Source organism: Mesocricetus auratus, unplaced genomic scaffold (assembly GCF_017639785.1).
Source record: "Mesocricetus auratus isolate SY011 unplaced genomic scaffold, BCM_Maur_2.0 Super-Scaffold_100676, whole genome shotgun sequence".
Classification (NCBI taxonomy): Eukaryota; Metazoa; Chordata; class Mammalia; order Rodentia; family Cricetidae; genus Mesocricetus; species Mesocricetus auratus.
In genome coordinates, this window is record NW_024429266.1 from 25,642,975 (window position 1) to 25,787,153 (window position 144,179).

At 42.1% G+C, this 144,179-nt stretch overlaps 3 protein-coding genes, 1 non-coding gene and 1 pseudogene across 9 annotated transcripts; 4 read left to right on the forward strand and 1 right to left on the reverse strand.

The window, feature by feature from the left end:
• The first annotated feature begins 1,079 nt into the window (after positions 1-1,079).
• Positions 1,080-12,650, forward strand: LOC101836443 (flavin-containing monooxygenase 5-like). The gene is made up of 9 exons (XM_005071406.1): positions 1,080-1,214; positions 2,202-2,390; positions 2,800-2,962; positions 5,432-5,574; positions 6,855-7,054; positions 7,951-8,300; positions 10,198-10,270; positions 10,670-10,684; positions 12,299-12,650. The coding sequence occupies exons 1-9, from the start codon at positions 1,080-1,082 to the stop codon at positions 12,648-12,650; spliced, it is 1,620 nt and encodes a 539-aa protein (XP_005071463.1).
• Positions 12,651-19,520: 6,870 nt separating this feature from the next.
• On the forward strand, positions 19,521-83,380 carry LOC101835845 (annotated as a pseudogene).
• Positions 83,306-96,917, forward strand: Pogk (pogo transposable element derived with KRAB domain). Of its 6 annotated transcripts, XR_005873644.1 has the most exons (8): positions 83,306-83,435; positions 83,788-84,129; positions 84,531-84,661; positions 89,108-89,234; positions 89,892-89,990; positions 91,596-93,071; positions 93,746-93,797; positions 94,971-96,917. XR_005873644.1 is itself a non-coding variant. In XM_040737234.1 (7 exons), the coding sequence occupies exons 3-6, from the start codon at positions 84,533-84,535 to the stop codon at positions 93,056-93,058; spliced, it is 1,818 nt and encodes a 605-aa protein (XP_040593168.1). In that variant the 5' UTR covers positions 83,306-83,435; positions 83,788-84,129; positions 84,531-84,532; the 3' UTR covers positions 93,059-93,071; positions 93,746-96,917. The 6 variants fall into 6 exon arrangements, 4 of the variants coding, with proteins under 4 accessions (XP_040593168.1, XP_040593169.1, XP_040593167.1 ...); XR_005873643.1 differs by having other exon boundaries at positions 91,596-93,797; XM_040737234.1 differs by having other exon boundaries at positions 93,746-96,917.
• A 96-nt stretch (positions 96,918-97,013) lies between these two features.
• Positions 97,014-97,120, forward strand: LOC121137305. The gene has a single exon (XR_005874566.1). It is a non-coding gene; the product is annotated as a U6 spliceosomal RNA (small nuclear RNA).
• Positions 97,121-98,435: 1,315 nt separating this feature from the next.
• On the reverse strand, positions 98,436-111,221 carry Tada1 (transcriptional adaptor 1). The gene is made up of 8 exons (XM_005071404.4): positions 111,033-111,221; positions 109,067-109,158; positions 108,787-108,852; positions 104,840-104,937; positions 103,090-103,299; positions 101,830-101,981; positions 100,069-100,231; positions 98,436-99,490 (listed from the first exon to the last, which is right to left on the reverse strand). Exons 1-8 carry the CDS (start codon positions 111,104-111,106, stop codon positions 99,338-99,340), a joined length of 1,008 nt encoding a protein of 335 aa, XP_005071461.1. The 5' UTR covers positions 111,107-111,221; the 3' UTR covers positions 98,436-99,337.
• Positions 111,222-144,179: the final 32,958 nt, after the last annotated feature.

Sequence of the window (144,179 nt, forward strand, 5' to 3'; positions counted from 1 at the left end):
CCACCGTATCTGAACCCATTAGAGAATCTTTAATGTGTCCTGTTGATTGTATTTTGAGAAGCACTGGTCCCAGGAAATGTTTTACGGACAGATGAAGCTAGGAACTTACTAGTACATTGGCTACAGAAAACTTGAGAACATCTGATTGACCAGAGCAAGATTTAAAATCTACATTTGTGCCTAAAACAGCTAGCATAATATCAAAGGAACATGGGAAAGTTGTACCTATAATTAAACCTAGAAAATTATTTTCCATTTCTGTGCAGGTGTTAAAATATGGTACATCTGACCTAACTGGGAAGAAAACTCAAGTACAGAAAAGAACTAAAAAAGAGTAAAAGCAATCTAACACTAAGACTCGGGACAACATGCCTATAAAATTTTATGGCAACCTTGTACACCTTGTTAGCTATTAGTAAGCATTTGTTTCACAGCATGACTATTTTAAAGTCAAGCTTTAATAGTAGAGTAAACTCTTGGATGTCTCTACAATAAAGGGTTGTTAATCATCTTGACATTCACTGAAAATCTTGTTTTGACCAAATGTTCTATTTAAAATGATCACACAGTCATGCCTTGCACATGCAGGTGATTGGCTCTAGGATTCCCTTCAGACATCAGAATCTTCAGGGGCTCACTTCCAATGTGCATAGCATCACATGTGCTTACAGTCAATCCACAGACTCCCAAAAACTTTAAATTTTGTCTGCATTACTGCTAATACCCACCAACTTCTCTAAATGGATTTTAGACTATTGTGTTTAGGGAGTAATGACAAGAAAAAAATCTCTCTACGTTCAGTAGAAATGTATATTTTAAGAAGATTTTCTATCTTCTTAAAGTATTGTTTGACTATGTGGGTACATGGTGTTCTGAAATGGAGAAAATTAGTTACATAATATATAATTAAAATAGAATATATATGCTAAGATAACATAAGGTATAATGCAGGCAGTTAAAGTTATGGCCCAAAAATACATCAATGCTAAAATGAAGGGGGTGGGACACTGACATAACAGTGAGCCCTGGCTTTGTTGCTCAAAAGCACACTGAAATAATTCTTCTTAATTCAAGAGATCATGGCTGTAAAAAAAATTGCAGTGATTGGCGCTGGAGTCAGCGGACTAGGTGCCATTAAGTGCTGTTTGGAGGAGGGACTAGAACCTACATGTTTTGAAAAGAACAGTGACATTGGAGGACTGTGGAGATATGAGGTAATTTTATAAATATTTTCAGAGTATGGCATTGTCTATATGTATGAGAGTTGTTTTTGTTCAACTAAGAAATAAAACTGATAGCATACATTATTTCTTAAGTGTAGTTTCCAAATGAGTGATAAATATTTAAATAAATTTGAGATTCCTTGTGGAATAAGCATGATCCTATTCAGTTTCATAACACTTAGACTATTGATATGCAAATTTTGCGTAAGAGTGTTGAAACTCAAAGATCATGCAAAAACATTTTTCCTCTAGCAAACTTGCTACTAGTTGTGGCATTTTCTTCCATATCATCAATCACCCTGTATGAAGTTTTGTGTTGTTAATTGATTATGGGAAAAACATGTCTCTACCAAAAAAGGTATGCTTCCTTGCAGAGTTCTGTATAATAACTTAAAGGAGTCTATCTCATAGTGTCTCCAGAAGTTACAAGTGTGGAAGGGAAATCTCAACTTTAATGTGTCTTAGTGAAGCACAACACATGGCCACTAAAAGCTTTTCTTATGAATTCACCACATCTATCTAATTATTGCCATTATTATTTCTTTATATTTTAATATACCACATAGTTGCATAACTTATTTCATCCCAAATCATATAAGCATTTTATCTCTATTACATTCTCTTAAACAAAATCCCTTCCATTGTGAGACAGATTTTACCCATTGGGAGTCTCCCTTTCAAACCTACTTTGAGTTATTTTTCTAATCTTGTCTCGGTTTGTATGCATTCTTGGAGCCTGTCATCTATTTCCTGTTGTAAAATAATTATTGCTACCACAGAGTTAGTCACTATAAATAGAATTATAGCAAGAGAACACGCATCAGTAAATGAGCCTAACACCCTCATCCTGCTGAACTACTATCACAAAACCTGAAAACCAAATCATTACTTTTCAAAGAAAAGTATACCAAACACCACAGTTTTGGTCATCCCTAACACATTCTGGAAGCCAAGGGTTGTTTTATTTTTTTCCTTTAGGAGACACCAGAAATCGGAAGGGCTGGGATATACAAGTCTTTGACCTGCAATACATCCAAGGAGATGACAGCCTTCAGCGACTATCCCTTCCCTGACCATTTCCCCAACTACATGCACAACTTGAAAATGATGGAGTACCTCAGGATGTACGCCAAGCACTTCGGGCTCATGAAACACATCCAGCTCCAGGTAAGAAGTGAAACCCCACACACTGCCTGCTCATTGGTCAAGGTAAATCTGTACAGCCAGAGCCAGCTGGGATGGAGTTTCAGTCTGCATTTCCCATCCATGTCTCCACCATTTTCATGATTAGTGAAGATATATTTGTCTTAGCACTGTCCCAGCTGGAACCTGAATTCCAACTTTTAGCTAATTTTATAAAGTAAAAATATATGTCATAGGAAATAAAAAATCAATGCATCTGTGCTGTAAGAAGCCATAACATCTGGGAAATGGTCATTTTAGGAACTTTACATGCACAGAACTCCTAACCACCCAGGAACTGTGCACAGAGCTATTTTACCTACTTAAACATAAAATTCTACAGTAAAAATTCATAAGAATGTCTTAGAACTAGGCTTTGTTCCTTGTTTCCTAGACAAAGGTGTGCAGTATAAGGAAGCGCCCTGATTTCTCATCCTCTGGCCAGTGGGACGTTGTGGTGGAAGCTGATGAGGTGCAGAAAACTTACGTCTTTGATGGCATAATGGTCTGCAGTGGTCGCTACTCGGAGAAGCATTTTCCTTTACAAGATTTTGCAGGTATTTCTCTGGTGTGTGTGAGAGTAGACTCTTAGGATTCTATTGCTTTTTAATCAATTAATTAATTCGTTAATTACTCTTTACATCCTGACCACAGTTAACTTTATTCCTCTTCTCCCAGTCCCTTCCCCCACCTCTCCTCTACCACCCCCCCACACACACACACATACTATTCACTCCTCCATTTCTATTCAAAAAAGGGCAGGCCTCCCGTGGATATCAACAAAACATAGCATATCAAGTTGCAGTAAAACTAGGCACCTCCCCACATATTAAGGCTGGACAAGGCAACCCAGTATGAGGAATAGGGTTCCAAACTTGGGCAAGAGTCAGAGACAGCTCCTGCTCCCATTGCTAGGAGTCCCACAAGAAGACCAGGATACACAATTGTAACATATGCATAGGGCCTAGGTCAGTCCCATGCAGGCTCCCTGGTTGTCAGTTCAGTCTCTGTGAGCCCTATGACCCGGGTTAGTTGCTTCTGTGGGGTTTCTGGTGATGTCCTTCCTCCTTCTCTTGCATAGGATTCCCTGAGGTTCTCCTAATGTCTGTCTGTGGGTCTCTGCATCTGTTCCCATCAGTTGCTGGCCTTTCTGATGACACTTGGGTTAGGCACCAATCTATGAGTATAGCAGAATATTGTTAGGTATCATCACGTTGACATTTTCTTCCAGCCACATTTAGTTTTATCCTAGGTCTCTGGGTTATCCAGCCTCTATTCTGGCACTCCAGACACTGTCAGGGGTGGGTTCACTCTGGTGGCATAGGTGTCACTCTGGACCAGTCCTTGGTTGTTCATCCCCACAATCTCTGTGTCATCCTTACCCCTGCACATTCAGTAGGAAGGAGAGACTGTAGGTAGAAAGTTATGTGGTTGGACAGGGGATGTCCAGTTCAGGATATAGATAGATAGATAGATAGATAGATAGATAGATAGATAGATAGATATAGATATAGATATAGATATCCCTTATTGTTAGGAGTCTTATCTGGGGTCATACATGTATATCCTGGGAGTTTCCCTTGCATTAGGTTTCTACCTCACCCCCAAAATGTCCCCCTTTGCCAGTAGTCTCTTTCAGTATTCTTAATGCCTATCCTATCATAGGCATTGGATGAAGGTGTTTATGCAGAGGGGATACAACAGAGCATGTCATAAGTTCATAGAACAGTCAGGGAAGATCTAGCAATATAAATAAAGATTGAACTGAAAGTCAGAGTTCTTTGACAAACAAGATCTGAAAGAAACTTTCATGGAAGAGGAAGCAATGTGTAAAAAGCAGTAGATGTGGTATTATGGGGGACAGATCAGGAATTAGCACATACTTGCAGTGCATAGGTTAGGAGAAGCATGTAAGAGTCAATGGAAAAGCATTTCTCTCTCTCTTTCTGTGTGTGTGTGTGTGTGTGTGTGTGTGTGTGTGTGATTATGCATGTATGTATGCACATGCATATAGGAGAAACAAGTATGTATTCAAGTTTGCACTTTATAAAGGTCAGTCTTGCAGTTGTGTGGAACATTGATTGATAGAGGAAAATGGTTGAGTCAGGAACATCAATAAGAAAGACTTTACACAGTCCATTAAGAGATAATGATGGTAAAGACTTAATAAAACAATAGAAGTATGATTTAGGGGGGAGAATAAAAATTTGGATATATTTTACAAGTCTTTGGCATACTCAATGAATGGCAGATTATACATCATGAAACTTTGTAATTTATGGCAATTATATTTTTGAAATACAATTTTTCCAGAATGACTTAAAACTTCTAATATGCCAAGCTTATGCTGTTAAAAAGAGTGGCCACTAGCCAGATGTCACTGATGACCATTTGATAAGTGAAGGATATAAAATTAAGATGTTTCTTTTGTAAAATATTCACCACGCTTAGAAAACACAGTAGAAGCATACAAAGGATCTCATTAATAAACTTACATTAAATATATACTAGCATCTCAGAGTATCTTGGGTTAAATAACATATGGAACTAAAATTACTATCATTCTCAGCACTTCTGGGCTTCTGGGAAGTTTAAAACTGCATATGTGGTTGGCATACGGTTGCTTTTGAACAACATTGATGTACATTAATAAGCATCTTTACAAATTTTTGAATTTTCAAAGAGTTATTAAAAGTGAAGAAACAGTCTCATATCTCTGAACAGAAAATTAGAAAAACACAATAAAATTATAAAGTGACAAGGGGTTAACACATCGCGTAAATCTTAAATGACTATATTTTTACTGTTTCCTTTAAAAAAATACTCTCTGATTTTGGTTTTAGCCATATAACCACTGCTGTTAAATATTCTGTTCCTTGGATGAGAATATTCTATAATAGTGTCATAAAGTCCAAGTACAAGGAAGAGAATTAAGTAACATGAACTTCAAGTTTAGGAATGAAATTTACCAACCAGTGTTTTCCACTTCTGCTTGTGACTTGTGGGATTTGACTCTTCCTTCACAGGAATCACCAACTTCCAAGGCAGATATCTCCACAGCTGGGAGTACAAGCACCCAGGCAGCTTTGAGGGGAAGAGAGTGGTTGTGGTTGGCATTGGGAACTCTGGAGCAGATGTGGCAAGCGAGATCAGTCGTGTCGCTGAACAGGTTTGGTGCAATACCCTGATTCTGCTCCTGGGTGTAAACTTGATATCTGCAGATTTGGTTTCACACCCTGATTCTGCTCTTGGGTGTAATCTTGATATCTGCAGAGAACATGAGTCTAGACTTTCTCTGACTTTAGCAGTGATGTTCACATTTAGACTGCAAGGGCATGTTTTTCTTCTGATCAAATACGAATGAGAGAATAAAGAATTCCAAAGTGACAATACTCCAAGCACATAATGCACTGGAGTTGTGGATGCAACACTTTAAACCAGAATCCAGTAACTCAGAAATAGTTTCAGGTAGCTAAATGGGACATTTCAAAAAGAAGGCATTGTTTTCACTTGGAAATGAAGTTTAAAAAGCAACCAATATACACAAATCTGAGTATTTAAATTATATAGTTGATCTGTGTGTGAAGGTGTTAAAAAAAGGGAAAAATCCCATGGACCCCATTGACAAAAGCAAATAAAAAGTAGGGAAAGGAAGATGAGCAGTCCTTCCTCTGTGTGAGAGCTGCTGAGCATGGAGTATAATTCATGCAATTCAAAATTAACTTTTTATTTTGATTCATACTTTATAGAAAAGCACAAGATTTCCAATACTGAATACTTTTTTGCAAAATAAGTTAATCATGTCATGATTCTGAGATACAAGAGACACAGATCTGTGTGACAATGGCATTACTCAAGTGATTGCAACATCGATAAAAAACTTTCTTTGAAGGTCTTGTTAAATAACACAAAATAGAACAAAATATTTATCAAAATGTATGCTCCCTTCTTTTGCACAAGAAACATTTTGTTTGTAATTTTTCAGTTGTAAAAGTGAGAAAATCCCAGTGTGATTTTCTGTATCTGACTTGTTTTGATCCAAAGCATTTTAGTCACATGTTTCTCCATCACTTTGAAATATCATCTGAAAGAGCTTACATGGGATCTGAATATAAACTAACACTCGACATGAAAACCTATTGTGTTGTTGTTGAGTTTTCCCCATATTTTGGGATCTCAGATACTCCAGACATCAAACATAGCTGGAGCAAACATCACAAGGAGAGGAGGCCCATGACAAACATTAAATTAACTGAAATGACTTCCAGTAATTGGATCTCTTTATAAAGTAGGGACAGGAAAAAGAAGCTGCCTAAGTGGACAATACAATACAAGAAGTTAATTCCATTCCCTTGACAATTAAAAAAAAAAAAAAACAATACTCCAAAGATCTAAGGCCAGAGTGATTTGCAGCTAAATACTAACCAGGAAACCACTTCTCTCTTGAAGGTTTTCCTCAGCACAAGACGAGGGGCGTGGATATGGAACCGGGTTTGGGAACATGGGAACCCTATGGATGCCTCACTCTTCACTCGTTATAATAAAACTGTTCAAAAGTTCTACCCCGAGTGCCTGATCAACAGACGTATAGAGAAAAAGTTAAACTTGAGGTTTAACCATGCCAATTATGGACTGCTGCCTCAACACGGGTAAAGTTTGGAATTTTAAACAGACAATATCTTTAAGCTATTGGACTAGTCCACTAAATCTATAAGGACATGAATGGGATAAATGATTCTTTTAATTCGTCATGGCATTTCTTTTTATGGGGAATGCCGGGGTCCAGCTCCAGTGAGATTCTTCTGCCGCAGGACAGATGTGTGAAGACAGCAAAACAAAGAGTCTGACCACCGTCGTCTTTCAAACTGATGACCCCGAGTAGCTCAGGCCATCTTTATTTAGACAAGGTCTAATGCATTCAAGCGCGAGCAGTTTCAATCATTTCTCTTTAGTCATTTTCCAAGAATCACTAACTCTTTAGTTTCTCTTCTGCTTTCCCACTCCCTTGACGTCATTGACCTTTACCCCACATCATTATACAGCAAGCCAAATGCTTATATCTAGCTAGTTACATCTTATTCATACTTTGTCTTTCCCAGCAGTGAACACGCAGTTACAAAGTAAAAGATTTAAGCCCTGTGATTAATTCTTAGCAATATGAGATCAGCTAAGTATATTGTGATGCCTAGGATATCATTTTCAGGTGTATACCAGTTTCTGAGTAATCTGTATGTCACCTTTAATATATGGATTGCAGTTACAATCTTATTCTTTATAAGTTACAAAAATAGTAATGACTACTACCTAACTGTTTAATTATTGAGACTAAACTTCTATTCTTTTTGGGGGGAAGGGGAAAGTTCGAGGGTTTCTCTGTGGCTTTGAAAGCTGTCCTGGAACTAACTCTTGTAGACAAGGCTGGTCTCGAACTCACAGAGATCCTCTGTCTCTGCCTCCCAAGTGCTAGGATTAAAGACATGCACCACCACCATCCAGCTTGTACTGAATATTTTAAGAAGCTGTATATTCATCTCTTGATATACAGAATTTTTGGCCACCGAACAGTTTTAAGTGATGACCTGCCAAATCGTATCATTATTGGAAAAGTGCAGATAAAACCAAACGTGAAGGAGTTCACCTCGACATCAGTCATCTTTGAGGATGGAACTGAAGAGAGCACAGATGTTGTCATCTTTGCCACAGGCTACACATTGTCCTTCCCTTTCTTGAACGATGACTCCACAATTCTGGACAGCCAACACTCCATGTTTAAATATGTCTTCCCTCCTGCATTAGAGAAGCCAACTTTAGCTTTCATTGGCATCATACAGCCAGTTGGAGCCATCATCCCTACATCAGAGCTCCAAAGCCGATGGGTTGTGCGTGTGTTCGCCGGTATGTATTGATCTTCCCATGAGTGCAATATGTTCCAAATGCTCTTCGATTTAAGAGTCACTCAGAGGCCTTCTATTCTGCTGATCTCTCCCATTATCTGAAATTTCACCATTAAAAATAAACTGCTACAGTCAGGAGGTGGTGATACATGCCTTTAATCCCAGCACTCAGGAGGCAGAAGCTGGTGGTGGATCTCTGTGAATTTTAGACCAGCCTGATCTACAGATTGAGTTCCAGGACAGCCAGAGATACACAGAGAAACCCTGTCTTGAAAAACCAATAATAATAATAATAATAATAATAATAATAATAATGTAATGAAAGAAGGAAACTACTTTGGGTTCTTCTTAAGGGTGATGTCTCACTTTAAAAGAATTCTACTAAAAATTAAAACACCCAAATAATAAAAAACACAAAACCAAAAAATTGTAATGAGGTTATATTTTAATGCAACTGCCTATTCATTTGCTGCTTTTCAGCGGAAAATTAACTTAGGGTAAAGTTTTATGGAAACATAAATTGACTAAGGTTGGAAAACAAACAAGGGACAGACCACATAGGACACATATCAGAAATGCAGTGAAGTCATTTTATATTCTCCCTTTATACAAATGGAAATATAGCTTATGCGAATATTGGGGATGTAAAGTTCAAGCAGATAAAGCAGATAGTGGAGTGATATGGGGAAGGGAAAAAGTGGGAGGGGGAATGATTGACCAAAATGAAGAGTGCATGAATAAGCTAAATGGGAACCTATGATCTTGCAACACAAGTAAAAATACAGTAAGGGGGTAGTAGAACATAGCAATACGAAAGAACTGGAGGAGGAGTGCTGAGAGACTATGCACTATCTGGTGTCTGGCTTCTTTCTCTTACAATACTGTGAACTGAATCCTCATTACAGTCATTCTCTTCACTTAACATACAGCACCCCATATTCCTTCCCATTCGATATATGAATGTATGTACACATATATCTACAACTTTTTGTATTACTGTTCACTTAGAATTATTATAAACAGTAATGTCTAGATAAGCCTGCATGTGCACATTCCCATTTGGTATATGTGTAGAAGAATAATTGATGCTTCCCAAGGTGTACACGTGTGTACAATAGTAATTGAAAGCCCTACATGACCTTTCTCCAATTCTGCTCCTTTCCTACTTTGCACGCTCATGTTTGAAATGTATTTTGAAATAATGGAGGGTACTTGTGTGTAGGCCATATTTTTGCAGATACTAACAGATATGTGACAACAGGTGAAGCAGCCAGGCAGATGATTTACAAGCAGTGTGCCTATCACCCTTTGTCCTGCCACTCTAGTGTTAGTTAGCATTCTGCTTGTTGTGTCTTCCTTGTCCCTGACATATTTACACATACAGAATTTCCATTTGTAATAGCTTACTCTCCTTTCAAAATGCAGTTATTGCAGTTTGGGAGCATTTTCCATCAGTGTATACTTTCAGGATGCAGAATGAAAACTAAGAGATATTATTAACTCAAAAGACAGAAAAAAATGTGCTTGGGATGTAAGCTCAATGCTAAGCAAAGTTTGGATAAGAGAAACTTTGAGTTACATCCCAATATAGTTTGGGGATCTTTGGAAGACTACAAGACATGTTAAGGGTATTCACGGTATTCAGGGATGCTAAATGTACATTTAAACTAGAAGAAGTTTAAACATCTATTTATCTTAAAGGAAAAGCTGAATTCCCTGACTGGCACACTGGGCATGTTGATGGAAATTCTCTTCCTTTGGATTTCTTTAAACACAAGGCTTTGATTAGGAATTGTATGGAGACATGATGATTCTATTCTATTTCAAACCATCCTTTTGTTTTCTTATGTCCTCGGTCCTCATGTCAATCCTCCAATGTCTATGTCTTGTTTTCTCAGGACTGAAAGAGTTGCCCTCAAAGAGAGACATGATGGCTGACATCAACAGAAAGAAACAAAAAGTGCCCAAAGAGTAAGAAATTTAATTTTTGTTAAAATAAACAAAACCTGTTCACAGAGGGATATTTGATGTTTTTATAGTTTACACCTACATGAGCCCTAGTAAGATCATCTTAGTTCGGTAATATCATGTTAAGTTTTTCTTTAAACATGGGTCTGACTGTGGAGCATAAATCTGACATGACATATTAAAAAACCACAGAACACCAAGTCTACAAAAAGAATAGAATACAATTCTTATTTCCCACTATAGAAATAAGAATAGATGTTCAAAAACACCCTAACATAGACCTACCAGATATACTACTTCTCAGTATTTACCCAAAGTCTTCAGGCCAACATATAATTTCAGTATTTATTACATTCCCTATTCACAGTAACCAGGTTAGAGAAACAATGCAGGTGTCCAGAGGGATAGGAAAAAAATGTGCATTATACCCACAATGAAGATTTTAGCCATAAACAAGAATAAGTTATATCATTTGCAGGAATATGAAGATAAATGAAAAAGTCATTGTATTGCACTTGTCTGTCATTTATGAGTCCTAGACATTACAGATACACAAACTCACCCGTGCTGATAATGTGAAAACAGTGACAAAACAATCTGGGTGGCTAAGGAGACTAACACTGCTATGAGGAAATAAAGTAAAGGGTAGTGAGGCCAGAAGGCCAAAGAGCATTATATACTTGCATGAAAAGGCACTTACGTAACCTGTATAATTTTAAAGAAATTAAAATGACAGAACATAGAAGGATTTGTGATATCCAGAAGACAGCATTTTGTAGCCCTTTTCTTCATCTTCTGGTTTTACATTCTTTCCATCCCCTCTTCCTTAATATTCTCCTAACCTTAGAGGAGATGATACAAATGCCCTGTTTGGGGCTGAGCACTCGGCCATCATTCATTCTCAACATCACGAGTCCCTGAATTCATCACCACCTGTTACAAAGAGAAACTATCCAATTAAAGCTGAGGGTAGCAGTATTTGTTTATGAATGCAAACATAAATATTTAGAAGGCAGTATGGAGTCACACAAATCTAACTATAGAATAGTACATTCTATCCTAATGCCTCAAAACTCTTCGGTCATGGAGTTTTTGCTGGGATTATAGTATGATGCATGAATTTCTTCCTGTGGAGCAGAACTAATCAGAGGGTGATTGGGTAACCCCACAACAGTCTTGCTGCTATTGCACCAGTGGACATATCTTTCTAACTTATTTGGCCACTTTAAATTCACTTTGTTAGTATAATTATCCTAAATGATGAAAAATTACCTCCTCCTGATATTTTGAAAAGTTTTGATACTTTTCAAATTGTGACACTTTCTTTTTTGTGTCTCTTTTACCCAAGAATGATTCAACAAAGTGGTTTCTTATTTAGTTTGGATATAGAAACTCATTTTATAGCCTAATATAGCCTTGAACTTACTATGTAGCCCAGGCTGACCTTGAACTCATAGTGATTCTCCTTCCTCAGCCTCCCTAGTCCTGGAACTACAAGTATGTGCCGCTGTGCCTGCTTTCAGAGAAGCTTTTAATTTTCAAGTACTTGGTCCTCTAAAAATGGTAACTTGTGATTATCTAGGAATATTCAAAGGAAGAATTTGTGCACAGAATTAGTATATGGAAAAGATAGCTTTTGTAGCTTGGGCACTTTAAGTGAGCAAAAGAGATTCATACATTGTGACTTATATATTCCTTGCTAATTTAATTCATATCATGGAACTGGATTCTGTATCTAGAAGAGGAATACAGATAAAAGACTTCATCCAGTCTTTCAACGTTTTCTTTGTATACATGTCAGTCACTTTACTGAGCACTCAGGACCTTTAAAGCCCTCAAGGATTTACATCATGTATTAAGAGACTATAGCATGCTAAGGGAGTTGAGGCAAATATATGAAATTAAGATTTAATGAGTGTAAAACAGTGGAACCAACAAGCCAATAGAAGCCAGCTCTACTGGAAACTTGGGGAACAACAGAGACTGAAATCTGATTCTTACGTTTCCATTCTCCCCCAGATATATGAAAAGCCTCAGAGACGCTGGTCGAGTACAGTTCATCGACTACATGGATGAAATTGCTTCAGAGTTGGGTGTCAAACCCAACCTGCTCTCTCTCTTCCTCTGGGATGCAAAGCTAGCCAAAGAAATTTTCTGGGGACCTTGCACCCCATACCAGTACCGTCTCCAGGGGCCAGGGAAATGGGCTGGGGCTCGAGCAGCCATCCTCACTCAGAGAGAAAGAATGCTCAAACCCCTGCGAACCCGTGTGCTCAAGCCCTCCCAGACCTCCCTCTCTTTTCTTCTCTGGGTCAAAAGTACCTGCGTTGTTACTTTTTTCTTCATTTCCATGTTAGCTATCATGCATATCACAAGTCATTAACCTCATATTGACATAGATATTTATGAAGCTAGAGAGTAAACTATTATTTAAATTGTATATCTTAGAATCTATTAAATATATGGGGAAACATGCTTATTAGAATAGTTCACAAACAGATTTTCAAAATTAGAACGAATAATTTCAATAATGACTTTATGAGGAGAGGTTTGAAAAAGAACAGTTTGTTTCCATTTTATTCCAAAAGTAATTTGAGAAGTTTATATATAACATGACCTTGAATAATAATTAAAAGTGGGATGAATTTGACTTAATAAAAAACAAGAGAGACTATTTAACCAAGAATAAGCCTTATTTAACAAAAAGGTAATAAACCTTATTTAATTAAGGGACAGAGAGACTATGTAATCAGGAATAAACATTAAAAGTAGCATCTATGGCCTCAAATCATCTTCCCCATTCTGATCCCCCAGAAAATTAAAGCTGTTTCCATCTGTTGGTTGGTTAATTGGTTGATTGTTAGTTTTAAGACCGGATCACAATGTGTATTGTAGTCTGAAACAGCATCATGTTCATTCTTTTTACTATCACACTCTGGGCTTGTAAGCCAGTGCTAGACACTGGGCCCTTTTGAGAAAGATTCTTCAATAGAAAAATATGGAATTCATCAGCTTATCACATAATCAAACAGCTCTATTTGTAAGAATGCTACAGGTCAACATGATATGTTGCAGCTCCTGATTCAATGCCCTATAATTGTTGATATCACTGTCGAGTATTGTTGCCAGAATGTTCAGCTTGAATGAAATTGAAGAACAACCTGAGGAGATGAAGAAAGGTCAACATTCCCAATAAGTCTTGGCTCCATTCCAAACGATCAAATGAAAGTATGTGAACACTGAATGAGAATTCTAATACAAATGAGGGAATTTTAAGATATACTAATATTGAATTAGTGATAACATTGTTTGGTATAATAATGTTATGTTTACACAGTAGAATATGCTTATGATGCATATATTTTATTTGCAATAGATATGTAAGTTTATCTGCACATGAGAGACTGACAATGGCTGGTTGAAAGTTGTGCGGCTATACATAGCACTAATCTTTTCAGTTCTTTTGTAAACCTGAGAGTTTCAAAATAAAATAATAACTTTAAAAACTCAGTTTCTGCAATGATTTATGTACTAAAATGAGGGAGAAGTTTCTATGGGAGATTCTTCTAATCAATGACCGCATGCTGTAATGAAAACATCTTCTGTGACAGCCTTGGTCTTGATGCTCTGGAACATTGAGATTGCAGGAGACCATTCACTATGAAACAGGTCCCCATCATTCATTAGCCCTTCCTAAAACATTCCTTCCTGGAGGGAGCGGAGGGGCTGCTGCGAGAAGCTCCTAACACTGAAGATATTGAAACTTGTAAGGCTTAGGAAGCTCCTGAAAAGAATGGCACTCACTAGGCCCCACCCCGTGGCTAGCTATAAAGACCATAAACAATATTTGGAGAAAAGAGACTCTAGTGGAATTACTTGCAAGCTGGGAAGAAAGCTCCAGGGATACAGGTTGTGTGAGTCACCAGCAGCACTAGGATAGACTTTTGTCTGGTGAAGCCTCAGTCACATCATAAATTCAGGGCTGGTAGAAGTTCCAGGCACCTGGCTTATGGCAGTAGGAGAAAGGACTGCATACCGGATTGTCAAATTCTGTTTACATACACGTCTGTCATTGAATTCACACTGGGAATCAGAGAAGTGTGAGCTCAGACTTTCTTCTTGCCTGTGTTGCATTATGAATGTCTGTAGTTAAGGATTTCAAGGCAATAATCTTGAAGCCACATATACCTTTTGTGACGAATCATTTTACTGAGCTACAGTAATCTAATCTACTAATCTACCCAGCCTAGGCAAACTGCCACAGTCTACAATGTACTGAGGGGGAAAAATGAACTGAGAGTTCTCTGTCCAAACTCTTATCATTCCTTAGAGTCACAATAAACAGCTTCTGCATTGGACCTCTGACATAGGGCCTGTATCAACATCAACCCTTGTATTAAGTATAGTGAAGCATAAGGTGTTACTCTTAGATTTAGAACAAAATTTTAATGCAAGTCAAAACTTTCTTCTTCCCCTCCATGAATGGTCTTACTCATTAGCCCCTCTTTGAAAATCAGAAGCCAAGCCACACCCAATATCAAATCACAGATAATCTTCTATTTTAAGCTGTACTAATTAGAACTTTACAAAAAGCTCTTTCTTTTTTAAATAAATTTTTATTTAAATTAAAAACTATCTTATTTTACATATCAATCCCAGTTCCCTCTCCCTCCCATCTTCCCATGTCCCCCACCGGCCCCCCATCCACCCTCTATCTATTCCCCAGGGAGAGTGAAGCCTCCCATGAGGCATCATCAAGGTCTGACACATCATTTGGAGCGGGACCTAGGCCCTTCCTTATGTATCTAGGCCTGCAGAGTATCCTTCCATAGGGAATGGGCTCCCAAAGCCCATTCATGCACTAGGGATAAATACAAGAGGTTCCATAGACTTCCCAGGCCTCCCAACTGACACCCACCTTCAGAAAGAAAGAATACTCAAACCCCTGATAACCCATGTGCTCAAACCCTCCCAGTATAATCTGTCACTTACACTGTTCTGGAGTGGAAAGGAATCAGAACAGTCAGTTGACTACGAGTGTCATAAGATCCATGACAGTAGTCAGTTGTTCTTAAGATTGGACCGCACGTTAAGTGCATATACTGTGGATGTCACTGCGGCAAGCAAAATGTGATCTACTGATCTCATCAGTCCTATCAAGAAATCCATTGAAATCACCACTGTCAAAAGTCTTGAGGTAAGTGTGATGCAGGTGTATCTATCCATGACATATTGACGGTGACAAGGACCCACCACCCAGGAATGAGTCTAAACACTTGATAAACCATGGCAGAATCATGTGGCTGACACAATCATCACATATGAGTGGCTGAGCACACTTGTCACTGATACCATGCACATCCAAACTGTGGATAGTCCAGACCCTGTATAGCCACAGTTAGAGCAAGGACAGTGCTGGCGTTTTTCCCTTTGTAAGCAGTCAAAAGATGAGACAGTTAGATCGGTACACAAGTGGTATGCCTACCCCAGATTGTTCTGTGAGTTCTCGTCCCAGTGTGAGGAGTCTGTGACCCTTCTCACTTAGTTTCCATCTGTCCTCTTGGAGTCTAGCTGTGTAGCCATAGTTTATGTCCTGAGTAGGGTGAAGAAAATATCTGGTAGGTCCACAGTTGATCTAAATATTATTTTAATGATCACTTGGGGGGAGTCACCCAGGGACCCTACCTTGTTGGCAGATGGTTGGTTGCTCCATCTGATGGCTATGGCTGTATTTTTAATCACAGACCATGAATTCACATCTCAGTACATGCACAGCCAAAAGAGGTACATCCAAGAAATAAAAGAATGGAAAGGGATCTATCCACTGCAGCAGGGAAGGAGAGCCAAGCGATCTCTCTGGGGTAACAACCTCCTCAGACAAAAGAAGTGTTGGAGTTTATTTGGAGGACTAATATGTATTCTTACAGGAAAGCCTGTTAGGAATGAGCACATTTGTGGGCGTGCTCAGTTTCAGGTCATAGTTCAAGAAGGAAGATGGTAGGCACCTTTTGGGATGCTCAGAATGATGGAGTTCAAGAGGTTAAAATGATAGGAACACCTTAGAAAATATTCATCTTGTTTTATAGAGAAGATGCGCAGAAATACCTCTGAGTGAACTCAGTCCCCCCCAAAAAAAACAAGAGGAAAGGACATTTGGAGGTGCAGTAAAATAGAGATTTTCCTCTCAATGAACTAGCTTCACTTAATGCAAGCATATTGACAATGCTGCCAATAGCATCTTGTGGGATGGTGTAGATCTACCTTTACAAATCCCTACTAAACATCTAGTTTCACATACATATATAGATTCTCATACTGCTTTCTCTAGAACCTATTAAACTCAAATTAATTCCTTGTCTGATCTTGTTACTTCTAAGGGAAAAATATTGACCATTGATTTGGTTACCATACTCGTGAGAAAATAAAGTTCAATATTTTCCCTTGCATTAGTGTCGTTTGTCTGTTTTGGTGTATGAGCCTCTACTGTTGATGTGGACTCTGCTGACAAATGGTCTCACAGAACACTGCTACACAAAGGTAAAACCCCTTCCAAGTCCAGGGTGGATTGTGTTGACACTGTAAGATTTTAGGAATTAGTTACAAGCATCGACTCAGCTTAGCAGCCATCTTGACTATAACCACTGTGATCGTCCCATCACCCTTGAGTAACCTAGTCAGTTGTCCCTACATGGTTACCCAGCAGACAGACTGTAAGCTGTGGTATGCAGAGTTTTATTAATTGATTGTGGTGCTGGGAATGTACCTGACACTTTGACATTGGCATGATATAAAATGGATACATTCAAGCTTGTTTGCTTTTGTTCTGAACACCTTATAAATGCCATCCTCTAGCCAAAATCATAGGGACATTCTTGGATTTACTCATGCCAGAGACCATGCTTCTGTCAGTATCTCTAACAACTGAACTCTGTCAGTCTGCCACTTCTCTTTGAATTAACAGTTCTTCCAAAGCAGGAACAGTTTATTCAATAAAACAATCAAGTCTTTGTTTTTTTTGAATGATGGACACACTTAGCCCTTTGATACAACCCTTCCTTTTTTGATGAGAGTGGAACTTGCAGAAATACAAGAGAGTTATGAATGTCTGAACACATCCAAACCAGCTTCGAATAGGATTGAAGGGCTAGGTCTTGAGTGTGAAACTGATTTTTAAATGCTTAGGATGTTTTCTCTGGCAAAGAAAAGACCTTGATAACAAAAAGTAGTTTTAACGACCAGATTTACCCAGGCATGATGGCACATGCCTGTCAACCCAGCGCTGAGGAGACAAATGCAAAAAGATTGGTGTGAAGTCAAGTCCAGCCTGTCTAAATCCATCAGTCCATACCAGTTCTAACCGTGTGACTAGTTACATAAATTAATATCCGAATTGTCATAAATACTCCCTACTTATTTCATTGAAAATGCATACATACCAAGTGTATCAAGTACAGAGAAAAAAGAATATTTGTATCTGACCAAAGGAGCATGTACAGTTACATTATAATTGGGTTTTGTTTCTTTTATTAGTGTTGAGCAGGACTAATTAACATATCAAGCGACTAGTCCAAGATCATTTAGCTGTGAGCCACTAAAGGAGCTAAAGCTTAAGGCAGGGGTAGCATGCCAGTCCTGGGCCTGGCACTATGCAGTCAAATGCTCTACCACTGAGCTATACCCCCTTCACAGCACTATGGACAAACAGCTTGACAGAATTCATGCTGGGATGTTTTATTTTAAATACTTTGTCGTGAATTGAAACATAAATAGAAAAATGCAAATTTTTTAATTTAATTTAAATTAGAAACAAGTTTGCTTCCCATGTCAATTCTAGCTCCCTCCCCTCCTCTCCCTCTCCCCTTCAACCTTCCCCCAAACTCTTCCCCAGTCCCCACTCAACTCTCCAAGGAGGGTGAGGGATGAGGAAGCTGGGAGAAAGAGAGGGGGTCAAGAGGAGGAGAAAGGAGGACATGGGGGAGCAGGAAAGTTGAGTCGTAGGAATAACAGAGGAGAGAAGGATAAGAAATACCATAATAGAGGGAGCCATTATAGGTCTGAAGAGAGATCTGGTACTAGTGAGATGTCCAGAGGCCTACAAGGATGACACCAACTGACAATCTAACCAATAGTGGAGAGGCTACCTTAAATGCCCTTCCCTATAACCTGAAAAATGCAAATTTTATATTCAGAAAAAACTAATTATATTCATAACACTCATGTGGTGTCGTGAGTCATATCTTCACTATACTGGTTTTGTCCTCTCAGTGTACACAAAATTCCTGGGAAGATTTAAATCTTATTTCTCATAATACACTGTGCCTCTGGAACCAAAATTCCACAGGGATGTGACATTAAAATATAGGGAAAGTCAGAAACTAGAGAAAATGAAATAACACTGCATAAAACTAGGTAGGAACCACTAATAATTGAACAATAATTTAATAGATATGCCCTCTCCCTCCAACTATCACATTTTCATTGTATTTTTTATACAGTAGAAATTTCCAAGTACTCATTAAAATGCTGATTCCCCTGTACCGAACAAGTACTACCTTCTAGGCACTATCCAATAGAGGCAATTATGTCCCATAACCTGGATATTAAGCAGCTCGATTTTCATAGAAAGAAAGTAAAGTAAAAGAACTTTTGTAACCAGAAAAGAACTTTTGAAAAGTAAGATAACCTTTGTTTCTTTGCAATAGTGGCAAGCAAAAATATTCTAAACCAGAAAAGAATATTACATGATTGAAAATCCTATAGCTATTAAAATTCACCAATTAATTTACCAAATATTTCCTGAAAGCCTCCATATAAATAGAAATATATTTACAATATTTTCACTGAAAATTAGGTAGCACAATACATTGACATATTAAAGCTTTGTGGGTATCTATGCATGGATACACACATAAGCATATTCAAAAACCAACAGTTTAAATCCATGTGTAGTATACTAGATAACTTCTTGGTAGGACTTGTAATTTTGCTCCTTTTTTTAGTTATCTATTTCATGATTTTTGTAAAATTAGCAGTCAAAAGTGAATTGTAAATAGAAAAAGGGAATAAACAAATTTCCTGAATTTGTTAGTAGTTCATAACTATTAACAGTCTAGATGGTAAATGGATATGAAAGTTTGAATAGTATAAGTGTACTTATTATGAGATTAAGTGAATTATAAACACCATTTTGAAATAAACATAGAATCTAAATTTTGAGAAATGAAAGAATGGATTGTATGCAATTATTTTGAACATGGAGGTACTTAAAATCTAAACGTATGTTTCCCTGATTCTTTTTTCTTTTCATCATTTTTTATTTATTTTACTTTACAACCACAGTTTCCTCTCCCTCCTCTCCTCCTGCTTCTTCTCCCCCTTTTCCCTCTGCCCATCCACTCCTCCTCTGTCTCCACTTAGATGGGGTAAGACCTCCCATGGGAATCAACAAAGCATGGCACATCAAGCTGAGGCAGGACCAAGCTCCCCTGCGTCAAGGCTTGGTAAGTCATCCCACCATAGGGAATAGGTTCCAAAAGTCATGCATTAGGAACAGGTCCTGGTCCCACTGCTAGGGACCCCACAAAAGACCACGCTACACAATTGTCACACTCAGAGTCATTTTGATTTGCATTTCCCTGATGGCTAAGGATGTTGAGCAATTCCTTAAATGTCTTTTGACCATTTGAGTTTCTTCTATTGAGAATTCCCTGTTTAAATCTGTATCCAATTTTTTCATGGGCTTATTCGGTATTTTGATTTCTAGTCTCTTGAGTTCTTTGTATATTTTGGACATCAGTCCTTTTTCAGATGTGGGGTTGGTGAAGATCAATTAGAAAATCACTTACTTATTCTTACATGTGAGGAAAAACCATCAGAGGAAACCAGGAACTAAAACATTGTAGGCATGTTGCCCAAAGTACAAGGCTTCCCATTCAAGCTGTGTTAGAGAATATAACTTACTCGTCAACCTAAATAGAATTCCTATTTCTTCTTCCACAAGTCTAGACTGGAAGTTGACTAGGAGAATGAATTTCTCAGAGACCATATCATATTGGAGACATGGGTGACCAGCATTCCAGGACAGAATAAAGAGTTTAGGAAGGAGGGTACAATCCCAGGATTGCTATAACTCCTGTCATAGTTACCAGAGTCTGCATGTTGTCCTCCAGAGGGGCCATTTACTCTTCCACATGAATTATGAACATAGTGTAGAAGACAGAAAAGCAAGAAGCAAAGGCCCTCATATTTATCTCAGGTGGGAGTAAATCTGGAACCCCACCCCCATCAAACCAAGATAGAGATATGGAGGACTTAGTCCTGGAAGAACTGAGCACATTCCTGTCATTGAGTCCCATCCTGTCCCTTAGCACTATGATGCAGACTCACAGAGAATGTGATGTCCCCCTCGTGCTTCACAATCTAACTGCAGAAGATGTGATGTGTCCAATATAATGTACTACAAAAGAAAATGAGATAGCTAGAGTGAATTTCTAGATGTGACAACTGGGGGAAAATGAGAAAAGCACAAAGACATTTAAAATGACCAGATTCTTTCACAGTGGCCAAGTTATGAAGTCAGCCTTGTTGTTGGTCAATAGGTGGGTTGATAAATAAAGGTGTTATGCAGCTTTATTCAGTCACAAAGAAGAATATAAATGGGTGTTTTATGAAAACAATTAATAAATAAAAAGATTCTAATATTCAAACCTTACAGGATTTAATAGAATAGCTCCTGGGCATGTATTATTATTATTGAGCACCAGAGATACAACTCTCACAAGGCCTGGAGAGATGACTTGGCAGTGAGAACATTGGTTGCTCTTCCAGAAAACTTGGGTCCAGTTCTTGCCACCAACAGAGCAGCGGCTCACAGCTGCATGTGAATCTAGTACACTGGGGTGTAACACTCTTTTCTGGCCTCCACAGCAATGCACACATGTGGTGCACACATTGCCTTGCACATACATGAAAGGCAAAATACCTGTACACATAAAATAAAAATAAATGAGCCATTTTCTAATTTATTTCATTTTATTAAAAACAGAAGATTTTTCTCATGTAATATATCTTGATTATGGTTTCCCCGCTCCCTCTACTCTTCACTGTTCCTTCCCAATGCCCCTCCAATCCAGATCCACTCCTTTTCTGTTAGCAAACAAACAGGCATCTAAGGAATAATTTAAAATAAAATAAAAGTATAAGATAAAACAAAAGCTAACACATCAGAATTCAATAAAACAAATGGAAGAAAACGAGCCCGAGAGGAAAGCACAGGAAATAGAGACCCACTATTTAGCACACTCAGGAATCCCATAAAAACACTAAGCTGGAAACAATAATATACATGCAAAGGACATTTCTTAAGTTTTAAAAGAAATACATCTGACAAACTGAGACATACATTCAATGTAAAATAAGCACATGGTTTCACAGACTGTACAATAAAATGTATAAAATAGCTCATCAATGCTTTTGTATGTTGATTATGTATTAATATTTTAGATTATGTTTGAATAAGAAATGTTGTTGAGACTGGGGATGGAGAGATGACTTGGCATTAAGATTACTTTCTGCTCTTCTAGAGGACTCAAGTTTGGTTCCCAGCACCCATGTCAGGTAGCTTGCAACTGCTGTAACTCCAGTTCTTAAGGAATCCAACTCAATTTTCTGAACTTCCCAGGCAGCTGCACTCATGTGCACATATTCACAATCACAAGTGTGCACTCATGCATGCATGCACACACACACCACACACACACATACACACACACACAAATAACAATAGAAAGTATCATTTTACCTATCTTATGTGACTATTACAAAGTTGTATAAGTGGTTTGCATTCAGTTTCTTTTGAACAACAGCTCTTGTTGTATATGGAAAGGGTCTCACTTATTTGTTAAGTGCATAGTCAGAGTCACGGAGAATGATGAATAGCTGCACATACAGAAACACAGAGAAATGAAAAGCCATGGCCTCCTCTTGCTATGTGAGGATCACATTGGGAAAATTTAAAATTGGTCATTTTAAAAGAAGCATTCATCTGCCTTGATTCTGAACTTAGCCAGAGTTGCTGCTAATGAATATTTCCTTCCTTGGATAATCTTATTTTGTGATGTTAGCAATAAATGGCCAAGGACAAAGAAGGGGATCTACATATTATGAATTTAAACTTTAGGAATGCAATTGTCCCCATACTTTTTACAAGCACCAAGACAATTTTGTGGAGAAGAGAGTGGTCATGATTGGCTTTGGAAATTCTGGAACAGATGTGGTAAGCAAGATCAGTTGTGTCTCTGAACAGATTTGGTGCCATATCCTGATTCTGCTCCTTGTGTAAACTTGATATCTGCAGAGAACATGTGAGTCTAGACTTTCTCTCTGGTGTTCTTGTTTTGTCTGAAAGCTGAGGAAGGCAATTATGCATTATTTTCTTCTTGGTTATATGAAGGAAATAATAGTAAAATACCTAAAGAGTGATATTCTTCTACATAATGAATGAACTGTGAAAGATAACAGACTAGAGTCAATTACCAGAGTTATCTACATGTGGCTACACTAAGGAGATAAGCACTTAAAAACTGAAATTAAAGCTACAGGAAATTCCCAAGTGTTCATAGTGGATGTGATTTTACAGAGAACAATATGCATGGCTATGAATAAAGGTACTCTGCTGACTTACAAAGGAATAGCTAAGCAGCTTCATAGGATCTCACTAATTAAGAATGTAAAGAGGAAGAAAAAACAAGCAGCCCTCTCGGCTACAAATGCTGCTGACTTCTAAAGAGCATGGGAGGTCACTTTCTGTCATTCAAAATTAGTATTTCATATTAATTCAAGATAGTCACCAAGAACAAGTGAGTTTTCAAAACTCCAGATGCTTTCTGCCCACATGGTATGTAATCATCCATTCTGTGGTCTACTGACTCACACCAGACTTTGTGTATTTAATATAAGACATGCATCATAAATCTCTGTGATTATGACCTTGCAAGACAGTGGTTGTGTGTTCATCAAAAAGCTGCAGCCTTCTTCAAGATTTCAGTTAAATGACTCGAAGTAGGGAGCAGAGCTAGTTCTCATAGGTACATTTTGGGTTGTGTGACCTTGTACTACTTATATGGAATTGTCCATCTGTAAATAAGTGAAAAAAATCGTTTCACTTTTGTTGTTACTACGAACCTTGTATTCAACTATTTCTCCATCACTGTGGATTATAGATAGAATGACACAACTTTCATGGAACATGGAGGTGAACTTATAACTCCCAATGAATATGTTTTTGGGAATAAGGCCTTCACATGCTGGAACCTAACACGTTTCCCCCGGTAGGGGAAGAAAGACCTGTGCCAAACAGTAAGTGAACTGAAAAGGTGCTAAGTTACTGGTGTAAGAGAGTGTGAGTGTTACAACACTGGAGCTGCAAAGATATCCTGACTTATCGGGAAGCCAGGCTACCTAGAGCCCCAGTAGGACAGCTCTGGAGGTTTGAGCCACAATAGGACTGCTCAGACCTGGAGGGAGAGGTGTCCTGACTTATCGGGAAGCCAGGCTACCTGAACCTGGGGTGAGGTTGAGGATGGTCTCGCTGCAGGATATAGCAATCCTGCTCCTCTCCTGGAGAGAGCCTTTACAGCTGACCTCTGTTCCGCTCCCTAGGGAATGTCCTAGCACAACTATCCACTTCTTCCTCCACCGGAGATGTTACTTGTTTGACTACAGTCTGCCAAAGGGGAAGTCTTTGCAGAAATGTAGCAATCTAATCGAGATCCATTGAAAAATTGTTACTTTTTCTGCTCAGACTTGCGGAACTCCACCCCCACCCCAAGGGACGTCTCAGCAAGGTTCTTCTATTCTGCCTCAGCCAACGAAGATCTTCACCCCAGACTCTTTTGAAAAAGAGATTTATGTGGGAAGGAGGAGTCCAGGAAAGTGACTGCCTCTGCCAGGATGGGAAAGGACACCCAGCAAATGAAAAAGCAGAGAGACTTATATAGGGCTTCTTAGGGGCAGGGTTTTTCCAGGGAGAAGTTTTTCTGCTCAGGGATTGGTTAGTTTTCCTGCTCAGGGATTGGTTAGTTTAGTTGGTCAGAGGCAGAGATGGCCCTGATTTCAGGGCCAAACTGTGTTTCTTTCACAGGCCCTTTTTAACCTTTTGACTCCAATTTTAGGGCCAAGACCTATGTCTTTTACTGGCTCTGATTCTAGGGACAAAGTGTGTTTCGTTGGCGCTGGTTCCAGACTCAGGGTGTTTGTCTTTGGCCCTGGGTCCAGGGATAAAGAGTTTCTTTCACTGGCTCTGGGTTCAGAGTCAGGGTGCTCAGAGATTGGCTGGTTTCGTGTGTCAGTTGCTCAGGGGCAGAGCTGGTTCTGGTTTCAAGACCAAACTGTGTTTCTTTCACTGGCCCCAAAGCTTTCTGGCTGGCTCTAGTTTTGGGGTCAGGACATATTTCTTTCACTGGCTATGGTTCCAGAGCCAAAGTGTGTTTCTTTGGCTCTGGTTTCAGTCAGGGTATGTTTCTTAGGGTCTGGGTTCAGCGCTAAAAATGTGTCTTTCACTGACTCAGGTTCCAGATCCAGGGTGTGTTTCTTTTACTGACTCTGGATTCAGAGGCAGAGTGGGTTTCTTTGGCTGGTTCTTTTACCCTACCACTGGGCCTGTTTACAGCGTAAGAGGGAGAAGCAGGAGGGTGGGTGAGGGGATGGAAGCAGTTACTCCTACCTCCTTGGCGATTAAAAAGCAAAAATATCAGAATTTTACATCAATATGATTAGAAATAGAAGGTTCACTGGGTGACTACTCCTCTACAGGCTTTCCTCAGCACGAGACGAAGTGTGTGGATATGGAACCGAGTTTGGGATAATGGGAATCCCTCAGACACCACGCTCTTCATTCGTTATAACAGAATTATCCAAATGTTCTATCCCAAGTTTTGATCAACAGATGGGCAGAGAATAAGTTAAATGCAAGGCTTGGCCATGCCAATTATGGACTGCAGGCTAAACACAGGTAAGATCTAGACAATATTTTAAGCTACTATGCTAGGGCTGAAGAGATGGCTCCACAGTTAGTAGCACTTACTGCTCTTGCAGAGGACCAGAATTCAGTTCCAAGTACCCACATCTAGACACCTACAGCTGCCTGTAATTCCAGGTCCTGGGGATCTGATGCCCTCTTGTGGCCTTCAAGGACACTGCATCCCCCCACCTCCATACCCTCACACAAACACACACAATTTTTAAAAAATGATTTAAAAAACACTATGCCAATCAGTGATTGCTTAAGGTAGGTGTGTGGAAAAATAACTAAAGGATGACACTCTAAGTTTAATAGAATTTATTTTAAATGGAAATACTGAAGTCATTTCCTGCCAACGAGGCATTCTGGCCATTCTGCTGAGGTATAAAAGAAGGCATGCAGATGACACGTTGGTGAAGCAGTCTTACGCTCCAGCACTAGTCTTATCCGCCCTGTCTCACCATGCCACCTATACACCATCACTTACCTCTTCCACTGCCACCTGTCAACTGCTTTCTATTCCTCTTCTAGATTTAAATTCATGGTTCCATAGTAACCTTCAAGCCTGCTGTCGGCTAGGACAATTTCATCATTCATGCCTCTGACCACACCATACTCACGCAGTGCTGGCATGCCTGGATTCGGCTGTTCTGTTCCTATCTTCCATCATCCCATCATTTCTTACGCCATCTACTCTCACCACCGCATGAAGCCGCACTTCCCAGAGCTATCGTGGTTTCAGATGACATCTGTGGACCCATTCCCTCTCTTCCGCCTCACATCTCAACCCAGTTTTCTCTTGTTATCCAGTTTTCACACCCTCTCACTCTTCTCTGCCTCTTTCCACACATACTCTCCTTCTGCCCAATTTCTCAATGCCTTACCCCAGCCAGGCACTTAGAACTTCTCACACAACACTGATTTCTGTATTTTAAAAAAGCTAAGTAAGTCAGGCATAGTGGATCATGCCTATTATCTCAACACTCCAGAGGCTGAGGCAAAAGGATTGTCTTAAGTTACAAATGCAGCCCAGACTACACAGTGCATTCCAGGCCAGCCTGAGCTGCAGAGTAAGAACCTGCCTAGTCTTATAATATTGTGTAATCCTGGTAAAAGAAGGTAGAAGATAAATGTATCAACTAGCACACTGATAATAGGGCTTTCTTCAAGGAATTTGTAACTCCTTATAATTACCAAATATTAATATGCAATTAAGAACAAATATCCCCAGTGAAGCTTAAATTAAAATTTAGTTTTAAAGTCACACAGTTGTACCTTGCAGACCCTTGAAAGAGACTGATAACCAATTTTTGTCAATCTTTACGTGATCCAAAGCACAAATGCCTAAGTCAGCATTGAAGAACTTTTCTTCTGGTAAAAATCTTATTATCTAAATATCATGATTTTATTAGTGATGTCATTTTGATTGTTGTGTCAGTATTACCATTTTACAAATTTATAAACTGAGAACAAACTATTTCATCATCTATTCAGATAGTCACAGTGAAAAAAAGTAGAGGTATAAAACCCATTCTGACTCCAAAATCTAGTTTTTCACCAATAAACACTATCAGGTGTCCAAGGGAGGGTAATATATAATATTAAAAGTTTGAAATGCTGCTGTGTTTTTCTAATAGCTAACAACCTCAGCTTCTTTATGAAAATAGTCATTCTCATTTTATGTTATTATACTCCTTAGTATGCAGATTTCTCAGCCACCAGTCTGTCTTTGGTGATGACCTGCCAAATCGCATCATGACTGGAAAAGTGATGGTGAAAGCAAATGTGAAAGAGTTCACTTCAACATCAGCCATCTCTGGGGATGGTACTCAGGAGACTGTAGACACTGTTGTCTTTGCACAGGCTTCACCTCCTCTTTCCCTTTCTTGGATGACAACTCTGAAATCCTGGAGAGAACACACAATGTTTAAATTTGTCCTCCCTCCTCAGTTAGAGAAGCCAACACTAGCTTTCATGGGCATGGTCCAGCCAGTGGGAGCCACCGTTCCCACAGCAGAGCTCCAGAGCCGATGGGCTGCACATGTATTCACAGATATGATGGTCTTCACAGGAGCAACTGTGCTTCTCATCATACACTCAGACAATAAGGGCATCTAGCTTTCTCTTCTATCTATTCCCTATTCTGCCAAGGCCAGAGGTGTAGCTCAGTGGTAGAGCACTTGCCCGGGTTCCCCATGATTCTAGTTCTGGTTGATCCTTAACATTGAAAAATGTAATCCCTAAGCTATTTGGGGTTCCATTGTTAGAGTGGCTAATAACCCTGATTTATTAGACAAGGGTACTGGGGGTTTACAATCTTTCTTTTATGGGAGTGTCCCTTTAACATAAGAAACACCCTAGTTGTCCATTCTATAAGCAATGTATCTCTCGCAGGAGAAACTTATTCATAGTAACAAACGACTTTGTGGTTTATTTTATTTTATTTTTATTTTGCTTTCTTTTATTATATGTATGTGCCTGTGTGTGCTTGCTTTTATTATATGTGTGCCAGGTACATCTGGGTGCTCACAGAACCCAGAGGGGTGCTTTTAGAAACCCTGACACTGGAATTATAGATGGTTACAAGTGGCCCAATGTAGATGCTAGGTACTGAATGTGGATCTTCTGGAAGAGAAGCAAGTGTTCTGCTGAGCCATCTCTCCATCTCCTCTTAGGGGTTTTAGTTGCATGTTATCAGTTTATGCCTGCCCCATCATCAATATGACACCATGAGCCCAACTTTATTTTCTCTCTGCTGTTCTGCCATAAGGAAACATGCTACTTAGTAAGTTAATTAAAAAAACTTTTTAAAGGAATGAAAAGCTTTAAGGTTATGGGTATGCTAATTATTCCAAGCTCATTATTACCCCATATATACATGAATCAAAGCCTCATACAGTATTTCATAAATATATGCAAATATCATGTATTGGTCAAAAAGCCATATTAACATGAGTGTTTAACAGTCGTAAGTCTTAAGCACAGATTTAAACTGAAAAAGCAACTCAAAAACATATTTTCCCTGAGAGAAAACTGACTCTCCTCGCTGACAGCCTAAAGCTGATTTGTAACAGAATGGCCTTCTGGGAAGTACTCTAAATATGGCTTTGACTGTTTGTTCCATGGAGATCTGACAGCTATAACCATTCTTTTTCACAGACATCATTTTGTTTGCTTCCCTTACCCAGCCCTCCTGACAGTCCTTCAAAGACTGTTTTGCTTTTTTCAGGACTGAAAAAGTTACCCTCACGGAGTGGCATGATAGCGACTCTCAACAGAAAGAAACAGAAAATGGAAAAGGAGTAAGGAACCTGGTTGGGGAATTTTGTTGTTGTGAAAGTCAATGAAACTGTGACAGAGGGAACTACTTGATTTTCTCATCACATGCCTTATGCCTAACTATGATCTGATATGATTGCTTTTGTTCAATCACACAAAGGGTGTTATGTGTAAAAACCCCCAGCAAATGGATCCTGAGTTCCTACACTAACTGAACCTCCCTAGAATGCCCTAGTCTGTACAACCATCAAGCTCCAAACAGACCAAATACAGGAAGCAGGCATTCACTGCTTGTAGGAACTGTGGTCAGAAAGAATCTAAATTCAGAATCTAGAGGAATGCAAACACTTTAACGCAGTAGCTGGTAGCTAGGTGACAGTTACTCAAATTTGCTTATCAGCTGCTCTGGGCACTTCCATCAAGAGCACCCTTAGGGAAATCAGAAGATAAGATAAAATATTCATATCACAACTTCATAACTTTAAGAAATGTACTTATTTTACTATTTGGTTTTATTTTTCAAGAAACTACCTTTATCATATATCAATTCTCCTTCTTCTGACTTTATTAATTTAATTTTTGCCTTAAATAATAAATTATTGCTGCTCTCTTGTGCCTTGGTTTGTGGTCCCCAACGAACTTTTTCATTTAGTTAGATGTTCAAATTTTATGATATTTTTTAAAATACTCATTAGCATCTTCTAAACATTTTGAAAAGTCTCGATAGTTCATAAATTATCTATAATATTGGTTTTGTTTCTCTTTTACTCAAGAGAAATTTAGCCAAGGACTTCCAAATTTCCAAGCTTGTGGAACAAGTTGCTATTGCCTAAGAATATTTGAGGGCATAATTTGTATCCAGTAATTAATATGTAACAAGATATTTTGTGTGGCTAGGAAACAGAAATAGACAGTGAAGTTTATCACACTGTGCTGCCCAACTCATGGTTCTTGTTTACCATTTTTATATAGTAGAATTGAATTCTCTGCCTGGAAAAATGCTACATATCTCTCCAAAAATTAATTTAATTGTTCAACAGTTTCTATACTTATGCCACTCTACTGGGCCCTTTGGGGGAGTTTAAAAATGTCTATAAAGTATGAGTTATCCTTAAAACCTGCAGTAAAGCATGTATATGTACAAAATGAAGATGATTTGTGAATAAAAGAAAATAAACATGCTACCAAGCAGGAAAAAACCAACAGGAAACTCACAAGTGAAATCTAACACAGGCATTTGAGTATTTTCTTCTTGTTCCAGGTTTGTGAAAAGCCCCGGAGGCATATATCGAGAGCATTAACTACATGGATGAAATTGCTTTAGAGTTAGGTGTCAAACCCAACCTGTCCTTTCTCTTCCTCTGGGATACAAAGCTGGCCAAGGAGATTTTCTGGGAACCCTGTACCCCATACCAGTACCACCTACAGGGGTCAGGGAAAGGGACTGGGGCTCAGGCAGCCAACCTCACTCAGAGAGACCAGATCCTCAAACCCCTGAGAACCGGGTGCTCAAACACTCTGAGACATCGCCCTTTAGTCTATTTTGGATCAGATGTATCTGTGTTGTCATTTCACTCTTTGTTCCTGTGTTAGTTATCATGCAAGTGATATATTCCTGGGCTCATACTGGCAAAGAAAAGCAAGCACTAGAGAGAACCAGTCATTGTTATTTGACATGCGCGCCTCAGTGCCACGTGAGAATATGGGAAAAGATGTTCATTAAACTGGCTAGCTAGGGAACAAATGAAGATATAAATGAAAACAAAGTTACTGTTATGAATCTCCCAAGAGCTTTATATGTAAGGGATTTGAAAACAGCTTATTTTCTGTATTATTTATATATACATATATGTGTATATATATTCTTTATTATATACCATAGCTTATTTCCACTTTATTCCAGAGGTGAAAGGACATACCTTAGAAGTTCACCCAAAGCACAATGGTATGAGGAGCAATAAGTGGGGTTCAATAAGTAACCAAGGTAAAGGAAAGGTTAAGTCAGGCATAATGCTCAGAAGCACATTGTATGCGTCCTTTCAGTAGAAAATCCAACAGGTACCTGCTCAAACAATGATGAAAACCCAGTCTATCACTTTTTGCACCAGCATTATGCAATAAGAAGTTCAATACTGTGTGGTCTTACAAAAAGTGTTTACTTTGAATGTGATCATGAAAAATAATCAGAGAAATGAAGAGATCAAAACCTCAAGATATTTCACTCATACTCTAAAGGAAAGGCAATGTCATCCAATAAAAATACCAGTAAATCTTTCTGTAATAGTGGAAACTGAGGGGCAAAGGCCACCTGCAAGTGGGGGGAGGTTTTTAAGCAAATCTTACTGGATTACTGATTATATTAATGTGTGCTAAGATTAAAGCTAAATATTCTCATATATAAAAGACACCATGTGCTGAATGAGTTGTCCATAATGGCTGATTAATTTGGAAAAAGTCTTGTAGGGGGGTGTGGAAGGGAAGTAAAAAATGAAATATATGGTGACTCATGATTATTAAAATGTTCACTGAATTATTCCTGAAGCTCTTTTGTAAATTTGAGAATTTCAAAATAAAAGCATGTGATGATTTATATGTTTGTCACAGGTAAACCAAAAATTGTTTTTATTAGACAAGCCATAAAGAGAAAACCTAGCCCATATCCGGACTGCCTACCTGGACATGGGCTCTGCCACTGAGACTTCCATCCCGGCGGAGGCAGCAGGAGCCATAGTTTCCTGCTCCACCCATGGAACTAGGACTAGACCAGCTGCCTATGTTTGGAGTCTACCGCTGCATCTTCCATCCCAGGGGCAGGAACCAGTGCACCCCAGCACCCTAGTCTCCTGATCCACCCATGTAATTAAGACTACCAGGGCCTTTCTTCAGGCCACACTCCTGTGCCTGGGGTATACCACTGAGGCCCCCACCTATCCCAGTGGAATCCAAAGCACCCCAGGATCCTAGTCCATTTCTCCACCCATGAGACCAGGAAGAGGAAAGCTACCACAATAGTGAACTTGCCTACACCCACCAGAAGGGAACCCTGGTCCTACACCCACCAGGAGAGAAAGAGGCACCCTCAGGAACCCACTGCAAGAACGGATGGGAAGGAGACAATATAAAAACACAAGGAGCAATAGAAAAAACCAATATGACACTGATAGAGTCCAGAGACCCTACACCAACAAGATTGGAACACCCCAACACAAATGAACCAGAAGAGAATGACATTAAAAAAAACTTCATGGAAATGATAGAGGCCCTCAAAGAGGATATGAGAAAATCCCTTAAAGAGATGGAAGAAAAAAATCAAGAAATGGAGCAAAAGACAAAGCAAAAATTGCAAGAAACTATTCAAACAGTGCAAGGATTGAAATCTGGAATAGAAACAATAAAAAAATACAGTCTGAAGGAATGCTGGAATTCGAAAAAATGGGAAAATGGTCTGGAACTACAGATGCAAGCATAACCAACAGACTACAAGAGATAGAAGAGAGGATCTTAGGTGTTGAAGATATACTAGGAGAATTAGATTCATTGACCAAAAAAATTTTAAGCCCAACAAATCCCTAACACAAAATATCCAGGAAATATGGGACAGCGTGAGAAGACCAAACCTAAGAGTAATAGGTATAGAAGAAGGTGAAGAAACCCACTTTAAAGGGCCAGAAAGCATATTCAACAAAATAATAGAAAAAAAACTTTCCCAACCTAAAGAAAGACATGCCAATGTAGGTGCAAGAAGCTTACAGAACACCAAATAGAGTGGACCCAAAAAAAAAAAAACTCCCCTCGACACATAGTAATCAAGACACCAAACATGCAGAATAAAGAAAGAATATTAAGAACAGCTAGGGAAAAAGGCCAAGTTGCATAAAAAGGGAAACCTATCAGAATTACACCTGACTTCTCCATGGAAACTGTGAAAGCCAGAAGGTCCTGGACAGATATTCTACTAACATTAAGAGACCATGGATGCCAGCCAAGACTGCTATACCCAGAAAAGCTTTAAATCAACAAGATGTTTCATGACAAAACCAGATTTAAACAATACATATCCACTAACCCAGCCCTACAGAAAATTCTGGAAGGAAAACTCCAACCCAAGGGAGCTAACTACAACCAGAAAAACATAGGCAATAGATAATCCCACTTTACCAACAGGCAAAAGAAAAAGTGATGGAAATCCACATACAATTCCACCAACAACAACCATTCCAAAACAAACAAGAATGAACAAAAAATGGTCATTAATTTCCCTCAATAATAATAGTCGTAACTCGCCCATGAAAAGGCACAGGCTGACAGAATGGATTCGAAGACTGAACCCATCCTTCTGCTGCATACAAGAAACACACCTCAGCCTCAAAGACAGACATTACCTCAGAGTTAAGGGTTGGGAAAAGATTTTCCAATCAAATGGACCCAAGCAACAAGTGAGGGTAGCAATCCTAATATCTAAAAATTAGACTTTAAACTAAAATCAATCAAATGAGATGAAGGAGGTCATCTCAAACTCATCACAGGAGAAATCAACCAAGATGAAGTCTCAGTTCTGAACATCTATGCCCCAAATACAAGGCTATCCACATCCGTAAAAGAAACATTACTAAAACTCGAAGCATATATAAAACCTCACACAGTTGTAGTGGGAGACTTCAACACCCCACTGTCACCACTAGACAGGACCACAAGACAGAAACTTAAAGAGGATATGAAGGATCAAATAGATGTTATGAACCAATTGGGTTTAACAGACATCTATAGAGCATTCCATCCAAACACAAAAGAATATACTTCTTCTCACATCCACATGGAACCTTATTAAATATCGACCAAATACTTGGCAACATAGCAAACCTCAACAGGTACAAAAAAAATTGGAATAACTCCATGTATCTTATCAGACCATCATGCCTTAAAGTTGGAATTCAACAATAACACAAATCGCAGAAACCGTGCAAACTCATGGAAATTGAATAATACACAATTGCACCACTCCTGGGTCAAAGAAGAAATAAAAAAAGAAATTAAAGACTTCCTACAATTCAAGGAGAACGAAGACACAACATATCCAAACTTATGGGACACTTTTGAAAGTAGTGCTAAGAGGAAAGTTCATAGCACTAAGTGCCCACATGAAGAAACTGGAGAATAGTCACACTAGAGAATTAACAGCACAACTGAAAGCTCTAGAACAAAAGGAAGCAAACTCACCCCAGAGGAGCAGATACCAAGAAATAGTTAAATTGGGGGCTGAAATCAATAAAGTAGAAACTAGGAAAACCATACAAAAAGTCAATTTAACAAAGAGTTGGTTCTTTGAGAAAATCAACAAGATAGACAAACTTTTATCAAATTCACCAAACGGCAGAAGGTGAACATGAAAATCCAAAATCAGAAATGAAAAAGGGGTCATAACAATGGACAGTAAGGAACTCAAAAGTATCATCAGATCATAATTTGAAAAGCCGTACTCCACAAAATTTGAAAATTTACAGGAAATGGACAATTTTCTGGATAAATATCATTTATCAAAATCAAATCATGAACAGATAAGCAATCTAAATACCCTATAAGACCTAAGGAAATAGAAACAGTCATCAAAAGTCTCCCAAGCAAAAAAAAGCCCAGGCCCAGATGGCTTCAGTGAAGAATTCTACCAGAAATTCAGAACAGCTTATACCAATTCTCCTCAAAGTATTCCATGCAATAGAAACAGAAGGGTCTTTGCCAAACTATTTTTACCAGGCTTCAATAACATTGATACCCAACATTGACACACAAAGACACAACTGAGAAAGAAAACCTCAGACCAATTTCCCTCATGAACACTGATGCAAAAATACTCAATAAAATACTGGAAAATTGAATCCAAGAACACATCAGAAAACGCATCCACCATGATCAAGTAGGCTTCATTCCAGTGATGCAGGAATGTTTCAATATATGAAAATCTATCAATGTAATCCACAATATAAACAAGCTGAGGAACAAAAATCACATGATCATCTCACTATGTTTAAAAAGCCTTTGATAAAATACAACACTCCTTCATGATAAAGGTTGTGGAGAGATCCAGGATAACAGGAACATACCTAAACATCATAAAAGTTATATACAGCAAACCAACAGCCAACATCAAACTACATGGAGAGAAACTCAAGACAATTCCTCTAAGATCAGGAACATGGCAAGGATGCCTCTCTCCCCACACCTCTTCAATATTGTACTGAAAGTTCTAGCTAGGGAAATAAGACAACAAAAGGAGATCAAGGGGAAACAATGGAAAGGAAGAAGTAAAACTTTCACTATTTGCAGATGATATGATTGTTTACATAAGTGACCCAAAGAACTCTACCAGGTAACCCCTACAGCTGATTAACACCTTCAGCAAAGTAGCAAGATACAAGATCAACTCAAGAAAATCAGTAGCCTTACTATATACAGACGATAAAAGGGCTGAGAAAGAAATCAGAGAAACATCACCCTTTACAATTGCCACAAAAAAAACATAAAATACCTGGAGGTAACACTAACCAAACAAGTGAAAGACCTGTATCAAAAGAACTTTGAGTCTTTAAAGAAAGAAATTAAAGAAGACACCAGAAAATGGAAAGATCGCCCATGCTCTTGGATAGGTAGGAGCAATGTAGTAAAAATGACAATCCTACCAAAAGCAATCTACAGAGTCAATGCAATCCCCATCAAAATCCCACCACAATTCTTCACAGACCTTGAAAGAACAATTCTCAACTTTATATGGAAAAACAAAAACCCAGAATAGCCAAGACAACCCTGCTCAACAAAGCAACGTCAGGAGGCATCACCATCCCTAACTTCAAGCTCTATTATAGAGCTATAGTCCTGAAAACAGCTTGGTATTGGCACAAAAATAGACAGGTAGACCAATGGAATCTAATTGAAAGCCCTGAGATTAATCCACAAATCTATGAACACCTGGCTTTCGACAAAGAAGCTAAAATTATACAATGGAAAAAAGATAGCATCTTCAACAAATGGTGCTGGCATAACTGGATATTGGCATGTAGAAGACTGCAGATAGATCCATGTCTATTGCCACGCACAAAACTTAAGTTCAAATGGATCAAAGACCTCAACATAAACCCAGCCACACTGAACTGTTAGAAGAGAAAGTGGGAGGTACCCTTGAAGGAATTGGTACAGGAGACTGCTTTCTGAACATAACACCAGTAGCACAAACACTGAGATCAACAATTAATAAATGGGACCTGCTGAAACTGAGAAGCTTCTGTAAGGCAAAGGACACAGTCGGCAAGACAAAAAGGCAACCCACAGTTTGGGAAAAGATATTCACTAACCCCACATCTGACAGAGGGCTGATCTCCAAAATTTACAAAGAACTCAAGAAGCTATTATCCAAAACACCAAAGGATTCAATTAAAAAGTGGGGGACTGAACTAAATAAATAATTCTCAATAGAGAAGTATAAAATGGTAGAGAGACACTTGAGAAAGTGCTCAACATCCCTAGCCATTAGGGAAATGCAAATCAAAACAACTCTGAGATACCATCTTACTCATGTCAAAATGGCTAAAATCAAAAACACAGTTTATCCTGGAGAGGATGTGGAGAAAGGGAAACACTCCTTAACTGCTGGTGGGAGTGCCAACTCGTACAGCCACTATGGAAATCAGTATGGAGATTCCTCAGGAGAATGGGAATCAGTCTACCACAAGACCCACCAATTCCACTCTTAGGCATATACCCAAAAGATGCCCATTCACACAACAAGGTTGTCTGTTCCATTATGTCCATAGCAGCATTATATATAATAGCTAGATCCTGGAAGCAACCTAGATGCCCCACAACTGAAGAGTGGATAGAGAAAATATGGTACATTTACACAATGGAGTACTACTCTGGAAAAAAAAAACAGTGGAATCCTGAAATTTGCAGGCAAATGGATGGCACTAGAGTAAACCATCCTGAGTGAGGTAACCCAGACACAAAAAGACAAACATGGTATGTACTCACTCATATATTGATTTTAGATATGGATCAGGGGAGTCTCAGCCTACAATCCCAGTGCCAGTGAATCTGGGAAACAAGGAGGTTCCCAAGAGAGATGTACGATACCCCAGAGAAATGGAATGAGGCAAGATCTCCTGTTCAGACTGGGAACATCGGGGGAGGGGAGAAGGAACCAGGAAAAGGAGAGGGGAATAAGCAGAGGGGAGAAGAAGGTATGGGGGAGCAGGAAGGTTGAGTCGAGGTAAGAATAGAGGATGAGAGACACCATAATAGATTAAGTCATTATAGGCTTGAGGAGAGAGCTGACACTAATGAGATCTCTAGATATCTACAAGGATAACACCAACTGGCAAACTAAGCAATAGTGGAGACACTACATTAAATGCCCTTCCTTGATGGTAAGGTTGATAACTACCTTATATGCCATCCTAGAACCTTCATCCATTGACTGATGGAAGCAGAGACAGATACCCACAGCTTAACACTGAACTGCACTCCTGGAACCTAGTGACAGAGATGGAGGAGTGATGAGCAAAGGGGTCAAGACCATGATGGTGAAACCCACCAAGACAGCTGACTGGATAAGGAGGAGTTCTTGAATCCCAGACTGATGGCTGAGAGGCCAACAGGGGACTGATCCAGACTCCATGAATGTAGTCTCAGTGAGGAGGCCACAGAAATCACTGGGGCCTTGGGTAGTAGATCAGTGTTTACCATGGCCTATGAATGATCTTTGGGAGCCCATCCAAATAGAGGTATGCTCTCTCAGCCTGGTAATATGGGAAACGGCCTAGGTCCTGCCCTGGAGGAAATGACAGACTTTAGAGATCCCCCCAAGGAGGGCCTCACCCTCCCTGGTGAATGATGTGGGGATTGGGTAGTGGGCTGGGGGGCTGGTGGAGGGACAAGGAAGGAGGGGTGGGAGAGGGAGCTGGGATTGACATGTGAAGCATTCATGTTTCTAATTTAAATAAAACATCTCAAAAAATAACTGTACAAGCAAAACAAGAAAACCTAGACAAATAAGTAACGAGGTTCATGAGACATTATGTTTAACAAAAATGTCTTGAAGACATGTGTAGCCTAATGGCAACATACATTTATTTGTGACCTGATTTTACATCTCACCATGAACTTAATTATGATCAACGTTTTTAGGATAGTGGGACAATATGAGGAAACCTTTCAAAATATGTTTTCAACCAACATAAATTTTAGTGAACATAGGGCATAGCCTCAGAAAATCTCTGGAATAAAGGTACTTAAAACCCTATGGTTGCTGTTTTAATTGTAGGTCTCTCTATCTCAGTATATAACAGAGTAGGGCTGAAGCCCTTTAGAGAAATTGTGAATGAGAATGAGCAGCCTCTATGAGGGAGGTCATCTTATTCCAATGATCTATGCCCCAAGAAGACTCACTCTGGGAATCAGGACAGTTTTTAGTAAACCATGTTAAGTCTGCTTCACACAGACAAAAGTTTGACTAGAGCCCCGGAGCTCTACTCGATTTAACAAAGCCAGAAGAGTTTAGTATGAAAAAAATTGGGGCAATGTTCCCATATCCTCATTCATCTCTGAGCTTCCTGTTGAGTGTTTAACTGTGATCCATACCCCCAACATGATGTGATTTATTGTGGAAGTTGCAATTTATAAAAGTGAAAAGTTAAGAAACTTCCGTCAAATTTTTCAAGATTATATGTGGTTTAGAACAGAAATACTTCCCCATTTTTTTCCTGGCAACAACCAGCTAACAGAATCATTTGTCTAGTTAGTCCCCTCAGATCTCAAAACTACTGCCTTAAAAATAAAAGATATGGGGTGTAGGAGAGGACAAAAGTATCCATTCTTCTAGGTTACAATCCTAGTTTTACATCACAGAAAGACCACACAATGGCTCACCACTTTTCTATCATTCAGAACTTTGGCTAAGACAGCTGAAGGACCAATGGTTTGAAACTAAACAAGGCTTTTATTTTCCTTAGAAGGTAAAAATCTACTACCAAAATAGCAGCACAAAGTAATTAAAACTATTTCAGAATTAACTGAGAAAATGCATAATGTAAGACAGTCTTTTTCAGCAGCCTCCTGTCTATGTGGAGGCCCACACTAACCCCAAAGTCATCCCCACTGTCTCAACCCAATGACTGTAAAGTCCAAGAGAGTCATTATTCTTTCATCAGGTTAAAGTCTCATTGTCTATATGAGGTCTCTCACTTTCTGTCTATGAGATCTCACAGGTTCTGAAGCAGCCATTGTGGGCAAATTTCAAACCTAAACTCTCTTGAGGGTCATCCTAAGATCAACTCAGGTGCACTGAGGAAACCAAACTCATCTGCACATGGAAGCATTACCTCAGAATAACCAGCAATAAAAGTCATTATTTTCATTTCCATGCGCTTATTTCCTGCATCTTCCTTTGTTTCTGGATTCAGGAGAGATAGAATGACTCCTGTAACTGTGGCCCAAACTCGGACAAAAAGGAAGGAAAGGACTCAGGAGATGGAAGAGTGACAGAAGGTACATAATGAGAGGTGACAAACATGAACTCTGACAGCTATTTCAGTACCAAACAAGGGAGGCTAAAGACGTATGTGTAGATCAGAGGGCTCTCGGTGAGGAGACGCAGAATCACCCAGTGAGATCCTGCAACTTTACCTTTGCACATCAGCCTCTCATCAAGGAGGAGAGATGGACACTGTTGGCTGACACGTGGAAAGCCTCAAGGCAAAGAGGAAATCAAGAGTTTCATGGACTGCTGACCTTAATATCTGAAGTATTTAGGAAGAATGAATTAATCTCACTTACTAGTCGCTGGGGTGCGGAGTATTACACACTAATAGTATTACTAGACAGCACTCTACTGTCTGATAAACTTGACCTGCTGCACCTGAGAATGGGATGCTGTGGAGTTCCTAAAGAAATTAGTCTTATATGTCTGCCTTAGATCTGCTAACTTTCCATGTTTAGTCCAGCAGAGAGAGTGAGAGAGAGACAGTGAGAGAGAGAGAGAGAGAGAGAGAGAGAGAGAGAGAGAGGATTGTAAAGGGGATCCTTTCTCTAATTTCTTTTTATCTTTTTTATTTATTTAAAAACATTTCATTTTACATACTAACCCCAGTTCCTTCTCCCTCCCCTTTTCCTGCACCCCATCTCTCCCCTTCCCACCTACCCACCCCATCCACTGCTCAGATGGAGTAAGGCTTTCCTTGGGGAGTCAATAAAGTCTGACTGCCAAGTTGAGGCTGAACCAAGCCCCTCCACCCTGTATCAAGGCTGAGCAAGGTATCTCACCATAGGGAATAGGGAATAGGTTCCAAAAAGCCAGTTCATGCACCCAGGATAGGTTCTGGTTCCACTGCCAGGGTCTCTCTCAACAGATCAAGACACATAACTGTCACCCACATTCAGAGGGTCTAGGTCAGTCCCACGCAGGTGCCCCAGCTATCAGTCCATACTTGGTGAGTTCCCACTAGCTCAGGTCAGCAATCTCTGTGGTTTTCCCCATCGTGATCTTGACCCCCGTTGTTCATGTGATTCCTCCTCCCTCTCTTCAAATGAACTACAGGAGCTCGACCCAGTGCTTGGCTGTGGGTCACTGCATCTGCTTCCATCAGTTACCAGATGTAGGTTCTATGATGGCAATTAGGATAATCACTAATCTGATTAAAGGGGAAGGCTCATTCAGGTACCCTCTTCACTATTGCTAGGAGTCTTAGCTAGGGTCATCCTTGTAGATTCCTGGGAATTTCTCTAGTACCAAGTTTCTCCTAACCCCATAAGGACTCCATCTATCAAGGTGTATGTTTCATTGCTCTCCCCTCTGACCCTTCCTGATTTCTTTTTCAGTTTGTTTGCCATTTCCGTAAGGCTGTGGTTCTGGCTAGCTCCTTCCTTGCTCTGTTCCCTGAGTGCTTTTGTTTGCATGCCCCTGTCCTAGCTAAATCCTCTTTCGCTTTTTATTTCATGTTTCCAGGAAAAGTTCCTGCCCCTTTTCATTCACCCTCATTAATTTTAATTTACAGGAACATCTAGTTGGTTTTCAAATGACTATTCTAGCCAACCACCACAGGTATGAGATTTAATAAATTATTGTTTATGAAATTGGCCTGAAATTGCTGCAGAATAGCAAAATGTAATTGTTGATGGCTGTGGTGTAGTTAACCTCATGAAAGACATTTCAGAAAATTTACAAGCTATACCTAAGACTATTTCCACATTAAGTGCATGCCCCTATGTATTATATTAATGTAAGCTTATCAAGTACAATTAAGTTTATTAATATTTATGAGAAATAATACATCTACATATTTTTCAGAAATTCATATAATGCTAAATGCCTTTTATCCATTCCATTCAGAAAATATTGGAAATATTCTAAAACTCCAAAATTACAACAGCTGGCCCAGCCAGGATTTATTCTTTTCTATAATTTTAGTGAGTGCCATGGTTTTGGAAGGATTTCCTTATCAAAATGTTTACTCTTAAGCCTCAGACTATCTGCATATGGCATTGCTGTAACTCTGTTAGAAGGGAAGAAATGAATATCATGTCATGGTATGCTGTGGTACATATCAGTATAAGGCAGTGTGGGCAGCCACAAAATTTGGGATCCTCAGCTGATGGATCTTCTCCTGAGTCAATGAATACATCTATTCAAGAGGAACCTCAGTTTGTCACTGTATTCATTAAAGTCCTAGGAGACTTGTGACTTTTTTACTATAGAGCTTGATGTTGTCTTGGACATCTGAGTGCAGAGTATGCTGATGATCCAAGTGACATGTGATGCTCTTTGGATAAGAGGAGCACAGATCAGTGTGTAAACGCTCTGGCTTTGGAGTCAGAAGGCTCCGAGTTTCACAACTCCATAAGTTTAGACAAGCAGACTTCTGTTCTCACTTATGTTCATCTCTTCATCTGTAAAATGGGAATCATGATTCAGGACTTTAAATAATTCTGGGAGCTGGGGGGGGTTGTTTTAGCATTTGCGAAATCATTCACACTCAAAACTGGCCTTGTCGCCAGAAGTTATCTTCATTTCCCACACTCGCCTATACGTAGCTCTTTCACAATCCGGATGTGAGATTCTCTGGGGTAAAAGTTTCATGTGAAAGCTAAGGGAAGCTACATTTAAAATACTTGGCAAGCTCATTTCCATTCCCTGAGTAGAAACATTCGGGCACCCTGGGTGGAAACATTCAGGCACACATTCTGTTTGTACCATTTCTTCTTCAAACACGATGTTCTCTACCTGCTGATGTGACATGCCTGTGTATTTCATTAAGAAAACCACCAATACAGAAACTTTCTGTTCTCTGGAGAGTGCCCTCTTATTGATTCTATTTCTCCTATGCCTCTCTCCACTGGTAGTCTCTTGTGGACAGGAGATGAAGAGGAGGATAGTTTACACTGTTTCCTCTGATGGCCCAGTTTCTGGCTATCCTCCTATACTTCAGGTTGCTTTCACACATTTCTTCTACCTCTTGTAAGCATTACAGTATCCTGGCAGCCAGGAGTCAAGGAATACCGCAGTCACAGCATACAACAAACGTCTCACAAGAGATTTATTGGGGCAGCCAGGTCGACTCCCCCCAGAAGGACGACCAGGCGACCAGGAACCTCCAGAGAGAGCTAGGCCACTTCTGCCCACACTCAGGCCAGAGGTCAGAGGTGAGCACCGGGTCCCCATCTTAGACCCGATTTCCTCCCGCTGGCCCTCTCTCGGGCACCCTGGCTTGGGGAAGGCAGGAGGTCGACTTCCCCCGGAAGGACTACCAAGTGACCAGGAGCCTGCAAAGAGAGCTGCTCCACTTCCACCCAAACCCAGGGCAGAGGACAGAGGTGAGAAAGCTTGCCCTCTCTCAGATCCCCTGGCTTGGGGACTGCAGCCAGGTTGAGTCCTTCCGGAAGGACAACCAAGCCAGCAGTAGCCTGCGGAGAGAGCTGGGCCACTTCCACCCAAACCCAGGGCAGAGGGCAGAGAGCAGAGGCCAGAGAGTATTGAATTTGCTTGCACCCACAGAAAGGGAACCATGGTTGCCTACCCACCAGGAGAGGAAGAGACCCTTTCTACACCCACTGGAAGAAGTGATGGGGAAAAGGCAATATAAGAACACACCCAGCAACATCAAAACAAATATGACACCACCAGAGTGTAGAGATTCTACACCAGTAAGACCTGAACACCCCAATGCGGATGAAGCAGAAGGGAATGACCTTAAAAACACTTTGTGAAAATGATAGAGGCCCTCAAAGAGGATGTGAAAAAATCCCTTAAAGAAATGGAAGAAAAAACAAACCAAAAATTCCAAACAATCGAAGAAAGGGAGGAAAGCACGAAGCAAAAATTACAAAGAACAATTCACACAATGCAAGGATTGAATGCTGACATGGAGACAATTAAAAAAAACACAGTCTGAAGGAATGCTGGAAATCAAAAAACTGGGGAAACGGACAGGTACTACAGATGCAAGCATAACCAACAAAATATAAGAGATGGAAGAGAGAATCTGAGGTGTTGAAGACACATTAGGAGAAATAGATTCATCAATCAAAGACAATCTGAAGTCCAACAAATCCCTAACACAAAATATACAGGAAATATGGGACAGCGTGAAAAGACCAAACCTAAGAATAATAGGTATAGAAGAAGGTGAAGAAACCCAACTCAAAGGGACAGAAAACAGATTCAACAAAATCATAGAAGAAAACTTTCCCAACCTAAAGAAAGACATGCCGATGAAGGTACAAGAAACTTACAGAACACCAAATAGAGTAGATCACAAAAAGTCCCCTCGCCACATAATAATCAAGACCCCAAGCATACAAAATAAAGAATACTTACAGCAGCTAAGGAAAAAGGTCAAATAACATATAAAGGAAAACCTATAAGAATAACACTTGACTTCTCCATGGAAACTCTGAAAGCCAGAAGGTCCTGGATAGATATTCTATCAACACTAAGAGACCATAGATGTCAGCCCAGAATACTATACCCAGCAAAGCTTTCAATCACTATAGATGGAGAAAACAAGAAATTCCATGGAAAAAAACAGATTTAAACAATACGTATCCACTAACCCAGCCCTACAGAAAGTTCTGGAAGGAAAACTTCAGTCCAAAGATGTTAACTACAACCAGAAAAACATAGGAAATAGATAATCCTACTTTACCAATACACAAAAGAGAAAATGGGTGGAAATCCACATACAATTCCATCAAGAACAACCATTCCAAAACAAATGAGAACCAGCAATCAAAAGTCATTAATATCCCTCAATGTTAATGGTCTTAATTCGCCCATAAAAGGGCACAGGCTGACAGAATGGATTCGAAGACTGAACCCATCCTTCTGCTGCATACAAGAAACACACCTCAGCCTCAAAGACAGACATTACCTCATAGTTAAGGGCTTGGACCCAAGAAACAAGCAGGGGTAGCAATCCTAATATCTAACAAACTAGACTTTAAACTGAAATCAATCAAAAGAGATGAAGGAGGTCATTTCATATTCATCACAGGAAAAATCCACCAAGATGAAGTCTCCATTCTAAACATCTATGCCCCAAACACAAAGGCATCCACATTCGTAAAAGAAACATTACTAAAACTCAAACCACACATAAAACCTCACACACTAATAGTGGGAGACTTCAACACCCCACTGTCACCACTAGACAGGACCACAAGACAGAAACTTAACAATGAAACAAAGGAACTAATAGAGGTTATGACCCAATTGAGTTTGACAGACATCTATAGAACATTCCATCCAAACACAAAAGAATATACCTTTGTCTCAGCACCACATGGAACCTTCTCAAAAATTGACCACATAATTGGCAACATAGCAAACCTCAATAGGTACAAAAAAGTTGGAATAACTCCATGTATCTTATCAGACCACCGTGCTTTAAAGTTAGAGTACAAGTACAACAAGTACAAACTGCAGGAACCCTACAAACTCGTGGAAATTGAATAATGCGCTATTGCACCATCCCTGGGTCAAAGAAGAAATAAAAAAAGAAATTAAAGACTTCCTAGAATTCAAGGAGAATGAAGACACACGGGACACTTTGAAAGCAGTGCTAAGAGGAAAGTTCGTAGCACTAAGTGCCCACATGAAGAAACTGGAGAATAGTCACACTAGAGAACTACCAGCACAGGTGAAAGCTCTGTCACCCAGGAGGAATAGACACCATGAAATGATCAAATTGAGGGCTGAAATCAATAAAGTAGAAACTAGGAAAACAATACAAAGAATCAATGTAACAAAGAGTTGGTACTTTGAGAAAATCAACAAGATAGACAAACCTTTATCCAAATTCTCCAAAGGGCAGAAGGTGAACATGCAAATTAACAAAATCAGAAATGAAAAGGGGGACATAACAACAGACACTGAGGAAATCCAGAGAATCATCAGGTCACACTTTGAAAACCTGTACTCCACAAAATGCGAAAATTTAAAGGAAATGGATGACTTCCTGGATAGTTATCACCTGCCAAAATTAAATCAAAAACAGATAAGCAGTTTAAATAGACCTATAACACCTAAGGAAATAGAAGCGGTTATCAAAAGTCTCCCAACCAAAAAAAGCCCAGGCCCAGATGGCTTCAGTGCAGAATTCTACCAGAAATTCAGAACAGCTTATACCAATTCTCCTCAAAGTATTCCATGCAATAGAAGCATAAGGGTCTTTGCCAAACTCTTTCTATGAGGCTTCAATAACATTGATAGCCAAACCACTCAAAGACACAACTAAGAAAGAGAACTTCAGACCAATTTCCCTCATAAACATTGATGCAAAAATACTCAATAAAATACTGAAAAATTGAATCCAAGAACACATCAGAAAACGCATCCACCATGATCAATTAGGCTTCATCCCAGGGATGCAGGGTTGGTTCAACATACGAAAATCCATCAAAGTAATCCACCATATAAACAAGCTGAGGAACAAAAATCACATGATCATCTCACTAGATGCTGAAAAATCCTTTGACAAAATCCAACACCCTTTCATGGTAAAGGTCTTGGAGAGATATGGGATAACAGGAACATACCTAAACATGATAAAAAAAACTATATACAGCAAACCAACAGCCAACATCAAACTACATGGACAGAAACTCAAGGCGATTCCACTAAAATCAGGAACAAGGCAAGGTTGTCCCCTCTCCCCATACCTCTTCAATATTGTACTGGAAGTTCTAGCTATGGCAATAAGACAACAAAAGGAGATCAAGGGGATATAAATTGGAAAGGAAGAGGTAAAACTTTCACTATTTGCAGATAATATGGTAGTTTACCTAAGTGACCCAAAAAACTCTACCAGAAAACTCTTACAGCTGATTAACACCTTCAGCAAAGGGGCAGGCTACAAGATCAACTCAAGAAAATCAGTAGCCCTACTATATACAGACGATAAAAGGGCTGAGAAAGAAATCAGAGAAACATCACCCTTAACAATTGCCCCACACAAGATAAAATACCTTGGGGTAACGCTAACCAAACAAGTGAAAGACCTGTATCACAAGAACTTTGAGTCTTCAAAGAAAGAAATTAAAGAAGACACCAGAAAATGGAAAGGTCTCCCATGCTCTTGGATAGGTAGGATCAATGTGGTAAAAATGGCAATCCTGCCAAAAGCAATCTACAGATTCAATGTAATCCCCATCAAAATCCCACCACAATTCTTCACAGACCTTGAAAGGACAATTCTCAACTATATACGGAAAAACAAAAAAACCCAGAATAGCCAAGACAACCCTGCTCAACAAAGCAATGTCAGGAAGCATCACCATCCCTGACTTCAAGCTCTATTATAGAGCTATAGTCCTGAAAACAGCTTGGTATTGGCACAAAAATAGACAGGTAGACCAATGGAATCTAATTGAAAGCCCTGAGATTAATCCACAAATCTATGAACACCTGGTTTTCGACAAAGAAGCTAAAATTATACAATGGAAAAAAGATAGCATCTTCAACAAATGATGCTGGCATAACTGGATATTGGTATGTAGAAGACTGCAGATAGATCCATGTCTATTGCCACGCACAAAACTTAAGTTCAAATGGATCAAAGACCTCAACATAAATCCAACCACACTGAACTGTTAGAAGAGAAAGTGGGAGGTACCCTTGAAGGAATTGGTACAGGAGACTGCTTTCTGAACGTTACACCAGATCAACAATTAATAAATGGGACCTCCTGAATCTGAGTAGCTTCTGTAAGGCAAAGGACACAGTCGGCAAGACAAAAAGGCAACCCACAGATTGGGAAAAGATATTCACTAACCCCACATCTGACAGAGGGCTGATCTCCAAAATTTACAAAGAACTCAAGAAGCTATTATCCAAAACACCAAAGGTCCCAATTAAAAAGTGGGGGACCGAACTAAACAGAGAATTCACAATAGAGGAGACTAAAATGGCTGAGAGACACTTGAGATAGTGCTCAACATCCTTAGCCCTCTGGGAAATGCAAATCAAAACAACTCTGAGATATCATCTTACTCCTATCAGAATGTCTAAAATCAAAAACACCAATGACAGCTTATGCTGGAGAGGATGTGGGGAAAGGGGAACACTCTTCCATTGCTGGTGGGAATGACAACTCATACAGCCACTATGGAAATGAGTATGGAAATTCCTCACGAAAATGGGAATCAGTCTACCACAAGACCCACCAATTCCACTCTTAGGCATATACCCAAAAGATGCCCATTCATATAACAAGGATGTTCCACTATGTTCATAGCAGCATTATATGTAATAGCTAGATCCTGGAAGCAACATAGGTGCCCCACAACAGAAGAGTAGATAGAGAAAAATGTGGAACCTTTACACAATGGAGAAAAAGAGAAACATGGTATGTACTCATTCATATATGGATTTTAGACATGGGTCAGGGAGTGTCAGCCTACAATCCCAGGGCCAGTGAGTCTGGAAAACAGGGAGGTTCCCAAGAGATATGCATTATACCCCAGAGAAGTGGAAAGAGGCAAGATCTCTTGAGCAGATTGGGAACATGAGGGGGAGAAAAGAGGGAACCAGGAAAAAGAGAAGGGGATAAGAGGAGGGTAAAAGAAGACATGGGGGAGCAGGAAGGCTGAGTCAGGGTAAGAATAGAGGAGACCAGGGTGAGAGATACCATAATAGTTGGAGTAGTTAAAGCTTTGAGGAGAGAGCTGACACTAGTGAAATTCCCAGAGATGTACAAGGATAACAGCAACTGGTAAACTAAGTAATAGCGAGAGACTACATTAATAGCCCCTACCGGATGATAACGTTGGTGACTACCTTATGTGACATCCTAGAACCTTCATCTTGTGACTGATGAAAGCAGATACAGATACAACTAAACACTGAACTGATCCCCTGGAACCCAGTAACAGAGTTGGAGGAGTGATGAGCAAGGCGGTCAAGACCGTGCTGGTGAAATCCACAAAGACAGCTGACTTGACAAGGGGGGAGCTCTTGAACCCCAGACTGATGACTAAGAGGCCAACAGGGGACTGATCCAGACTCCATGAATGTAGTGTCAGTGAGGAGGCATCATAAATCTCTGGGGCTTTGGGTAGTAGACTAGTGTTCACCATGGCATACAAATGAACTTCGGGAGCCCATTCCACATGGAGGGATGCTCTCTCAGCCTGGACACATGGAGAAGGGCCTAGGTCCTGCCCTGGAGGAAATGACAGACTTTAGAGATCCCCCACAAGGAGGGCCTTAACCTCCCTGGGGAATGATGTAGGAATTGGGCTGGGGTGGGGGTGGGGCTGGTGGAGGGAGAAGTGGGGAGCCGGAATAGACATTGGAAGCATGCATGTTTCTAATTTAAATAAAAAACATACATTAAAAAGGAGATTTATTTGGTAGGGAACAAAGCAAGAGGGTGGCTGCCTCTGCTAGGGAGGGAAACCGCAGCAAACTGAACAGGATACAGGACTTATACAGAGATTATTGGGAAGGGAGTGTAACTTTTCAGGGTGGAGCTTTCCAGGGTGGAGATTAGTGTGAATTCATGTCCATGGAGCAACGGGCTTTTTACTCTGCAGGATGGAGGCAGGGTCCAACAGTGATGACAATTAGAGTATTCTGTGGGTAGAACTTGGCTGTTTGAGGTCCTTGGGGGGAGGGCAGTAGCCACTCGTGTGGCTGTGTGGCTCGAAGGGCTTACACCTCTATCACTAGTTCCTTGATGAGCTAAACCTCAATGAAAAGCCTCAGTGCCAGCATGTCTTTCTGTTCTCCCATGCTGCAGAGTTATACAGACTCTCTACCATCCCCACCCCAACTTCGCACACCCCAGAGATCAGTTTCAAAGACCACTGTTAATGACTCAGTATAGAAAAAGGAAAGTACAGCCTCAAAGACACAAACAAGATCAGGGATGCTGGAGTATCCAGGCATCAAATGAGAATGAGGAAGTTCTGGGGTTCAGTTCTAGCACCTAATTCCAAGTGGCACTGGGAAAGTTTGTAATTTCTCATCCCTTGTAATATAATCCACCTAAATTAAATTCATATTGCTCATTTTCACATCTTTATTCATGCAAAAAGTTAATGTTTTAATATTTAAATGATACAGCAAAAATAAATGCAGTATGTGGCATATCTTGAAATGTTTTGGGCTATTCTATTTCATACTTCACTGAATAAAGTTTTAATGACACCATCCTTAGATCCTTCTTTACACTAAACATCCAAAAATATAAACCATGGGAGAAGTCCAGAAATACATTGCCAAAGCCCCTAGACCCAATGTCAGAATAATCACAATTCAAACCCCAGTCTTAGCCCATACTGCTAAGTAACACTGGACAAGTTGACTCACCTGACCAAGGCTCTATGATCCTGTATAAGGCAGAGTTCACCAAAGGAACACAAGTAACAGGATATACATGATTATGAAATGAATCCATTGTGAGTCTCTTCAATTAGAAGCTGAATAGTCCCACAAGGGCCATCAGTAGGCTGTAATCCACCAATGTCCAGTCAAAGAGGCTAGCAGCCTCAGAACACTAAAGAGACCCTGGGTTGAGGCTGAAGCCTGAAGCTGCTTTGGAAAGCCACCAAGGTAAAGACTATAAAACTTGGGATCTGATATCTATGGATGACTGCAGCATCTGCTACATGAGATGCCATCCCTCGTCTACTGTCCCATTCAATCTAGACTTGCAGCAGCCTGCTCGACTGTGACTAAGATCAGCTATCCCCAATCTCAGTTCACTGACACAGGACCACTGTTCCCAGGAAGCATCCTCATGGATACCCCAAAGTATATCTGCTTTACCAGTTCTTTCGTCACTATCACCCCAATCCAGTCAGGGTGACAATCAAAAATCATCTTTTACAGTGCCTACCTGTGATGAATGAATCCTAACAGTCTTTACCCTACAGAACACTTGCAGTGAATCAATAAATATAGCACAGGTGGAATCAACCTGTCCTGAGCCTTGCATATTTTGAATGAAATGATGATTACAATTTTCAGCTGCATTCCAGCCTCCTGAGGAAGTCAGAAATACAAATTAGGTCATGGTCTTTGGCAAAGCAGCATGAACAGAGCTACAAAACATCTTGATTGGCAGAATCACCCCTGCAAAAAATGAAACTCATGTAACTTGCCTGCTTGTTTATCTAAACCATGTAGGAAATTCCAACAACAGTACTATAAAATGTGTTACCCTCTCTGTGTACTATTTTGTTAGGACATCATACATAGTGTCATCTGAATACAAGCACCTCCTAGTCAGTGTAATACTTTTGCACAGTAATTGTGTCCTGAATGCTAAAAGCACAGGTAACCCTAGGGAGTTTTATTAGAAAGAAAGAAAGACCAAACAACTGTGGCAACCTGCAGCTGGAAGGAGTAAGTATTCTATTCACACATCTGATGGAAGACTCACCCATAAATAAGGGGCAGATAGTAAAGTTGCTGAGAATTAAATAGACACTTCGGAATGTTTACAGTAAATAAAGTGTGTAGAAAGACTTGGTTTCCTCTCTGAAAAAAATTGGGAACTCTATGTTCTTATAGACTCTATAAGATAGAATCTGATACACTCTTATAGACTCTATACAATAGAGGGAGTGCAGAGAACTCTTGGTCTATTCAGTTGTTCAGAGGGTATGCCTAGTCCTTTCCTCCTAAATTTGCAACTTCTTCCTCTGATGTTTTCTGCTGCATCCCTGGCCAGTATTTTCAAGGCAGCAACTTCTTTCTTGTCTGGAATAGCCTGAAGCTGCTGGAGCCTTTCCTGAGACCTGTGCCAGCCACCTCACCTTCTCCCAGCCACCCTATGTTCCCCATGGCTGTATGTCTAAGTTTTCCATGGTATCATATGGGTCAGTCACATAAACTCTCTTAGCATGTATTCCTCCTATCAGCTCTGTTTCCATAGAGAACTACTAGTGATGCAGCACCATTAACTAGAGCACCTGTATGTGCTAAGAGTACTTCAGATACATGTAGGATTGGCTTACCTCAGGCTCCTCTCAGGCTCCTTCCTACAAGATCAGGAACACACACAACAGAGAATATGGTGTTGACTTAGAAGTACTTTAACTTAATTATATGTGTGCCATTATGAACAAACTTAAAAAATGATCAAAGGAACAATGTGATTTTTTATACCAACAGCAGATGAGAGCATTGAATTAAATTCATATGGATACATGACTTGATACTAGTGTAATTAGGTATAATGATTGGCCTCATGACAGTTAGATGAACAACATCCCCATATAGACCGAACATGTGTCCTCTCCTACGCGCACGCTGCACAAACCATCTTTATGAGTCTATATGGTATCTTGCACTATCTTGCCACTATCAGCATCCCTCTTTCCATATCTACGACTCAGGAGTATAAGAAACTGTAGCATGAGTGCTATACACATCTACATAGGTAAATGCAAAGCAGCAGAAGAATCAGAATTCTAGTCACAAAGGAGATTTATAAGGATGGCCGTGATTATTAACAGATGAAAATAAGATGGCTGTCAGCCACTATGTAAACTTCCATCTGAGACATATTTTTGAAAGTACACTCTCAGCCATGTGTAAATTGTGGACAGTATGAATGCTAACAAATGAAGAGGATTATGCAACTGCTTCAAAACAATAGAGTAGCCTCCATGTTTTGCATGATGTGATGAGAATATTCCTTTTTACTGATGATAACAATTTTCATTTTTCCCACTGTGAAGTTACCCTAATCTTACACCTTGCCATTTTTTTCTTGTACAGAGGTAAACGAATATAAATACAGTCTGCACAAAGACAATTTGACAGTTTTGACTAGGCCGCATACAACTCAAGAGGACACCAACAAAGGAATAATTAAGAAAAGGAAAATTTGGTTGTGTGATGGCGGCACATGCCTTTAATCCAGAGGCAGGTGGATTTCTGTGAGTTCCAGAACAGCCAGGGTTACACAAAAAAAAAACCTGCCTTGAAAAAAAACAGGAAGGAAGGAAGGAAGGAAGGAAGGAAGGAAGGAAGGAAGGAAGGAAGGAAAACTTTACAAGCTGATAGAAATCCTTCAGTAGCACAGTCTGGACCAGACCTTTCAAAAATAAGCTAAAGCAAACCTAAATTTTAATGTCAGCTAATAACAATGCCCATATTTATAGATTTTCAAAATTTTAGAAAACATAGTATTAAAAAGTTACCAAGTTACCAGAAGTGTCAATGTCTGCTTAACAGACTTTAAGAAAATACATGCTAAGGGATATTTCAGAAACATTCCCAGTGTAGCCATTAGTAAAAAGTCCCTGACTTCTTCCCCAAACACAAGGAATTTTCAAGACCTGCAGCCCAAGACTTGTGCCCATAGGCAGGGCAGTCCCTCCAGAATTCAGATTCTCCCACCGTGCCTGCCCCTGGATGGCATGTGCCTGTAATCATTGTCATTGTGCTTCAGAAATACAATAGCTTACCATGCCTGTAAACAAGCAGTTGCACCCTTTGGAAAGAACGGGCAGCTATTGTCTGGAAGGGCCTTTATCTCTACAAGCCTAAGCATTTCTGCCTCGAGTGGCAAACATCAGAGTCAGGAAGATCAAGACTTGTTTGTTGTCCTCAGTGATCTTTGTGGACCAGACTATGAATGCCCTGATAGGCACCACAGGAGACACAGATGCCCCATCCAAGTCTCTCTGACCACCTCTGCTACTTTCAATGCAGAATTATCTCATACAGGGGAACTTCAGCAGGCTCTACTGCACGGATGTCCACATGACTGAGAGAATGTGCTGTTATTTGAATTTTGATCCCAGCTCTGCTCCTGGAGTTGCAAGACTATGCAGAATTATCTAATACAGGGGAACTTCAGCAGGCTCTACTGCACAGACGTCCACATGACTGAGAGAATGTGCTGTTGTTTGAATTTTGATCCCAGCTCTGCTCCTGGGGTTGCAAGACTATATGAACTACTACAAAATAGTGGCCCCACAGTTGTGACAAGCCTTATAAAGGAGTTACTCAGAGGCAGAGTGAAAGCCAGCAAATGTGTCAGGCAGATCTGTCCTTCTTTGATGTACTCTAACAACAGTTACCTTGTGTGTGTGTGTGTGTGTGTGTGTGTGTGTGTGTGTGTGTGTGTGTGCCTGAGTAGTTCACATACATGTTGTGAATGCAAGTGCACACTGAATGTAGAGGTCAGGGGTCAAGGTCAGATGTCTTCCTAAATGGCTCTTTATCTTATCTCTTGATACAAGGTCTCTCACTGAACCTATCAATGACTGGCCAATTGGCTATTGGCTGGGCAGAGAGCTCCAGAAATCTATCTGCCTTTACCTTCTACTAAAATTATAGGTGTGCAGAGCCACACCTGGCTTTTGTTTTAATGTGGATGCTCAGCTTTTGACCGAGGTCCCCGTGCTTGTGTGATGGGAACTTTACCCACTGAGCCATCTGTCCAGCACTCTTCTTTTGAGCCTGAGCTTTTGCTCCCACAGCAAAATACTTCACACTCTATCTAAGCACTCCAGTGATAAGTTTAGCTTTTATGAACAGCCAGGCATGGAAGAATGTACAGCTACAGTTGATCTAATGTGGTGGCAGTCAGGGACTCTGAACATGAAGTAGTTTTTTTTTTAATTCAAGGTCTCCACTAACTGGATCTGTAATCCAACAGTGTTACTGTCCATGCAAATGCATTGTGTTGTCATACATCAGTAACTAAATTAGAGCTAATTCAGAAATTGCCTTTGCCAGACAAAATGAAAGGCTATTCACAGTAGAAGCGCCACTGAAGTGTGAAATAAAAATATTATCAAGCAGCAATGTGCATTAAGTTTATATTAAAAGCAAACCAAGGTAAGAACAAACAGAATTAAATATAATTCTGCATGAGGTGGTTACAAGAGACAACCTACCTTAAATTCACTCAAAACAGAGGCTACAACAAGGATTTGTGTGCAGGTGGTTAATTAGGGAGGAACAGGAGACCTGGAGAGATGGCTCATTTGTTAACATGCCTCCCATGCAAGCATGAGAACTTGAACTCCAATCCCCTACACACATAAAACTGATGGCAGTGGCACATGACTGCAAACCTAACACTGGAAACGCAGAACAGTCAGATCCCTGGAGCTCTCTGACCAGCACATGCAGCCACTCACCTACAGTGAGCTCTGGGTTCAGTGAGAGAGCCTGTCTCAAAAAATCAGAACAAGAGCAGTAGAGAAAGAGCCCTATTGGCCCCCTCATGCACCCATATGTGCATGTACACACACACACACACACACACACACACACACGCACACACACACACACACGATATACATATATATACATATATATACTGTTAATTGATTTATAAAAAGGAAGAACAGAAGTAACCAGAAGAAGTGACAAATTACTGATGCCAGGGTGCCAGAGTTTCCAGCCATCTATTTTGTATAGTTATAATTACCTTCACAAAGCGTAAGAAACTAGATTAGCTACTGGGTCTCATCTGTTACTAGATGACAGTCATCCATGGGGTGTCAACTCCTATGCACTTCCAAAGCACGTGGGTGTGCATACAAAGCTGAGTGTGCTTATGTGAGAGTCCTAAGAAGAACCTGGAGATAAAATAAGCCTTGGTGGATGGGTTTAAGGCAGACACTGTCAACCTGAGGCTAGGTGAGTCCATGCTCTACCATCACCAAAGTGGTTGGATGAAGAGATAAAGCATCTATGACTCAAAATAACAAAAGAGGCCTCCCTTTTAGGTGATACTTGAGTGGGGTCTTAAAATAAGGAGTGGACTGTGTAGATACATGAGGTAATAGCAAACAAGCAGACAAGAGGAACACATAGGCATACTTTGAATTGTGATGGAAACTTTTTGCAAAGGTTCAAATAGGGACATGCCATATTGTGATTCAGCTCTTATACAGGAAATGAACAAAACAGAAGAAGCATGGAGGTGGAAAAACAGAGATGTTAAAATATACTTAAAATGGCTAAAAGATGTGGGGACGAGGGGGTAGGTGGGGAGGTAGAGACAACATCACTTTCCTATACTTCCATGAGCCTGAAGCAAGGCATCCATATATCTGAGATGCACACAGTCTGGAGACGAACAGTCAACAATAGTAGAAACCAGGTCAACTTTAGCATAGAAACTACAGGCACTAGTAGAGTACTGAGCAAAATAATAAGGAAAGAGAAGAATAGCTCCCATCAGGGTTACAAGCAGGGAGAAGAAAGTCCAGAGGCACTAGGACCCACACTGACACATTGAAAAAGTAAAGTTTAAAACAAGACATGACATGGCCAGTCATGATGGCACATGCCTGTGATCCCAACACTTGGGAAATACAAGCAAGCTCAGGTGTGCAAGGTCCTCCTTACTGACTATCTAGTTTGAAGTCACCCTGGGATATATTAGAACCTAGAAGTTCTACCAAGCAGCAAGCAGAAACTGGAGAAGGATACTCCTGTACATCCTGGCTTGCTCACTGGCATTCTAGGCGGGAATCCTTTTAGGAGACGCCTTCTAGTCAAAACTCTGGCCAAGGAAAGAAGGCAGAAACTTTTTACATATTTAAACCCCAAAGAGCTCATCTTCTAAGCTGAACGGGGGGGGGGCAGCCACCCCGGAGATCAGTGTGGACTCAGAAGCCTGGTCCTCACTTAAACTGGGATTCACAGACACAGATATGCTGGGATGGGGAAGTACAACCCACACTGAAGAGGAAGCTGATGAGGAATACTTTGAGGAAGCTGTGGTCAGAACTGTGGTAAGAAGAAAAGACCAGCTGTGTATCAACAGCAGGGTGGGAGTGGGGCCTCAACTTAAAACTACTGTGAGTCCAGGGCCCGTAGGACAACCCATCATCACTGCCACCACAGAGGCCTTATACACTAGAGACATCCATGGTGGCTACATCCTTGAAGCCCAGTGCTGTTGTTGATGCTTTACTGAGGCATAGAGGATCCCATGTGCACTGAGAGTGAAGGAGGCAACTTCAGCCTTAAGACTGAGAAAAGCAAAAGGCCTGTGTTCCTGCTCTCAAGATATCCTGGGGTTTAATCACCTTTCCAAAGGGATGTGTAGCCAGACACCGAATAAGCCACTGAAACTTGAGTTCTCAACCTCTATACAGTGGAGGATGGATAGAAAAGGGGCACTGGAGGTTGATCTAGTCACTGGATTCAGGCTTAAAGTTTTCGAACTCCAAGGTTATCTCAGCTGATGAGATCTGCTCCTGCCACTAACTCTCCTTGTACAGCACTCCCTCACTGCTTCAGTATAAGTTTCCTGACACATGTACCCTCAGCTCGTCAAAACCCAACTCTCTTGATTTCCTCAGCGATCTCCCTGGGCCTTTCTCTCCCAGAGTCTGCTATGTTTTATCTTGAAGAGATTCCTGAAATGGCATCTTCATGTAGCCACTTGCGATCATTCAGCAAGATAGAATATCAAACCAGGCTCAGTCATTTACCTAAACGTAACAAAACCTCAAGAAACCCTCTTCCTCCATCAGGACATTACGGGTGCCTCCCAACACAACCTTGAGCAATTCGTGCCTGTTCTAGGGGTATGGACTCAGGCAGAACAGAAAGAGAGCCTAAGAGTAGTCAGTACAATTACACCCGTCATATTGGGGGAGCTCTATCACAGAAATCAAGACAGGGTGGAATGCGCGAAAGAAACAAATTTAAGTACTACTCATAAGTTTCAGACACAAACATCCCTACACATGGAGAATTTAAATGTAGAATCTGAGGCAGTAAGCAAGGTATTGAATGGTTTTCCTTTTTATTATTTGAGAATTTCATGTGTGCATGTTTGGATCAAATCCTCCCATATCTCCTTCCACTTTCCCTCCCAATGTCCTATACTCTCTGTAGCCCCGAGTCCATTCAGTGCTGTCAGTGTGTGCATGACCCCAACCACAAGAGCGTGGGCAACCTATTGGGAGTGGCATCCCTGAAGCAAGCTTCAACCCTCCTTCACCAGCTGCAACCAGTTGCCCATAGATTCTTCAGCTAGATATGGGACTTAATAAGCCCCCAAATCGTCAATAGTGAGGATTTTGGCTGGTTTAATCTTGTGCAAGATTTGTGCATACAGTCCCTATTATTGTGAGTTCATGTGTGCAACAGCCCTATTGTGTCCAGAAAACACTGTTTTACAGCAGCCCTCCCTGACCTCTAATTCTTAAAATCTGTCCATCCATGTATTCTGTTATAACCTCTGATCCTTTGGAAGAAGAGGAGTGGGATACACATCCCATTTAAGGCTGAGGATTCTATAGTCTCTTGATATTTTCATATTGACCAGTCAACAGAGTGTTGAGTGCTTTAATAGGACACCTTTATATACACACAAAATTGAAAGAAAATCATATTACAATAGAAACAAAAAATTGCAAAGTTATACAACTACTATTATGCACTAACACTACTAGTAAGCCTACTTGAAATGAATGAATAAATAAATATAGGATAATATAGCCATTCCCAAACTACAAGATCAGAACAGTCTTGGTCATAATTTGTTTCCACTTTTTATAATTTTCATATTTCTGTTCTCACCATCAAGGATCCAAGTCTTGTAAAAGTAGATTTATCCCTGAAATATAAGTCACAAAACCATGTCTTCAGAACTGTCCTCTCATTTGTATGAGTAATCCCCCTGGGCTTTCAGTTCAATTATATATTCAAATGCCCTTCCCTTACATGTACCAATTAAAATTTTTCTGTGTTGATGGTGTTCTCTGCTTGGTAACATTAATTATTCTTATATCCCAAGACACTACTGATCATTTGAAACCCAGGAAACTTTTATAAGAATTATAGATACAAGTATCCGTCTTCCCACACTAGTTTAAAAGATTTAAGTTGGGAAAACTGTTTGTTTACTTGCAACATTGGCAGTATTAGTGCACTTTAGCCTGAAAGAAAAAAAAAACAAGCAAGCAGCACTGAGATTCCATGAAATCATCCATGCCGCAAGCATTAGAATATTTCCCGTGGGTATAGGACAATCTGGCCAACCCAGTCCCAGAACAGACACTGGGACCAGGGATTGGAGGGTTCCATCCCAAGGTCAGACCCTGAGCTTCTGAGGCAGCATGCTGCTCCAACAATGTTTCTCTCCTTCAGAGAACCATGCTGGCAGGAGCTATTATCCACACCTACTAGGGGAAAGTTGGGCTGATAGAGCAGAGAGTGTTTCACGTTCTCAGTGTTTCCTGGAGGAAAACAGAACAAAACTCATCTTATTACTGGGAATAAATATATTGTAAAGGCACATTAAATTTAAAGGAAATGAAGTGTTATAATGCAGTGAAAGGAAGAGTTCTCTGTCTCGGAATGCAGTTTAGTCACTACAGGATTACAGAAGAAAACATGAATTCTATCTCCTACTGTGTCAATCACTCACAAAATCCTGTGACTTTGGGTGGAAGGAAAATGATAAGCTTCATGAAGGCCTATGCACACTAAATACCATCCATGTTCCCCAGAAAAGCCACGGCTCGGAATGATTCATTCATTGACCTAAGGATAAACAGCTAGAATGTGAAAAAGAGCAAAACCCAAACCGTGGTCCTCTGCCTCCAAGTTTATTGTTAAGTGCACCATGATACCTCACTCAACTTTCCCAGTCTTCAGTCTCCTCATCTAAGCTATCTCCTGCCTCAAAGGGTGTGTAGCCAGGCATAGGGGCACAGCCTCCAGATACTCAGGAGGCTGAGACAGGAGAATTGCTTGAATACAGTTCTTGCCTTGAATGATGTGTGATATACTTCTGTGTGCTGTAAATATGTTTCTCTTAATGGTTTATGAATAAAGCTGTTTCGGGCAATGAACAGGCAGGATATAGCCAGGCAGGAAGTATAAGTGGGGCTACCCGACTAGGAGAATTCTGGAAAGAGGAAAACAGAGAGTGAGTCATCAGAGAGATGCCACATAGCTGCTGAGGAAGCAAGAAACCCGGGCTTCACTGGTAAGTCAACACCAAGATGAGATACATAGATTAATTGATATGGGTTAATAATTAAGGAAGAGCTAGCCAATAAGAAGCCCCAGCTATTGGCCAAACATTTATAATTAATCTTAGCCTCCGTGCGTTTATTTGGGACTAAATGGCTGTGGGACTGGGCAGGACAGAAACCTCCATCCATACTTGAAAGCATTAGAACCCAAGGCTAATGTGCATTCATGTGTGCATGTCCATGTGCACATGTACCAGTGATACAAATGTGCATGTGTGTGCATGGTGTCTAGGGGACTACTTTGGGTGTTATTTCTCGGGCACTATGCATCTTTTAAAAATATTTTTGAGATAGAACCTCACTGTGTAGGCCTAGAATTTGCTCTGTAGACCAGGAATGGAGTACATGTTTGTAATCACAATGCTGGGAAAATATATGCAGGTAGATCCTTAGGGATAGCTCTCCAGCCTAGACTACTTGTCAAGCTCCAGGCCAATGAAAGATTCTGCTTTTAAAGTAGAAGATGGTTATTACAGGCATGGTGCACGTGTTTTTAATCCCAGCACTTGAGAAGCAGAGGCAGGTGGATCTCTGTGACATCTAGGCCAGCCTGGTCTAAAGAGCAAGTTCCAGGCCAGCCTGAGCTACATACTGAGACCCTGAGAACTGACATCCATAGTGATCCTCTTGCCTCCACATAAACACATGTGTATTCATATCAGTACATACACATGTACATAAACAACACACATGTATGCACTTATACTCCTACAAAAAATTAAATATATAATAAGTTCTTAGTATGACAGTTCTTCTTATAAAAGGTAAAAATTAGTATTATTTTAAAAAATCAATTCTCTTTGGATCTGTATAAACTAGAAATTAGTTGTTTGTTTTTGCTTAATCTTAGATATATGAAATGCAAGAAGATGGGATCAGGCACTTGATATATTGATGATAAACTAAGCCAAGACAACAGTCCCTATTCCTGGATCCAAAGACCTAAAAACTCCAGGTTTTTATCATTTATTATATCAATAGACCTAGCCACCCTTTGAAATTGACTTTGTCTGTATCGATTGTTTCCAATTATTATAACACGATAGCTGTTGTAAAACAACGTTAGAAATGACTAATTTGTTTGGGCTGATAATTTAAGGGTACAGTCCACTATGATAGAAAAATGCATGGCAATGGGCTGACAACGTGTAGCTGTGGTGAAGAGAGTTTGCTCACCTCTGCATCCACCCCAAAGCAAACAAAGGAGAATGCCCTATCAGCTGGCTTTTCCGCCTTTCCCCATTTTTATTCAGTCCAGGGCCTCAAACCACGGATAATGTCACCCAAAATCAAGGTGGATCTCCGCAGTTAAACCTGTTAAACATTCTTAATGTTCTGGAGAGAAGGCTCAGAGGCTAAGAGCATGCATCACTGTTCCAGAGGACCCAGGTGGGTTTGGTTCCCAGCAACGATGGTGGCTAAAAGCCATCTATAAGTCCAGTTCCAAAGGATTCAGCAATGTCTTCTGGCATCCTTGGGCACTGCGTACACATGGTGCATAGACACATATTCAGGCAAAACACCAATACACTAAAAATAAAAAAATATTTTTAAAGCACACACATACATACTTTCAATGAAATGCTGATAGGTTTGTTTTCTAGGTGACTCAATGTCTACAAGTCAACTGAACTTAACCATCACACTTCTGTGAGAGTCAGTTTCCTTAAGGGGTGTGGACGCTTCTACATTGCCCATTCTCTATGGATGACTGCACAGCAATGTACAGATGGACAGCTCTAACTAGTGTCAATAGCTTGCTGTTCTTAAGTAGGGTATGAAATTAGGAGCAGGATATTGGGTGGCCTGAGAGAAGACAGAGGATGTCAGGCAGTATGATAAAAATATATGGTATTCATGTATGAAATTCTCAAAGAATAAATAAAATATAATTTGTAAAAAAACAATTTGTTTCAATTTTAAGATTAATCTTCTTTATGGAATGGTAAATAGAAAACACAAAAAAATACAGTTTTAGCCAACCACAAGTAAAATCTGAAAAAATACAGAGTTTAAGTACAATTTGGTGTGAAAATAAAAGTGATTAATGTGAGCTTACTTGGATAAAACTGACATGTGTACAATGACCAGATTTCTAACTGTGCACCTGTTGATAGCATTCCATGTGCTCAGAGAGGTGACACTGCTTCAGGAAAACAACACTTTTGAAAAAGGCAGGGTTATTAGTCAGGCTTTGTGTCACTATGACAAAAGACCTAATATTAATAACCAAAGAGCAGAAAGGCGTGTTCGCTCATGGTTTCAGATGCTTCAGCCCATGGTCCTCAGCCCCATTAACCCTGGTCCCATCATGCTGACAAAATATAAGAGTGAGAAAGAAATGACACTCTCAACGTGTCCCCCTCCACCTCCAAGTCCTCTCCTTTATATTCCCCTTCTGTGGAACAGGCCTCACCCAATCAGAGACTATGAAGTCATAGAGATATACTCTACAATGATTAGTATTTCCTTAAAAGGCTGTTGCGGTTTCTTCACCAAGCTGTCCACTCAGAACTATTGGTCCTTTGTTGTGTACACAGCAATAATACCATATGCTCTCACCATGACATTGAGAGTCCAGATGAGTCCTAGCTGGAGTCATCTGTGCCTAAAGGAGCTAACAGTTTAATTGGATTCAAGTTGAGTTTGTGGTTTGTCTCTCTCTGCCAAACAGTCAGTTCCAAGGTTCAGTTTTTATAAGCATGAGGTGGTTATGTATGTGCCAGGGACTGTCCTGTATCATAGCCCTCACATGCTGACAAGCTTTAATATCTGTTTATCACATCAGAAGCCATAAAGCAAATACATTGAGTAGTTTGGCTTCAGGAGCCACAATGACTCACAACTATACAGAGATTAAGGCCGACTCTTCCAAACTTACACGTCATGTTCTCACCATCACAGGATTGTCAAGTCAGCCTTAATCAGGGACAGAAGCCAGTCAGTCACTCTTGGTATGTCAATGACAGAGTCAATAAGCATGATTTATGTGAGGCACCCAACAGTTCTCTCCTCTACATAGCACTCTCTCTTCTGGTACAATAAAAATAAATGAATAAAAAGAGAAGGAAAAGACACGGCGACAAAAATTATTCTCCTAAATGATTTTTAATCCAGTGGATAAAACAAAAACAAATAATTCAAGATTTGAAAACTGCATGATGCTGATTTGAGTTAGCTATTAGTACATACTAAATCAACCCAGGGCTTGGCACCTGAAAAAAAATTGTATCACCTCTCCTTATTTCGATAGAAGGTTCTGGCTAAAGCTTCCCGTTAGATTGCAGTCAGATGGTGGCTAGAACTGGAGGAACGGGGATATTCCTTTTGTTGGTGCTGTCGTTTGCCTCTTTGTGCAGCCTTCAGTTCTTCAATGTGGTCTAACCCAGTGTCTTTATAGCACCATGGAGGCTGTCAAGAGTCAGACTACCCTCCAGTGTCAGAGCTGCTCTCAAGTGAGACAGTTGCTCTTTAGACTTAGTCTCTTGTGATGGCTCTTTTTAACTGTCAACTTGACACAATGTAAAAAAAAATCACCTGGTAAGAAAGTCTCAATGTAGGATTGCCTAGATCAGGCTGTCCTGCTGGAATGCCTGTAGGGAATTGCTTTGATTATGTTAGCGAATGTGGGAAAAACCCAGACCGCTCTGTAGGAGACTGTATGAGAGTGAAGAAAGGGAGTTGACCACTAAGCATCCATGCAATTATTGACTCTGCTCTTAACCATGCATGCGATGAGGATAGCTGCTTTAGTCCCTTCCACCTTGACTTCTTTGCTTTGATAGAACTAAGATGAAGTAAACCCTTTCTCCTTGACATCTTTCTGTCCTCCCTCTGGTAACTATGAGACAGCCAAATAGCCATGTCATTACAAATGGGAGAGAACGAATCACCATTTTCTTTGTGTTTCCAGCACCTAGCCCAGTGTCTGGGTGCTCATTTAGTTACAGCTCATTTGGTATTCAAAGCATGCTGAGAAACAAGCGAAGAGTACACAACCCAATCCTAGAATATGCCCAAAGATTAGAAAATATTTCAAAACTGTTGTTACTAGGCATCCAAAAACATGTCATTTCAAACAAAAATTTCAATTCTTTCAGATGAAACTAATTATACTTCCAGTAACAAATGAGAAGGTACAGCAAAACCCACAAATAACCATTATCTGAATAAATTTCTGTTTATATAGCCAGAGCATCATCTACATGCTTATTTAGAAATAGCCCTCTCCTTGTATTCTTACTGTCTTCCATTCCCTCAAGCTCTTACACTATTTCCCACCTCCTCTTCTATGGGGTTACCTGAGCTCTGAGGACATGGATTTCATGGAAATCTCATTCAGGGCTGAGTGTTCCAAGGCCTCTCACTCTTAGTGCAATGTCTGGCTGTAGTCTCTGTATTTGTCCCATCTGCTGCAGGAGGAAGCTTCTCAGATGATGACTGAACAAGGCATCTCTGAACATACTGAAATATCATTAGGAGTACTTTTATTAATATGTTTCATAGACCAGTATTATTTTGTTTTCCAATAGGTCCCTGGGCTATTGGAGGGGAAGAATATGATCAAAATGTATTTAAATTTAAAACATAATAAAAGAGAAAATGCCTGTGGAAAAAATAGGCCTTTCATCTGTGGGTTCCATTACTCATTACGGAGAGAGCACTACACTGAATACATGAACTTTATCTAACCACTTCTTGTCCCACCAGATGAGGGCCACCCATTCATATTCTTTCTGATATCTTCCTTGATTGTAGTTAATACTTCAGAGGCTTGCTATCACAGAGCTGTGTGAGTGATCTATCAATAAAGACGTTACTAGGGAGGAGCTTTGGAACATAAGTTTCCAAAACCAACCCTACTAGACCCCATCAGAGCAGATCCCTTGAATAAGCTATGCAAACATACTCAGTCTCGGAATCTTCAGCTATAAAAATGGAAGGGCAACACCTCACACACTTGATATAATTTATTTCTAGTTGTACAATATCCTTTCTACTTAGTCTGTGACAAATGGTTTGTAAATTGCAAGGGTGAGGAAACATTCTTAAAATGTCGTTGGCTACATTTTATTTCCCCCCCCAGCCACACTGTCCTCTGTGAATGCTAAGTTTTCAATGCCAGTTTGAAAGGTTTTAACACGTGCCACCACCCAACGGATGGACTTCCTTTTCTCAACCCTTTGATTCTGACTGCTATCAGTTCCTTATCAATGGAATATGGTGTAATACATTTCTGTCTTAGGCAAGCTTAATTTTGTGAAGCCCCCGGTATAAAATGTAGACATTTTCCCAAAGGATTTTAGATGAATTACATTTATAAAGTGCCCCAAAATCTGTTTTGCTATATTCAAAAATGTAAAAGCAGGGCCAACAAGATGTTTCAGTGGTAAAAGCTCCTGCTGCCAACCCTGACAACCTGAGTCTTATCCCAGGACCTACATGGTAGAAAAAAAACTGACATCCAAATGTTTTTCTTGGACCACTACACTGACACTGTAACGCATGTGTGTGTGCATGTGTGCGCACATGCCCTCAATTTTAAAGATCTAAAACTAGAGACTAGCTACAGAGGTGGGTCAGCAGTTAGAGTACATACTGCTCTTGCAGAGCACTTACCTCAGTTCCCAACACCCACATCAGCTGACTCACAGATGCCTGTAACTCCAGCTCCAGGGTATCTAATGCCTTCTTCTGGCCTCCATAGGACCTGCGCTCACAAGCCATACCCACACATACACATAATTAAAATAAAAATAAAATCTAAAAGTAGAGAAGAGTGTCTTATCTCTTTAAATGTGGAACTTACAATTTGCATTATAAATATGTTGGAACTTTATGGCATCACAATAAAGGAAGATCAAAACCTTCCCTATCACCTAGTTATTATTAACCAATGACTCACAAAGACAGTGACAACAGTAGTTGAACTCCTGGGATGTTAGAGGGCCCACTGAGCTCCAGTTTAAGGTGTTACTCATATTAGCATTCTCTGACTGGAATCAAGTTTTACAGTTCAGACAAGAGCAGTTGGCATATTTAAACTGCATGTAACACACTACAGCATGAATATTTACCATGAGAAAATCTTCATTTCTGCCTCGTTTCTACCATTGTAGCAATTACAATCAGTAAAACAGTTGTTGTTAATGACCCAGATTTCCATTCAGTGAGGATAGAGGTTCACTTTACATAAAACACACACATCCCATCTTAGCATTTCCTGCTTTGCAGTCATCTAAATCCAAATGTCTGCCTTTGGGGATTTGGTAATGGATGTTGTGTGTCTATTTGGTTCTTTTGTTTTAAATGTAGGAAATTACTTTATTTCCTTCCTAGCCTTGATTTGTTTTGTTGTGTAGTGATTTGCTATTAATATTTAAACATATTCTTAAGAAGCTATCCCTAATGAGTAATATTCCTTACAAAGCAAATTGTATAGCAATTTATTGCACAAAGGAAATGTACATATATGCATGTACCTATGTTATCAAAATGACACAAAAAACAACCTGAACTTTTAGCCATCTAAAAAATGACATGTCTCCACCTCCTCTGTGCTCCTGAAGCTGTAAAAGACCATGAAAGAACTATTCTTTATGTGATTTATGCCTATTGATATTTACTGTAATTGGAAATTAAGTGAACATTTTAAAGATTTACAGTACTTGCTCATTTAAAAATAATAGTGCAATGTATGTGGGCATAAATAATATACTTTAGGAAAATACTTTTCTGTTCAGAACAAAGAAATTTTAATGAAAACATTAGCATTGATTTGCATTTTTGCAAAACCCCTTTATGTCTGGCTTGATGAAAGAACAGCTGGATTCTAGTGTCTGCTCTGCATTTAATCAGTTTAGCTATGCTATTCTGATTGAAGTCTGCGATGGTTTGAGTGAGAAACATCCATCACAGGCAGGTCTGTTTAAACACGTGGTCCCCAGTTGGTGGTGGTGTCTGGAGGTTATGGAATCTTGAGACAGAGCCTTGCTGGAGAGAGCATGTTACTGTGTTACTGGTGGTGGCCTTTGAGAATTTATAGCCTTGCCCACTCCCAGTTCTCCCAGGGCTCCCTGTTTGTGATTGAAAATGTGATCCTTCAACTCCCTGCTTCTGTCACCATGCCTGCCACTTGATGCCACCCCTCTTCCCCATGATAAACTCTTATCCTCTGTAACTGCAAACTAAAATAAACAATTTCTTTCATAAGTTGCTTTTGGTCATGGTATTTCATCACAACCTCAAAAAAAGTAATTAATATACTGTGGAAAGCAGTTAGAATAACTATTCATACGGCATTAATAAAATGGATAGACATGAGATACAGAGAGACAGCACAACATGCGGAAGAAAGAAACAGATTAAACTACCTTAGGATCATGCTTTGTTTGAAAAGTGACAAATGTCTAATTAAAGGTAGACTGGACCTGGGAAGATGGCTCACTGGATTCAAGGATGTTTTGCGTATGTGCACCAGATGTTGAATCATCAGGACCTATGTAAAAGCCAGCAGGTAGACTAGCTACCAACCCCAGCACTCAGAAGGTAGCTACCTAGAACAGACAGAATTGGTGAGCTCCAAGTGCAGTAAGAGACTTTGCCTCAATAAACAAAATATAAAGCAATATAGAAATGCATCCAACATCAAATTTGGACCTGCAGATGCATACACATACATGTATGCATGCACACTAGAACATGCATACACACACGCACACAACATGTACAGATACATGTACACACACATTAGAACATGCATACACACATGCACACAACATGTACACACAAATGATGTAAGTTGTGATCTCAACTGCAATTACCAGAAGAATAATGTAGACCTATTTGACCAAAATATGACAGAGAAGAAAAAAATGGATTATCAGAAAACTGCTTAATGGACAAAAGGCAGGAAAGGGCACAATAATTATGGAAAAGATGAATAGAAAATGCATCACCAAATTGTGAGACACATTATCTGAAAGGAAAGCAAAGCTATATTGATGTAATGCTACTAATAATTACTACTAATAATTACTATCAGAGGTTAAGGTCCTGCACTGAACACTTTGCATGGTTATTTCATTTAGTCCTCACAATGGTGCAGTAGATAAGAACTGGTAAATTCATTTTGATGCTAACAGGAAAACCAAGAAAGCATCAGCATTATGAATTGAGCTGTCTGACCACAAAACCCTAAGCATTTTTCTATGAATTCCTCTGCATTGCGAGCAAAACTAAGACCACAGACAATGACATCTCCAAGTGATGAGTTATGTGCACTGTGGGCAAGTGCCAGGGACACACTCACAGAATGTGATGACTAAAGACTATCATACATGTATTGTCTCAGCCCAGGCTTCTTTAACAGAATTACTACAGGCAGAAGCATTTATAAATGTTGGAATTTTATTTCTCACAATTCTGAATGCTGCAAAGTCCAAGGTAAGATGCAGACAGACACAGCTGTCTGGAGATGGCCACTCCCATGTTCAAGATGGTGCCTGGATGTTGTGTCTTCATGAAGTGGTAGGCAGAAGGGCCAACCAGACAAATGCTAAATGAAGCGTGTTTTCCATGAGCTTTAGTCCCATTTACTAGAGAAAAGAGCATATGTCTTCAATCAACTCTTAGAAGTCTCAGTTCTGGCCATTATCACCTAAGCAACACCAGAATTTTTGCGAAGAAAATGCACTCAAACCACAGTGTGTGCATGTGTTAAAATAAAAAATAAACTACATAAAATATAATCAAAGCATTTTATGTTTTATAAAGAGGGATATTGGTCCACTTCTCTCGTTTCTATCTATCCATGTATCTGTTATGCCAAGACAAGACATTTGAAGGAAATTTTATTTTGAAATAGTTACATAAATACAAATGGTATTGATTTTACTTGAATGGCAATGCTTTGTTTTTAACAGACCAAGTTTTGAGACACAGTGACAGATAGAAATAAAAGCCATTCAATTTAGTATGTGCCCAGACTTAAATATTCTTAGAATTATAAAACTTTGGGGAAAAAAACAAACGAGACGTGTTACAAAAATCAAGAGAGAATGGGTGTGTCACTAATATATTACTGCACTGCAACTTTTTAAGTTCAGAAATTTCTAACATGCTTTGGATAGCATTACATGCTCACCCATTTTGGTGTTATTTACTTGGATTCTAGTCAGGCCAGTGGGTTCCTCTTTCCTCTGAGAGTGAGTTAAGAATGGCTCACTTGGTCCTCATAGCTGGGCAGAAGACACTGCTCATAGTGGGGTGGTTGTGGAATCTGATGTCATGGTAAGTGGGTATTCAAATCTTCCTGATCTTAGGATCCTGAAAAAAGTCTCAACACATTTCACCATTACGAGAAAAGATCCATTGACTGAGACCTGATGCGAGGAGGAGGGACCTAGAATTGGTGACACAAGGATAAACAGAAGACAGTCTGTTGCAGAACTGCCCTTGGTAGCTCTGAGGTGGTAAGCATCATTAGCGCTGTCCAGTGGAGAAGTGCTCTCTGCAGGTGCTAAGTGTCTGTGTTCACAGACAAACCAGATCCTGGCTGCAAAGGGGACGAATTGAACCACCTCAACCAGCAGAGTGAAACCCCACCGAATGTCTTCTAATGACAAAAAGCAATCAAATTCTTTCAAAAAAAACATTGTACAAACCAGGCATGGTAGTGACAATTCCATCTGTAATCCCAGCTCTTGTGAGACAGAGGCAGAAGAATCATTAGGATTCCAAGGTCAGCCTAGGCTACCTAGTGAATACCAGGTTGCCTGCACTATAGAGAGACCTTGTCTCAAAACACCATAAAAGAGATAAATAATGCATACAAAAGCTAGAAAAAAAACCTGCCTTTGTCAAATTATTCCACACTTTATGTTTTATTATTTATTTATTATTGTGTGTATGTTCTAGCTTTTGTTGTTGTGATACAACACTCTAACCAAAAACAACCTGTAGAGGAAAAGGCTTGTACTTCCAATTTACAGTCCATAATTTGTGGAAGTCAAAGCAGGAACTCAAGGCAGAAACGTGGAGAATCAAGCCCTGTGGCAGAAACCCAGGAAGGAATATTGCTTGCTCTTTGGTTCATTCATTCACAGGCTCATGATTACTTAGCTTCCTTATATAGTCCAGGATCACTTGCCTAGGGATGATGCCGCCCATAGTGGGCTGGGCCCTCCTTCATGGATTAATAATCAAGGTAGGGTCTAGAGTGACCGTCAGGGGCAGATGGTCAGCAGTTAAGAGCACTGCTCTGTTCTTTCAGAGGCCCTGGGTTCAATTCCCAGAACCAACCTGGCAGCACACAGTTGTCTGTAATTCCAGCCCCAGGATATCCAATTGCATTTTCTGGCTTCAGACATCTGGTGGACATCGGACACACATGTGATGTATAAACACACATGCAGGCAAAACACCCATACACATAAAAAATAAATAGAAATTTCTAAAACTTAATAAGACAACCCCCCAAAGGCATGTCCACAGTGCAATCTGACCTAGACAATTCCTCAATCAAGACTTTTCTCTTGGACAATTCTAGGCTTTCAAGTTGATAATTATAACTAACTGGGACAATGTGTGTGTGTGAGTGCATGTATATGAACATGCACACACATTATCCGAGTTAGTTTTAGTTCAAATTCTTAAATATTATAAATCTCCACATGCCTAGTATTGTACTGATTCATTGGAGTATTCAGTTAAAATCCATGACATAATCTGGTGTCCTGTGAATTTCATCTTGTCTCCACTCAAAAGAAATGTGTGTGTGTGTGTGTGTGTGTGTGTGCTGCAAATGTTGAGACACACAATGATGAGAAAGAGAAACCAATTCTTTAGAAGAATCTCAAGAGGAAAATGTGCATAGATGAAGACTGAGAAAGGGCATTCAGTCTCCTTGATGCGTTCTGAGTCCTTCACTATCTAAGGGTGTCAATGAGGAAACCATATTTGAGACCAGCAAGAAGACTGGCCTGTCCAGGAAAGTCTTTGGTGTGAGAAGGAAGGGGACTCTCGACTGCCTATCATTGTAAGGCGATATCGTCACAGATATGGATAAGTATGGAAGCAGCATTTCACTTAAGCCACTGACCAGCCCTTTGCAGTTAAATTGGTATTGACCCGTATTGCAGACAGAAAACTGTAATTTGCCTCAAGTCCTGCATCTAGTAAATAGTGAAGGGCCTAGATTCAATCCCAAGTCTTTTTGTTGCTAAATTAACCATGTTCCATATGGCCCGGACAGGTGAGGAAGGGATGCCAGGTCAAACCTTATAAGTTATAGTGGTTCAGATAAATGGATAATGAAAACATGGCACATGGAATTTTATTCATCCATGAAAAAGTGAAATTTGCAGAAAATTGATAGATCTAGAAATTGTTATATTAAGTGATATAACCCAGACTAATAAAAGCAAATATTGCATGTACTTTCTCACATCTGAGCATAGCTCATAAAATATGTTCTATATGTGGGTATTGATTATGAAACTAGAGAGAGGACCATGACAAAGGAAACAAATGTACTTTTCCTCTGCCACTACTGAAGGACAGTGGGCAAGTCAGACTATCATGATAATCAAACCTGGTCTGACTTCAGGAACAGTGGTCATGTCATACCCAGAGGACAGAGTTCTGCAACACCTGGCTACCTGTATTAATTAAGCTTTCAAATGTACCGAAGTTTTTTTTTTGTTTTTGTTTTTTTTTTTGGTTTTCCGAGACAGGGTTTCTCTGTATTGTTTTGGAGGCTGTCCTGGAACTTGCTCTGTAGACCAGGCTGGCCTTGAACTCACAGAGATCCACCTGTCTCTGCCTCCCGAGTGCTGGAATCAAAGGCGTGCGCCACCAACGCCCAGCTTGTACCGAAGTTTCTATAACTGTAATTATTCACACTGAATGACCTCTTTTCCTGAACTTCCCTTGAAATACCCTTAGGGCTCTCAGGCATTATTTTCTATCTTAGGCTCCTGAAACCCTTTTCACAGATGTGAATGAAGGAGAAGTAGAGATGTATTCATCAACCCCCCACTCTTGTTTCTACTTATTAACCAAAGGGCACTTAATCTACCTACATGTAAGATTTCTTATCCATAAAGAGGCAAAAATAACACCTTCCTTAGGATTGTTATAACAATCAAAAGAAAAGATCCAGGATAGTGAGGTGTCCCAAGATGTCAAAGCCTTTGTACATATGACTCAGCAGTATCAACGTGGGGAAAACCCCTGCAGGAGAAAGGGATGTCACATCCTGCGTATACTCAGTATTTTACATTGCGGGGCAATGTTTCAAGAGCCTAAAATGCCTTGGCAAACTTAAGATAATACTACAAAGACCTGAAACAAGGATTTAAGAACCACATATGGAGTCACCCCAAATTCAAGCAGTGATGTGCCAATTCCAACTAAAATAGGGAAGTGAAAATAAAAAACCCACTGTCTTTGAAAATTAATAAGTCTATCTTACCATAATCTTACATTAAATGGCCCAAATCCCTTACTTCCCGTTTCTGTTTCAGTTTCCTGTCAGTACAATGATAATACTGGCAGCCTCTGAGAGCATGGGCTAGGAGATGCTGCCATTCCTTTCTCAATTCTCCCACCCTCTCTGGCTGTTTGTTACTCTGGACAGAACACGGTTGCAGGAGGCAGGAGCCTCTGCCTCTGCCAAGGCCGTGTGTGAGTCTAGCAGAACATGTTTGAGGACATGCTCTTTTTGCTATTTACAAGACTTTTGAAAAAATGGCAGTACATTATAGATACCTCAAAACAACACTGCTCAACTAAGCAAATGTTTTAACACAAAAAAAAAGAATGAAAAGAGAGAATGATTAAGAGACTGAGAGTTACCACAATCATCTGAAGATCTTGTTTCAAATCAGCTGCTCTCATCACACAGTTTCTCACACTGTGTATTCTAATATTTGGATTAAAGATAAAGTCTTCACTTTTTAATACTTGGAAATCCCTTCTTTTCCTTTACAATCACTTAGTGTGTATTGGGGAGGAGGGGGTGGTCAGAAGACAACCTCCGGGAGTAGGTTCTTTCCTTCCACCACGTGTGACCCAGGATAGAACTCAGGTGGTCAGTTTTGGCAGCAAGAGCCTTTACAAACTGAGCCATTCTGCCAACACAGAAATACCCTCTTTAAATTTTTCTGAATTAATAAGCAGAAATCACTTTAGCACCCTGTCTATCCTGAAAACCAACTCCAACTGCTGATTGCGACAAATATGGGTTTGGGGTGCCCTCTAGTGCTGGAACGTTGCTAATACACCAACCATGGCTCTAGGAAATCTGTACTGAGTGCACCATCTAGTGTTAGAGTAAGAGCAGTAACAATAGGCTGGGGGCGGGGACAGTCTGTGTAGAATTTCCAGATCAATAGAGGCACAAATAAACCCATACTGTGGAGCCTGGAACAAACTCCTAGTCTCTCAAAGAACAGGTACAGCACAAAGCAACAATGGCTCTCGGGGACCATGACCTTACCTAACAGGTGAAACACCAAAAACAGGTAAGAAAGCAGAGGATATATGCAAACTCTTTGACAGAGAATTCAAATGACTATATTATAATAAACTCAACAAACATTAAGTAGACGCATGACTCAGGGGTTAAGAGGTTTTGTTTCTGCAGAGAGCCTTGGTCCAGTTCCCAGCACTCCCACAACAGCTCATAGCCATCTGTAACTTCAGTTCCAGGGGATCTGATGCCCTCTTCTGACCTCCACCAGCACCAGACACACATGTGGTGCAATATACACATGCAGATAAAACACTCATACATGTATGTACATATGTATGTATGCATGGATGTATGCATGCATGTATGTGTGTGTGTTAACAAATCTTAAGAAAGAAAATCCATTAATTCACCAGAGATGGTAGATAGCAATTTTACAATCAAATCTTCAAGCAGAGAAGTACTCAAATTGAAGGGAAACTATTACATGAGACGTCACTATCAGACTCAAACAAACAGAAGACCATCCAGTGAGATCAAAGACAGGCTATTTGACAATGCATGACTGAAAGAGAAAAATGAAGGAGGTGAACTGAATAAATCCCGTGGAAACTACAGGACAGAAATACAAGAACAAATACTCAAATTGCTGGAGCTCAAGAGGGCTTTAAGAATGCCGGAGGGTGGAAAGCTCATGCAAAGAGATGGCAGAAAACTTCCCAAGTGTAGAGGGGAGTGCAAACATCCAGACATAACAAGGGTTACAGGTAACCAGTTCAATTCAGGCACAGGAATGATTCACTTGTAAAGTGATTGCCTTTAAGCACAAATACCTGAGTTCAGTCTTCAGAACTCATGCAAAGAAATGCCTGGTGTGATGGCAGATGCTTTTAATCCAGACTTGGGGAGACAATTTCCTTGTACTTACTGGCAGTCATTCCAGCCTGTGAGGAATTACAGGCCAGTGAGACCTTGTCCCAAAAAAGGTGGATAGCATCTGAGGATACTCAATGTCATCCTCTGGTCTACACACACACACACACACACACACACACACACACACACACACACACGCCACATGTGCATGTACAGATACATACACAAAGAAAGAGGGAGAGTTCCCAAATCCACACATGTGTTCCATCAGACATCAGACTTCTCAACAGATACCCTACAGGACAGCAGGGAGTGGAATGAGATATTTATAGTATAAGGAGAGACAAAAGCTGCCAGCCTACCCAGCAAAGTGATCCATCAGAAATAAGAGAGAGGAAAAGACATCCCTAGACAAACAAAGCCAAGAGGATTTATCTGCACTCAGTCTTCTGAGATATGCTAATGGGAATCTTCTAATTGAAAGATGGAAACAATAACCAGGGGCAAAAATTAAAAGGAGTAACTATGCAGACAGATTCAGAATGCTTTAATGGCATAAACACAGTGCATGGAAGAATTATATCTTTAAAATAAAGACCAAAAAGAAAAATAATGCAATTTAAAAAAATAAAAGTGTATATAATAAGCATTAAAATATACAAGGTAAAATCTTGTAATTAAAATATACTTCTAGGAGTTTCATGTTCCTCCACCATAACTGTGCCCCATAGGAACTGTGAGCGAAAATAAACCCTTTCTCCTGTAATTTGCTTTTGTCGGTGTATTTCATCCCAGCATTAAAAGGCTGGATGAGAAGAAAACTAATGCAGGTAATAGCAATAATGATAACAATAACAGGTAATATCAATAGCAAGCAATGGAACTGAATCAGTAACAAAAAGTTTCTTATCAAAGAATAGCCAATGGGGTATTAGTAAATAATGGAAGACTTGAAATGTGTTTGAACAGAGGGGGTTGCCTTCCTGTGTTCTATTATCTCCCATGAGAAAAGTTTCTGAAACCCAAAACAGATAAACCTGAGTCCATACCTAAAGCTGGAATCATAAGCAACCGACCATCTGCAAGTAGCACAGCTGGCTATGTGGACAAGCCATGGCCAGCTGGACTAGACAATGGTGGACTTCCAGCCAGTCGACGGGAAAATAAATGCTCTGTAACTGAAAATGTCCTTTGAAATGGCTTTTATATGCCGCCACACCAGACGTTTGTTTGACTAATGCAGAGGTTCATAATTAGAAGTGTGCCAGTGCTGAGACAAAAACCTTAAAGCATATTTCTGACTGGGTAGCAGGAGAGAATCCATTACAAGAAGCTGGAGAATGATGTTCTGTTAGTCAGTAGTTAAACTGTCACCCGGGGTTGCCAGAAAGACTGGCATCACATCTAATGAAGTGACCTTAAGTCAGTTGATGGTGAATTAGCTGCTGCCAGATGCATTTGATAAAGTAGCTGAGCAGTCTAAATGAGTGGGAAAATGGTTTGTAAGTAAACATAAATGGACCCCAAGTGCCCAAAAGATGCAGACTTAGGAAAATGAAACTATTTCATACCAAACTGCAAGAAGGGTCAGGAAAACCTGGCTCCAATCTGGTATGGTGATACACACTTGTAATCCAGCATGTGGAAAGCCAAGACTTGAGCTGCGCAGAGCAATTAGGCTTTAATAACAATATGGGTAAGGTATATAGTTCAGTGCCAGAGCACTTGCCTAGCATGCTCCAGAACATGCGTTCCAGTAGCGTCTGCATCCCTCTGGACTCTCTCCTGTCCCTCCCCCCTGCCCTCCCACACACAAAGCTACTTCAAAAAAGACTCACAAAGGCTCAGCCACTTTAGGCACTTTCTAGAGATTATGATTAAAAGTATGCTCTTTTATGGGACCTTAGAAAGGACTCAAGTACATCCTTTCAGCTGCATCAGAGGTTGGTGGAGACATTAAACGTCTTGTCTCAGAAGCCTGAAGTGACTAAAATACTCTTAGTTGGTTACGAGAGAAAATCACATCCCCAAAAGAACAGTAGGTGTGGCTTTGGCTAGTAATACCAATTGGAACGAAATACTTAGAAAACCCAAACGTTTTTGAAGAGTCTTGTGTCAGAAAAAAGAATTCTCTACAAACATGCTGTGAAAACAAACGGAAGAGCTAGAGAGCTGCCGCCGTAATTAAGAACACTAGACGCTTTTCCAGAGGACCTGGGATTAGTTCCCAGCACCCACAGCGTGGCTCACAACTGTCTAATTCCAGTCCCAGAGATCTGATACCCACTCCTGGCTGCTGCACACATGTGGTATACAGACATACTTGCAGACAAAATACTCATACACACAAAAAATTAAAGAAATATTTAAAATTGATTTCTGAGCCAGGCAGTGGTGGCACACACCTTTAATCCCAGCACTTGGGAGGCAAAGGCAGGAGATCTCTGTGAGTTGAGGTCAGCTTGGTCTACAGAGCGAGTTCCAGGACAGCTAGGACTATTACACAGAGAAACCCTGTCTCAGAAAATAAATAAATAGATTGTCTTCTGCTCAATATTTTAGAGGAGTTACAAGCTTCGAACCCCTGCTATAAGGAAACCAGCAGGCTAAGAGGTTCTGTCAACAAGAACAATGCATTCCCCATTGACCTCTTCTGAAGAGCTAAGGAGAATGACGGTAAAGGAGCTCCCAGAATAATAGATTTTCATGGCACTCAGAACAGATCTGAACTGGGGCCCACAGGACAGTCTATACTCCCAGATCCACCAACATTTGTCCAATGGAAATTCAGAATTGTTATATGACTATTTAAACTTATACCATGCCCATTTTTCAAATGAAATCATTATTTCTGTTATCCTGTCCCTAAGCCATTTTCTTAACTCATAAATCTGATCAAGTAAACCTGATAAAAGCCATTAACACTTGAACTTTGTGTAGATGCTATGATTGGGAGATGTTGGAATTGGTACAGATACATTTTTTGCATGAAGGAGCTCAGATATAATGTTTGTACCAAATGATTGATCTTACTTTTCCATTTCCTGTGGCAGTATTATTTGTTGGCACCTCTGTCATGACCTCATGGGGTGGGGGAGGGTGGGAATAATGCATTTCTATACTTGTTGACTTCAATCCTGGCCCCCAGAAGTATTTGGCCAGTGGGATATCAGTGGTGTCAAAACAAAAATGTAACTCTCACCTCCAAGGGAATAAGAGATAGTTTATTGTGAAGCCTAATATGAATGAGTATGCCCTGGAAAAACAGATTTAGGTCACTCCAGAATCCATGTTCCAACATGGTAACATTTTTATGTTTTCATAGTAACAGGACGTAAGTTATAGGTCAAGACACATTTCAAAATCCCTGGGGATACATTAAGGAGGGTTGAAGCAAAGGGTAAGCCTGTCATAGGTCTCAGATGTGATGTAACAGTCTATTGAGCTTTTGGTTGGTTGGAAAACCAGTGCTCTGTTTGTACATTCCAAAGGACTTTCCAAATCGCCACAAAGCTGTAAAATCTGGCACAGATGATAGCAATAAATGTCTGTAAGAGGGCTAAAGATACAAAGATCATTGGCATTAGGTTCTAGATCTGCAGCTCCCTAGTCCACAGTCACTGAAGTTCGAATAAATTAATCAGCCTTGCAGAAGGTTCAGTTGGAAGGCCCACTTTTTCCTGGGAACTTTTTTCCCACAATCGATATGTAGAAACTGAGGATTAGTGCTTTTGTACAGTGGGGCTTTTGTTTCATGACAAAAATTTTCCTAGGGAGACACAACAAACACATCTACTCTTCCCAGATAGAGAAACCCCCAAAGATCAATGAGCAGATACTGAAGGGACACTAACTAGTCCACTTGTGGTTCTGGCAGGTCTTACCCTTCTCCCCACTCCCTCTGCCTTGCTAAAAACCATTAGATTACATTCCGAAAGCTAGACACCAAGGTTTATTCCCTTATTTGGCCACTTCTTCCTCCTGAGGCTGACACCAAGGCCCAGCTATCAAAGGTCCCCTTTGGTTCACCTAATTAACATGCTCAATAAAAATTAAACACCTCGTCCTAACACAAGTGTAAAGAGAAGCCTTCCCGCCAGCCTGGTTCCAGAGCCGCATCAGTCCCAAATGAACACACAGGAGGCTATATTAATTATGAAGCTGTTGGCCTTGCTTGTTTCTTACTGGATAGCTCTGAGTTAAGTATTTATCCCATAATTGCTAATCTAAGTATTTCTCTTACCGGAGAGGCTTCCGGGCTTCCTACCCCATGGCATTACATCTTGACTTCCTGTGTTTCTCCTTCCCAGAGTCCTCCTGGACTCCTAGTCCCACCTATCTTGGTTCCCTATTGGCCAACAGTGCTTTATTGACATACACACAGGACTTCCCCCATCACACAAGGTTTCAGGCTGATGGAGAAGTGGGTCTCCAGCCAAGGTCTGTTGTTCCCACAGTTTCCCTCTTTGCCTATATAAACTGCCATTTGCCTATGTGCCATGTCTGTCTTCCCCTCTATCCAGAGGCAGTCCTTTGTCCCTCTGGGACAAACATCTCTGTGCCCTTTGCCTTGCCCCTTTCCCCTTCTCCCTCACTCTACCACTGCATGCTAGCCCATTCTAACACAGACCTCCCTCTTCATTCTCTTAAAATTACACCTGTAAGGTCATTTGCTGCTGCTTTTCTGCCTGAGTCAGAAAGTGTAGGGCCCAAGAAAACGCTAAAGGAAGACCCCAGACTCAAACAGTATACAAGAGCATCCATGCAGGGTCATTCACCTGTACAAAATGGCAGGAACTGAGAGGAGCATGCAGGCTCCTTTGAGCACAGCTAGGGGAACTGCAGGAACAGTTAGGTCACCTCAAACATAATTGGTTACGCAAGCAGCAGTTACATTAGTATACTTTTAATGAGCTAAGGTTTAGTTTTACCATTTTTGAACATATTTGCACAAGCTTGATCAGGTCCCACGTGACTCAGAAGGGGCTGCAGGATTTGTCCCTGAGACATTGTGGGACCGACGTAGGCCTTGTGTGTGTTCTCTCCCTCATCCCTGAATGCAAGGATGTTGTGGATAAATGGCCCGTGTTGGGAGAGACACCTGTTTTGCCCTTCTCAGAGAACTGAAATCTAAATTCAGTTCTAATAGTAGGAGAGTTTTTATAGTGGCCAGGCAAAGAGGGGAGGACTTGGGGAAATTCCAAACCTGCATAGCCACAGACTTGGGATTGGCTGCTCCCTATGGGGTGAGGAGCTGCCCACTTCTGATTGGCTCTATGGTGTCAGGGGTTATGCCTCTCGAGGGAGCTACCTTCCTGGACCAAGGTCAGGGAGAGGTCACACCTCCAGACTAGAGGGAGCTACTTCCTTATTCAGGGATTGGCTGGGTTTTCCTGCTCAGGGATTGGTTGGTTTTGTGTTCAGTTGATCACGGCCAGACATGGCTCTGCCTTCAGGGCAAACTGTTTATTTCACTGGTCCTTTTTAGCCTTTTGGCTCTAATTCTAGGATCAGGGCATATTTCTTTAACTGGCTCTGATTCTAGGGGCATGTGTAGGTCATGGTGTTTTTCTCTGGTTCTGGATTCAGGGATTAGGCATATCTTTCGATGGCTCAGGTTCCAGACCCTGGGTGTGTTTCTTTTGCTACTTCTGGGTTCAGAATCAGAGTGCTCAGAGATTGTGCTATGGCTACAGATCTGCTGGGGCCTGGGTCTCTCACCCTAAAACATGACATGCTATCACTCAGTTCTTTGAAAATAGTGATGATTCCTACACATAGTTATTTACCTTCGTGTCACCCAGGAAGCATCCATAACAAATCTCATTCTATACCCAGTGAATGAGAATAGTCCCCATAGGCTTATTTAAATTCTTGGTCCCAGTTGGTGGAACCATTTGGGAAGGATCAGTGGGTGTGGCTTTGTTGGAGGTGATCTGTCACTAGGGGCAGGTTTTATGGTTTCAAAAGCTGGTGTAATACTCAGTTAGCTCTCTGCCTCCTACTTGCCGATAAGAATGTAAGCTCTTAGCCACCGCACAGCACCATGGCTGCCCACCTGCTGCCATGCTCCCCACCATGATGGTCATGGACTCAGCCTCTGATACTGTAAGCACAATAAACTGTCTCTTCTGTAAACTGCCTTAGCCACTGAATCTCTTTACAGCAGCAGAAAATTAAGACACCAAGAAGGAAGGAGAGTGAGGTTCAATGCTTTCATCATGGCAGAGGTCACCAGCTCTCAGAGGTTCACATGCAGGAAGACTAAACCTCTTAGAACTTCTGCTCAGGAGCCACATAGGGTCCTTTCTACTCACACCCTGCTGGCCAAAGAGCACCACATGACCATGCCAAGTGGACGGGGCACTGAAGTTCACTCCGCACAACACCTCAGCAATGGCACAATGTGTAACAATACCATGGGGACACACAGGACAGAGGTGATTGGTTCAATCTACCAAAGTACCAGAGAACAGAAGGCAGTGGACAAGAAGCCATGCTGATCTAAGGCTATGAAGTCTCCACTGAACAAGGTCAGAAAGGCACGTTCATCAGAGGCACTTCAGTCAAAAGTGAGTATTTTTTGGGACTGGAAGTGTTGGGGAATTTGTGGAAGCTGGGTGTAGAGGAGGAGGTCCAATGCCCACCTCTACCACACTCGTTTTAAGGCAGTCTCTCTCCCCGAACCTGGAACTGTGTGCTTGTGTGTGCGTGCGTGCGTGCGTGCGTGCGTGTGTGTGTGTGTGTGTGTGTGTGTGTGTGTGTGTGTGTGTCCTATCCTGCCCTTTGCCCTCTCAGAGGCTTGAAGGAGGTGAGCCTCAGTGGCCTTCCTGTTTCCACTCTCCTCAGTGCTGGGATTATAGGCTTGCACAGAACTATGCTGTCAGAGTCCATAAAAATGGCTTCACTTCACCTTGGCTTAAGGTCACAGAGTTCAAAACTATCCTTATTCTTCCAAGGTTAAAGCCATAAGATCTAAGGGTTTAAGGCATGGCTACTACAGGATACTTTGTCTTAGGCGTGGATGTCTCATATAAATAACAAGAGACTTGGTCTAAGGTGTGGTTACTCTTAACTCTCAAGGCCAGATAATGAGAGATTTAGTCCAAGGCGTGGTTACTAAATATTTAGAGAATTTAGGAAGAAAGTCTGTTTCTTCCTTGTATCATGGTAAAGAAGTCTTTTGCTTGTGAGCCTAGCCTTTAATAGCTGAGCCCCAGCACTCAGGAAACAGAGGCAGGTGGATCTCTGTGACTTAGAGGCCAGCCTGGTGTACAGTCGGTGCCAGGATAGGCTCCAAAGCTACACAGAGAAACCCTGTCTTGAAAAAAAACAAAACAAAGTTTTTTGCCATTTTCCCTGTTTTGGTTTGGGTATATTAGAATGTTGAATAAACTTGAAGCGTTCAGTAGTCACTATATTACTCTCCTGACACTATTCTGTGTCTCTTATCTTTTCCTTAGTATCTTCACCTGCTGTTTCTCAATCCACACTCCCCCTCTCAGGTACCAACCGGGCAAGTCGGCTGGATCCGACTGAAGCCCCACAAAGATGGGTTACTACACATTGATGTTGCAATGTGGGGCTACTACAAATGGCTAATACACTGTGCCCAGCTCATTACCTGTCTTCACACTTGCTCTTAAGCATAGATTTCTGCTAGTAGTTGCTTTGTCAGCAGAATGCCCATGTAATCAATGTAATGAATCTTTAGTGATGCTGTCAGTCTTATTTCAGTCTTAGTCCTATTGAATTATAGCAGAACCTTGTGGAGGACATTCGTTCAATTCCCAGGACTCACATGGTGGTTCACAAACCATCTGTTACTAGAGTTCCAAGGGATGCAATGTCCTCTTCAGACCTCCATGGGCATGTAGAGTACATAAGTACATTGTGCTGGTTGGTTTTGGTCAACTAGACATAAACTTAGACACACCTGTGAAGAAGGCATGTCAACTGAGGAACTGTCTTCTTCAGGTTTGTTTATAGGCAATTCTATGGGCCATTTTCTTGATTAATGGTGGGTGTGGGGAAGGCTCAGCCTACTGGATGGTGTCATCCCTGGCAGGTGGTCCTAGATGGCATAAGAAAGTGGTCTGAGGAAGCTTTGGGAAACCAACCAGGAAGCATCATTCCTCCCTGGTCTCTGCTTCAGTTCCTCCATCTAGGTTCCTGCCTTGAGTTCCTGTCCTGGCTTGTCTTCATGATGGACTACCACTGTTGAGCTGAAATAAACCCTTTCCTCCCCAAGATGCTTTTGGTCATGGTGTTTTACCACAGCAAAAGAGAGCTGCAAACACTCATATACATAGATAAATCTTCGTTAAAAATATTAAAAGATTCAAATGGGTCACTGAAGAGCCTCTTCTTACAGATACTTAAATAATATTGGATCTGTCAAGGACTAGAACTTAGTATTGCTTTGTTTCTTACATCAGAACACATATTCCTTTTTAAAAGAAGTTGAGATGCCAGCAATGACCCATCACCCTTTTCTCTCCCTGATAGTCTTCTCACTTTCCACTGGAAACTGCCATTTCCCTCAGAAAAGTTAAAATGAGAATACCAATCAATTTAAACGATCAGGCCTGCTTTTTAAAAGTCCAAATTTAAACATCAAACGAGCTGTCCATTAAGACGACGACAAAGAATTTCTAGCCTCCCCTCTCAATATTTTAATTCCTATCCAATGATTAAGCTTTCTTTGCTCTTGGTCAGGGTAACATTTCCAAGATGTGTCCAGTGTGCTGTATCTTATGTATTAAAAACACAGCACATCTATACCACGGCATTTGTGCTTACACACACGTGTGCACACATACACACACAGAAGCAATGCGTTTAAAATATATGCTTAAAGAAAGCTTCTCTTGGGGCTGTGGAGACAGCTCAGGGGCTAAGATCACTGCTCTTTGAGGACCAGAGTCTGGTTCCCAGCATCGGCATCAGGTGACTCACATGTCACTCCAACTCTAGGGGTATCCCATGCTTATCCCTTCAGGCATAAACATACTCACGCACAAATATTTAAAATAAATCTTTTCTCTTTTTTAAAAAGGTTCTTTCCTTGATCAGTTAGGCTCCTGAGCCCAGTCCTGGGAGAGGCCTCTCTGCCTTGGTGCCCACTCCATCTTCTGCTTGCCCAGCCTAGTTTTAGCCAGAATCCCCCTAAGTCAGTTTAGCACTCTTGAGATTTGGTCACCCTGGCCTGCTTTCAACAAGAATCCCTCAACCTCTGACAATTCCTCTTAGCAATTTTCCATCTCCTGACATCTACACCCCTTCCTCTTGGCTATAAATCACCAGCGCCCCCCCAGAAAGAACTCAGTCTCTCCTAGTGTTTTAATAAGCATCAAGTTGGTTTTTGTTTTTAAACAAGCTCCCGACAGAAATCTAACCATAGAATCTTCTAGAATAACGAGGGTTTCGGGCTCTCTTGGAACACTTGCTATACTCTTCACGATGCTGCAGGCAAACAACTCCAAAAAAAACCTTTCTACACGGCTACTTCGTCCGGGAGATGACATGCTTGGGAGTTAATGGGCAATACTACAAAAACCGCGTTTCTGCCAGGTACAGCGTTCTGGACAGAATAGGAACGCTGAGCCCGGTCCTCCCTCCGCCTCCTCGGTGGGCTAGAGTCACAGAGCATTTCTGGACGCCTGAGCGGAGCGGTCACCGGTGTTCCGTCGAGCAAACGTCCACCTGAGCGGCTACAGGCGCGCCAACCACGCGGGAACGCCGCGGCCGCCTGCTCTCGCTCGGCTCGCGGCACCGACGTCGCCGGAAGCACCGCCGAGGCCTGCTGACGCCAGGCGCCCTAAGCCCGGCCCCTAACACCCCCGGCCCCGCCCCCTCCCCGCCCACCACGTGTCCTCACTCGGTCGCGAGGGGCCGCTCTGGGGCGGCTGGAGCGGCTGGCGCGGCGGAGCCGGTGGCGCGGTGAATGCCGGGCCGCAGCCCTCGTCGCCCCCTGCGGCGACACCGCCCGCTCGGCGGGGGTGAGTGCGCGCAGGCCGCGGGGCTGGGGCGGCTCCTCCATGGGGCTGGCGGGGGAGGCTGGGCCGCGGCGGGGCGGGGCGGGACGGGGGCCGCCGATGGCAGCTGTCGCCGCCGCCTCCTTTGTTGCGGGCCGGCCGGAGAGGTGGGCGGCGCGGGCTGGGGCCGCCCCGCAGGTGCGCGGGGACGCGAGCTGACAGCGTGTGCGGGGGCGGCGGGATAGGGTCGGGCAAGATGGCTGGAGTGAGCAGGGGCGGCGGCGGGCACCTTCGGGCCGGCCCCTCCCACCTCCCGCCCCGCGGCCGGGCGCAGGCCGCGGCTCCTGGGACCTCACGGGCTTTCCTACCCCCCCAGGCCGCCTCCCACCCCCGGAAACATTGGAGAAGCTGACTCGGAACTCCGGGAAGAGCTTTGCTTCGCAAGTCCCCGAAAATGGGACTCACAAGATGCACACTCACTACACACCCATCAACTGCCAGCAGTCTTCTAAGGAGAAGCTCTTTGTACCGGCCTGAGGAGGCTTCGAAGACAGACAATTTTCGACCCAGAGGCGAAGAGTCCTGCCAGATGTGGGTTGGCCTCCGCCACCCGGGCACACCCCTCTCTGTATCACGGACTTGGCTTTGGGAGGTCCTTTAAGACTGTTAAGTTTCTGAACTGGCTTGTGGACAGCGCCTGTGAATCTGGAAAATCCAGGTGATAAATATTTTGTGCCAACTATTCAAATGCTCTGTCTAGGCTCAGACTCTGACTTGGAAACAAACCAGCTCTCCTCTGCCCTGATTCCGTGTTGATGCTAGAGGTGGGAAACTTAACGCCTGTCAGTGTAGTTTCAAACCTCTTCTGGAATGTTCATCCACCGTTCTCAGTTCTGCCCCTCTGTACAAATGGTTTCCAAATCACAGAAAGTTAGCCAGATGTATCTGCCCGCGGCCCCTCTATTAAGGCCCCTCTAATAATGAAATAAGCCACTTTCCCTGAATCCCTTCTAGCTGGAAATAGACAATGTTTTGCAGGTCTGTGTGTGCCTGAACCACCCTTCCAGGGTCCTAGAATGCACTCTGACACCTGACTTGTCTGGTAAATCTTGCATGCAGAGATGGAGTTCCCAGCCTATCCTCTAAATTTGTCTCTGAAAGAAGAGCAAGAAAAGGAGATTCAAATCCAGGAGCTGGAGGATGGCCCCACAGATATGCAGAAAGTACAAATTTGTTCAGAAGGCGCATGGGTAAGTAAAAGTGTGTGGGATCCAGCCTGAGAGTCAGGCCTGCTTTAGGTCTCCTGGGGCAGACATGGGAAGTAAAAATAGCCCAGTCTCATGTGTTTGCATTCCTGAGAAACTCGCCCTGTGACTTCAAAAGGTAGTGCAAATATGGAGGGAGGAGGCGGTGATGGGGACAGGGCCTCTGGCACCAAGGCTGATTATGTCTCAGAAACTGAGACCTTGTCTTCATGTCACTCTCCATTCACCCACTCCTCGCGTGCTCACTTAATATCGTCACAGATATTGTAGGCACCAAGTATACACTAAGACGTGGGTCACTGAGCTGACGGAGAACTTAGGCATAACAGTTTGATACCCAGTGTTATTTGTCCCGCAGGCATAAGTGGAAATGCTAAGCTCCGGAATACACAAGTGTAAGTTCAACAGTATTTAATACATACATTTACTTACAGTTGTTACTGGGGTTGTGGAAATTGAGTATGAGTAGTAAACATTTTAAATAAACAGTAAATTGACATTGCTTAGTTTTTATTGTATATAAACTTTATCAATACATACTATCCTTTGTGCCCAATAAAAGGGAAGCCCTCCACCATAGAATACAGAGCTACAGGCAAAGAATTGGAAGTACCCTTCTTCCAAATTATCTAGTCCACCCTTCCTGCAGGACCTCAGGTACCAAAAAATTAGGCTTTATTGCCTGGATCCCTGTGTACACTGACTTCCTGAGCTGCAGCCCAGCAGTGAAGCATGTTTCCGTGTTATGTCTCAGTGTAAACCGTATCGCCAGGCTCTGAGCTCACTGGTCTGGAGCTGTGGTACCTTTTATCCATTTGTGTTTGTCCACCCTGCCCTCCCCAATTCTGACTTGTGCAGTCGTCAGTTCTGGCTGCTTGCAGACCTTACAGTAGCAGAAACCCTGGATTCTGAGGCTAAATTGAGCAACCCAGGGCAACTAAATGGGCTGGAGCAGTATGGAAATTGAGTGCAGTCAAAGTAGACACCTGACTGTGTTGTTGAGCAGATGAGCTTGCCTTGCCCAGGAAAGAAAGGTGTGAGCAGAGTAGCTAGAGGAGGCAGCCCTGCAGCTTAAGAGGTGGGGCTGGGATTTGGGCATTTGTAACCTCTAGAAAGTCAGCTGTCTATGGTGATACTTTGTTAGGATTTAATAAAGATTGCCTGAAGCATCAGAAAGCAAAGCCAGCCACACTAGTTAGCTATAGAAGCTAAGCAGTGGTGGCGCACCTTCAATCCTAGGACTCCGGAAACAGGTAGATTGAGCCACTTGAAATTGATCGGTCTAAAAGAGAAACAGCCCACACAAAGGAGATCTCAGCACTCGGGATCCATGGCCTTTAATCCCAGGATTTGAGAGGTATAAAAGGAAAGTGTCTCTGAGAGAATTTGTCTCCAACCACGTTGAGGAGGGGCAACAGTCTGAGATTGCAGGCTGAGGCTTGGTGGAGACAGGATTGCAATGTGAGGTTTGGCAGAGAGCGTTGTCTCTGAGGATTCCTGGTCATTTTAGTCTGAGGTAGGTAAGAGCTACTGCTTGGCTGCTTTGCTTCTCTGATCTTCAGCTTGAATCTTGAACCCCAGTATCAGTTTCTGGGTTTTATTATTCATGTTACAGCTGTCCATAGACAGTTACTGCACAATGTTATGACAAAACCGTTCCTTTGTGCAATCCCCAGTCTCATAAGGGAAAGAAACCTGACAGGGCAGCAGAGGGTATCTCAGGATTCTCTCAGAGGCAAAGAGGGGAAGTCTCATTCAGGCATGACAGCTTGCTTCTGGAGAAGACCTAGTCTTGAGCCATGAACAATTTTGCCCCCTCCCCACCCTGGAACATTTAGCAGTATATGGAAACGATTTTAGTTGTTGGGAGCTAAGGTAGACGTTGGAATGTGAGGCCCTAAAAGCATCCTCAGTTTGAGCCAAGGATCTCCCTATACATCTACAGTGCAATTGAAGGTACCCTGCACATACAACAAGGAACTGGGCGGCCCAAAATGTCAGGAGCATATGGTTGAGACACTGATCTAGCACATGAAATTGGGAGATGAAAAAATAGAATCTGTGTTTTAAGTGCATATTTTGATAATAATATTAAGATGGTTCATAACTACTCACATGTGAACTGTGCTCTATAATAGAATTGGAGTAGAAATACAGTTTCAAATAGAAAGAAAAACATATCCTTTGAACTGAACCTTATAATGAGTGGGATGAGCAAAGGAAGGGAGACAGAGCTTGTACTCCGGGCAAGAGAACAGCATGATCTAGGCATGGGAGCCAGGCTGTGGCTAGAGTTAAGAGACCCCGAAACTGGAACCTTAAGTATGAGACAGGCGGTGGACAAAGGTAAGTCAGGGGGCACGGTGTGCTGCACCGGGTAGTTAAGCTGGCCTGAGTAACTTTGAGGAATGAGTCTTAAACCCATCAGTCTACACAATAGGCCTCTGTAGAGCAGAGCTGGGGAGGATTACATACTACAGTCACTTAGAAAGGCCAGGGTCGCCTGTTGAGACAGCACTGGCTTTGGATTCAGACTCTAGCCGTATGACTTCAGCCAGGTTACTTAACCATAAATGTTCAGTAGCAATCGCCATATTCATAGCTTATTTGAATAATTCAGAGATAATGTTTACATGGATGGAATACCCTAGGCAGTGCCTGACCTAGAAGGGGCTCCATTGATGCTTCCAGCTCCCCTCAGATGCTACTGTCTAGTAAGCTGCAAAGTGTGCAGTCACTTTACAGAACAATTACCTTGGAGGTAAGTATTGGAATGCCAGCTTCCCAGGAGAGTGAGGCAGTGCGCACCAGCTAAAGAACCCTTCTCTAATGAGTCCTTAGTCAGGTGAGAGAGGCAGGACAGGAATTTCAAGTTCTTACCTGCAAGGCCAAGGAAGGATGACTGAAGCTTGAACTGCCTACAGACTGCCTGGCTTCTCAGTTTCAACCAGAGCCAGCACTGTTTACTTTCTGCTGTGTTTGATCAAATAAAAGGCTTCTATGAAGCAAAAAAGGCCTGTATAGCAGGACCCAAAAGTCTTGCCCATCTTCTCGGGGCTCTGGGGAGACTTTCTAAGTCTCTCTGTTGTGCCTTGGGTGCTTGTGGACTTGTTTGAGGGTCCTCTAGCCAGGTGATAATTAGGAGAGGCTGAGGCCCCCACACCAGCTCTTGAAAGTCAACATTTATTCAGGTCTAGAATGTGTTACCTGCCCTGCAGGGATTGATGTAACTAGGCCTGTGTTCTTCTGTCAGTGAACAGGAGATTATAAATAGTTACAGCCTAGATCTGGAACTTGTAAGGGAGTGAAAGGCCAAAGAGAATTGTTTAAAATCTTGTGTAGTAGGGGTAGAGTAGACTGGAAGTTCTCGGAGCTGCCTGGTTGCTAGATTGAGGAAGTCTGAGGAAAGCCTAGGGACCACACCATTTTTATCTCCTACTGTTTGTTCTACATGTGAAGAATTTCTGTTCAGTTTTATTTGGTTCTTTGACAAATAAAATTTTAATTCTTTAAAACTGTTCCAAGTATGAGAAGAGAAATCCAGAGGTAATATATTTGCCTCAATAACACATTCAGTAATACCTATGGGTCGTGACACGTCCAGGGATCCAATGAACCTTTCACAGACATCCTGCATAGCATATGTTTACAAGTCATAACAGCAGCAAAATTAAAGTATAGTAACTAGGTCTAGTTGACAAGGGAAGAAAGGCCAGGTGTGAGTGATTGACAGCTTGATTCCTGAAGAGGCTGCAGGCCATATATACACTGATTTTTCTAAGCTAAGGAGAGACTGTGATCACCCAGGCCCAAGACACAGCTTTGAGGAGTAAGCTCGAAGGAGAGAATGCGAAGTGCATAGCCTGGAGAAAGTTCACTGGTGATTTCTTAACACTTAAATGTGAGCTTTGGAGTAGCACTTTTAATGACCACAAAGAAAGTGTAGTAGAAAGGAAAGAAAACAAGTTGGAAAAGCAAGAGATTTTGGTTGCTGGCCATTGTTAGCTATGACTTCACTCCCTCCTTTAGGGACCCACAGACACACCATGCAAAGCAGGAGTCCTGTTCAGTTTGAAACCCAGCCTCTTATGTGTAGGGTCTCTGGCAGGGATATAGGGAGGTGAAGTTGGGATGGACATTCTTGTGGGGATACTTACTTGGGGTATGGCTGGTTCTTAACTTTGGGGTCCCCAGTGAACTGTAAGCAGATCTCAGGCAGTCCTGAGAAGACAATGCCCAGCTGTGGTGGTGGTAGGACACAGGAGAGCTCTCAAACACCCGTGCCTCCAAGGGCAAGGAGAAAAGACAGACCATTCCCCCTGGGTAAGAGTCCTGACCTGACCTGTGAGAGTGAAGGCTTGCCTGACACAGCCCATCAGATCTGTGTGCATGTCCATAGCAGTCATTGAGAAAGGACTATTCACATTCCAGGTACCTGCCCTATTTGATGAGGTGGCCATATATTTTTCGGATGAGGAGTGGGAAGTTTTGACGGAGCAACAAAAAGCCCTCTACCGGGAAGTCATGAGGATGAATTATGAGACTGTCCTGTCCCTGGGTAATGTTTTGTTTTTCTTTGTCTCTGGGAAGCTCTGGGCCCAGAGAACTGTCTTCTCTGCTGCATCCAGTCTGCTCATCTGAATGGAACTCCCCTCCCGGTGTCTGTGCCAGCTTTATTTCCTGGCTTCGATTTGGACAGGGCAAACAGATTAGACCCTTGTATTTGGCCCAAGTAATCCCATTACTTTAAATAAACAAACAAACAAACAAATAAATAAATAAATAGGTAAAGTATAGCCATCAAAATGTCCCCATGGATCTAGGCCTGTGTTTTATTGATCTTTGGGAAAGAAAGCTTTATTGTCCTATCAGACACACTTGAGGATACACCAAAGAGTACTCCCCCAAAACACACACTCACATCCTCCCTCTTCTCAGAGTGTAACCACTTGGAAAAACTTCGCAGGTGTGATCCGTTGGTTCTAAAACGTTGTTTCCATGGCTGCATTCCCCACATCCCTGCTAGTCACTGCACTGTGCTGTTGCTAATACTGCTCCCATTAGCAGAGGTCCAGGAATGCCTGGCCGGGCTGCTTTCCACCCTTTATGCTTTTACTTATCTCCAAGTGCTGTTCCCATCTTCAGCAGTCGGGGATAAGGGTGTTCCTTACTTGGTAACACACAGTTGTTTTCCTACTTTATTTCCTGTGAACAGAATTCCCGTTCCCTAAGCCAGACATGATCAGTCGATTGGAAAGGGAAGAGGAGTATCCTAATTCTGATGAGTGGCGGCTCCAGGGAGTAACCTTTGCAGGTACGGAGAGAACCAGTTCAGCATACACTAAGGGAAACAAGCAGGGGTTTTGGTTTCCATGTGTATTCTGTGGAGTGTTCAGGAGTGAGGCACAAAGACTATGTGTAGGCTTTGGAATGTAAAGATCCCCTTTCTAGGACTGTGTGGACTTAGGCAACTTCTTTCTCCTGGACCGACATTTCGTCATCACTGGCTGTGAGTTTGCACTCTGGGGTGCAGCCTAGTGTGGAGGAAGTGAACCGAGGCGGATACAGAGTTTGGTCCACACGTGAAGGAACGGGCTGCTTCGGCAGCAGGCCACATGCCTCTGCAGACGGCACAATGGGGAGTGACAAAGCACATCCGTGTGTTTATTCACTCTAGACTTGTGTTCCACTCTGGGTAGGAAATGCAGTTACAGCTGTAGTATACACTTGGATAGTTATTTCTAAGAAGTACCTAATTTATCAGAAGAAATGGTTAGAAAAAGTAATCCCAACACTTGGGAGGTAGAGGCAGGAGGCTCTGAAGTTCAAGGTCATCCTTGACCAGCCTGAGCTACATGAGACTATCTCAGAAGAAGAGAAAGTATGTGTGTGCACCCCTCACACCCACATATTTACACTTATATGTAAGTGTACGTATGTGTCATAGTTCTGAGGCTTTACCAAATATATTTGCTTTTCTTTATGCTTTAAATAGTTAAAATGCTATATTTCACTGATCCCACATGCTCTCCTTGGTGTTACTAACATTGCAATTGAGACAACGCCTAAAATGAATGACATGATAGCTTTTCTCATGATACATAATAGTGTACTTTATAGTTGATGGCCTTTATGTGTGGAAGATGCTGTAATCACCATACACCATGTTGCCTGCGACTGCCTTCCAAATGGAAATGTATGATGAAACAGTTTCATCTGTGCAGAAACCAGGTGTCTGCATTATAGGCTTAATTTTGTTGACATTGATCTTGCTGTAGGTTTGTTTTTGATTTATTTTGGTTTGGTTTGGTTTGGTTCAGCTCAAGGGGCTTCCAGATTTCTATAGTATTAGGTAGGAGTGTGGATATATTTGGCTTCTGACCCACATGAACATTGGGTGATGCTGGTGGCATGGAGCAAGCTCTAGCTCCAGCTGTTTTTTTTTTCTTTATATGTTGAGACAGTGTAGTCCAGTCTAGCAATGAACTTGTGATCCTCCTTCCTTTGCCTCCCAAATAGCTAGGATTACATACAAGTCTACCCCATCAGGCCCACACATAAGCATTGTTTTCATACAAGCATGGCCCTGATATCATTTGCTCCAGGCTTAGTACTTGGATTCATTTCCCACCCAAAGTTCTCTGTCACTTCCTAGCTTGGTGATGTTACATTTCACAGCATCTATGGTCTCTGCTCTCTGCTCAACTGCAAAGGGCCTCTGCTACACACAGTACTATGAACATAAGATTTGGTAATCTGTGCTAATGGGACAGAGATAAAGACTTAGGCTGTGTTATTTGTTGAACTTTTGTTTCATTTTTTATGAGTTCCAGATTAAACATTATGACCTCCCCCAAATCTATGAATAAACCATTTTACTTACTGGCATTATTTTTGCCCCTTCTTATTTGTCTTCTAGAAAATCAAGAATCTGACTTTAAGACTCCGCATTGGGCAAGCCCCATGACTGCCACCTCTCCTTTCCCTCAACCTCAGCACTTCAACAGCTTTTGGCATCTGCCTCAGGATATCACAGAGCTGCCCGAGTGGAGTGAGGGCTACCCCTTCTACATGGCCCTGGGCTTCCCAGGGTATGACCTCTCAGCTGATGACTTGGCTAGCAAGTTTCAATTCAGTCGGGGCATGCGCCGCAGTTATGATGCAGGGTTCAAGTTGATGGTGGTGGAGTATGCTGAGAGCACCAACAACTGTCAGGCTGCCAAGCAGTTTGGGGTATTGGAAAAAAATGTTCGAGACTGGCGAAAAGTGAAGCCACAGCTCCAAAATGCCCATGCCATGCGGCGTGCATTCCGAGGCCCCAAGAATGGGAGGTTTGCTCTGGTGGACCAGCGTGTGGCTGAGTATGTCAGATACATGCAGGCCAAAGGGGACCCCATCACCAGGGAGGCAATGCAGTTGAAAGCTCTTGAAATCGCCCAGGAAATGAACATTCCAGAGAAAGGGTTCAAGGCAAGTCTGGGCTGGTGTAGAAGAATGATGAGAAGGTATGACCTGTCTCTGAGGCATAAAGTGCCAGTTCCACAGCACCTGGCAGAGGACCTGACTGAGAAGCTTGTCACTTACCAGCAGAGCGTGCTGGCTCTGCGCCGGACACATGGCTATGAGGTAGCACAGATGGGCAATGCAGATGAGACACCCATCTGCTTAGAAGTGCCCTCTAGGGTGACTGTGGACCACCAGGGTGAAAAGCCTGTCTTGGTCAAGACACCAGGTAGGGAGAAACTGAAGATCACAGCCATGCTGGGTGTCTTGGCTGATGGGAGGAAGTTACCCCCATACATCATTTTGAGGGGGACATATATCCCCCCTGGGAAGTTCCCCAGTGGCATGGAAATCCGCTGCCACCGCTACGGGTGGATGACCGAGGACTTGATGCAAGACTGGTTGGAAGTTGTGTGGAGACGGAGAACTGGAGCTGTGCCCAAACAGCGAGGGATGCTGATCCTGAATGGCTTCCGGTGCCATGCCACCGACTCTGTGAGGAGCTCCATGGAAAGCATGAACACAGACATGGTGATCATCCCAGGGGGCCTGACCTCCCAGCTGCAGGTGCTGGATATGGTAGTCTACAAGCCTCTGAATGACAGTGTCCGGGACCAGTATTCCAACTGGCTTCTGGCAGGGAACCTGGCACTGAGCCCCACTGGAAATGCGAAGAAGCCACCCCTGGGCCTCTTCCTGGAGTGGGTCATGGTTGCATGGGACAGCATCTCAAGTGAATCAATTGTCCAGGGGTTCAGAAAGTGCCACATTTCCAGCAACTTAGAGGAGGAAGGTGATGTCCTATGGGAAATTGAGAGCCAGTTGCCCAGAGAACCGCCAAAAGAATGTGATCCTGAAAGTGTGGCTGAGGGCATCTGAAGGAAGAGTTGAGGTAACTGACCAGGAGTAGAAGTCCACCATCACCGATGCTCCTGGCATGTCTAGCACTTATCTTTTTCCTGGCCACTAGTTTCTCTAAGTTCTCTTTAAGCCTGCCATGCCACAATATAGACAGCAGGTCATCAGCATTTTCTTTTGTACTTTGTTCTCTGGCCTAGATCCAGGAGCACTTGTGTAGTGGGTATGATGGACAATGAGCTGCCAGAACACTTCAAATGAGAGCAGTGTGACTGCAAAAGGTTACTTGGTGGCTGGGCATTGGTGGCATACATCTTTAATCCCAGATCTCTGTGAGTTCGAGGCCAGCCTGGTCTACAAGAGCAGTTCCAGGACAGCCTCTAAAAGCCACAGAGAAACCCTGTCTCAAAATCCCTCCCCCAAAAAAGCTACTTGGGCCCAAAAGAGCATAGTCAACATTGTTCCATTTACAAAAAGATTTTCTGAAAAGATAACTTTCTTCTCTTATAAATGCTGAACTTTTAGGGCTGGTTTGTCTGCTTGCATTGCTTAACATTGTTGCACTGCCTCTTGCTGATCTGCAGGACTATGACCCAGGGAGAGAATGAAGTCTGCCTTTAGTATCTCTGAGCCTCAGGTCTGTGCCCTAGGGTGGTCATACCATGCCCACCAGGGAGTTGATAATATGTATTGTTTGCTTTCCTCTAGGGAATGTTGAGAGTTTTAAAACATCATCTTAGTCCATGGAACTTCAGATGGGGTGAGCCATTACAGACAGTTCCTGATGTCAGCAGATGTCTGAAGGGTATTTTTAAATGAATCTTTGAAGTGCTGCAGAGCTGACTCAGCAGTTTTAAAAAAAAATACTGTTCCTGCAGAAAACCAGTTTGGTTCCCAGCACCCACATCATGTAGCTCATAACCACCTGTAACTCCAGCTTCAGGAGATCCAGTGACCTCTTAGCCTTCTAGGCACCTGCAGTCACATGCACATTTCCACACACAGAAACACAGTATACATGTAATTAAAAATAAATAGTGGGCTAGAGAGATGACTCAGCAATTAAGAGTGCTTCCTGTTCATTCTTGCAGAGGACTGGGGTTCAGTTCCCAGCACCCACATGACAGCTCACAGCCAGCTGTAATTCTACTTCTGGGGAATACAGTGGTCTCTTCTGGCCTCTGCCAGTTCCTGCATGCATGTGGTCTACATGTCCTCATGCAGGCGCACATGTATACACATAAAAATGAAAGTTTTAAAAAAATTAATCTGCACCAGAAATAGTACCACAGTGAGTAAAGTTTAAGGCCCTAAGGTAGGGGTGGGAGGTTGTATGCAGAAGAGCAGCTTTGGAAGAAAGCAGGCATGGGAGCTGAGCAGGCAGAGCCCACCTAACAAAAGCCCTCTGTGCATACCCCTTGAGCGAGCAGAATGCCAGGGAAAGCACAGACAACTCATCCGTTCTCATTTTCCTTTTCAGTCCACCTGCAGCCTTCCAAAAGTGGCCAGTCTTTGACAGAAGACCTAAAACTACTTTAACATATTTTCATACCTTCTCTTAAAAAAAACTCTACTAGTATATATTTTATTGCCCATCTGCCATGCAAGTAGAATGCTAATTGAAATCTCTACCCACTTTGTGCTGCGTAAACACAGGCTCTTCATGACATACACTTCCTGCCCTCTTATCCTGCCCTTGACATTGAGCCCTAGACTCAGAGTAGAGCAAGCAGTTCTTAATGCTGCATTCAAGATAACTAAAATGGTTTCTTCCCATGCCCCTGCTTTTGTATAAAGTCCCATGGATTCAGGCCCCCTCTCTGGTGACCACTCTGCTGTCCCCATTGCCTAGCAGACTTTGAGTTGCAGGGTTTTGTTTTTTGTTTTTTTGTTTTTTGTCTTCTCTCATTCTTGTTTTTCCCCTCTCCGTTAGAAGACATTTTCTAAGCAATTTATCACGTGTGGAACCCAATCAAAACCATCAGAAGAGGAGTGGGCAAGAACCATGCTAAGTCACAGCTGTCCACACAGGTACTCACATCCCACGTCAGCGGGAGCCTCTGCTCCTCCAGATGCCTCCATCTCTGTACAGCTGCTGGGGAGTGATGGAAATAGACTGGGATTCACAGCAAACAAGATCCACAAGACAGGCATTAAAAGCATCTCCTGTCATGGAATAGAATGCTGCTTTTGTTAAAAGTCCAAGCTAATTCATACTTAGGTTCTCTGTTTTCAGCAAATAAAACTGATTGAAACACCTGAGAGGAAAAAAAATGTAAGATGACTGCAGAGGGACCAAAAAGGGCAATAAGGCTCTGAACATCCAGGTCTGGACAGCAGCCTGAGCATCCTATCTCAAGACAGCTCCACCCACCCCATTCCATCCGGTGTCATACAGACCTAAGACCCTTAAGTTTAGCAACAAACTTAGGAAAGAAACGTTCTGTCCCGTTTCTCCTTTCAGAGCTATCTCCTCTGCCCCTTATAGAAGCCTACAAGGGATAAAGATACTTCCTGGAGAAGAGAACATCGTTCAGCACCAAGACGTACCGTGTCACCACAGCTCTTGTGTCTTTTTCTGTGGAGCAGAAGCCTCATGTATATACCTTTGCAGATGCTTCACTAGAACTTGTTTGCACACAGGTCAAGATGACCGAAAAGCTTTTGTAGAAACCACTCGTGTACTACTGTTACTTACACATCTCACTGAGACAATGAGATTAATAACAGCAAAATGAAGACACCGGCTTGGAGCCGGAAGATAAGAGTATAAAATAAATGATGCTGTTACACTTCCTAATCTGGTTGGCAGCTAGACTTTTTAGGGTCTTATTCAATGACCCTACATTTCCTATTAACCCTCTTTAATGAGGCAACGATTGGTAAACAGGCCTTTGCTTTTCAGGCCTTTGCAGACGTCTCTAGGTCATCTGTTTACACAGACAAGACCCACTGACTCATACTTACTTGGTTAATTTCTTGAATATTTTTATCAAAAGGGCAGTGGGAGGGATTGGGCCTTGAGCCACAGCTGCTTTCAGACTTCAACTCTACAAGAATAGATATGAGTCATTGACTTTTTCCACAATAGTAATTTGCATTCCTGCATAAGTCAACTACTAAGAAGAACATTCCTTCAAAGCTATCTGTACTACAAAAATTCTACCAGAACCTCACAGGCAAAGCCTTTACTAGACTTGTCATTCCAAATACTCAGTCTGGCCAACCGGTTATTAGGACTTTTTCCTTCCTCCACTCAGCTCATGTGGATGCTGTACACTGTTCCTGACATCTTTACCAATTTCTGCTCAGGTACTCAGATAACTGCTTGCCGTCTACTTTTCTGATCTGTTTTAACCAGTCATTACACCTGCCCAGTTTGTCAGAGTTCCAAACACATGAAATGACTTCTAAGATCTGAATGAACTGACATTTTAATTGTCATTAGCTTTGTCTGCACTGTCTTGTCATCCCCAAATGGCATCTGTTTCCCTCCATGCCATCAGGGTTTGTTTTTTTTCCTTCCACTGTCCTCTTTCCTAACTTTTTCTTGCTTGAGAGCTTAAAAGATGCCATGTTGGGGTTTCCACACAGAAGCCAGGTATCTTAAGGGAGAGTAGAAATGAACTTAACTCCTGTTCCCATAACATCACTCATCTGCTGAGATGCCTTATAAGTTACATAGCACTGGAATTTGCCTAGAGTGATGGTTCTGCTATCAGGGTCTTCTGGGATACCCTCCTCCACTGACTTAAGATGATTTATACAGAGCCCCAGTACAGCTATTAGCAAAATAGTGGTTACCCGAGAATTACCATAGCACACTGGTACTCTCTACTAGATAGAAACTGATCCCAGTAATAAACTTTGATAACAATGACAATAGGCTCTGGAGGTTTTATTTATCTGTTGGTATTGCCAAAAGTAAATTTTAAGCTATTGCCTATACTTTATTCACCAGATTTGGTAACACTGTATTACACCTTTGAAGCAAAATATACTAAAATTGGAACGATACAGAGAAGATTAGCATGGCCCCTGCGCAAAAAGTCTTCATGGGACTGTGTTATAAGCATTTTTTTTTAATTGGGAATATGGGGTTTTCAGGTATGTGCTAAGATCCTCTATGTGCCTGGTAAAGCAAGTCACATCTGTGGCTAAACGCATGACTGAAAGCTTAGGGTAGAAATAACTTGGGAGTAACTCTGAAATTACCCAGTTTCTAATAGTTTTCTTCCAAGTATTTTTCCTAAGTGATCCTTGACAATATGTGTTTATAATTTCTTAATTATAGGAGAATGCACATAGACTCATGCCTGGCAGAGGTATCAGAAATGGAGCCAGCCTTTGGTGGAACACAAAAACTGAAATCTTTTACAGGAACTTTTTAATATCCTAATTATTCTTATGTTCCTCCCTTTCCTCCAACCCCATCTCCTCACATCAGAAAATTGCTTGACAACTGGCATGGAAGACAGACCTTAGTGTAGACCTTAAAATAGTTAAGGTAAGCTGGGTGTTGGTGGCTCACGCCTTTAATCCCAGCACTTGGGAGGCAGAGGCAGGCGGATCTCTGTGAGTTCGAGGCCAGCCTGGTCTACAAGAGCTAGTTCCAGGACAGCCTCCAAAGCCACAGAGAAACCCTGTCTCGAAAAACCAAAAAAAAAAAAAAAAGAAAAATAGTTAAGGTAAAATGACAGTTATGCATTTGGAGTTTGTGGTCCCACTGGAGAGGTGTGTAAGTAGGCCAGGGCCTAGCAGTTTACAGTTTAGAACCTCCTCTGCTGCAAACCCTTTGGAATTTTCCATTGCAGGGGAGACACACATACACACACACTTCCTCTGCTACACAGAACCCTTTTGGAATTCTCCATTGCCAGACACACACACCAACCCCTGAATAGCATAAGCAGCATATAGCAGCAGTCTAAAACAAGACCACTATGTGTGTACCTATCACTCCAAACCCTTTCAACTGCTAAATGTTATTGAGTATCACCCACCTGACACTCAGAAAAGTTTGTGCCAAGAAGAACTTAAGCTGTTGGTTTTTGTGAGGTTTTTTTTTTAATCTTAGGCCACATTACCACTAAATGCATACCTTAACAGGAACTTGCCATGTCTCACTTACCTAGTACATTCTTCTGGAGTTTGAGCCAAGATCTCATATGGATCAACTTTCCCTGTTTCTATGGAAGATAATACTCCCTACCTGGCTGCGCAGTGATGGCACATGCCTTTAATCCCAGCACTCAGGAGACAGGCAGGCGGATCAAGGTCAGCCTGGTCCACAGAACATGTTTCAGGAAAGCCCAAGCTACACAAATCCTGTCTCAAAAAAACATATATATGTATGTATGTATATACTTACCTGCTTATTTGAATAAACAGAAAAAGGTTTACTCCCAAAACGTTTATTTGTCACATTTAAAATACAAAACCAAATTCACATATCCAGATATAGGAACACACAAAAATACTCACATGTATCTAATGTTTAGGCCAATGAAAATCTATATGTACATCTATTTTATCCATCAACACTATATGAATGAAAAGCAACATAGCTTTAAAACAAGTTGGTTACCAGTAACACTGTCAAATGTAGTTCATAGTACCCCCTGAAAGAGTAAACCAAATATTTTGTAGAAATATGAAAATTAGCAATTTGTAAGATTTCATGAAGGCTTGCCCATCAGCCTTTATGCTAAAACAACTGAATTACAAGAAAACACTACAAGGATAACTGTATTCTAAGTATTGGACTAAAGTATTAAATGCAAAAAAAACCGCATATCCAAATCCTGTTCTTGAGTGAAAACAGTAGATTGCCTGGGAACTTCTCTATCTGCTAAGTAGTCACTAAAGGAGAATTCTAACAGGTTATTCCACCAATATGCAGAGTATAGTTCTTCAGGAAAAGCAGATTTTTCACTGTTGGATACAGAACATACATCATTCACATACAATAGTCCCGCTAATCATGGGGCCTGAGCTACAATAGCATCTTTATTCTAGGTCACCTATCTTACCAACAGACCAGAGATACTACACCTTGGTTGCCTTAACATCCCTATTCAGGAATAGAACAATGCCTGCTCCTATACCTGGGGGGACACACACAGGTCATCATCAGACATATATTAATGGCTTCACAGTAGCAACACAAAATGCACTCAATGTCATTTCCATAGGAAAGGTTATATACACATTATACACTTCAGTTTTGAAATGTGGACTGAAAAGCATTCAATTTTCAGCAACCAATTTAGTGATGGTTCCAAATCTTCAAATCCTAATTTAGCAGAGCAAAAGTCCTTCTTTAGCTGCCAAGCGCTGGTGGTGGACTTTGTCTTGTTGTAGCTCTTCGTGATTGGGGTGCCAAAGTTTCATGATGATCCTTTCAATGTTAAGGGCATACACAGTATGTGTAGGAATGACTTCCCTGTGTACCTGTGATTTTAAAATTACACATTTTCTATTATGCTTCAGTAGACTTGTTTTCCCAGCATTAAAAAGTATAACTTATTTTTAAAAACTTCTTATGACTTAGGTACCCTATAAACTTTAAGACAGGACATAGTGAATTCCAAGTCAGATAATAAGAAAACTAAACAGATCTGTGGGCTGCTCAGCAGTTAAAGATAATTGCCATGCAAGCTGGATGACATGAGTCCAATTTCTGGAACTCAGATAAAGTAAAGGCGGAAGGAAAGAAATGACCCCACATGGTTGTCCTCTGATTGCACACAAGTCATGACACATTGACCCACATGCACGCACACAATGGCAATTTAAATTTTAAAATTGAAAAAGAAGCTTGAAAATAATAAGGAACTATGGGATTACTTGGAGTAAGATATTTGTTTTAATGAGAGATAGAGAATGCGAGGTAACTTAGGAGGAACTACAGGGTTTGGGGTTTTTAAATGAGACTACCACTGTAGACCATAAAAATAAGTCAAAAAGCAGAATATGAGTCATAGGCATCAATGCAGCAATAACTAGGTAAACCAGGAGCCAAGAAATACCTGCAGAGCTTCAAAAAGGTCATACATGTTCACCGGGGGCAAGGATGCAGGTAGAGTATCCCCAGAGCATGCCAACAGGAATGCAGCCTGCTGTTCAGCATCGTCAGGATGTGGTTGAGAAGCTGAATTCTGACTGGCACAGGGAGCAGAAAAGGCTGGAGGGCTGGAGAAGAAGTTTTTAAAGAAATATTCTCAGTACCCAGAATGGAGATAAGTGAACACCCAGAATAGAGAGGCTTGCTAGGACACACCCCATTCTGAGTATCTTTAAATGAATCAGAAACACACCACCTTATAGAGAAAGAGTCCATGATTTTAATTTTTCAAAAGGTCCATATAATGCAGCCATATTTAACTCCCTCTTCCTAATATACTAATATACTTATTTTGCTCAGGGTAATGAACCAAACTGCTTCCTGCCCCTAGAGTTTCCAGTTTGGAAAAACAAAACATAAACAAACAAACAAAAAGCCGTGTAGCTGGAGGAATATGAAATTGAAAAATTATGGAGAAGGCAAATCATACAGAATGCAAGTTTAAAAAATAAACAGTAAGAGAAGTAGCAGGCAAAATGAGACTGTGGGAAAAACACCACCCAGATTTTTCTAGTTTCCCAAAACAGGCCAAATAGAAGACAGGTCTGCCTTCTACATCAGTGCAGAAGAGATAAGTAGAGTTGCCAGGGAAACACAAGGAGGGGAAGCAGAGTGGGGCGGGCAGCAGCTGTGGCCTACAGTCTCAGATGGAAGCAGCTCTGCTCACAGAACAGCTTCCTGGGGATGGGGACAGCAATGGAGGGCTCCAGGGCAAAGCCATGTCAGAGCTGACTCCCAATACTCCTTACTCCATCTTTCCCTATCGAATGACTTAAATATGAAACAATCTCATACAGGTATGTCTGAATGAGGTTTGGGTAGTAACTCACCACAGATGGAAACCTAAACAGGGACCCCAATTTGAGATGACACTCATCACAATGTCTCTACAGCCTGGGGATGGCCACAATACCACCTCTCCATGTGCTGCCAGCTCCCCTTACTTAAATCTGCCCACTTTCTGTTATTTTCACACTGCCACTCCAGCCCACCCTCCTAGTCTTAACTGTTGACTTTGATCCTGTCTGTATCCTTGTGACCTCTTTCCTCCCATTCTCCAGTAGGCAGACAACCAGACAGACAAAATCCAGTCTTTGAAGAAGTGCAGCCACTGCCATAATCACAAGGAAAACCACTGTAATTTCTTTTCCAAAAGGTTAAAATTAACACTGAATTTTGTGGGGAAAGCAAAATGGATAAAGGTAACCTGAACCAACTCATAAAAGGATGGCTTAGAACTGAAGATGGCCCTAGGAGCCCTGAGTCAATTGAGGATAGATTTGTTCAACAGGATGCTAAGAACAATCGGAAGACATGGGCCCAGGCCACGACTCTGAGCTACAGCCATGAGCGGCAGATGAGAACATGGACAACAAACATCTACCCCTCTTTCTCCTCTTCCCACCATCAGACACCCAGCCTTAGCCCATGAGCAGGCCACCTTCTCACCAGGCAGAAACCATCATTCAGGCACACTACCTGAAGGGCTACCCCATCCCACATACAAAGGGAGAGGCAATCAAATAACCACCTCTGGTTAGAAAAACAAAAACTAACTATAAGACATGCAACTAAAGAAATAACCGATTCATTAACAGTGGCCTCTCACACAAGGTCAGTGGCCAGGCAGCAAAGGACTGATGCAAGAGTGCAGGAAGCCACTCACCCTTCAACCAAGTTGTTGTAAGCCACCACACTATTCTTCAGGTACGGTTGTGGGGCCACATTACTACCAAAAGCGTACTTAAAATGGCCATCTCGGACCCGGTAAGCTTTCCTTCTCGACACAACTGAAGTCAGTATATCTTTGAGGTGATTCTGAAAAAAAAAAAAAAACTATACAATTTCCATTGCCAAGTGGTCCTTCCATTCCAAATGGTCCTTGCATTTGGTGATGTAGGATGACAGAAACGCTCATTAAAAGAGCCCAAGCTGATGCAGAGGACACGGGAGAGAAGGGTGTGCTAGCTTCCCCTCACTATCTTTAAAGAGGCTGTTCTACAGGCAGTGTTCTTTGAAGTGGATTTTACTTCATAGTTTGCAGTACTGAGATTGAACATCACACGGGGCCTCACATGCAAGTGCTCTCCATAACTCCACATGCACTGAGTTTGTTTCCCGTAAGTGGACGTTTCTCAGAAATGATTTGTTTTAAGACAAATGACTGTGAAATTTAACTTAAAATGAGACAACAATTTTAAGATCTAGTATTCACTGGTTAGCAAAATCAAATACTCAAAAGCTCTACAGACAGACAGAGACTACTGTGCATGTCTATTCAATGCTCTTCACCTTTAGAAGACCAAGAGCTGAGTGGGGAACATGAAAGTAGGACACGCCCAGCATATGCTAGCACAGAAGAGCCAGGATCGGGCCAGGCATTCCAGTCACACCAACATGTCTTTCGTCTAGCAAGACAGCACTGTGCAATTAAATACAGGTTCTTCATACAGAACTCAGTGTTTGTGAGTGCAACTGCTATCTCAGAAATGACTATGAGGAAAATGAGACAGTTCTTGAGTACTGTCTGGTATCAGTGCAATGTACATTTTGTCAAATAACTAAGTGACAAGAAATCTCACTGTTCAGATGCCCACCGGACACTCTTTAATTGCAGCACTACCTCAAACACGAGTGACTTGAACCACTAGAATTTCTGACTTCTGTTTTTGCTTAAAAACTGCGTCTGTGTTGACAAACTAAAACAAATTTAAAAAGAGATAAGTAAAAGTATGGATGTTGCAAGGGAAAATTTCTAAAAAACAGGCAAATTCTTTGGTTGTGAAGTAGGAAGTGTTTCTCTTCAATGATGACAGATATGAAACTTGAGTGGCATTTAGTTCCTTTCTGTCAGTATCAGCTTTAAACACACACAAGCTCGTTAACAATTATTATCTGTAGTTATTTCTACCAACAGCAAACCCACCTCCACAGCATAGACAACAGCAGAAACAGCTTCCTCGGTGACGTTGTCCAGCCCATGCTCGTAGGCAGTCACGATCATTCTCCCTTCAAGCTGACCTCGTGTGGGGAGCATCATAGTATGAGAACAGAGTTTCAAGTCATCATCATCCTGGGGATCCTTTGCCACAAACTGCTGAGCGCCAGAGAGGGGGTTCTGAGGCTGGAATCTATGCTGAGTAAAGAAACTTCACAATTACTCACTCCAATAGCAAGTAACAAGACAAGCAGAAGAAACCCATCTACTGGAATTAGAGACCTACAAAACTATACCAAAGGGTATCAAAAGTTTTGAAGTACAAAGTAAATTGTGGCCTGGAGAGATGGCTGAGCCATGAAAAGCTGCACAAATGATCATAATTTCACACCTGTTACATGCTGAGTTAAGGGGACAATGGCTATCTATACAGCAAACTGTTCTCTACCTTTTTGAAACAGTCTTGCTATACCTAATGACCTAGACGGGCCTCAAACTCCTAATACACCTGCCTCAGCCTCCCAAGAGCTGGGATTACAGCTGTGTACCTTCATGCCTGCAGCCATTTATTATATTCAATCAATACCTTGGTGGCCACAAAATGTATGGCATTATGCTAAAAATAACAATCTGAAGTGATGACACAGAACTATTCAGAAAGTCACAGAAGTTTAATCATAAGTAGATTCTGGAGTACAGACATATAATTAATGCTTCAGTTAGGATTTACAAAGCCTAACTGATCAAATGGTAGCTCTGACAAATAGTCCAAGCTAATTAATGTTATAGGACAGAAGCAGCTCCTCATTGTGACTGTCTGTTTACATTCCTAACAAACAGAAAGCATAAATAAAACATTCAACCTTTGTTCATTTGTGCACACTTTAGCATTCCTATGAAATTCATATACTCCACCATCACTGGGGAGATTTGTTCCTGGTACCTCTGATTTTAGAGTGGAGACGTGTGTGTGTGTGTGTGTGTGTGTGTGTGTGTGTGCGCGTAATAAAAACAATACTGGCATTTTCCCATTTCCTAAGTGTAAAGCTGTGACATATCCAACACATTTTAATCCAGGTATGCCTCTAGATACAGTGGAGATGCCCAAGTTGAGTAATATTACTGACATAAAGCATGGAACAGGCAAGCCTAGGATGAAAAACTTTTGGAAAACTTCTCTTCCTACCTAAAAACATATATCCCGAAAGGTTTACAAGTTTTATTGCCAAATGCTTCATAGTATCTATACCAATATCTAAAAGCACAGAGAACAGCTAGGTATCATCAGGAGCCTACCAGAGGCTCCAGGCTAATCCCTGACCAGATGTCTTTGATCTGAGACCAGAATGAAGAGAGAACACAAGCCCAGCTTCCCATCATTGGCAACTCTGAAGTGCTAATGACAACATTTATGTGTAAACACTGACAATATATTTGTAAGCTGTATTTACAACCTTTTTTCTTCCTAAATCACTTTTTTCCATACTGCTGGTGACATTTAAAATCACAGCTACTTAGCCAGGTGTGTTGATATCTTTAGTTCCAGCACTTGGGAGGCAGCTGCAGGCAGATCTCTAAGTTCAAGGCCAGCCTGGTTTACAAAGCAAGTTCCAGCACAGCCAGGGCTACACAGAGAAACCCTGTCTCAATCCTCCTCCCCCCCAGAAAAAATTCATAACTACTTTATCACACTAGTACTTAACCCACAGTTGCCAGAATCTATTGGAGAATGACATACATCAAATTTCTGACGAACAGAAGAAAGCTTTTTCTTGCCCTTGGGTTTTCCAGGCTTGGCTGCAGAGCCCCCTGTCCAGGGCAAAGATCCAGCACCCTCTACAAGACAGAAAAACAACAGTCACAGTGAAAAAGACAATAACCAAAGTGGAAAATGACAACAGCTATTTTTTCCCATTGGGGATTAAAAGCATGGACCATTTGGGTAATGAAAATTTAAATGATGAAGTTCAAATCTGAATCTTCTCTACTTCTCTATAAACAAAATTATAAATCTCAAATCACATGTATCCATCAAAGTCACTGAATTTGGGCCGGGCGGTGGTGGCGCACGCCTTTAATCCCAGCACTCGGGAGGCAGAGACAGGCGGATCGCTGTGAGTTCAAGGCTGGGCTGGACCGACAGCCTCCAAAACAATACAGAGAAACCCTGTCTCGTAAAATTAAAAAAAAAAGAAAGTCACTGAATTTGAGATTGTGTTAAACAGAAAGCCAGGAAAAGCTGAGGAACTCTGGAAGGACAAGGATAAAGAAACAGACACTGAAGCTAACAGATCCAGAGACAAGTGTAAGCAACAATGAGGGACAATGGACTGTGGTAATATTTCGTTTATGATCTAACAAATAAAACTTGCCTAAGGACTAGAGTGCAGAACTAGCCACACGCATTGGCCATAGAGGCCAGGCAGTGGTAGCACACACCTTTAATTCCAGAACTCAGGAGACAGAGGCAGTCAGGCATTTGTTAGTTCAAGGGCACCCTGGGCTACTCAAAACTGACCCAGTCTAAAAGAGAGAACTCACACTAAGAGTGATTTCAAGTGTGTGATCCCTACACTTGGAATCACATGTCTTTAACCCAGCACTAGGAAGGTGGAGGCAGGAGTGATATGGCTGGGCAGAGAGAGGAGTATAAGGCAGGAGGAGACAGGAGCTCAGGGCAGTCTGAGGCAGCAGTCAGTCTGAGGACAGGATCACCCCTTTGGTCTGAGCATTGGTAGAGGTGAGAACTTTCTAGTATCTGACTGCTCTACTTCTCTGATCCTTCAGCTTCCACCCTGATAGCTGACTCAGAGATTTTATTATTAAGAAAACAGAAAAGTCATGCTACAATAGAAGACTCACGGCAAGAAGAGTACAGCAGTGAATGCATTGGGATGCGGAGTACTAGTAAGGAGCCGCCTTTACTAACAACGTTCTGTACTGATTTTCTTTTTACAACTGGGAACATAGTGAGATATAGATATCAATCAATCACTTGGAAAAAATCTCCAAAATAGTAATTTCAAAGAAGTACTCTTCTAAAATAGTTTTTTAAAGGTTTTTTTAATATGTACGCATGTGGGGGGTAATATACACATGATTATAGGTGCATGAGGAGGCCAGGGGCTTTGGATCCCCTGAACTGGAGTTACTGCAAGCTAGAAGCCATCTGACATGGATGATGGGAACCAAACTTGCAAACTTGGGTCCTCTCCAAGAGCAGTATGTTTTTTAACTGCCAAGCCATTCCCCAGTCCCACCACCAAAATCATTTTAAAAGAAAAAAATGCTCATTAATTGTAGTAACAGGTTATGCCATGTTTTTAAAATTCATTGTTTTCTATTTTATGAGTGTGTTTGCCTTCATGTTCATATGTGTATCACAAATATGCCCTGAGAGCCCAGGAGAGGGTCAGATCCCCGGAACTGGAGTTACAGTGGTTGTGAGCTGCCATGTGGGCGCTGGGAACTGAACTGGCCCTCTCCCCAGCCTCAGCCATTACCATTTTAATGGGTTAGAGTTTCTGTTTTGTTGTTCTGTTAGGGAAGCTTTGGGCTCGACAGTTAAATGATTTCCCAAAGAAACCTATTCCTGCAATTAGAACTGGGTCCTAGGTGCCGGCAGGAAGGGCCGACTGTGGGACACAAAGCAGCAGACCAGAGGGACCTAGGAGCAAGGCATGGGTAAGCAGGTAGGGTAAGGACAACGGGAGGAAGACACTGTGAGAAAGGGTTCCCACAGCACTCACACTGGTTTTGAGCCAAGACTAACTGTAACTACCATTTAAGGAGACAGGGCCTCGGGCAAATTTTTAAATTTTTGTTTTGTTCTGATGTCTGTTTTCATGTTTATTAAAGAGGCTAACAACACCCTGAAGAGTGGCTGTAAGGAGTAAGTTATCTAACATGTCAATATTAGCATATTATTAAAAATGTATAACTGTAAACCAATTATAAAATTGTATAGCCAATAACATTCATTTAAGAATACTGAGTTTTTATTTAATTAAATTAATCAGCCAAGTATATACTTATGAATACCATTTTTCACTTGGAAATGTACTACTTTACATATTCTTTCATCTGTTTTTCTTGGTAAATGTTACTGTATCTATTTCCTAAGTGTAAAAGCTAAGAATCATAAGTATTAATTATACTGGTGACAAAGTCTAACCCTGAGCGCACCCCTTGCCTCCAACCAGCCTTGCCTGCTGGGAGAGAACATGCCTACCTAGAAAGATCCAATCCTCACAAGGTTGGCTCTTCTGCTAAACACAGGAGATTACATTATGATCCAACTTTAGACATACATAAAAGAAATCTGGCTAAGCCGGGCATTGGTGGCTCACGCCTTTAATCCCAGCACTCGGGAGGCAGAAGCAGGCAGATCTCGGTGAGTTCGAGACCAGCCTGGTCTACAAGAGCTAGTTCTAGGACAGTCTCCAAAGCCACAGAGAAACCCTGTCTCAAAAAAAAAAAAAAAATCTGGCTAAAGTTAACTTCTATTTAAGCTAAACAGAACACCTGAAACCTGACACAGTGTGTGTGGGGACAGTGGTAAATGGTCAGGGGCCACCCCTCTCCAGCTGACCTTTCAGAAGAACCACCACTATCTACTACAGTCAACATAACAGCTTCTGTAAGAGCCTTACATGGTAAGATCATATTTGAATTCCTTATCAGATAAGCCATGTTAGTTATAACGATTAAGAGGTATAATACAGGGGCTGGCTGGAGAGCTGTTTCAGCAGTCAAAAGCATACACTACTCTTGCAGAGGACCTGCGTTCAGTTCCCAGCACCCACATTAGGTGACTCACAATTGTCCATAACTCCAGCTCCAAAGGGATATGATACTTGTAACTGAATTCACTTTGCACATAGATAAACACATGAGTAAAAATAATAAAATCACAAAACACCAGTCTGGTTGCCTTTTAAGACCTACAGAATCACTCTTGGCTTGACCAAAAGGAAAAAAAAGCTGACAATCTACAGAGGCAGGAAGCACCTGTAAATCTCAGTTTTTAACAAGGTCCAAGACAGCTTTTCACAAGGGAAGTTTCAGAGCACTCACCCTTGCCTTTGCCTTCCTAAAACTGGCTGAAGGACAAGTGTATAAACAATTGATGTGTACCTTAGAACTCCAATTTCTATCTACAACCAGTTACACGTAGTCTTTACCAGCCTTCCTACCAACGATTAGACAGACACTGAGCTCTTACACACACACACACACACACACACACACACACACACACACACGTGCGCGCGCGCGTGTGCGTGATGCTTGGAACACAGCCGAAGCCCAAGTCTCTACATCATCCTTTCATCCTGAACCTCCTGAACCCCCCTCTTGGTGCCATGCCCCTCCTTCCTGCCTTCACTCTCTGAATCCTCATTGCTTCATCTAGAATACAGCAAGCCGCGTGGGGAGTAAAAGTAGGAAATAGGAGGAAATCATCTGTTAAGGGTGTGTTTGTGTTGTGCGCACGCTCTCGTGCACAAGTGTGAGTATGTGTACAATGACTATCACCTGTGTAACTTGTTGTTGTTGTTGTTGTTGTGGGTGATTCGGGTTTTATTTCCTTTGCAAACCTGAGCAGTGGCTGATAAGAGAAGCTAAATCCCAGTGCTGCTCGGCTTTGCCAAGTGATCCACACTGGAAACATTCACACTCCCTTACCTGGTGTAGAAACCAAAATCTGACAACGTGTGAGGATGGCCAGCAGGAAATCATTGTGAGAATGGACTGGAAAAAAGGAAGGTTGCCACAAGTCAAACAGAGTATCTTCAACATAAGAAAAACATTAGCGTAGCTCGTAAATACTTTATATGTTCCCTCACTCTCTACCATTCTTTACAGTCAACTTTTTAAACCAATACTGTTAAGATTATCTGCACACCATCAAAAACAAAAGGAACTTCTTTTAAGTCTGGGGAAACTTGGAGAAATGAAGCACTACCGTTGTCCTGTGTGAGGAGCCTGTGGGCTTCAAGATCAAACTCTTCCTTGCTGATCTTCTGCTTGAACCACAGCTTCAAGTTGGCCCAGTATCTGCATAAGGAGAAACAGCATTAGAAACCACAGACCTAGCCACGCCTTTAATCCCAGCACTCGGGAGGCAGAGGCAGGCGGATCTCTGTGAGTTCGAGGCCAGGCTGGACCGACAGCCTCCAAAGCAATACAGAGAAACCCTGTCTCATAAATACCAAAAAAAAAAAAAAAAAAAAAAACCACAGACATTTGCCAATGCCCCCTGGTTCACTCCAGCTGCTCCAACTCCTAAGGAAGAAAGTTTATAAACTCCAGTGTCAGTGGCTGAGCTGTGGGAAGCCTCCTAGAGTCCCTCTGGGGAAGCCCCAGGCCTAGGCCCAGGCCCAAAAAAAGAATGCCATATCCCTCAGATTTAGCCCCATGCAAGACAGCTGACTTCCAAACCCTGTGAGCACTGTGTACAGAAAAATTAATTAATTCTCCTGGTATGCTTTTTAAAAGTATAAAGTCATCCTAATGGAGGCAAAAGGCTGTCATTTTCATGTATTAAAATATTTAATTTAATTCCTCCTTGCATCTCAGTGGGTCCTTCTGTGATACTATCTGGCTGCCCATGGAGCTGGGTGTGAAGGCCTTGAGGCAGGATGATCAGACCTAAAACATAAAAAGGAAAAGGAGCCCCTCCCCCCAGTCAGCTAAAATCTCTCACTAGCTGAAATAAAAATGCAACACAACAGTATCTGCCTTAAGACCTCATTCTCCCTTCCAGGATGTAAAACTGCAATTTTCTAGTCATCCCAACAGAAACCCCTTGTGCAACTTTAATGGCTCCTGGTTTTTTACTTTATCAAATATAAGCCCATCCAACTCACCAGCAAAGAGAAAGAAAATTGTACATTAAAAAAAAAAAGACAGACACTAAAATGCATATACTAAGACACTTAATTGCGACTCTCCATTGAGAAGCCTATGCCACACCTGAGTTTGCAAGCCTTATTCTTTCCCACTCTGGGACTTAACAGTCTACAAGTTGTAGTAACCATTGTTTTTAAAGGCCTTTTACTAAAGTGGGGCTCCGGTGAGGAGCCCGCGCCTTGGGCCGCTGTCTCAAGAGCCATTCTATCATCAGACCCCGGCTCTACTTCTGACTGCTCCAGTCTTTCCTGCACCGACAGCAGGAACCACGGGTTTGCCAGTGTTGAGGGTCCCCCAAAAGACTGAGGCACTTCCTCGGGCTGCGGTAGGTTGCAGCTTAGGGAGCTGTCACTCTGTTCCAGTCACTGCTGACAGTCCGGCTGGGCGCCTGGGGGTCCTTTTCAACCCCAGTGAAGGAGGCGTCCGTCATACAGCCGGAACCAGAAGCCTCGGTCCCATCCCTGGCAGGTGGCTTCTGGGGAGTAACTAGCCGGCTTCTCTGGGTGTCGGTGTCCTATCTACCAATGGGAGTAGTAACTGTGTGCATCTCACACCCGTTCCCGTTCGGGGGACTGGGTAGCACGCCTAGGGAGCTGGAAAAGGCGCCCCACGGCGGCTAGGCTGCCGTCCCTGCGGATGCTGCGGTGTTGGGGACCGACTTCACCTGGGGTCTGTGTGTCTTCCGAACCCGCTTTCCAAGCCTTCTCTACGCAGTCTCGCTGGCCCCGCGAGCGCTGTGGCTTCCGCCTCCAGGAAGCCCTCCCAACCCTCCGCCCCGGCGCGCCCCAGCTCCGCCGGCTCCCTGGCGTCCCCCGCCCCACGCGGGCATCCCCGGTCTCTCTAGCGCCCGGGAGACGGTCCTCTGGCACCTCGAGTCCCGGCCGGGAGCCGCACGGGAACCGCGGCGGCCGCGAGGCTCCTCAGGCCTCCCGGAGGTGAAGGAGTCCAGGGACTGCCGCAGCCCCGGGCCAAGAGCACGCCCACGCACAGGCCCGGAGGCTGGTCCCAGCGGCTCTTACTGTTTCACGTTGTCCCCCAGCGCCTCGCTCAAGTTCTTCTTGGCCGCCTCCAGCTCGCTCACAAAGGTCGCCATTGCAGCGCGCGTCTCAGCCCGACCGTAGACCGCGCGGCCCACAGAGACCTGCAACCGTAAGATCAACTCGGCGGAAGGCCTGCGCTCCGAACTCCGCAGGCTCGCCTCGACTGGTCGGCCCCGCCCCCAGCCGCTCGGGAGACGTTGCGTTTGTTTGGTTCTCGGCCCCGCCCGTCTTCCAGTCGGGAGAGCACCCGGCCCAACTCCGTTCACCAACTCCCGCCTCTCGGGTCACGTGATCCGCTTCGCCTAGAAGGCGCGTGCCCAGGCTAACACCCGCCCGCCCGCGGAGGCGTCGGGACAGCGGCCTTGATCGTCAGACCCCGCCATGACTGCATGACTGACAGGTCGGCTCTGAATTCCCACGCCTTCCTTCCAGAAGGAACAGCAGCTCCGGTCGCGGAGTGCATGCAATATCCCGTTTATTCTCTTGTCATCTTTTCTTTTTTTCGAGTACTCATCACCTATTGTGACGTTTAGTTGGTTTATCTCGTTTTCTGCCTCCTGCCACTCAAACATAAGTTCCCTGGAGGCAGGATTTGGTGTTATTGAAGTACTGGACATTCAACATTTATTTGCTGACCAAATAAAACAATTCCCAAGCAGGAAACCCAGAAGTCCCCTAGCCCCCTAGCTGAGAGGCAGAGACAGGAGGGTCCTAGAATCTCAGTGGCCCGCCAGCCTGGCCTGCAGAAGAAAAGTGCAAAGAAAGTCTTTTCCAAATCAAGGTCAAGTGGAAGGACCCACACTCTAGCTTGTCCTCTGCCCTCCCTGTGCACGCTCAAAATCATGCACGAATACACACATGCATATCAAACACCAAAGCCATAGCTAGGTCCAATTTGAACTTTTAAAAACGTAATGTCAGTTCTTAATTGTATTATTTTTTTGTCTTGTTTTCTTGAGAAAGGGTCTCTCTATGTAGCCCTGGCTATATTAGAACTCTCTATATAGACCAGGCTACTACTTTTGTAGGGAAAAGGGCCAGAAAAAAAAATACCCTAAGCAGAGCCAAAGAAACACACTTTGGCCCCGAAAGCAGAGCCAGTGAAAGAAACATGCCCTGGCCCTGAAATTAGAGTCAAGGAGCTAAAAGGATCAGTGAAAAGCCGCACTGTGGCCCTGAAACCAGAGCCCAATCCACCCCTGACCAACTAAGCAGAAAACCAACCAATCTCTGAGCATGAGATCTAGCCCATCTGAGCTGAGGGACTAAAATTGACCAATCGCCGCTCTGGAAACCTCCCTGGAACCATTCCTCCGCTAAGAAGCCCTTTATAAGCCCTGCACCCGGGCAGTTTGCCACTGTCTTCTTCCACCCTGGCAGAGGCAGTCACTCTCCTGGATTCTTCCCTCCCAGTAAATCTAGAGTGAGGTTTGGGGGACGATCTTTCAGAACCTGGGCAGAGTGGAGCAGAGCAGGGTGGTAACACTTCAGACCCAGAGAAACCTTCCCCTAGCCGATTGGGGTTGTTCTACTCCAGGGGACAGGGACAACTTCGCCTCCCCAGGCCAAGCAGAGCTGTTACACTGGGGAAACCTTTCCGTGCGGCAGGGCTGTAAGCTGCTTCGCCTACTGCGACCTGTGGTATTCCTTGGCTCCCAATTGCCAGAATACTTGTTCATCTGAACTGCAACACTCAGTATTCTTTGGCTTCCAAGTGTCAGAATACCTTTCCATCTGAGCTTTAACGCTTGCAACTTTGCCTTAATGCTCATGCTTTAGTGACAGCGTATTTTAGAAGATTTTATTTTTATGGATCTGTCTTTGTGAGCATGTGCTCTGCATGTGTGTGAGTTCCCCCCGAGGCCAGAGGAGGGGTCCGGAACCGGGAGCTCCATCCGAACTCTGCTCATCTGGAAGAACCACAAGTGCTCTTGACCCCTGAGCTGTCTCTGCAGTCTGCTGGTAACATAAGATGTGTGCAATGTTTCCTGATTACCAAGCTATTTTTCTATATTAAAAGCAATGATATGACAATCATCTTTATGCAGATTCTCCTCATTTGGAATTATTACTTTAAGACAGAATCCCATAAAAAGAATCATGGGACTAAATGACAACATTTATGAATGTCTTGTCTCTATGGTCAAGTGCCTTCCACATTTTAAAATAATCCTACAGATAACCAAAAGCGAGTCTCCATTTAAACCCACCAGCTTTTCATGTGCTTGTAGAGTTGGTTGGGCTGCCCACTTTCCTTCAGGTGCATTAAATGTCTGATACCATGCACCTGACCCTTGTTCTCTTTTATTAGGATGGGTGTTCCAAGCATAAGTTATTAAACTGCACCTATTGGAAAAGAGCCCTTTCCGGCCTCTGCGGCCTTTGCAGTAAACTAAAACTGAAATTTGGAGGAAGTGGCAAACACTGTCGGCCACCGTTCACGTGTGGTTAAGAGCTACAGGGTGCGCAAGCATCTGTGTGGAGATGGTGTCAGTCACTGGGAAGGTGTCTGGCAGGGGGATATCCCAAGTTTTCAAACTGTCACAGGGATTGCTGTCTATATGGGGAGACTCTCCTGGAAGTGGGATGAGCTCTAAAATCATCATCCAGAGAAGGAACAGCTCTTGTTGGTCCAGAAAGATGACCTGCTGATGGTGTCCCTCGGAAAAATCTGACCCCAGGGAAGGAACATGGTCGATGAATTTACAAGATTTGGTCAAGGCTCATTGGCCCAAATCAGAGAGGTGGTTTGCTGCCTGGAATTACAGCTGTGAGTATAGGAACAGCGTTACCATCCACAGTTACAGAGTTCACTGTGTCTGGGAGCTAGGACTTTCCCACCCCAAGACAAGAAAGTCACACTTAAATCTCTGGCTTCTTGCCTAATTTCTTTTTAAACGCTGGAATGTTTCTATAACGATGTCTTGTCTGCTACTTCGTCCTGTTATGGTGCCCACTTTATTTTATTAGAATACTGTGACATAACGAGGGAAACATTACATCGTGTTAAATTCTTCCTATGTTTATTGCTACTTAATCACTCAGTTTCCACATCTGCAAAGTGGAAATCATAATATTACTTACCTGAGGGTTGTTGTAAGAAATTATCTTGACAGATAAGCATTGATGAAAGTCTTTGACCCTGTATCAGGAACCAGCAAGATGACTCAGCAGAGAAAGGTGCTTGCCACCAGACCTTTGGACCTGGGTTCGATTCCTGAGTCCCACACGATGGAAGGAGAAAACAGACTCCCACAAATTGTCCTCTGAGCTTCACGCAAACACAAGGGCACTCATAAAATAAATAAAATGTAATTTTTTAAAAAGTCATTATGTAACCCCCTACTCTTTTATCCTAATAGTTCCACTGAAGATTTTCTGCAATGTTTTATTCGGTTTATTATATTGTCTACCAAAAGGAAAAACCCGTCCTGTAGTGGGAGTGTGGGTTTAACAGCTATTTCCTAGAAGGGAAGGCCAGGACTCAGACCTTGTTTCCTGGTCCACAGTCCAGTGCTGAAGGAACAGGAGACTCCAGGTTCCCAGCTCCAACTGGGCTAGATGGTGTCTCCGCGGCGGCCGCCAGGGGGCGCTGCTTCCTCACCTTTGCTCCAGGATGCTCAGATCCTGGTGAGAACCTCAGTTTTCCACCCCCCTCGGGACCAAGAATGGCCCCAGTGGCCACCAGGTCTCTCAGGTGAGACTCCAGGAAGCCCCAACCTTTGGACTAACACACCAGTCTCTCAAAAAATATCATTTCTGGACTTTAACTCAAAACTGAATTCTAAAGGAGAAATCGAGTAATTATTCGTATTTGGGACAACCTGGAGGAGGCTTTGGTCAGGGATGAAGACTGGGGCCTACAGAGGAAGCCTTACATATGTTGCCCCACCTGATGGTGAGAAATAGCAGAAGTCTTCGCGACGGCTCTCTCATCAGGCCCTACAAACAGAGAGAATATACTGAGAGTCTCCCTAACGTCAGGGCCACTGCACCACCCCCAGTAGCCAAAACTGTACCACACTGGGGTTTAAACTTCCGTTATCTTCATGTCGTAGATGGCCAAGATAGCACATGGAGCGGCAGGAGTACACTGCTGGAACTGAGTTCGAATGACACCGGAGTCCTGGCTTATCCCTTTGACCTTTTAACCAAGTCAATGATGGACCACATGTGCCAAGCACCACACTGAATGCAGTGGTCCCTCAGATTCCAGGATTCCCATAGAAACCAAAATTGGGAATGAAGTCCTCTATATAAGGTGGAATCATATCCCTATGTAACTTACACACATTCTCCAAATAAACTTTAAATCTAGATTCCTTATAAGATATAATATAATGGAAATACCATGTAAATAATTTTCCTGTTATATTATTTAGGGGATAAAAATAAGAAAATGTCTCTACTTGTTCAGTGCAGGATTTTTAATCTCTGCCCCGTATGGTGCGTGTTTGTATGCGTGTGGTGTGTGGTGTGTGGTGTGTGTGTGTGTGTGTGTGTGTGTGTTTGTATGTGTATAAGGTGTTTGTATGGTGTGTGTGTGAGATGTGGTGTGTGTGTGAGATATGTGTGAGGTGTGTGTGTAGTGTATGTGTGAGGTGTGTGTGGTGTTTGTGTATGTATGTGTGTTGTATGTGATGTGTTTGTGTGGTGTGCCTGTGTATGTGTATGTAAGGTGTGTGTGTATGTGTGGTGTGTGTATGTGTGTGGTGTGTGTGTGTGTGGTATGTATATGTGTGTGGTGTGTGTGAGGTGTGTGTGGTGTGTGTGTGGTGTGTGTATGTGTGTGTGTGAGAGAGAGGGGGGAAGGAGGGTAGGAAGGAAGGAGGGAAGGAAGGAAGGAAGGAAGGAAGGAAGGAAGGAAGAAGGAAGGAAGTAGAGGAGGGTGCAGAGTGTGTATTTAGAGATCAGATGTCACTCTCGGATTTTTTCCTCAGGAGCTGCCCACTTTGTTTTTTGAGACAGTGCCTCACTGAGACCAAAGTCTGATAAGCGCAGTTGCTGCCTGGCTAATGAGCCCTGGGATCCTCCTGCCTCTGCTTCCCCAGTGCTGGGTATACAAGCTTGTACCGCCACGCCCAGCTCTTTGTATGAGCTCTGAGGACAAACTCGGGTCAGCACATTTTCAATGTCCAGGTTAGAATATAAAGCAATGAATTTCATCAAGGCATTTTTCATACATATATGTCATTATATTTTGTTTAGCTCTGAGGACAAACTCAGGTCAGCACATTTTAAATGTCCAGATTAGAATATAAAGTAATGAATTTCATTAAGGCATTTTTTTCATACATATATGTCATTATATTTTGCTTTCCATTGTTCCCCTCCACCATTGCTTCCCATGCCCCCTGCCTGACTCTGGCTCATTCCCTACATCCCTCCAGAAAGGGTTTCCTTCTGCCTTCTTGACACATGCATCCGTCACATTCCCTACCTTACATCTCTTGCTCCCCTCTTATGACCCCTTTCCAGTTTGGTGGCTTACACACGTAGCTATAAAGGCAAGCACACCCATAATTTTAACCCTGGGTACCACATGTGATTGAACATGCTCGTCTTCTAAGTCTGTCTCATGTCACTGTGCATACCGATTTACCCTCCCATCCATCTCCCTGAAAATGTAATGATTTCATTTTCCTTTACAGTGCATAGAATCCCGTTGTGTACGTGGACCGCATTTTCTTTATTCACTCGTGTGTTGATGGATATCAAAGCAGACTCAATTCCCTGGCTGTTGTGAACAGTCCAGAGTTAGCGTGGGCGTGCAGGTGTCTCTGTGATGCCTGTGACTTGGAGTCCTTCTGGCATGGGCCCTAAAGAAGCACAGCTGTGTCGTGCGGCAGATCTGTTTCCATTTTCTTGAGGAACCACAGTTTCCATGATGGCTGCAGGAGTTTGCATTCCCTTCAACAGTAAATAAGGGTTCCTGTCCCCCTACATCCTCACCAGCGTTTGCAGTCTGCTGGTTTGGTTTGGGTTGGGTTTGTTTGGTTTATGATAGCCTTTCTGACTGGGCTGAGATGGACTCTCACAGCAGTTTGCATTGTTCCCCTGATAACAAAGGATGTTGAACACTTTTTAAAGTACATAATTAGCCATTTGTATTTCTTCTTTCCAGGACTGCCTGTAAGCATTACAGCTCAGATGAAAAGGCATCCTGGCAGCCGGGAATCAAAGAACACCACAAAGTCACACCGCACAACAAACCTCACACAAGACATTGGGAGGGGAGAAACCAGGAGGGCGGCTGCCTCTGCTCAGGCAAGAAATAGCAGCAAACTGAACAGGATACAAGGCTTATACTGAGTTTCTTGGGGAGGGGGTGGAACCTCTCAGGGTGGAGCTTTCCAGGGTGAAGATTGTTGGGCTTTTTACTCTGTAGTGTGTGGGCGGGGTCTAGCAGTTAGGGCAGTTATATTCTGTGGGTGAAACCTGGAAGTTAGAGGTCCTGGTGGGGCGTGGCCACTCCTGTGGCTCTGACTTACTCTGCCCAGTCAGATCATTAACCATTTAATGACTGGCTGACTAGGAGGGGGTTGGTTTTAGCTTTTACACTTTGTTATCTAGGCAACACTAATCCCCTTTGGATGTGTAGTTGGTGTAGACTCCATCAGGAAACATTTAGACTCGATGGCATTACTGGCTGTCTTCACTCTGGTGACTGCTTTCTTCACTGTGCTGAAGCTTTTTAATTTCATGTCATGCTGTTTGCCAATTCTTGTGTTTGAAGTCCTCACCTATGCCTATATCTTGAGCTGTTTCATTTGTGTTTTTCTCTAGCCCTCAAAGTTCCAGGTCTTATATCAAGGGTTTTGATCCATTTTGAGTTGATTTTTGGGAGGCTGAGAGATGGGCCTTTCACTCTTCTATATATAGAAATACAGTTTTCCCAGCACCATTTATTCAATAGGTTGTCTTTTCTCCAATAAAGGTTTTTAATATTTTTGTCAAAAAATAAGTTGCTTAGCCGGGCGATGGTGGTGCACACCTTTAATCCCAGCACTTGGGAGGCAGAGGCAGGGGATCTCTGTGAGTTCAAGACCAAGCCTGGCCCACCGAGCAAGTTCCAGGATAGGCTCCAAAACAATACAGATAAACCCTGTCTCGAAAAAAACAAAAAACAAAAAAAAAAGTTGCTCAGGGCTGAAGAGATGGCTCAGTGGTTAAGAATAGCCAGAGAACCTGGGTTTGATTCCCAGCAACCACATGATGGCTCATGACTGTCTGTAACGCCCATTCCAGGAGATTAGATACCTTCTTCTGGCCTCCAACGACCCCAAGCATGCATGTGATACGTGGATAAGTGTAGGCAAAACACACACATAAAAATTATTTTAGAAAATAGGTTGTTGCCGGGCAGTGGTGGTACACGCCTTTAATCCCAACACTCAGGAGGCAGAGGCAGGCGGATCTCTGTGAGTTCAAGGCCGGGCTGGACCGACAGCCTCCAAAACAATACAGAGAAACCCTGTCTCATAAAAAAAAAACAAAAAACAAAAAGAAAATAGGTTGTTATATTTCTGAGTCCACTGTTCTATTCTATTGCTCTGCATGTTTTTGTACCAGTATCATGATTGTTCTGTCACTATGGCTCTGTAATATAATTTGAGATCAGATGTAACACCTCCAGTATTGTCCTTTCTGCTAAGGAATGTCTTGACTGCTTAGGATACTTAGTATCTCCATAAGAACATTAGGATTGTCCTCTCTAATTCTGTAAAGAACGTAAATGACACTTTGATGGTGATACACCAGAGGTATAAGTTGCTTTTGATACTATAGTCATCTTCATGACATTAATTCTACCTACCACTGAGTATGGGATATCTTTTCATTTCTAGTGACTTCATTTTTTAAGCATCTTGAAAGTTTTCATTGAACACATCTTTCATCTCCTTGACTAACTTTATTCCTAGGAATTTCATTTTTTTAAGTTACTGTGTATGGAATTTTTCTTTCTGATTTCTTTCTCACGTGTTCATTATTAGTGCATAGAAAAGCTACTCATTTTGTGTGAGTTGTTTTTGTATCCTGCTACTTAGTTGAAAGTGTTTATAGACATAAGAGTTTTCTGAGTCTTTAGACAAGTTTCCTTGGTTAGTCTAGACACAAAACTTCTCAGTAAAATTCTGACACATCAAATTCAAGAACACATTAAGATCATACACTAAGCCCCAGTGGTGAACCTACTACTACTATTTTGCTAAATGGGAACAATATAAAATTCCCCCTTTAATTTATATTTCTAAACCAATAGCTTAATGTAGCTCCCAGTCCTCACCAGAGAAGTATCCTTGTGAAGTAGATCAACAGAGAAACACAAGGTTGGTCAAAGTGCAGAGAACAGGTGTCTGTGGTATGCTCAGCTACAAATGAGGCTTCCATACCACACCACCTCATTCCAAGACTCAAGGGCCATTGTGAAAGTAGGGTAAAACTGTTATAGTGAGAGGTCAGAGGACAGGCACAAACAACGTCATCGGGATACGACAGGACACCGCATTCATGCACTCAACAGCAGCTGTGATTGCCCACACAAGAGCAAGTCAGTCAGCACCTTAGCAACCAGTGAGGAGGGGCTCGTGAGCCTCCACCCCTAGCTGGGGTGGTATTGACAGTTGACCTTGCAGGAAGAAGAGTCAGGGCAGGTCTAAGGGTGGGCTTACAAGACAGGAGCAGTGATGGTGCTTAGGCTGACATGGCAGCTGGACAGTATAGGGGCAGGCCAGCAGTGACCACAGGGACAAGCAGGGAGCAAGGCCTAGAACATGAAGTGGCAGAAGTAGAATACTGTCTCAGACTGGCAGGGCCTGTGTGAATCCCCTCTGCTCTGGAGTTGCCCAAATCGCCAGTGACCCCCAAAGTGAGGTTGGAAGTCTTAAGTGAAGGCATGGTTAGTGTGACCTCACTTGTGTTCATAAGAAATCTGTCACCTAACAGAATAACCACATATGCATGTCCAGCCTGGAAGTCAGGGGCTGCTAGTGACCCAGGATAACCGTGAATGTGATCCAATAAATTTGTAGGTGGTAACGTGTTTTTGCAATGTCAAAATGTGGAACACTCCTGCTAACTCAAATCCTGATCAAATTCACCATTGAAATTGAACAACACATGTAAATGTATCAGTTTCCCTTTGGCTTTAAATGTTGGACAGATCTTTACGGTTGCTGTAAGAAGAAAATGTGGTACAGATCTTTAATAGCAGCATTTGGGAGGCAGAGGCAGCCAGATGTCTGAGCTGGAGGCCAGCCTGGTGTACAGAGTGAGCTCTAGGACAGCCAGGGCTACACAGAGAAACCCTGTCTTAAACAAACAAGCAAGAAGTCCTAGGCTCTCCAATGAGCAAGTGTAACCAAAGCTTCAGGGCACAAGGACACTGCATATGCACTGTGTGTTATAGTGCATGATAATTCTCTGAGTTAAATGCTATTTGCTGTTCCCTAGCTGAGACTGTCAAGAGTAGCAATGATTTTGTAAAGTTCACACCTGTTTTTCATCTGCATAGTTCGTCTTTAGTTTTCCCAAAAGAAAACACCAAGGAAAGGGGAAGCAATAACCTCAGTTTGACAAATAAAAGCATAACTTTGAAACAAACATCTACAGCATGCCTGTGTACCTCTTTCAAAATCCTCACCAGCAATACCACACTCTCTCTCCAGGCATAACTTTAAGCACTGTACCTCCATAGTGATGGTTCGGGCTTTCGTTACCATGGTGATTGTTCTGCAGTCTAAAACACTTTCCATCAATGCTTCTCCTCCTTCTAATTACCATTGTCAGTTTTTGAATCTGGGCTTGTACTATGTCATCTGGAGCTAGCACTGGACCTGATAAATTATAGGTGGTCAATGTCCTGAATAGAAACGCCTATTAAAGTAGCCTGCTCTTCTGTCTCCAGGCTTCATCCCTTGTGTCATAATGCCTTATTGTCTTTTTTGATTTACTGGAATTTTTAAATTATAGAAGAAAATGCACACTAATTTTAGAAAACTCAAACTATCTATAAAAATGCCTACAAAGTTAAAAGTAAATATTTCTCTCTCCACTAAAATCAGTGCTTGGCAGATTAATGATTTAAGAATAAAAGACTTTAAATCACAAGAATTTATCTTCTGTGGTGAAGAAATTGTTTTAAATTAAGAACAATAGTAGAAATACAATCAATGTATTTGTTCATATAGTATTTGAAAAAGTTGCAAGGGAAAATGCCACTAAGTTAAAAGACTAATGACAAACTGGAACATTGTATCTACAAAATAAATGACAAACTGTAGAACTCCTTCAGTTATCAAAGAACCTTTACAAGTTACTGTAAAAAGGACGGCCAATCCAGGAGGAGAATGGCCTGAGACCTCTGAGAAAAATGAACATGACTTCACGCACAATTAAATAAAACTGTGAAGAGAGGGATTTTTTAACTGCTTTTCAGATTGACAAACATAACTCTAAGATGATGCCCAACACTACAAGCCCAAAGCAAGTGCTCTCACAAATTGCTGGTGGAAATGGATATTGATGTGGCCATTCTGGGGAATTTGGCAACATGTGTCAGAGTGTGAAATGCACATCTTCTACTGATGATCCCTTTGACGGAAGTTTACCTGACACATGTAGCTGGGTATGATTAGCAAAAAAAAAAATGTATTCACAAGAATAGTTTTTCTTTATTGGTTTTTGCAAAAGTAGAATGCTGGAAACACCTGGTATTCATTAGTAGGAACAGCTCGACTAACAAAATTCAGATGGACTCATGACACCTCTGTGAGGACGATAAGGTGGCTCAGAATTCTCAAGAGGCAAAGGAATCAGTTCCCACATAGTGAAGAGGGACAGATAAATAGATGCATATATGAGGTGGCTGTGTGCATCACAAGAGCTTCTAAAATGAGCTACAAGAAACAGTGTTCAGTGAGATGGAAGCTAGTGTGAAGAAAAGGAGAGGGCGGTTATTGTTGTTTTTTTACCTTTAATTCATTAAAAGCTTATGCAGGCGTCCATGCACTGCATTTTGGATCTGCCAGCAGAGGGGTCCTTTTCTTTACTGCAATGGCCAGAGATAGTCTTTGCATTCAGCTTTTTTTTCTCTGTGTATACAATAAAGATGCAAATATGTATCTTTAACTATACATGATTATAATTTTCATTTCTACAAAAATGGAACCATTAATAATTCTGGAAATTGCTTTTTCTGGTTTACACCATTCATATCTGTCCATGTAAAGACATCACAAAAATTCCATAGTAAGAATATGCTACAACTTCATAAGTTTTATTCACCTTTCTTCTGCTCTTTCTAAATTTTTACCTCTACAATAAATTGTGCAATAACTATATTTGGCATGACTTCTTTGTATATCTCTATTTCAACCCACATTAGTGTTAGGGAACTCTAGTTAAAAACATAGATAATGCAACCCAAGGAGGTCAGGTCAAACCATAAAAAACATCAAAAACCTCAACTCTCACCTCACCTTACACCTTACGTTTTAGCCTTACATTACATACCACAAGTTACATTGAAAACCCAGGGTCAGTAGCTTAGGGAATCACGTTGCCAGCCATTCAACCATGGCAAGAAAGGAAGACTTTGGGGGTACATAATATAATCTAACTTCCGTTTTCTTTTATGACATTAAATTAATGTTCTTGGTGTCCGTGGTGATTTGACTAGTTCCCATAGTCTCATATGTTTGAATACTTGGTTCCAGTTAGTTTGGAAAGGATTAGGAGGTGGGGCCTTGGTGGAGGAGGTGTGTCACTCAGAGTAGGCTTTGAAGTTTCACAACCCCATGCCAGAGTCTCTCTCATTCTCTCTCTCTCTCTCTCTCTCTCTCTCTCTCTCTCTCTCTCTCTCTCTCTCTCTCTCTCTCTCTCTCTCCCTCCCTCTGTCCCTGATGACTGAGGATCAGGATGTCAGGATGGAACACTCAGCTACTTCTCTAGCTCCATGCATTATGACCATGAACTAATCTCCTGAAGCTAAGCAGGCTCCCAGTTAAATGTTTTATTCTACAAGTTTCCTTGGTCTTGGTGTCTCTTCACAGCAATAAAACAGTAACTAAGACAGTGCCTCACTTGTACCCTTATTATCTTCCTGTTCAGGCCATGCTCACCATAAACCCCCTGACTTTCTTCAAGAATTAGAATGACTAGTTGGAGGATGAGCATAACATGCTGAAGGGTTCATGTCCTCAGACGCAGCTTTCAACCAAAGATAGGATAGAGAAACAGGGGGTAGTGGGATAGTAAATCCAGATCCCTCCCTCACTTCTAAAATCAGGGATTCATTCCTACAGTCTCAAAAAAAAATCCCTGCTGACGTTGAGTTGCTGTTGTGAGAAATGGTTGCTATCAGTTGATGACAAACTCTTTGTTGATTCCCTTCTGTTCCTTGATCCACACTCCTCTCCTAAGTACCATCTTTCTCTAAATCTTACTTTATCCTCACATTCCTAATTCAGGATGTTTTTTGTGGGAAACTGTGGTAGTTAGAATAAAAAATGCTCTCCCAGAGGCTCATGTGTTGGGGAAGTCCTGTGTATATGTCAATAAAGCACTGTTGGCCAATAGGGAAGCAAGATAGGTGGGACTAGGAGTCGAGGAGGACTCTGGGTAGGAGAAACACAGGGAGTCGAGATGTAATGCCATGGGGTAGGAAGCCCGGAAACTTCTCTAGTAAGAGAAATATTTAGATTAACAATTATGGGGTAATTACTTAAGTCAGAGCTAGCCAGTAAGAAACAAGCAAGGCCAACAGCTTCATAATTAATATAGCCTCCTTTGTGTTCATTTGGGACTGATACAGCTCTGGAACCAGGCTGACGGGAAGACTTCCCTTTACACTCATGTGTGTGAATACCTGGTCCGTAGTTGGTGCCACTGATTGTGGAGTTTATGGAACCTCTAGGAGATGGAGACTAGCTGGAAGAAATATGCTACTAATGGCAGGCTTTGAGATTTTATAACCTCATCCCACTCCCAGTTGGCTCTCTGATTTCTGAATGTGGATGAAGATGTGACCCCCCAACTTTCTGCTCCAGCTGCCTACTGCCACCAAGACCCTCAACTATGGACTCTCCTTCTAGAACCATAAGCCCAAATAAACTTATTCTTTCTTAGGTTACATTTGGTCCTGGTATGTTACCACATTAATAAAAGTAATACAGAACCCAAACCAAGACGACTCAAAATACTCATGTTAATCCCTGTGTGTTGAGATTCTGTATAAAAATACTCATAACTAAATTTCAGTACATCAAGAATAGAGCAATAGAGTGCCTTTATTTTTTTTTAAATCCCAGATGATTCTAATGTACTTGGCCTATATTTCCTTTATAGAGATGACACAGAATTTAAAAGTATCCTTTTAAAAAACCTAATGTTTAAAAATATTAATAAACCCTTTTATTTTCACACAAAACTATAACAAGTAAGCTCTGAGGAATGACTTTGTAAAAGTGAACTAAACATAAGGTGGTCCCCTCTTTGGAGAAAAACATGAAATTTATTCATTGCCATAATACCTGGTTTATATTCCTTTTTAATTTTTTGAAGTTATAATATAGTTAAATCATTTTCCCTTTTTATCTCTCTCTCCAAGCTCTCTAATATGCCTCTCCTTACTTTATTTTTCAAATTAATGTCTCAGGGCAGTGCTGGAGAGCTCACCCTAGTGGTGACGATGGGGGAGAGTTGGTGGGTTGACCAACCCAGCAACCACCCAGGCCCAGAACCAGGTTCATGAAGTGGCCCATTCCAACATCTAATCCATCTATGATGTGCTAGAGTACATGAAGAGGCCAGTCCTGCAGACCCAAAGCTGCAACATTTCCATGACACAGGACAACAATAAGATATCCAAGAGGAGTCCCAGTGAGGACCCAGTATCAATAGTGTAGCAGACCAATTACTCATTACAATGAATGCTTGCAAGTAAAGATGTATAGACTAAAAGGTATACTGTGTGACTCACTGTGTCAAACTAAAGCTTTCATGATGAGGTTTTTTGTTTTCTTCTTTTAAATTTTATCTTATCTTGGGAGGAGGTGGCAAGGGCAGAGAGTAGATGTAAAGGGATTAGGAGATGAATGGGGTTGAATGCATGATGTGAATTTCACAAATGATCAATAAAAAGGCACACAGTAGCCAGGGGTGGGGCACGCCGAGCACTAGCACCATGATGAAATAAAAGCCATTGTCTGTGACAATTAGTCTAAACAAGGCGATGAAAGGAAACATAGTAGGGATAGCCAATGATGCCTCGCTTCAGAGAAGGTACAGACATCTAAAAGCAATTCCTTTGCCACGGTGTTTTACGAAGTCACAATGGCAAAGAGAACACAGATATCGCCAAGCCAAGTGTGTGTTCATTGTGCTCACAAAGAAGCAGGCTAGCTGCACTTCCACTCAGTCAAAGGGTGAGAGAACTAAGCCTGACACAATCCTCATTGGTTAGAAAGAATCGAATCAGTCAAGAACTCTACCATGCTCTCTCCAGGAAAGGGTCTTTCCTTTTTGGTTCACCCATCATGAGAAACTCAACACAACTCGGGGATCATGCCCCGTCTTCATGGTTGAACACATCATTGGAGCAGAAGGCACCAGTGATTCTGAGGGTGAGCCCCATTGCACACGCTGCACAAGGCACACCAAGTCAGGCTACATGGAGTCAATCAACTTGCCTGGAAGACAAACAGTAGCCACATGCTGTGATTCACTTCTTGTGCACACAGGCACCCAGAACCACCAAATATCAAGCCTTGTGCCAGGCAATGCAGATTCAACACTTCTGGGAAAGCAGTGGGTACCTATTGTGCCTGGTTTGGAACTCAGGGAGTCTTCTGGGTGATGGAGAAGGCTGCTTTTTCCTCAGTCACCACAGATGTTTACAGACAGGCACTGTTCTCATTCCATACTGTTTGTTTCTGTTTTTAATAGTCTTTATGTTATATTTGGAGTTCCCTCTTGTATAGCTCCCATCTGTCATCCTCTTACAGGAGAGCAGCACATTTGTTGCAATGAACCTACCAACCAAAGTCTGCAGTCTACATTAGTGTTCACCTTTCATGTTCTTTCTGTGGACTTGTGCAAATGTGTAGTGATAATACCCACCATTATCTTACAAAATGCCTTCACTGCCTTAAAAGCCCTCTGTATCTGCCTTTCACCCCTCTTTCCACTGGGAACCACTGATACAGGTGGTCTTTGTAGCTTTGCTTTTTCAAGAATGTTGAGTTGTTAGACTCTTACTGTGTGTAGCCTTCCAGTCTGGCTTCTTTTTCTTACATCATTTATGTGTCCTTTATGTCTTAGTCACTTACATACAGAACTGTCTAAATGTACTATGGCTTTCTTATTCATTTACCTACTGACAGCATCCTGGTTGCTTCCAGATTTGGGCAATTATGAATTAAGTTGGTATAAACATCCATGTGCATATTTTTGTGTGGATATGTTTTCCTCTCATTTGGGTAAATACCAAGGAATGTAATTGCTGGATCATATGGTAAAAGTATGTTTAGTTTTGTAAGAAACAGCCAAACCATCTTCCAATGTGGCTATACTATCATACATTTTTAAAAAATGATTTAATCTTGTACCAAGAAGCACCTATATGAGGTATGCTTTATGACTCCAGAAAAGCTCTCTGCTCTGCCAAATTCTCCCCTCTTATTGGACGATGTCTCTTCCTGTAAGCCATTGAATGCTTGTCAAAGTGAAAGCCTTGTGTGGTTGTTAATCATTCTCATGGTCATCAATTACATATATCTTGAAGAGAAATAAACAGTGTAAGAATTCCTTGGAATGAATGGAGGGAAGCTAATAGGGACTCATAGGGTATGTAGCTGGTCTATGTACTATTTCCCCCAGAAGTATCTGCTGCACCCATGGGAAGAGTTACATGTAGTACAATGAGACAAGACTTAATCATCATATGGACTGGGGAGAGATGGCTCAGTGAGTAATGTGTTTGCTGCTTAAACATGAAGACCTGAGTTCAGATTCCTAGCAACTATGAAAAAAGCCAGGCATGGCCATATGAGCTTATATCACAGCACTGGAGGGTGGAGACAAGCAGATCTCAGGCAGTTGGATTCTAGAGACTCTTTGGCCAATCAATCTAAGGGAAAAAACAGATTACAGGCTTAGTGAATGACCTTGTCTAAAAACAGTGAGATACCCCAGATTGATAGCTGTGTGGAAAGCATGGGACTCACCCAGACATCCTGAACGTGGATGTCAGTGAGGAGGCCTAGGTAATCTATGGGTAATATTTATCCCTGGTGTACAAATAGACTTTGAGTGCCCATTCCACAATGAGGGATGCTCTCTCAGCCTGGACTCTTGAAGGAGGACCTAGACCCTACCCTGGATGACATGAGAGACTCTGGAGATCCACCATGGAGGGCCTCACTCTACCTGGGGATCGGAGTGAAGACTGGGTGGGGGACTGGGGGGCCTGGTGGGGAGGAGGGGAGGGAGAGGGAGCTGGGATTGACATGTAAAACAAACTTGTTTCTAACTTAAATTTTAAAAAAGGGAAAAATAAAAACAATGAGATAGAGGAATGACTACGGACAACCTGACACCCATTCCTAGTCTCCACACATGCCCACAAGGGAAGTGCTCCTCCTACACACACACATATGCGCATGAAAGTAGCACACACATACATGTACATGAATATAGAGCACACATATGTGCACAAAGAACAGAGCACACACATGTACATGAATCATACACACACACACACAGAGAGAGAGAGAGAGAGAGAGAGAGAGAGAGAGCAAACTAAAACATGGGATTTGAAGGTGAAGAAGAATAGATGTGTCTTTCAGAAGTTCACCAACCAGGTGTGTATAAACACAATTCAATATAACATGATAAGTACTATAATTACAAACCTCTTTTCCTTGATTCTCAAATTGTCTTTCTAGTTGTCACTTACAGTGTCAAGCCATGTGTTGCAATCTTTTATGCAGAAAAAGCAGCTCACTATAACAAGGCACTGAAGCCTGGTGGGAGCTCAGAGGTAACTCTGATGGACGTAGCCTGTAGGACCGAGATGTAGTCACAGAAGTGATAAAGCTGGGATTTAATGCTATTCAAGACAGAAGAATACGTTTATTTTCCAGTTTAGTCTCAGAGCTGAGGGTCCTCTAATGAAAAGCAGTAAGAGAGACCGTCAGGCATGGTGATATATATCATTAATCATGTTAGCCCTGGAAAAGCAGAGATGGGCAGGTCTTCGCTAATTTGAGACCAGCCTGGTTTGCATAGTAAGCTACAGGCTAGCCAGGACTATATAGTGAAACCCTGTCTTAGAGAAAGGAGTTTTTAATATAAATTTTAATGTAAGTTTTTAGAAATAAAAGAAAGGCTTAGGGAAACATAAATATGTGTACTTTTATGTTTAAATTTGATGACAAGTAGACAGTGGAGAAACATGATTGGAAAATAAGATGATGTGATCAAATAATGGCGAACAAAGAGAGACTTAGCGAGGCCTGTTTGTTCAGGTTCTCATGTGTGCCGTGTCCGCTGCGCAGCTTGTATCCGAGAATGTGGCGAGGGTGTTGGGATTGATGACACAGAGATCAGAAGGCTCCTCAAGAAGGCTCTCCTTGCCGGGCGGTGGTTGCCCACACCTTTAATCCCAGCACTCGGGAGGCATAGGCAGGCAGATCTCTGCGAGTTCGAGGCTGGGCTGGACCAACAGCCTCCAAAACAATACAGAGAAACCCTGTCTCGTAAAAACAAAACAAAAAGAAGGATCTCCTTTATTCCTATTCTGGCTGGTTATTATATACCCTGACACCAGAGGTGGAGGTGGGTGGGTCTGAAGAGGTGGTCAGTCTTTGGACAAGGTCGAGGTCAGGGCAGTTCCCATGGGCCAGCCCTTTCAGGAACTTATTGCCCCAGGCATTGTATTGTTTTTAGTAAACATTGTCTTACAGCTTCCTACCCCCAGGCTGATGGGGAAGTGGGTCTCTGCTCAAGGTCTGGTGTCCCCACACGTGTGTGTGTGTGTGTGTGTGTGTGTGTGTGTGTGTGTGTGTGTGTGTGTTGATCCTCTTTGGATCACTGAGATGTAACATCTGACATAAATAACTTAAAAGAAGAGAAACTTTGGTTGGGCTCATGATGTCAGAACTTTTAGTCCATAGTCAGTGGACCCTGTGGTCTTATAGTCAGCAGATTTTACAGGTTTACAGTACCAGACATGAAGTCCCTCTTGTGGATATGCCTCAAATCCAATCAGAAAACAGTTGGTTGCCCCAATAATCTTCATACCATTATTGCACCAGTGGCCAATGTCACCTGGCAGGTCAGTATTACAGCATGCTGGCTCCAGCACCGTGTAAAAACCATTGGCAATTTTTCTTCCCTAGTAGCCTATGTGGCACCTTCTGGCACTAGACAGCTAAACACCAAGGAAGATTCCAGTCTGATCTCTCTACATCCTGCAACCAAAGTGTCTGGTGTCTTCAGCAATAGGGTTTACCATCCAGTTATGGTGGGCAACTAAGGACAATGGCAAGAGCCTGTGTCATTTGGGAGCTTCTGGGGACTTCCTAACCAATAATTCATAGTAGATATCCCATGTCTGGCCCTTGGATTTTTCATTTAATATCCTGAGTTGTCTGGGAGTAGCATTGTCTACCCATGCTCATCTACTGAGGATGCCATGAGGCCACCTGCCTCAAACTCCTACCACTTTGAATTCTCTAGAAAGATGGGCTATGACCTTGAATTATATGCTAAAATAAACCATTTCCCCCAAGTTGCTTTTGTCTGAGTATTTTATCACAGCAACAAAAAGATTCTAACTTACCTAAATTTGTCGCGTCTGCTGCGCGGCCTGTGTCCGGCCTGTGTCCGAGAACGTGCGGAGGGTGTCGGGGATTGACAACACAGAGACTCGTTCAACGGTGTAAAGAAAACTTTAAGCAGGCCCCAAAAAGGTTCAAGAAAACTTCCTAAGAAAGGCTCCCACCAGAGAAGCTTCTGCTCTCTCCTCTACCCTGGCTGGTTCTCCTCTGACCCCAGAAACTGATCTGGGCGTGGCAGAAGAGGTGGTTAGTCTTTGGACAAGGTCGAGGTCAGGGTGGTTTCTGCGGGCAGGCCTTTTCCAGGAACTTAATGCCCCCAGGCATTGTATTGTTTTTAGTAAACATGTTTTTAGTAAACATTGTCTTACAGCTGCCTACTCCCAGGCAGAAGGGGAAGTGGGTCTCTGCTCAAGGTCTGGTGTTCCCACAATTCACCCCTTTTTATTTTTAAATGAGGCACTCCTGGCTTAGGTCAAGTAGGGTCACCCTCCCTTTCCCGTCCTTGGGGGACCTTGAACCCCTGTCTTAGGCGGGAGGGGTCTTCCCCACAGGTGGCCCGTCATCAGAGCACCCCAACTTTAAATCATCTGTAACCAACCTTCATGGCTATCGGGATTGCCATGGGCTAGGCTAAGCAATACTTGGTTACAGATCTCTTGCCTCTGGAACAAGGCACGTTTGAGCTCGGCATAAAGCCAGAATGCCTACCGCCACTGCCACCATTTCCAGGACCCCCATTGACATAGCGCCTCTCCATCACCGTACCCATCACCAGATCTGGGCCATAACATTCTACCAGCCTTCGTCTGTTACAAGGGTAACATGTACGTGATTTACATTCTGTTACAAGGGTAACCCGCATGTGACTTACATTTACAATTTGATGAAGTTTACAATTGTTCCAAGATCTGCTCAGGAAAGCATTTAGAAAGTGCACTTGCACAGATACATTAGGTACAATCATTGATGTTACACATGTAGCATTATAAAAAATATGAACAATAGGCTTGTTGCACTATCCACAGAGCACCAATTTGTTCCTGTGGTGATGCAGTTTGTTGATTTAACGTCAGCTGATTATGCGACTTGAGTCAAAGTCTCCTTTTTGTCGCATTAGGACAAGTTGCATCTCTCTAGAAAAATACACTGGCCTAGTCGTGATTCCAGAAACAGGAACCATCAAGCCTGATATTTCAAGTGACCATGTCTTGTTCGATTACTGAAAAGAGGCTTTTGTCCCTCATCACAGTCCATACGAATGTCCAAAGGTTTTAAATGGGTCCTTTTTTCTCTATTGGCTTCACTATGAAAACTCATCGGTCTGGAAGGTTGATGCAGCAGGTCTGTTGAGAAACTGGAAATCTCGAACCGACTGTTTTCTTTCTTTCTTGGGCTCTAGATTCGATGACAGCAAGGGTCAGGAACACTGATTTAGGAGATCTCACTCAAACTGGCTTAGGTAGGCTCCCATGGTCTCAGGTCCAGTTTTTCTCTGCTCCATGCCGAAGCTTTTATTCTTTTCCTACAAGAAAACACAAACATGCCCTCGACCCCAAATTAGGGTCTTCTCCACTGTTTAGTGCATGGATGTCTCCATTTGACCTGAGCAATGGTTGTTCAAGTTCCATCATGCCAGAATCTGTCTGAAGCTCACTGGCATTCACATTATAAAATTTTTAAATGAGGAGTGTATTATTTGATGAGTCATGTGGGGACTGGGGACATTATTCCCCCTTTTTTATTTTCTAAAAAAAATTTTCTTTTTTGAACTGTTGAAGCTGGACCATAATAGTAGAAGGATTTGTCTACCCTCCTTGGTTAACTATCTAGATAAATTTAGATTATTTGTAGATGACCATTAAAAAGGACATATCCATTAAATATTTCCCAAAAACTTCTGAAAATCACTCAAAGTTTGTAAACTATAATGTGTCCAAATAACTTGTGAAAATTATTTGAAGTCTGTGAGCAGTCTTTCCCAATCTAGCCTGTAGAGCTCTCACTAGCTGACAAGGCCTCATTTGCATCTTAAATTTTTCTGTAAAAACATTAACAGACTGGCTGGATGTTCCTTTTGTCTACATTTAAAGCAATCTAGGTAGCTTCTTAACTATTTTTGAAGGGATTTAAGTATCCTTTTAATCATATAAGCAGTTCACTCTCATGCATTCACAATCACATTTCATACATACCGGTGTGGCCACACCATACATTCAGAACATACATGCATCTTTCAGTCATCCTTTTTCCCTAGGTCATGATTAGTCTGTTGCAATGAAGCTTCCTTAATTGAAATCTATGTAAAAGAACAACTCCAGCCAATCCTTGAACTAAGAGGTTAAAAAGTCCTATATGTTCTTTATCATTCCTCCATTTGAGCTACAGTCATGGGGTACAGCCATACCTACTCCTTGTAACTGTAGATGCAAGGTGGAAAGGCCAAGCTTTTGGCCAAAAGTTTTTAGAAATGACTCACAAAATAGAGCTTAAATGTAAACAAAAATTTTCCATTCTATATACCTTTGTCTTTTTCTTTTTCTTTACTTAATACCAGTACCTTTTTACTGTTACAAATTTTTTGTTTCACCCATTTTTTTTTAAATCAGGGTTTCTCTGTATTGTTTGAGGCTGTCAGTCCAGCCTGGCCTCGAACTCACAGAGATACGCCTGCCTCTGCCTCCCCAAGTGCTGGGATTAAAGGCGTGTGCCACCACCGCCCAGCTTGTTACCAATTTTTTTTTCTGTATTATTTGGAGGCTGTCTTGGAACTTGCTCTGTGAACCAGGCTGGCCTTGAACTCAAGAGATCTGCCTGCCTGTGTCTCCCGAGTACTGGGATTAAAGGCGTGTGCTGCCAACGCCCGGCTATTCACCCATTTTCAATCCAACTTTCAACCCAGGATATTCCCTCATAAAGGTGTGTTGGGATTAAAGGCGTATGCCGCTGGTATTAAAGGCGTATGCCGCTGGTAGTAAAGGCGTATGCCGCTGGCAATCTCTTGGATTCCCCTACTTTCTGACCCTGGTATCAGGCTTAGGAGGGGGGAAACTCAGAATGTCTAGTTTTTGACTTTTTAATCTCATTGGTGGCAGCTGCTCCCAATGTATTATTGGTGTTATACAATTTGATGAACAGGGAGCTGGAATGACTAACTGGCATCAACATGGGGGGGAATCCTCACCAACGCCCATATTTCCCTTACCTGAGTGTTCAGCAATGGTTGGATCATCTTTATCATGGTGAGCATTCCTAGTATCCGGAGTAGTATTGGGGTCGACATGCCTGATGCACCGTTCGGGGACCCAAATAGGCTTCTCACTTCCTGGAGGGAAAACACAAACAGCCCCTCAGACCCTAGCTAATAGGGGGGTGGGTTGCTGCCATTTTCCTGTAATTAAGTCCTTCCATCTGACCCATCCCAAGGACTGGGAGGGTTTGTTCCAATGTCTCTCCATAGCAGACAAATTATTACGGTCTATGGTCAAAAAATTTAAAATGTAAAGTATGGTGGATAACTGAATATTGGGGGAGGTAACATACTCCCCCCTTTTTTATTTTCTTAAAATACTGTTTGAGAGTGGCATGGGTGCGCTCCACAATAGCCTGTCCCGTGGGGTTGTGAGGAATACCAAAAGAATGGACAATGTGATGTTCCCTGCAAAAGGCAGCATAAATTCACTGAGTTGTTTGGTTGGATAATATGGATGGATGGTTCTAGGCTATGATTACTCACCTTAAACCTCCTAAATTCTGTCTTTGAAAAATTATGTTAACCAGGCGGTAGCACAAGTCTTTAATCCTATCACTTGGGAGGCAGAAACAGATGGATATCTGTGAGTTTGAGGCCAGCCTGGTCTACAAGAGCTAGTTCCACGACAGTTATGGCTACACAGAGAAACCCTATCTCAAAAATATTTTAACTGGGTTAAATATTTAATTGGGTGATGGCGGCGCACACCTTTAATCCCAGCACTTGGGAGACAGAGGCAGGCAGATCTCTGTGAGTTTGAGACCAGCCTGGTCTACAGAGTGAGTTCCAGAACAGCCAGGACTGTTACACAATTTTCTAAGACAATATTTGAATTAAATGTATGTGTGTGGATGTGTGCTGGGAGGCTCTGCTGGTAAGAGGCTTCAGTCTACCATGGCCTGGCAGCTCTCACCAAGCTTGACAACATGGAATGCTCCCTCCCCTCAGGAGAAGGTGCCCTGTTCACTACCTGACCTTATTTGGAGACTTTTCTCTAGGTCCAGATGCCTGACTTATCTTTATTATGCCCTTGACACGTTCCCTGCAGAAGCTTTCCCCCTGCTGCCCATATGGTAATTAGACATTGTGCTAGGAGCTTTACAATAGGACCATGCTTCCACATATGGTAACTAAGACTTGTCCTAGGAGCCTTATGATAGGGGCTTGCTGTTTGATGCAAATTAGGTGATACCCCAGCCACTGCCACCGTCCTTTACATCTCCCCTCACTCTGGAATAAAGTTGAGCTGACTCACTGAAGCTGTCTCCCAGAGAGCTATCTCTGCCCTGTTCACAGGCTATGTACAAGGCTCTCTATAACTGTCCTCATGGACTGGTGGCCAACAGACCACAAGGGAAAGAGGTCCCCAAAATTGTGGCATAGTTGCCCACAAAAACCAGAAGAAGACACTGGATCACCTGGAGCTAGAGGCACTGATGTTTGGGAGCCACCCAACTTGGATGTAGGGAACTGAACTCTGAGGACCTGGTCTTAGTCACACAGCCATCTCTCCAATCCCATAATTCCCCAGTTATTTTTAAGGGTTATTTTTTAATTGCCAACTTTCCATTTTCTACTTCCTTTGTTCTATCTTCATAACAGTTAAGCCTGATGTTTATTTTAATTTTATTTTGTAATGGGATGGTATCTTTTATAATGCAGGCATGAGACTACTGCAATGTTCTTCAGTGAGAAAGGCCAGGCTAGACTCTTGCTTCTGACTTTTTAACTTCAATATTCTTTCTGAGGGAAGGCAAAACAGTTGAGGAAGCACAGAAAAAGCACCCTGGCAGCAAAGGAAACACAGATTCCTTTTTCTGAGCATTTGGCTACTGGCTCTCTTGGAAGTAAAGGAAGTTCAGATTCTGCATATCTGATAGAAGCTAATTGAATAGTACCTTAAATTTCTGTGCCTGAATCTTCCTGTCAGAAACATCCACAGTGCAATAAACTGCTCCCTTCCTCTTAGACTAAAACCATAGCCATGACCCACACCCACCTGAAGTCATTCGATGCTCCGAGACCATCGTGGAGGATGACTGAGCACTTCATCTCCGTGACTCCAACTGTAAACAATTTTAATAGCTTTCTTATTCACACAATGACAAACAAGAAAGATGCCCCGCCAGGGTCCCACCCCCTCCCAATCCCAGCAGAGCATCGAGGCTTTTGATGGCATGTCACCACTGCTGGCTATTTCTCTCATCTCCCTCATCCTGCCTGGACCAATGTTTCTTTTGCCCTCAATGGCACTGTCCCAGTTTGGTTTTCATATCCAAGGTCTGATTTCTCAAAATGTCACAGAACTGACTTACAAAAGGGAAACAGTTTTAGAAACCTTTGTGATCAGTCTTCGGCACAGCAAAGACATGCATTTCTATAGCACAAAGACCAAGGCCAGCAAGGGTTTTTATTTTGCTGTCTTCTGCCCTGGTTCCCTGCAGAGCCACCCAGACTCATCAGTCACAGACAACATACCTGTGTCACCAAACATAGTCACCAGCTCACATTGGCTCACCCATATTGCACTCTTGCAATTTGGGTTACTTTGCTGTGAGGAGTCTCTTTGTTGTTACCAGTGAAATTGGGCAGGAGTTAGTTTTTCTTTTGACAAATGCAAAGCCCTTCTGTGTTCCTTCACTTCTGCCATGTTTATGTGTATACCCCTTAATATACTCCTTTATATACCCCTTTTTATCCCTTTTTCAGACTGAATCAAGCATGTATAACTCCAGGGCTGGGAGGATGAGACAGGAAAACTGGGAATTGCAGACCAACCGAGGCCACTTGGGGACCAGCCGAGGCTATGTAGTGAGAAGTTCCCTCAACAAACACTGTCTTCCCTTGGAATCATTCCCAGCACTCTACCAATCAAAAGGAAAATCAGCAACACGAACATAAACTTATGGTTGAGTATATGAGTAAAAGTGTTTATGTGTATGTGTGAGTGTGAAAGCATGAGGGTGTAAGGATGTGAGTGTGAGGGTGTAAGAAGATGTATATGTGAGTATGTGAGCATGAGACTGGGTGTGTGTGTTGTCAGAGCTGGTGAGTATGTGTGGGCATGTGTGCAAGTGAGTAACTGTGGATACGTGCTCATGAATATGTCCAAGTGTGTGAGTGTGCGTGTGTGTCTGGGGATGAGTCTATGTGAGTGTATAAATGTGAGTGTGATGTTGTATATATGAGTATTTGAGTGTGCTTGAGTGTATGTCTGCAATCGTGTGTGAATGGGTGTGTATTAGTGTGTGAGGGTGAGTGTGTGAGTGTGTGAATGTGAGTGTTGTGGTATTTGTAAAACTGTGGGTGTGAGTGAGATCATGTGTGTGTGTGAGTGTAAATGTGTATATGGTTGAGCCTGAGTGTGAGATTCTGTATGAAAGTATGTGAGCATGTGAGTGTGAAAGCATGTGCAAGTATGATTATAGACATAATTACAAGTTTGAGTATGTGTAAGGGTATCCATGTGAGTGCCTGAGAGTTTGCAAGTATGTATGGAACTGTGAGTGTGTATATGTGTGCTTGAATTTGTGTATGTATGTGACAGTGTGAAAGTGTGAGCTTATATTGTTTTGGTGTGTATATGAGTGAGTGTGAGTGATTTGGGTGTGGGAATATATCTGAGTGCGTGGGTATGTATAATCATTGGAGATTGTGATTGCAAGTTCAGTGGATTTAAGGTTGTGAGTACGTGGGTTTGTGGAAGTGTGTGTGTTTGTGATGTGAGTTTGTGATGCTGTAAGTGTCTTGTTTTACATGTGGGTGTGTGAATGTGTAGAAGTGTAGGTGTGTGACTGAATATGAATCTTGGTCAGTGTTGAGAATACGTGAATGTGTGTGACCAAAATGTGAATGTCTGAGAGACCATAAGAGTGTGAGAGTAGTTTGTGAATATAGAAATGTGTGAGTTTTGTTTAACTGTGGATGTGTTTGAATGAGAAAGTGTGAGTGTGTTTATGTGTGTGAGTCAGAGCTGAGTGAAAATGTGTCTGGACACACATAAGTGTGCAAGTGTATGTATCTCCAAGTGTGTGAATGTAGATTGTGAGAGTGTGAGCATGTGATGGTTTGAACATGGATATGTGAGTGTGTGAGTATTGGTTTTGTGTGTGTGTGTCCTGTGAATGTGTGTGTGTGTTAACAGTGTGATGTGAGCATGGAGGTATTTTGTGTGAGCCTGTGAGCATGAGCGAGTGTGAATGTGTATAAGTGTGTGTGAGAAATTGAAAGCATGGGAGTTTGAACAAGTGAGTGTGTGAAACAGTGAGACTTTATGTGAATGTGTTAGCAAGCAAGTGGTTGCATGTGATTGTGAATGTGATAGTGTCTGACTGGGTGTGTGAATATGTGTGTTCAAGCATCTGGTGAGGTTTAGTGTGTGAATGTGAGTGAGTGTGAATGTCACATGTCAGGGTATGGGGTGTGTCTGAGTGTATCTGAGTGTGGGAGTGTGAGAATATATATTGAGAAGTGTATATTTGTATTAGGGATTATTGTATGTGGTGAAATGTGTCTGTATAAGTGTGTCAGTGCGTTCTTGAGTGTGAATGTGTGTGTTAGACTGAATGTGTAAGAGTGAGTGTGTGGTGTGTCAGTGATAGTGTGACTGCGTGAGTATGTGTTTACATGCCTGCATGTGTGTGCTAGTGCAAGAGCGTGTGTGCACATGAGTGTGAGGACCCAGGGCTAACACCAGGACCCTATCCATTGTTCTCCTCTTTATTTAGGTGCGAGGCATGGTCTTGACTGAACCTGAAGCTCACAGATAGGGCTAATCCAGCTACCCAGCTTCTCCTTACTGTCTGTGCCAGTTTATGTCCAGTTGTAGGAGATTTTTGCAATATCCCATTCCTTCTTCTCCTGCGCTTAGTTTTCTACACTTCAGAAAATTACACCACAGTCTCAGCAGTTTTTTTCCTTTCCTTTCCCCTCTAAAAATTACGAATCAGCAAGCCTACTTGTTCTGCTGCCAAAAACGCTCATATTCTGGCTGGCATCTCCCCTTGTACCTCTACCACCGCATCCCAGGCGCTCACGGCAGACCTGCCCTCCTTCCACTGCACGCTTCCTGCAATCTGCTCTCCACAGAGGAGTCAGAGAATCTTTTTAAAGCACAGGACCCAGCAGTCCTCTGCTTGAACGTTTCTAGCAGCTTCCAGCTTTAAAAAGGACAAATGTCTCATCAATTTAATTATAGTAAGAGCTACATTGTTGTAATAAAGGTCTCAAAATACTGGAGTTTAAATAAGATAATTTATTTCTCTCTCACCTAGCAGTTCCGACTGGTGTTCTATTTTCATTTCCGTTGCTATGATGAAATACCCTGACAACAAGCAGCTTAGGGGAGAAAGAGTTTATTTGGCTTATGATTCCAAGTTGCAGTCATCATTTTGGAGAAGTCAAGGCAGAAATTGAAGCAGCTGTCCCGTCACACCCATGGCCAAGAGCAGAGGAGCACAGGCTTCCTTGCCTGCTCACTTGCCGCTAGCTTTTTTATTTTAGTTTTATGTGTACAGCTGTTTCCCTGCATGTGTGTCTGTGCAACATAAGCATGCAGTGCCCACAGATGCCAGAAAAGGACATCAGATCCTCTGGAACTGGCAGTACAGACAGCTGTGAGCTAGGAATCAAAAGCCAGGACCTGTGCAAGAGCAGCGCGTGCTGGCGATCACTGAGTCCTCTCTCCAGCCCAGTTTTCTTTACTTTAGGCAGTTCAGGGCCCAGCCCATGAAGTAGTGCTGCCCACAATATCTTGGGTTTGCCATCTAATCCAGACAATCCTCGACTGAGGCTCGCCTCTCAGATGACTCTAAGTTGTGGCATGTTGACATTTAAAATTGACCATCACACCTGGTGGGACAGTTCTGTATAGTCGTTTGGGCCTGAAGTCCATTGTCTTCATTTGAATGGTTGTCACTCCAGGCAGGAAGACGAAAAGCAGTTAAAAAATTGCCTTCAATCAAATGCTATTACACACATCTTTCCTGCTCACACTCCACTGGTAATAGCTTTTGTCCTGAGCTTTCACCCCACCGCAAGGAACACTGGGAAATTCAGTATCTAAATGCCTTTTCTTTTACCAAGGAAGGAAAGAACTGATTTGAGTGGCCAGTAGACTGTCATCCTCACTGTGCCTCACAGTCCAATTACCCAGACCCTGAAATCCCTCTGACATCCCCTATGTATGTCTTTCTTCTTTCACTGATTCTGAGGCATGGCGGCTTCCTCTCTGCTCTGTACACACTGTAAGGCCACGCCTATTGCAAGCATCTTGCTCTCACCCTGGAATGATGCCCAGTGTTCCTTAATAATCTTCATTTTAGTTCCCTTCGGGGAACAGCTTGAAAATGTGTCCTCCTCAGAGATGTCTTCTCTGACACCCCTCCTAATGTGGTCCTATTCCTTGTGAGCCAATGTCTTCATTGTAACCTCACTTGACTTTTTATTGGCACTGGGTTTTATGAATTATTCATTTATTAGCTAACTCCTCACTGTGGGCTGAGGTCTGTGCAGGGAGACCTTATTTGTCTAATTTTTATTTACTGCTGTAACTTGAGTGCCAAGAACATGGCACATAGTGATTGTCTGACAAACAGTTGTTAAGACAAGTTAAGCAAAATTATTCTAACCAATATATCCCCTTCTTGTCCTTGTACAATTTTCTTGTAGATCAAAATGTCAGGCTTTGCCTTATACTCCAGTTTCACTTGGCTCATTGTCCCAGTCTCAGATCTCTCTTGGATTCGATTCTGTGGACTAGCAGGTTCTTCCCATGCCTCTCGCCAGTTGGCAGTTTGTGCCAAATCAAAAGGTGTACAAGGTGCTATGCGTCTTTAATTGATGCCTCTTGTTTACAGCAAAAGCCTCTCAAATGAACTCCTGCAACCTCTGTATCTGTGTACACAACATGAATTAAGTGTAAGGCAGTTAAGGAACAAAGGGTCAGGAGGTGTAGACGACAACTCCAGGAGTACTCAGCACTGAAAATAGAATAAACTAAGCTTAAAAACAACATCACTTGGAGCCTGGAGAAATGGCTCAGTGGTTAAGAGCACTGGCTGCTCTTCCGAAGAACCCAGGTTCAATTCCCAGCACTCACATGGCATTTCACAACTGTCTAACTGCCAGATATGACACCCTCACACAGACACACATGCAGACAAAATACTAACGCACATAAAATAAAAAACCGAGCAATGTCACTCCCGTTTGTGGACTTGATGCTCTCATCTGTAAAACAGAGATGGCCCCTCACTCTGCTTTCCTTGTAGACTGGTCATGAAGATCAGGTGACAACGTGAGTATTCTGTGGCTCAGCGTTAAAATCCTATTGAAATAGAAGGAAGAATTCCAGACAGAGCCAAGGAGAACTGGAAGGATATGGAGAACATCCGCTGAAGCCTGTTTCCAAAACTAGGAATGCCCGTCACTGTACACAATAGAGCATCCTGGCTCCCTCCCTTGGTTTTGATGCTGAGCATAGACACCTCTTCAAAGAAGCTGTGAAATAAAAATATCCTTTTGAGAGGATAGAGGCCTTCCTGAGAAGGGGTGTTTTTAAATGCTGTTACAATCAGTTTAACACAAGTGTTTTATCCTGTCACAGTCTCTCAGAAAAGCCCGAGAGTGTGGCATTCACAACAAACAAACCCTTAAAATCCTCTTCTGTATCTCTCAAAACCCACACACATAAATGATGTTTACCCCTCAAAGATCCCTGGTTTTTTCATCTCCCAAATATCCTGATCCAGGTCTTACTCTCTTCTCTCCCACGCTCTGTGGTTCCTGAGTCAATCAAGTCAGACCAGACACATTTGAGCACTTCTCTCCTCTTTACTTCATTTACACCATGAACAGGAGGTGCTGGGCTGGCTGCTGCTTATCTTTTCCACTTACCACCTAGATTTGTTGCCTTTTATAAGGAAAGAAATTGAGTCTCAGAGATGATGGAGAAGAGAAGCACAGACTCTGTCTGATGGTGAGTATCATTCATTCATTCAGTTATTTTCTGCAGTGTCTCAGTGCCTCCCCTCTGTCATGGCATTTCCCAGACTCTCCTGTGTTGTCTAACACCAATGTCTTGAGTGAATAGCTTCTACTCTTTTGCAGTTCTCTGGAGATCGGAGATTTAGGGATAGCAGTCACTAGACTAGTGGCTCACACACACACACACACACACACACTCACAGAGGGGGAGAGAGACAGAGACAGAGAGAGAGACAGAGACAGAGAGAGACAGAGAGAGAGGGAGAGAGAGAGAGAGAGAGAGAGAGAGAGAGAGAGAGAGAGAGAGAGAGAGAGAGAGAGAGAGAGAGAACATGAGGAAGCTGGATGCTGTTGTCTCTGAATAGGCTGTGTGCTCCCTACCATCATGGTATGAGATGACCAGTGGTACTTGTCAGTTTGGGAAGGGGTCTCAATGAGGGATTGTCTAGATCAGGTAGGCCTGTGTACATGTTTCAAGGATTCTTCTTAATTGGGTCAAATGATGTGAGAAGATGCACCATGAATGTGGACAGGGCCATTTCATGGGCTAGGCCAGAAACTATGTAGGAGTGAAACGTGGGGCTGTCACAGGAGCGTGTGTGCAATCATTTCTCTCTGCTCCTGACTGCAGATGGTATGTGACGAGCTGTTTGACTCAGGTTCTCACTGCCTTGACTTCCCTGCTGTGCACTGTGAACTAAAACAACCCTTGTCTCTCCCCTCCCCCCAAAGAAAGCTTGCTCATGGAGTAATTTCATCACAGCAACAGAAATGAAGCTAAAACAAAAATAGGATCATTTTTAGAACAGTGAGTACATAAACATAAAGAGTTTTGAATTCACGTGTTGAACTTGGTGACAGAACACACACTGATGTGGAAACATGGCGCTGGGACTTTTAGGTAAGTCTTAGGTTTTCATTGCTGTGAAGAGACACCATGACTACGGCAACTCTTATAAACGAAAACATTTCATTGAGGTGCTCACTTACAGTTTCAGAGGTTCAGTCCATTATCATAACGGCAGGGATCATGGTGGTGTGCAGGCAGATGTGGTCCTTGAGCTGAGAGTGCTGCATCTTAACTCAGAGGCAACAAGAGGTCAACAGGTTGTCACACTGAGGAAGCTTCAGCAAAAGAGATTTCAGAGCTCACCCCCACAGTGACACACTGCCTCCAATAAGGTTACACCCCCAATAGTGCCACTCCCTTTGGGGGCCATTTTCTTTCAAACCACCACAGCACTCAAACTGAACACAGTTCAGGAACATGCCAAAGATGGCACAGAAGACATTCTGGAGTAAAGGGGCACAAAAAAAAACTATGCAAAGCTGTAAGAGGCCCTCATGGTAGAGCATAGCCAGGAACTGGAAAAGAAAAATGGATGTAGACACTGGCACTAATCCATGAACGCAGCAAGCTCAGATCACCAAGAGCTGGAATGGAAATATTACCATACACTGGATAAGGGTATTGTTGGTATTTATTGTGGGAAAATACAAGAGAAACTGGTAACCCAGGTTAGTCTCTGCAGCTTTTTGAGACCCGGCTGGAAGCCCAAAAAGAGTGTGAGTGCCTCTATCCTCAGCCCTTTATTCGACATGCCTGTACTTACCTGTAGCCATGCCCAAAATGGACGTGGTCAGCAGCACAAGTGCCCAGGTCTCTCCCTACAATTCCACTTTTAGTCTAAAGATTTAGACTCGAAACAAAATTAATCTGTCAATATACAAAATGTCTTAGACATATATAAAGCATATATACATAAAAGATGATAAGGAGCCGGGCGGTGGTGGTGCACGCCTTTAATCCCAGCACTCGGGAGGCAGAGGCAGGTGGATCTCTGTGAGTTCGAGGCCAGCCTGGTCTACAGAGCGAGGTCCAGGACAGCCTCCAAAACAATACAGAGAAACCTTGTCTCGAAAAACCAAAAAAAAAAAAGATGATAAGGATATTTATGCATCAAACATCATGAATAGAAAGAAGACCTTACAAATGTGAGGGTGGTCTGGCTGCGACATCTGTCACCCCATTGATCGCCAGGGTTGATTCGACTGATCTGGCTGGCTAGGCAGTTGTCCCCTTCCTCCCTCACTGCTCCATGTGCATCCCTCCGGAAGCTGCATGCTCAGTCGACAAGGATGACCTTCCCCAAATAGAGGAGGACCAGTCTTCAGACAAGTAACTCCACTCCCCTGCTAGAACCTCCAACCAAGCTCTCAAGAAAGACCTTACATAGTATAACAAATTGTGATATACAAATTATAAATCATCAGAAGATATAATAATCTACCTATATCCCATCCTAAGCATATCTATGCCATCTAAACCCTAAACTTATCTGAAAGAGATGCCCAAGTCTGAACACCTGCTTCCAATCTCAACCCTAAAGAATTGAAAACTAACTCCAACAGGTGTAAATTGTCCTTTAATGTCAATGGTAGGGAAAGGGGGCATAGTATTCTCAGAATTACTTCCTGCTGAAATGGGACGATGATAACCTCATATGATCCAGTAGGAAGAAAATGTTAGAGTAGTGAAAGTCCCAAGTGGACTAGCTACAACATTTGTACCCAGTCTCTGTTTGGTGAGAGATGCTTGATTGAAGTTCTTGATTGAAGTTCTTGTCTGAGACTCTGGCCAGAGTATAATAAGAAAGTACACAACATCAGCTAGCTAGTCTGGAGTTGTCTAGAGGGATGGAGTCCCAAACTAGTTTTAGGGTAGTAATTGTCGGTTCAAACGCATCAAATTGGATCAAGTGGAATCGAAGAAGTGGGGCCCCATTTTCTTTCCGGAGAGTTCGAAGATTGCTGTTAGGACATTCTTTGTTCTCTATGGAGGACTTAAACATTAATGCCAACAAAGAAATTGCAACTTTAATAGGTATGCATACCAAGAAAGGCAACAATAAAGAAGATAATAAATATGAGGGAAATTAGGCTTTCAGAGAAAGAATTGAGTATAGACAAATGACAGTCCCTAGATTTTGTTTTCTTCTGTCTTACATCAATGGACTTCTTGATATAATAGAGAAACTCTGAATTTTA

What these genes read in the sequence shown, in the direction of transcription:
- LOC101836443 (XM_005071406.1), top strand. Translation starts at nt 1,080, where the DNA reads ATGGCTGTAAAAAAAATTGCAGTGATTGGCGCTGGAGTCAGCGGACTA. An exon ending in TCCTTTACAAGATTTTGCAG is followed by an intron (nt 2,963 to 5,431) that starts GTATTTCTCTGG and finishes CTTCCTTCACAG; the next exon opens with GAATCACCAACTTCCAAGGC. An exon ending in GGTTGTGCGTGTGTTCGCCG is followed by an intron (nt 8,301 to 10,197) that starts GTATGTATTGAT and finishes TTGTTTTCTCAG; the next exon opens with GACTGAAAGAGTTGCCCTCA.
- Pogk (XM_040737233.1), top strand. Translation starts at nt 84,533, where the DNA reads ATGGAGTTCCCAGCCTATCCTCTAAATTTGTCTCTGAAAGAAGAGCAA. An exon ending in TTTGTTCAGAAGGCGCATGG is followed by an intron (nt 84,662 to 89,107) that starts GTAAGTAAAAGT and finishes TTCACATTCCAG; the next exon opens with GTACCTGCCCTATTTGATGA. An exon ending in TGAGACTGTCCTGTCCCTGG is followed by an intron (nt 89,235 to 89,891) that starts GTAATGTTTTGT and finishes TCCTGTGAACAG; the next exon opens with AATTCCCGTTCCCTAAGCCA.
- Tada1 (XM_005071404.4), bottom strand. Translation starts at nt 111,106, where the DNA reads ATGGCGACCTTTGTGAGCGAGCTGGAGGCGGCCAAGAAGAACTTGAGC. An exon ending in CTGGGGGACAACGTGAAACA is followed by an intron (nt 109,159 to 111,032) that starts GTAAGAGCCGCT and finishes CTCCTTATGCAG; the next exon opens with ATACTGGGCCAACTTGAAGC. An exon ending in GCTCCTCACACAGGACAACG is followed by an intron (nt 108,853 to 109,066) that starts GTAGTGCTTCAT and finishes CCTTTTTTCCAG; the next exon opens with TCCATTCTCACAATGATTTC.